The sequence below is a fragment of the Mixophyes fleayi genome, chromosome 6 (genome assembly GCF_038048845.1).
Source record: "Mixophyes fleayi isolate aMixFle1 chromosome 6, aMixFle1.hap1, whole genome shotgun sequence".
Taxonomy (NCBI): Eukaryota; Metazoa; Chordata; class Amphibia; order Anura; family Limnodynastidae; genus Mixophyes; species Mixophyes fleayi.
In genome coordinates, this window is record NC_134407.1 from 208,036,715 (window position 1) to 208,162,875 (window position 126,161).

The 126,161-nt window shown below is 40.4% G+C and overlaps 2 protein-coding genes across 4 annotated transcripts; both read left to right on the forward strand.

The window, feature by feature from the left end:
- The first annotated feature begins 22,993 nt into the window (after positions 1-22,993).
- Positions 22,994-31,861, forward strand: LOC142160576 (membrane-spanning 4-domains subfamily A member 8-like). Its single transcript, XM_075215440.1, has 5 exons — positions 22,994-23,067; positions 23,942-23,998; positions 24,921-25,031; positions 27,138-27,269; positions 31,295-31,861. Exons 1-5 carry the CDS (start codon positions 23,014-23,016, stop codon positions 31,451-31,453), a joined length of 513 nt encoding a protein of 170 aa, XP_075071541.1. The 5' UTR covers positions 22,994-23,013; the 3' UTR covers positions 31,454-31,861.
- Positions 31,862-50,750: 18,889 nt separating this feature from the next.
- On the forward strand, positions 50,751-115,890 carry LOC142160577 (uncharacterized). Of its 3 annotated transcripts, none has more exons than XM_075215441.1 (13): positions 50,751-51,076; positions 58,974-59,150; positions 60,521-60,631; positions 66,151-66,207; positions 75,631-75,747; positions 82,213-82,335; positions 92,308-92,410; positions 98,873-99,120; positions 104,588-104,701; positions 106,528-106,584; positions 106,905-107,024; positions 110,692-110,814; positions 114,721-115,890. In XM_075215441.1, the coding sequence occupies exons 2-13, from the start codon at positions 58,986-58,988 to the stop codon at positions 115,105-115,107; spliced, it is 1,725 nt and encodes a 574-aa protein (XP_075071542.1). In that variant the 5' UTR covers positions 50,751-51,076; positions 58,974-58,985; the 3' UTR covers positions 115,108-115,890. The 3 variants fall into 3 exon arrangements, with proteins under 3 accessions (XP_075071542.1, XP_075071544.1, XP_075071543.1); XM_075215442.1 differs by lacking the exon at positions 50,751-51,076 and adding an exon at positions 52,167-52,251; XM_075215443.1 differs by lacking the exon at positions 75,631-75,747.
- The last annotated feature ends 10,271 nt before the right edge of the window (positions 115,891-126,161 follow it).

A 126,161-nucleotide genomic window follows, 5' to 3' on the forward strand; every position in this document is an offset into this window, starting at 1 on the left:
CGGATCTGTTATGATGAAGATGCTAAGTCAGCGCGGATCTGCTATGATGAAGATGCTAAGTCAGCGCGGATCTGCTATGATGAAGATGCTAAGTCAGCGCAGATCTGTTATGATGAAGATGCTAAGTCAGCGCGGATCTGTTATGATGAAGATGCTAAGTCAGCGCGAATCTGCTATGATGAAGATGCTAAGTCAGCGCGGATCTGCTATGATGAAGATGCTAAGTCAGCGCGGATCTGCTATGATGAAGATGCTAGTCAGCGCAGATCTGTTATGATGAAGATGCTAAGTCAGCGCGGATCTGCTATGATGAAGATGCTAAGTCAGTGCGGATCAGCTATGATGAAGATGCTAAGTCAACGCGGATCTGTTATGATGAAGATGCTAAGTCAGCGCGGATCTGTTATGATGAAGATGCTAAGTCAGCGCGGATCTGCTATGATGAAGATGCTAAGTCAGCGCGGATCTGTTATGATGAAGATACTAAGTCAGCGCGGATCTGTTATGATGAAGATACTAAGTCAGCGCGGATCTATTATGATGAAGATGCTAAGTCAGCGCGGATCTGCTATGATGAAGATGCTAAGTCAACGCGGATCAGCTATGATGAAGATGCTAAGTCAACGCGGATCTGTTATGATGAAGATGCTAAGTTAGCGCGGATCTGCTATGATGAAGATGCTAAGTCAGCGCGGATCTGCTATGATGAAGATGCTAAGTCAGCGCGGATCTGTTATGATGAAGATGCTATGTCAGCGCAGATCTGCTATGATGAAGATGCTAAGTAAGCGCGGATCTGTTATGATGAAGATGCTAGTCAGCGCAGATCTGTTATGATGAAGATGCTAAGTCAGTGCGGATCTGCTATGATGAAGATGCTAAGTCAGCACGGATCTGTTATGATGAAGATGCTAAGTCAGTGCGGATCTGTTATGATGAAGATGCTAAGTCAGCGCGGATCTGTTATGCTGAAGATGCTAAGTCAGCGCAGATCTGTTATGATGAAGATGCTAAGTCAGCGCGGATCTGTTATGATGAAGATGCTAAGTCAGTGCGGATCTATTATGATGAAGATGCTAAGTCAGTGCGGATCTGCTATGATGAAGATGCTAAGTCAGCGCGGATCTGTTATGATGAAGATGCTAAGTCAACGCGGATCAGCTATGATGAAGATGCTAAGTCAACGCGGATCTGTTATGATGAAGATGCTAAGTCAGCGCGGATCTGCTATGATGAAGATGCTAAGTCAGAGCGGATCTGCTATGATGAAGATGCTAAGTCATTGCGGATCTGTTATGATGAAGATGCTAAGTCAGAGCGGATCTGCTATGATGAAGATGCTAAGTCAGCGCGGATCTGTTATGATGAAGATGCTAAGTCAGCGCAGATCTGCTATGATGAAGATGCTAAGTCAGCGCGGATCTGTTATGATGAAGATGCTAAGTCAGCGCTGATCTGTTATGATGAAGATGCTAAGTCAGCGCTGATCTGTTATGATGAAGATGCTAAGTCAGCGCGGATCTGTTATGATGAAGATGCTAAGTCAGCGCTGATCTGTTATGATGAAGATGCTAAGTCAGCGCTGATCTGTTATGATGAAGATGCTAAGTCAGCGCGGATCTTTTATGATGAAGATGCTACGTCAGTGCGGATGTGCTATGATGAAGATGCTAAGTCAGCGCGGATCTGCTATGATGAAGATGCTAAGTCAGCGCGGATCTGTTATGATGAATATGCTAAGTCAGCGCGGATCTGTTATGATGAAGATGCTAAGTCAGCGCTGATCTGTTATGATGAAGATGCTAAGTCAGCGCGGATCTTTTATGATGAAGATGCTACGTCAGTGCGGATGTGCTATGATGAAGATGCTAAGTCAGCGCTGATCTGTTATGATGAATATGCTAAGTCAGCGCGGATCTGTTATGATGAATATGCTAAGTCAGCGCGGATCTGTTATGATGAAGATGCTAAGTCAGCGCTGATCTGTTATGATGAATATGCTAAGTCAGCGCGGATCTGTTATGATGAAGATGCTAAGTCAGCGCTGATCTGTTATGATGAAGATGCTAAGTCAGCGCGGATCTTTTATGATGAAGATGCTACGTCAGTGCGGATCTGCTATGATGAAGATGCTAAGTCAGCGCGGATCTGTTATGATAAAGATGCTAAGTCAGCGCGGATCTGCTATGATGAAGATGCTAAGTCAGCGCGGATCTGCTATGATGAAGATGCTAAGTCAGCGCGGATCTGTTATGATAAAGATGCTAAGTCAGCGCGGATCTGCTATGATGAAGATGCTAAGTCAGTGCGGATCTGTTATGATGAAGATGCTAAGTCAGCGCGGATCTGCTATGATGAAGATGCTAAGTCAGCGCGGATCTGCTATGATGAAGATGCTAGTCAGCGCGGATCTGCTATGATGAAGATGCTAAGTCAGCGCGGATCTGCTATGATGAAGATGCTAAGTCAGCGCGGATCTGCTATGATGAAGATGCTAAGTCAGCGCGGATCTGCTATGATGAAGAAACTAAGTCAGCGCGGATCTGTTATGATGAAGATGCTAAGTCAGCGCGGATCTGTTATGATGAAGATGCTAAGTCAACGCGGATCAGCTATGATGAAGATGCTAAGTCAACGCGGATCTGTTATGATGAAGATGCTAAGTCAGCGCATATCTGCTATGATGAAGATGCTAAGTCAGCGCGGATCTGCTATGATGAAGATGCTAAGTCAGCGTAGATATGCTATGATGAAGATGCTAGTCAGCGCAGATCTGTTATGATGAAGATGCTAAGTCAGCGCATATCTGCTATGATGAAGATGCTAAGTCAGCGCGGATCTGCTATGATGAAGATGCTAAGTCAGCGCGGATCTATTATGATGAAGATGCTAAGTCAGCGCGGATCTGCTATGATGAAGATGCTAAGTCAACGCGGATCAGCTATGATGAAGATGCTAAGTCAACGCGGATCTGTTATGATGAAGATGCTAAGTCAGCGCGGATCTGCTATGATGAAGATGCTAAGTCAGCGCGGATCTGCTATGATGAAGATGCTAAGTCAGCGCGGATCTGTTATGATGAAGATGCTAAGTCAGCGCAGATCTGCTATGATGAAGATGCTAAGTAAGCGCGGATCTGTTATGATGAAGATGCTAGTCAGCGCAGATCTGTTATGATGAAGATGCTAAGTCAGTGCGGATCTGCTATGATGAAGATGCTAAGTCAGCACGGATCAGCTATGATGAAGATGCTAAGTCAACGCGGATCTGTTATGATGAAGATGCTAAGTCAGAGCGGATCTGCTATGATGAAGATGCTAAGTCAGAGCGGATCTGCTATCATGAAGATGCTAAGTCAGAGCGGATCTGCTATGATGAAGATGCTAAGTCAGCGCGGATCTGTTATGATGAAGATGCTAAGTCAGTGCGGATCTATTATGATGAAGATGCTAAGTCAGTGCGGATCTGCTATGATGAAGATGCTAAGTCAGCGCAGATCTGTTATGATGAAGATGCTAAGTCAGCGCGGATCTGTTATGATGAAGATGCTAAGTCAGCGCTGATCAGCTATGATGAAGATGCTAAGTCAGCGCGGATCTGTTATGATGAAGATGCTAAGTCAGCGCGGATCTGCTATGATGAAGATGCTAAGTCAGAGCGGATCTGCTATGATGAAGATGCTAAGTCATTGCGGATCTGTTATGATGAAGATGCTAAGTCAGAGCGGATCTGCTATGATGAAGATGCTAAGTCAGCGCGGATCTGTTATGATGAAGATGCTAAGTCAGCGCAGATCTGCTATGATGAAGATGCTAAGTCAGCGCGGATCTGTTATGATGAATATGCTAAGTCAGCGCGGATCTGTTATGATGAAGATGCTAAGTCAGCGCTGATCTGTTATGATGAAGATGCTAAGTCAGCGCTGATCTGTTATGATGAAGATGCTAAGTCAGCGCGGATCTTTTATGATGAAGATGCTACGTCAGTGCGGATGTGCTATGATGAAGATGCTAAGTCAGCGCGGATCTGCTATGATGAAGATGCTAAGTCAGCGCGGATCTGTTATGATGAATATGCTAAGTCAGCGCGGATCTGTTATGATGAAGATGCTAAGTCAGCGCTGATCTGTTATGATGAAGATGCTAAGTCAGCGCGGATCTTTTATGATGAAGATGCTACGTCAGTGCGGATGTGCTATGATGAAGATGCTAAGTCAGCGCTGATCTGTTATGATGAATATGCTAAGTCAGCGCGGATCTGTTATGATGAAGATGCTAAGTCAGCACGGATCTGTTATGATGAAGATGCTAAGTCAGCGCGGATCTGTTATGATGAAGATGCTAAGTCAGCGCTGATCTGTTATGATGAATATGCTAAGTCAGCGCGGATCTGTTATGATGAAGATGCTAAGTCAGCGCGGATCTTTTATGATGAAGTTGCTACGTCAGTGCGGATCTGCTATGATGAAGATGCTAAGTCAGCGCGGATCTGTTATGATAAAGATGCTAAGTCAGCGCGGATCTGCTATGATGAAGATGCTAAGTCAGCGCGGATCTGCTATGATGAAGATGCTAAGTCAGCGCGGATCTGTTATGATAAAGATGCTAAGTCAGCGCGGATCTGCTATGATGAAGATGCTAAGTCAGCGCGGATCTGCTATGATGAAGATGCTAAGTCAGCGCGGATCTGCTATGATGAAGATGCTAAGTCAGCGCGGATCTGCTATGATGAAGATGCTAAGTCAGCGCGGATCTACTATGATGAAGATGCTAAGTTAGCGCGGATCTGCTATGATGAAGATGCTAAGTCAGCGCGGATCTGCTATGATGAAGATGCTAAGTCAGCGCGGATCTGCTATGATGAAGATGCTAAGTCAGCTCGGATCTGTTATGATGAAGATGCTAAGTAATCGCGGATCTGCTATGATGAAGATACTAGTCAGCGCGGATCTGCTATGATGAAGATGCTAAGTCAGCGCGGATCTGCTATGATGAAGATGCTAAGTCAGCGCGGATCTGTTATGATGAAGATGCTAAGTCAACGCGGATCTGTTATGATGAAGATGCTAAGTCAGCGCAGATCTGCTATGATGAAGATGCTAAGTCAACGCGGATCTGTTATGATGAAGATGCTAAGTCAGCGCGGATCTGCTATGATGAAGATGCTAAGTCAGCGCGGATCTGTTATGATGAAGATACTAGTCAACGCGGATCTGTTATGATGAAGATGCTAAGTCAACGCGGATCTGTTATGATGAAGATGCTAAGCCACGGAACTGTTACTACGAGGATACTAGTCGGCACGAATCTGTTACTTCGAGGATGCTAGTCGGCACGGATCTGTTACTACGAGGATGCTTGTCGCCACGGAACTGTTACTATGAGGATGCTAGTTGGCACGGATCTGTTACTTCGAGGATGCTAGTCGGCACGGATCTGTTACTACGAGGATGCTAGTCGGCACGGATCTGTTACTTCGAGGATGCTAGTCGGCACGGATCTGTTACTACGAGGATGCTAGTCGGCACGGATCTGTTATGACGAGGATGCTAGTCGGCACGGATCTGTTATGACGAGGATGCTAGTCGGCACGGATCTGTTACTTCGAGGATGCTAGTCGGCACGGATCTGTTACTACGAGGATGCTAGTCGGCACGGATCTGTTACTACGAGGATGCTAGTCGGCACGGATCTGTTACTACGAGGATGCTAGTCAGCACGGATCTGTTACTACGAGGATGCTAGTCGGCACGGATCTGTTACGACGAGGATGCTAGTCGGCACGGATCTGTTACGACGAGGATGCTAGTCGGCACGGATCTGTAACTACGAGGATGCTAGTCGGCACGGATCTGTTATGACGAGGACGCTAGTCGGCACGGATCTGTTATGACGAGGACGCTAGTCGGCACGGATCTGTTATGACGAGGACGCTAGTCGGCACGGATCTGTTATGACGAGGACGCTAGTCGGCACGGATCTGTTATGACGAGTACGCTAGTCGGCACTGATCTTTGCAGTGTTAAAAAAAAAATGAAACAACTAAATAAACAGCGCTCATAACTTGGTTATGTTACAATTTAATGTGTTGAGATGAGCAATGTGGGTTCTTCCTATAATAGCAGCAGCCATCACCAGTCTAGGACAAGCTGGACTGTTACCACTATAATAGGGTCACTCTCAGTGTGGGGATCCCCTGTAATAGTGAGACTCAGTACCAGCCTTGTCAACATGTGTCTCCATTCCTTAGGGAAACTGCACCTTCATAAAGTGTTCTTTAATGGGATTTAAGCGTATCACTCTAACAAAGGATTTTGGGTTGCAAATATTTTATATAACTTGCCAATCAAAATCATCAGGTAAGCGTGCAGACAGGCAGAATGTATAGAGTCACATCTATCTTTAAATAGTAGAGGTAGCCATTTTTAACCAATAATGCTGAACCAATAAATACCTGAGCACTAGGAGCTAGTAACATCATTGAGGTATAATGCACAATGTCTCATCAATTCATTGGCTGAATACTGGTTCCACCCATAAAATAGTTACCTCCATTGTGTGTAGGTGACAGATCCACTTTACAATTTAGCGATACATTTATACCTACCAATATTAACAAATGTAATCATTATTTAATTTTTTGCATCCTTTAATTCACTGTAAAATAATTAGGAATGTGAGCATCAAGACAATGTATAGCTCCATTAATAAAATGTTCAAAGCATCTTCAAACTATTGCAGTGCAGTAGGTAAGGTGCCTCAGAGCTAAGGTGTAAATAATGGTAACGAGGGATCTGTTAACATGAATCAGAGCAACAACCTCTAGAGAGTTGCATCTATGCAGCTCTGAATCTCCATACACTGACGGAATAGCTTGTTATAACGTATGTCAACATTGCTTCCATCAGGTCGGAAGGGCGCCACCTGGTGGGTTGAGAAAGCTTATGTATGACTGCCGAAACAATGGCAGGGGAAGAATTTCAACCAACAGAATCATTCTTCAGGCAATTCAACAGGGAGACATAAGATTTAAAGCACTGTGCTTGCTACTTAGTTACACTTGACATGACATTTAAACTATTTGCAGAGAAGCTTATATACATGTTGTAGTAAGATATATATATATATATATATATATATATATATAGATAGATATATATATATAGATATATGTATATATATCAGGCACCGTTGATAAAGTTTAAGGGGCAAATTTAGCATGCAGCAAATTTCCGGCAGGTTTGAAAAGTGAAGGTGTTGCCTATAGCAACGAAACAGATTCTTGCTATGATTTATTTAGTATATTCTAAAAATGATACTTCCTTTTTCTTGGATTACTCTATGTAGTAAGACCTGCAAGTCATGCTTGTTTAACACAGGGTAATGGTGTTATAGGTGAAGATGGATTACGGGGCTCCCAGTCACTCAGGTGATGACAGCAGTAGTTTTACAATAAAGGTTTAACTGAGAGAGTTTACTCATTTCTTTCCATCAATGGGTTTAGCATTCCTGACAGCCAAAAAAATGATAGAGTTGGAGACAGGAATGGCTCAGGAATATGGTTCCCGTGGCTCGAACTGATGTAGAAGAACAATTTGGAATTGCTGATTCTGGAAAAGTATAGTCTGTATTTGCCTGCAATTTATTTGCAACAGTATGTGCCCGCTAAAAGTGGAGTGATACCTGGGCTGAAGCATATACAGATGAAGGATATACAGATGAGTTGGCTCCATCATTGGGAAGTGCATCCAATACAGAAATGAAAGTTGCTCAATCAATAACAGGAGGTGCTTGAAAGGGTGGCGCTATCCTGCAAGGAGCAAATACAAAGAAAAATCCCCCAGCACAAGGCTGTTAATCAGTAAAGAGCTGCTTATTCTACTTGTGCGTTAAAATGCAGAATTCTCAATTACACAAATTTGCAAATGCATGATAAGCCACCCGCCACATCACGGCGCTAGTGCTAATATGGTGGTCCTAACTCTAAACAGTGAGAATCCCTATTTTTGAGTCATACATATAGGTGTTTTTAAACAGAGCTAATTTACCAAGAGTGCATCCAAGTCAGGTCACCAATAAATCCTCTCATATTGTTACGGTGTTCCGTTATGTGTATGTGTATGTGTATGCCACTTTGGTACAGTGTTGTTATGTTTACTTAGTATTATAAGGTGGGGACTTACTCTATGTAACTTCATTTGTAAATAGTGCTGAATTTACAATTGGCTTTACACCTAGCTGATATTTTACCCACAAAGCAGCACTGTACAAGTCACAGATAGCGTTTGTGTTCTGGTACAGAGAGACTATGAGGTATTGTGACACACGTCTTTCTTGCTGCATTCTAATTAGTAGAGATGGGCGGGTCCGGTTCTCCGAGAACCGAACCCACCCGAACTTTGGGTATCCGAGTACCGAGCTGAGCAGCTCGGTACTCTCCCGCCCATTCCGAATCCAAATCGAGGCCGAACGTCATTGTGACGTCGTCGGATCTCGGGACTCGGTTCTCGCGATACTTCAACTTTATAAATACACGCCTCCACAGCAATCCATCGCCATTTGACAGAGGGAGAGAGCAGGGTGTAGTCATAGGCTAATTAGAGCAGGGACAGAGAATACCATATTGTTCTTGCAATTGCTCTAACCAAAATCGCTAGTGCAGAGAGGAGGATAGAGGTTTATTATTTTTTCTTCATATTTGGCACTCCCCAGCGCTTTTGGGGTGTCCCCCATAATTGTGCATTAATATTTCTGGCTGTCAAAAGTCATATCTGTCAGCAGTATCTACTAAATAATTTGTAGCACACCTCAGTGTTTTTGGGGTGTCCTCCCTAATTGTGCATTAATATTTCTGGCTGTCAAAAGTCATATCTGTCAGCAGTATCTACTAAATAATTTGTAGCACACCTCAGTGTTTTTGGGGTGTCCTCCCTAATTGTGCATTAATATTTCTGGCTGTCAAAAGTCATATCTGTCAGCAGTATCTACTCAATAATTTTTAGCACTCCTCAGTGTTTTTGGGGTGTCCTCCCTAATTGTGCATTAATATTTCTGGCTGTCAAAAGTCATATCTGTCAGCAGTATCTACTCAATAATTTTTAGCACTCCTCAGTGTTTTTGGGGTGTCCTCCCTAATTGTGCATTAATATTTCTGGCTGTCAAAAGTCATATCTGTCAGCAGTATCTACTCAATAATTTGTAGCACACCTCAGTGTTTTTGGGGTGTCCTCCCTAATTGTGCATTAATATTTCTGGCTGTCAAAAGTCATATCTGTCAGCAGTATCTACTCAATAATTTTTAGCACTCCTCAGTGTTTTTGGGGTGTCCTCCCTAATTGTGCATTAATATTTCTGGCTGTCAAAAGTCATATCTGTCAGCAGTATCTACTCAATAATTTTTAGCACTCCTCAGTGTTTTTGGGGTGTCCTCCCTAATTGTGCATTAATATTTCTGGCTGTCAAAAGTCATATCTGTCAGCAGTATCTACTCAATAATTTGTAGCACACCTCAGTGTTTTTGGGGTGTCCTCCCTAATTGTGCATTAATATTTCTGGCTGTCAAAAGTCATATCTGTCAGCAGTATCTACTCAATAATTTGTAGCACACCTCAGTGTTTTTGGGGTGTCCTCCCTAATTGTGCATTAATATTTCTGGCTGTCAAAAGTCATATCTGTCAGCAGTATCTACTCAATAATTTTTAGCACTCCTCAGTGTTTTTGGGGTGTCCTCCCTAATTGTGCATTAATATTTCTGGCTGTCAAAAGTCATATCTGTCAGCAGTATCTACTCAATAATTTTTAGCACTCCTCAGTGTTTTTGGGGTGTCCTCCCTAATTGTGCATTAATATTTCTGGCTGTCAAAAGTCATATCTGTCAGCAGTATCTACTCAATAATTTGTAGCACACCTCAGTGTTTTTGGGGTGTCCTCCCTAATTGTGCATTAATATTTCTGGCTGTCAAAAGTCATATCTGTCAGCAGTATCTACTCAATAATTTTTAGCACTCCTCAGTGTTTTTGGGGTGTCCTCCCTAATTGTGCATTAATATTTCTGGCTGTCAAAAGTCATATCTGTCAGCAGTATCTACTCAATAATTTTTAGCACTCCTCAGTGTTTTTGGGGTGTCCTCCCTAATTGTGCATTAATATTTCTGGCTGTCAAAAGTCATATCTGTCAGCAGTATCTACTCAATAATTTTTAGCACTCCTCAGTGTTTTTGGGGTGTCCTCCCTAATTGTGCATTAATATTTCTGGCTGTCAAAAGTCATATCTGTCAGCAGTATCTACTCAATAATTTTTAGCACTCCTCAGTGTTTTTGGGGTGTCCTCCCTAATTGTGCATTAATATTTCTGGCTGTCAAAAGTCATATCTGTCAGCAGTATCTACTCAATAATTTTTAGCACTCCTCAGTGTTTTTGGGGTGTCCTCCCTAATTGTGCATTAATATTTCTGGCTGTCAAAAGTCATATCTGTCAGCAGTATCTACTCAATAATTTTTAGCACTCCTCAGTGTTTTTGGGGTGTCCTCCCTAATTGTGCATTAATATTTCTGGCTGTCAAAAGTCATATCTGTCAGCAGTATCTACTCAATAATTTTTAGCACTCCTCAGTGTTTTTGGGGTGTCCTCCCTAATTGTGCATTAATATTTCTGGCTGTCAAAAGTCATATCTGTCAGCAGTATCTACTCAATAATTTTTAGCACTCCTCAGTGTTTTTGGGGTGTCCTCCCTAATTGTGCATTAATATTTCTGGCTGTCAAAAGTCATATCTGTCAGCAGTATCTACTCAATAATTTTTAGCACTCCTCAGTGGTTTGCGCTCAGAATGGATTCAAAGCAGTCCACATATGATCTAAATGAGCAACCAGGTTCTGTCACCAGTCCTGATGTTAGTGTTCCCAGTACGTCATCTGGCCAAGGCGATGTCAAACAACAGAGTGTTTTCAAATTAGTGCAAAAAACAAAAACCAAAAAAAAATTTACTGTATTGAAGCGAAAAAGAAGTGTAACTGAGCAAAAGTTAAGTGACGATAAAAAAAAAATTGCAAGCATGCCATTCTACACACGCAGTGGCAAAGAGAGAATGAGGCCTTCACCTTTGGCTATTAGTGGCAGATCCCAAAAAGTTACCCAGGCTACAATTGGTGCACAACTACTGTTACGCGTCAAAGCTGAGCTGCAAGATACCAGTGAGGCATTACAGGAGAATATTTGCTCTGATTCACAAATGACAACAATCCCTGTGGAGAGTCCATCCAACAGTGGGATGTCTAATCGTGAGCATTCTGCTGATGTGTGCCTTAATAGCCCGAGTGTAGCCGGTGATACCCAAATTGAGGATGCCACTTTGGAATTAGAAGAGGATGAGGGGGAGATTTGTGTAGGCGACGAGGGCGCTAATGAGGATGTTGATGAGGATGAGGTTGTTTGTGTAAGTCCTGCACCAGTGGCAGCAGTTCTGGCACGTGACAAGAAAAAGGCCATTGTCATGCCTGGGCATAAAACAAAAAAATCCACTTCTTATGTGTGGAATTATTTCTACCCAAATCCAGACAACAATTGTATAGCCATTTGTAGTGTATGTGAAGCCACAGTCAGTCGAGGGAGGGACCTTAACCATCTTGGAACCTCGTCTATGTTACGCCATCTAACGAGAGTTCATGGCAAAGTGTTGGGAAAAGCTGAAAGTTCTTCCCAAAAGAATACAAGCACTCCCTCATCAGCTAAGACCCTCCGCTCACCGACATACCGACGGCTACAAAATACACCCACCACACCATCCTCATCAATATCCTCAGTAGCGCTCGGAGTTAGCCCGGCATCCCACTTAAGGCTGGATGACTCCGGCACTATTATTGATTCCTCTGAAGAAAGCGTTAGTCCTGCTGCTGCTGTTGCTGCTGCTGGGGGTGAATCGTCATCCCAGAGGCAGGTGAATAAAATGAGCAGTCCTACATTTCAGCAATTAACTGTGAAACAATCATTTGCGAGGGGAAGCAAATATGACAGCAGTCACCCAGTCGCCAAGCGAATCACAGACGCCATGGCTGCAATGTTAGTGTTAGATCTGCGTCCAATCTCCACAATAAACGCAGCTGGTTTTTCACAGTTAATTGAGGTTTTGTGTCCGCGTTACAGAATTCCATCGCGACACCATTTCTCCCGTAAAGCTATTCCACAACTATACCAAAAAGTGTGTAAAAATGTAGAGATTGCGCTGAAAAATGCCATTCTGCCCACTGTTCACTTAACCACAGATATGTGGACAAGTGGAAGTGGCCAAACCAAAGACTATATGACTGTGACAGCCCACTGGGTTGGTCATTCACCTTCACCAGCAGGAACAGCAGCAGCATGTACACCACTACGTAACATTTGTCACAGGCAGGCCACTCTTTGTATCACCGGCTTCACTAACAGGCATACGGCTGACAATTTGTTACGCAAACTGAGAGATGTGATTGATGCATGGCTTATACCACTCGGACTCTCCCCAGGGTATGTCATTTCAGATAACGCCAACAATATAGTGCGAGCATTACAGCTGGGTGATTTCCAACATATTCCCTGTTTTGCTCACACCATCAACTTGGTGGTGCAGAGCTTCCTACGAAATAACCGTGAGGTGCAGGAGATGCTTTCGGTGGCCCGTAAAATTTCAGGCCATTTCAGGCATTCAGCCACAGCATGTAGGAGATTACAGCAGCTCCAAGAGCAGTTTAACTTGCCCTGCCACCAACTTAAGCAAGAGGTGGTAACTCGGTGGAATTCCACCCTGTACATGCTTCAGAGGATGGAGGAACAGCGCAAAGCCATCCAAGCATATTGCACAAGTCATGACATTGGGAAAGGAGGGGGGATGTATTTCACTCTTGCACAGTGGGGAATCCTTTCAGTGCTGTGCAAGGTGCTGAAACCATTTGAAGTTGTGACATGTGAGGTCAGTGCAGACTCTGCTAGTTTGAGCCAAGTCATTCCTTTAATTAGACTATTGGAAAAGCAGCTTGAGAAAATGAAGGAGGAGCTGAAAGCAAGCAATTCAGCAAAGTATGTTGGCCTTGTCGATCAAGTACTTAATTCGCTTCACAATGATCCTCGAGTTATTAAGATCTTGAACTCGGATCAGTACGTTTTGGCCACTGTGCTTGATCCAAGGTTTAAAACCTACATTGAGTCTTTACTTGTAAATGAGCGAGATGTGAACTTTTGCAAGGAGCTATTGCTCAGCAAGTTGGCCGCTGAACTGGGCCTCGGCTTGACGACGTGTCCTCCTTCACTTTCTCAAGCTGTTGCTCGTAAAAAATTAAATTTCCAAAAAAGAAGCAGGGAAGACACAGGGGGCAGACGAGAACAATTTAACATCTGGGCTGGTTTGAAGGATTTTTCAAAAAAATGTGTCACTTTGCCCATAAGTCCATCCAATATGAGTATAAACATGCAAAGGATGGTGGAGGATTACTTTCAAGAGGTAGTTGATATGGAAATGTCAGACAGTCCCTTTCCTTACTGGGAAGAAAAGCAGGCCATTTGGAAACCCATGTACAAACTTGCTTTGCAATACCTAAGCTGCCCACCCTCCAGTGTGTACTCTGAACGAGTGTTCAGCACAGCAGGGAACTTAGTCAGTGATCGCCGTAGAAGGTTACTTCCCAAAAATGTGGAGAAAATGATGTTTATAAAAATGAACTACATCTTCCACGAGGAAGGCCTTCACCATCCAAGACATCCAAGCACTGACTGTTCTCTAATGGCGGATTCAAGCGGCGATGAATTGATAGTCTGTGATGATGACGTACACACTGATGAGGGTGAGGATGAAGCTGAAGATGATGCCGATAACATCTTTTTAAAACTTTCTATGTAAGTGTAGGGTGCAATCTACCCCCAAAGAGGAAAGGGACTTGTGGCATTTCCATATCACATACCATCTTGAAAGGCTGCTGTTAGGGCAATTTATCCTTAAGGGTAGGGTGTCATAGACAGAGTGACCCTAAACTGGCTTTGTCCATTTTTCATAATATTGTACAGTCTATTATGGCTGAATTTTTTAGTATTTTATACAAGTGGAGGGGGGCCTAGAGAGACAGAAACCAAACTGGCTTTCTCCATGTCAATTAATATTGTACAGTCTATAATGGCTGAATTTTTTGGTATTTTATACAAGTGGAGGGGGGCCTAGAGAGACAGAGTGACCCCAAACTGTCTTTCTCCATGTCAATTAATATTGTACAGTCTATAATGGCTGAATTTTTTAGTATTTTATACAAGTGGAGGGGGGCCTAGAGAGACAGAAACCAAACTGGCTTTCTCCATGTCAATTAATATTGTACAGTCTATAATGGCTGAATTTTTTGGTATTTTATACAAGTGGAGGGGGGCCTAGAGAGACAGAGTGACCCCAAACTGTCTTTCTCCATGTCAATTAATATTGTACAGTCTATAATGGCTGAATTTTTTGGTATTTTATACAAGTGGAGGGGGGCCTAGAGAGACAGAGTGACCCCAAACTGTCTTTCTCCATGTCAATTAATATTGTACAGTCTATAATGGCTGAATTTTTTAGTATTTTATACAAGTGGAGGGGGGCCTAGAGAGACAGAAACCAAACTGGCTTTCTCCATGTCAATTAATATTGTACAGTCTACAATGGCTGAATTTTTTGCTATTTTATACAAGTGGAGGGGGGCCTTGAGAGACAGAAACCAAACTGGCTTTTTCCATTTCTTTACATATTTAACTATAAGTGTAGGGTGTAATATACATTCAAAGACGATGGCTGCATTGCCAATATGCATAGATGGAGAGGAAGACAATCTGTTTTGTGTGTAGAATAGGCCTACCAACGAAGAATTAAACTGTTTTTTTGGATGATTTATTACCTCAACAATTAGATTACTTATCTCTAAAACAGTTGGAGCACTAAATTGGGTTAATTTAGGCCCAAAAACATGGATTTTCCCAAAAAATAGCAAAACAAAACCAAACAAAACGAAAACCAAAACCAAAACACGCAATGGCGGTTTTGCAAAACCAAAACCAAAACCAAAACACGACGGTAATCCAGATCCAAAACCGAATCCAAAACCAAAACACGGGGGTCAGTGACCATCTCTACTAATTAGTGCGATATAAGTCAGTAGTTTCTCTATTCACAAAATGATATTACCACGTATGCTGGCTGGCATGTTACCTGACTAGTTCAAGGGAAATATTTATCAAAAATAAATGACCAAAGTCACTTTCCCATCTCTTTTTAACAAATGGAGATTCCAGCTTCAGGGTTTTTTTTTTTTTCAAATATCCCTTTCTCTTCTTAATTAACAATGAGGATAGGTATGCTTCGTTGCTACTGGCAAACCTGATAACCTAATTGTTTTTTAAGTGTTATTGTTGAAAAATAATCACCGTCAGCGAAATGTAAATATATAAAGAAATATTTACATCTGAATCAACTGTCCCTTCAAATGTCTCATGAGTTCCATTCCGATCTGTGTGGAGTTTGTATATTCTTCTCTTGTTTGCAAGGGTCTACTCTGGTTTCCTCCCACACTCCACAAACATACTGGATAGGTCACTAGGCTTCTGAGAAGCTAACCCAAGTGTATATGTGTGTTTGTGTGGTAATATGGAATATAGGGAATATAGACTGTAAACTACACTGGGACTGATATGAATGATTAAATATTTGTTGTAAGACACTGCATAATATATAGGTTCTACCACGGAGAGAAGGTAGGTGAACGAAGTGGTTTATTAGAAACACAGGTAATACAGGTTCAGGATACAAAACTGGCAAGGCAGTAATATAACCACAGTTCTTAAAAGTGGAATAGGCAATACTGTAAAGCGATGGGGAGATGCATTTGTCAGCGGGTTGCAGGGTGGATACCTTTGGAGAGGTGATGAGATAAGTAGATTGCGGGTTGCAAGGTTGGATAGCTCTGGGAAGGTGGAGAGACGAGTAGCCTGCGGATTGCATGGTTGGATACCTCTGGAGAGGTGGTGAGAGGAGTAGCCTGTGGGTTGCAGGGTTGGATACCTCTGGGAAGGTGCAAAGACGAGTAGCCTGCAGGTTGCAGGGTTGGATACCTCTGGAGAAATGGTGAGATGAGTAGAAGAGGTAGCAATAGTCTGCAGAGCGTTACCACAGGATACTGGAGTAGACACAGTGGTTGAGATGATCTGTGGATAGATGTGCTGGGAACTCAGAGAAAAGAAGCCAGGGAACAGGAACAGCAACACAGGTAAATGCAACAGATGATCTGGCAAAGGTTGCTTGGGACAGTCAGGCTTATATAGGCCAGAGCAGGTGTTTAAGCTTCCAGCAATAACGAGACAGGTAAGAGCAGTCTAAGTACCACAGTGGCCCCTTTGGTGAACAGTGGTGCTACAGGCAGGATACAAATATATCATCATCATTTATTTATATAGCGCCACTGATTCCGCAGCGCTGTACAGAGAACTCATTCACATCAGTCTCTGCCCCAATAAGCTTACAGTCTAAATTTCCTAACATACATACAGACAGAAAGAGAGATAGACTAGGGTCAATTTTGATAGCAGCCAATTAACCTACCAGTATGTTTTTGGAGTGTGGGAGGAAACCGGAGCGCCCGGAGGAAACCCATGCAAACACGGGGAGAACGTACAAACTCCACACAGATAAGGCCATGGTCGGCAATTGAACTTATGACCACAGCACTGTGAGGCAGAAGTGCTAACCACTAAGCCACCGTGCTTCCCACAAAGTACCTGCAGACAGGAGCTGCAGGATGCAGGTTGTGACACTATATAAACTATAAGTTAATAATACTGGTGGGACCATCTGATTTGGCAGGTCTACACCAATACTCTTGGCTGCCCTTTTGTGCTTTATTCTCCAGGGTTTAATGTATGGAGAGGTTTGAAAGTGTGTATGAAGTGAGCTTTATTAGTCTCTGGATTAGAGGCAATGGGGTAGTTTTATATAACCTTCTAAAATGGAAAATTGGAGGCGCATAGCAACCAATTAGATTCTAGCCGTCATTTACTAGAATGTAGTCGATAAATGATAGCTAGAATCTGATTGGTTGCTGTGAGCAACACCTACATTTTTCCCTTTTAGAAGAATTGATAAATCTACCTCAATGACACTAAACATCTCATAAAACACTAATTTTGAGGTCAGCTCCATTTGGCGTTGAGCAAGTACTTTTTCTGTGTCGTATATGTTTAAAATACATGCATGTTACATACATGTCAAGCCTGACTGGGAAGATAAATTTGAAAAATATATTCTTACAAAGCTCTGCATCACCAAAAGAACAAGTGAATATAGAACATGGACACTAATATAATGCTGCAGATAACATAGACCAGCCAATCATGTGTTAGCTTTTGTGAGGATACCACCCTTAGCTGGGATGGCAGTTACCCTCTGTGGGATTCAACTCACTCGGGTAGACCAGAATATATCCAAAAGAAGACTTTATTATGACAGCACAACACCACAAGACGTTCACAAGTTACAGGGTAAATGGTAGCATGTATCCTCCAGCAGCCTCCTGCAGTCAGCACTCCAAAGTAATAATCTCTGTCTCTTTCAGGGTCTTATCCTCCCGCAATATTACCACTACCGATTAGCAAAACAGTTAGGGTGTCCCCCAGCCTGGGATACTGTCCTGGTCGGGTTTCCTCCAGCGGCACCACGATGCCTGGCCCAGAGTCCTTTTCACTGATGTCTTCTACACCAGGATCCTCCAAACTAAAATAGCTCCCCTGGCATTCTCCTCCCCTATATTATTTTCTGTATACACAGGAAGTAGGGTCAAATGTCTCAAACCTCCCCTTTACAGAAGGGGTCTCCCAGTCAACAATTTAGCTGCTAGACATACTGTCCCTGTTATCTTGATTAGACAATAGAATAGCTTGACTCAATTAGCTGTTTTGGCTGGATACACTACACATGGGGTTACAATAGTACATCAAGGAATGACACTGCACGCTTACATGGAACAATAAGACTTTTGAAACATTATATCAGCAGTGTTACACAATATAAGTCTGTGATACCTTTTGATACAATTACATTTATATTGATACATTTCCCCATGCTATTTCAACCAATATATTACTGTGGAGGCACATTGCATATGAGTAGAAGTTGTAACCTCATTACCTCTCAGGTTATCTGTTGACCTAGCTAATTAACATGGGCTACCAGCTAGTTAACTCAGACATTGTTCTGATTACAAACCAAATCTCAGCTGCCCTCCATAACAATGGACTTTGTAGACAAATGGTAATTACATTAGCTAGCACAAGCAAAATGACTGCTGTTTGTTCTAATATTTTCACACAGTATGGCAATATTCTTTATATTTATACTACATACAATATCGCAGGTAATAGTAAGGGCCAAATGTACCTAATAACATGAAATAATAATACACATAATACGCCGATGCTCTGGTGTATATGCTTAGACTGGGCCAAGGATTAAAAAGTATATTAAACCGTGAGAAACGGGTGATGAATACAAATTTCTCAGTCCAGTAGCACCTTGTTTCATCACAGCTTTTATTAGTCTAACCTGCATTACTCTACTGATCAAAGATAAATCTGATTGGTTGCACCAGGTTTGAGCACATTGTAACATTTACACCATGTTAATAAACCAGTCTAGTTGAGCATAAAGTGTATGAGTTAATGTTCAATTCAGTTTCTATGAAAACTTAACACATGACTGAGCAGCTGTTTAATGTTCCTGCACTTGGTAATAGACCCCCTGGGAGAGGATATCTCGTGTTAGTTAATTGGATGTAGGAAAACAACAAATTGCTTATGACGGTAGGATGGACATTTCTTATTTTGCCGTTGTGACATAAGACAGGTGATTTTATTACATGAAGTAATTCGTTGTATCTTTTAGGGATTTGTTTCTTGTCCGGGGAGTTTCCACGATGTCCTCCGTGAATGAAGTCAGCTCACAGAGCTATGAAGCTTTATCCAGTGATATGCCTCCGAATGCTCCTCACCTTAATGCACAGAACACCACTGCACAGTTTAATGTGCATGCTGTTCCTCTGATGTATGATGCCCCCGCTGCGGCTCAGATATGGAAGGTCCCTACTGTTGCCCCACAGTGGAGCCTTGCTACGGTCATCCCTCAAATTGCGGAATCGTCAGCCTTTTACCAGACGTTTCTAAAGGGCAAACCACAAGCTCTTGGGGTGAGTGCGTTGTTTGTGCTTTGTTCTTGAGAAGTTTTCACATTGGAGCAGATTTCCTTACATGGTGCAGAAGTGCAGTGTCCCATAGCAACCAATCAGCGACAGGTTTCCATCCATCCAGCACAAGTTAGATTAATAAAAGCATGTTAGGAAATCATGGTTAGTATGTTTCAACTAATGCTGCTATATTATTAGTTGAAATTGGCATCAATGTGTTGCTCCTCATTGGGATGATAAAATAAAAGGAGTAAATGACAATAAATCTGTAGGTAGAATGTATGGAAGATGTAGAATAAGGAATTCAAGAAAAATTACAAATATTTTTTCAAATATATTAATGTTATGGGGGGGGGGCTTTACACTGGGACACATTGCAGTGGCCTCTGTTGGTTATTTGCAGTAATGATGCCTGTGCGTCCCATTGGAGGAAAGGATCCAATGCTCTGTCTATGACTGACAGCCTTCTGATGAGGAGCTAGCTGTCATTGCATGGGAGCCCTTCTTTCTCTGATGCACAGACGTAATTACCGCAGCTGACCAGCAGAGGTCGTAAGCATCAAGTCTCTGCTGTAGAGCAGTGATGGACAACAGGAGACCCTGGGAGCTGTGTGGCCCCCAGCTCAATCTGCTTTATTGTCACATTTGCTTGTTCTAGGTTGTTTAAATGCTAGATATGTTATTACAGATAGGTGTCTCTATATTTGACTATCTGTATTAATTTAACTTATAACTGAGATTATGGGTAATGTGTTACACTATTGAAGCTTAGAGGACATACTGGCCAACTCTCCTGGAATGTCCGGGAGACTCACGCATTTTGCGAGAGTCTCCCGGACTCCTGGGAGAGTGTGGCAATCTCCCGAATTCTGCTCACTTCACTAGGAAGTGCCCACTTCCTAGCAAAGTGAGCAGAATTAGGTCCCAAATGTCGCTATTCCCGGTGAATCGCGGTGTTTGGCCCCGCCACCCGCTGTCAAATGACGCGTTCGCGTCATTACGTTACAGGGGACATGGCCAAAAGACGCGATTTTTGGTGCCCCGCCCCCTCATGCCCACCTCCACTGGCAGGCTCCCGGAAGAGAGCTGAAGAAAGTTGGTAAGTATGTTAGAGGGCCGGCCATGTGGCCCCTGAAGTGTTTCAAGTTGCCTATCACTGCAGTAGGGGAACCCCATCAAATTACTAGTATAGAGATGAGGGTGTAGACCTCTGTTAGTGGTCACTGTATTGACGTGTGGGTCGTAATGTCATTCAAAGTACATTTAACATGAAAACAAAATATTTTGATAGTATAGAGAAAAGTGAAGAACACTGTGTTTGCTTTACTTGAATATCAATAGTGCGTGTAAATACCGGTATTATGGTACTTTTCTCCCTGAGCTGCGAGCTGAAATCCAGCTTACTATTACCGTAATACCGGTAATAGTTTTAACGCAGAGGGGAAACAAAACAATTGAATATGCCCCTATAAGTTTGTGTCATATTTACACCAATGTATGATATAGCAGAGTTTAATCATGTTTCTCTTATTATATATTAAATGTTTTAATATATAAACATAGAACAGCACTGGCCTTAGAAGCACCAACTCACAGTACACAAAAGCTTATATTGCAAAACTAATGTTTGATAGGACAAAATGCCAAAGTATTCTACATTTGCTTTTCTTTATTAGGGAGGGGGTGATAGGTTTGTTTGTTTCTCTTGGCTTCATAGCCGTTGTTTTTCTGCTTTTTTTTTTCTTTTCTTCAATTCACATTAATTGAATCAACTAAAAAAAATATCCAACCGACTAAAGGGGCCATGCTTAGCCCACAAAGGGCATGGTTAACCCTTTAAAGCACTGTCTTCCAAACAAGGCTGATATGCGGTGGGTAAAAAAAAACAAATGTGTCCTTAATTTAAAATCCGGCTTCCTCCACCCACCCCAAAATGTTTATATTCCTGTGTTTATGAAACTCAGCTCCACTTTTCTTTTTAAAAAGGTCCTGGTAATAATGGAGAGACCCTCCGTACTAAGATAATATAGGCCTGAACTCAACGCTTGAAAGAACAATATTATATTATTCTAATATGTTAATTTTTGTGTCCTGGGTGCGCTCTAAGTAGTAATACATAGATATGTGAAGAAGAAAGAGAAAAGTACTGCTATTTCTAGAGGTACTTTTAGGCATACTTACCAACTCTCCCGGAATGTCCGGGAGACTCCCGAAATTCAGGAAGGTCTCCCAGACTCCCGGGATAGCGGGCAAGTATCCAGCATATGGAACTCCCTCATCAAAATTACGCGATTTGCGGTGAATTGCGTCATTTAGGCCCCCCCTGCAACAAAAACGTAATTTTGTCGCAGGGGCGGGGCCAAAATGACCGTGCAGCAGCACCGGTCCTGGTACCGCAACATCGCAGATTTCTGTGCGCAACTCATAGGGTTGCGGTACCGTAATGGCAGTTTATAGGCGCAGCCGCGAATCCTAATTGAATATGCCCCTTAGGGTTTATATTATTGCGCATACAGAAACAGGAATGGTAGCAGTGTTCTAGTCACTTGACAAACAGTTACTGGAAATCACTGGAAATTAATGTTATTGAGGTTAATAATAATATAATATAAAAACAGAAGTCAAATTATGTGATTTTATCAAAAAAAAATAGAGATTTTAGAAAGAAATAGGGATCCAAAACCAAAACACGCGAGGGCGGTTTTGCCAAAACCAAAACACAGGGGTCTGTGAACATCTCTAATTACAATATCTTAGCTTGATTTAATTGCTATGTACGTACCTCATGGAATTGCAGATGATTAATCTGCATTATATTAGATCATTAATAGATTGGCTTGTATATGGTATCTGTAATCTTGAAGAGTTCGTTTAGACCTATTGATTTCTTACTTTAATAAATCAATATATGAGTTTGAAGGTGTTTGACACTTCAATCTTTATACAGACAATGTTGCTTCACATTATATCAACAATTATCAGATTATATGTGAAACAAATTATCAACAATTTTCCATATTATTCTCACTTCTCTCAATAGCGCTGGAAAATCTTGTAACACACACATTCATCAAAGATGCAGGGTTACTAAGTTTAGTAATAAGTAATATATTTATTTCTCCGGCAAAGCTATTTAATACCTGGTTATACGTGTGTTTAAACCTGCAATTTTCTCAGCAGCGCTGTTAAGCCTTGTAGCACACACATTCATTTTAAGTACAAGATTATGTAGTGTAACTTCAGGTAATGTATATCGCTCTGTGGCAGAGACATTTAATAACTGGCTGTGCCCTGCATTACCAAACCCTGCAAACTCTGTAAGCGGATTATTGCACTGTAATTAGCAGACACATGTTATAGCATGCATATGATACTGACATCACTAGGACTCAGTACCTATAGCTGGAGCAAGAGATACGGCAGAAAAACTAGCCCTTACTGTAAATTGACTATGGCCACCACCCCTTCCCCACCCCATTCACTTCCCGAAATTGTAGGCTGTAGTAAGTGTCCATTGCATCAGTGTACACAGTGGCCAGGGTACCGTGTCCCGGTTCTGGGTATGGGCAGAGTGATTTTGCATATGATGGGCTCAAAATTGGCAGATACGTGCCTTAATGACTCAGGCCCTATGCTTGTGAGTACGAGTTTACCATAAGCCAAAGTATAATATACAGAAATATTTATGGGGCAAAAAATATTCAGCTTTCACTGGAAAACTAACTAACCATTTTGTTTCGCTTTTAGATTGTGCTGATTGTGGTGGCCATCTTGCAGGTGGCTCTCGGGATTGGTTTGTTTTTCATGACGTGTTCAATTTCTTTTCCCAGTGGAATCCCATTCTGGGGACCAATAATTGTAAGTACTAAGTACTAAAAACTGTTTAAATTGTACTGCGACCGATTGCTGATGGCGTTGTTGTTTGTGTGTGGATCAGAAATATATTTCACTACATATATAACTCTATCTATCTCTATCTCTCTATCTCTATCTATTTATATCTCTCTATCTATTTATATCTCTCTATCTATCTCTATCTCTCCATCTCTATCTATCTCTATCTATCTATATCTCTCTATCTATCTGTATCTCTCCATCTCTATCTATTTATATCTCTCTATCTATCTATATCTCTCTATCTCTATCTCTCCATCTCTATTTATTTCTCTCTATCTATATCTCTCCATCTCTATCTATTTATATCTCTCTATCTATTTATATCTCTCTATCTATCTATATCTCTCCATCTCTATCTATTTATATATCTCTATCTATCTCTCTCACTCTCCATCTATCTCTATATCTCTTCATCTATCTCGCTCCCTCTCCATCTATCCCTCTCCCTCTATCCCTCTCTCCCTCCCCCTCCCCTTTCTCTCTCCCCCTCCCCCTCTCTTCCTCTCCCTCCCCCCTCTCCCTCCCCCTCTCACCCTCCCTCCCCCTCTCTCCCTCTCCCTCCCCCTCTCTCCCTCCCCCTCTTCCTCTCCCTCCCCCTCTCTCCCTCCCCCTCTCACCCTCCCTCCCCCTCTCTTCCTACCCTCTCTCTCTCCCTCCCCCTATCTCTCTCCCTCTCCCCCTCCCCCCTCTCTCTCTCCCCCTCTCTCCCTCCCCCTCTCTCCCTCCCCCTCCCCCTCTCTCCCTCCCCCTCTCACCCTCCCTCCCCCTCTGTGATGTTCAGCACTGTTATTGGTAACTATATTTAATATATACATGATGTTCATGCATGTTTCAGTATATCATTGCAGGATCCCTGACAATAGCAGCTAAAGCGAAACCCAACATCTGCCTGGTGAGTTTTCATTGAGCAGCCGCAAAGCGTGTATGAATTAATAACACAATGAACATACAGTGATTTGGAATATGCATATAACACGGCATTTATGGTCATGCTATAGTTAAATGTGCAATGTTGGATTATTGAACATATGGGCATTTTTCCAGAACTTGCAACAACTTTTATTATTATTTTGTTATTTTTTGAAGCACCTGCTAATTGAGTGTCATTTATTCATTATATTCTTTAAAATATGTTCAAAATAATGGATGCATTCATATTAAAACCCCTCTAAGGGACATCCATTTTAAGCATTTTATTTTTACACTGAAATTAAAGTTGATTTATGACATGCCCTCTCCCAACTATAAATCTGTCCCTACATTTAAAATTTACCTCCCCTTCTAATGCAACATGGTTTTGCCAAGGTGCAAAGTTACTTATTTTCTTTGCTCCTAACACATCCTTGCATACAAAACATGGTTCACTTGCCTGGTTGGTGAAATACCTGAATAGTAAAGTAAGGGAGACAGAAATCATCTGGGCACTGACCTACGCAACAGGTTTTCTCAATTTTTTGCTGTTAATGCAGAGAACACCAACCGTAGGCAAACCGAGGGGGTTTCCTAGTGCCTGGAACCCCCCTCCAAGCCTCGGGCACTGGATAAATGAGGTGGCTGGACCCTGCACCCTCTTCACACGGCTCTGTTTAAAAAGAGAGAGCTGCGTGCACCTAACTATAGGGCATGCAGCATTGCCCATGTATATTATGGGGATAGGATGAGCAGCCAAGCACTGTCTAAAATTATAGCTACGCCCCCCATGCTGGTCATGCCCACTGGCGGCGTGGTGTGGAAACCCCCCTCTACAAATCCTGCGTTTGCCCCTGCCAACGGTCCATATTTATATGATTCATCCTCTCCTTGTTTCTGTACAGGTCAAAGGTTCCCTGGCCTTGAGCATCATAACATCAGTATTCACTATTATTGGACTGATCTTGGCCTGTGTGGATCTGCACATCATTAAGTTTCTTTACCATCACAGAAATGTAAGTTTTAGTCCAAGCTTTTTCATTTTTGCTTTTATTTTCCAACAGAAAACCAGAGGTGACACCAAGTAATTCATAGTGATGAGATTGACACCACTCCATTCAGAATCATAGATTGTAAATTCAGGTATCTGGATATTAAAGCTTTGATTTTCACAATAGTGGGAAATAGAGCAAGCAAACCTACTATAGGACGTCATTGTCTGAAATCAGACTTCTTAAAACAGTGATTAGTAATAAGGTTGCAGACATTGCATTCATGACTATATTTAGTCTTATTAAGTATATCAGGCTGTTCCTCACCAGTCAGTCACATGACAAGCTGGGAAGACCAGCAGGGAGAAGGTAGATGTATTTTGGGTGTTATTAGTGGTTTAGTTGCAGCAGGGTCCCAAGGAGCAGGTCAGTAGCACAACCTATGTTTAGTTATGTCAGGCATCTATATTTCCAAGAACACACCTATTGTTATATATATGCAAAATAATTGTCACAACGGCGCTCTACTCAGTGTGCAGCCTAGTACGTAAATACAAGCATCCACCTTAGCTTGTGAAACATGTATACATATAAAATAATTACATACTTTTGGCGCTCACTTCTTATGCATTACAGGGATCTTGTGGACGGTCTTACCGGACATATAAAACATTGATGACCTATAATACAAAACTTCTAATAGTGTAGCAAGTTTGATACAAATTGGTGTCACTACATTTAGAGTGAAAACATTAATTTGCCAGTCCCGTTTTTCACAAAAAGTGGTCACACAAAAAAACACCCGTATCTCCTTATTTATCCGGCACCCCTTTCAGATGTGTGCTTACTATAATTCAGATGATATCACGCATGTAGAAATCTGATGAGTGTTGCTCGCCTATCGGACTCCTTAGTCTCCTGATCGTTCATCCACACTCAAAAGAAAAATCAAAGGAAGCGATCTAGCGCATTACCTTTTAATAATATAAAACACATATAACATATATAAAATGGACTCGTACCGGGGGACAGGGGTCAACACTCGCAGAGTCTATATCACAAAATCTCCAAACGGTGTCTCCTCGATGATAGTATCTGTCCCGCTGGCTGCCGTCTATAAAATTCCTTTTTTAGGTTTTAAAAGCGAAATAAAGGGCTATCACTTCACCCAACTATGAAAAACATTTACAAATAAAAATAATTCACCTCAATGGGTACTACACAGTATCACCATATATTCAAAATAATAAACTTATAAGTCCAATTCAATGTGAATCCATGAAGCTTCCAGTAATTCTTCCTTGTTGTTGTTTTCAAAAACCTCCCAAACACATAAAGAGAAAGAAATTGTATATGGTGTAGTATGGACTGACATTGAATTTGACTTATGAATTTATTGTTCTGAATATATGGTGATATTGTGTAGCACCCATCAAGCTGAATTATTTTTTATTTGTATACACTTTATATGGGAAATCTCATTTATAGTTGCAGTTCTACCACTGGGATACAAATATTCATATGTATCATAATGGAACATGTAAAAAAAAGCCAATTTCCCCTCACTAGCATGGGTTATCTTATATATAAAAATCATTGGTCTGTTTGTCCATCCAGTTATGCATTCAGACACCTCTGCACTGATTGGGATGAAACCAACGGGAGGTGGTCCAGTTGGACCTTGACCAGGGGGGTTAGGGTCCAGGTCGGACATCCTGTTGGTGTACGATGGGCAGAACTCTGACCCAGGGAGCCTGTTCTCCTTCCACTGGATGGATTTGGATGACATTTCATATAAAAAAAAAAAACAACACTGGGCAGCCACCTCATGGGTGTGTTGGAAGAGCTGCTAAGCTGCTAATTATTTATTAAAGGTTGACAGTTACATCCAACTCATTGATAACTTAATAACTTGAAGATTTAAAGCTGGGCAACGTCGGGTACTTTATCTAGTCTAATATATAAATGAGGCTCATGTTTCTGTGTTAAATATTATAATATTGTATGTATGACCTCTGTGCCCATGTGTAAAGTCTGCTCCTCATTTCTCTATTTAGTTTATCTAAATGTAAACACTAACTTAGCAACGCCTAGTGATTGCAGGAAACAAACAACCATTTCTTTGGACAGGCTGGACCGGTGGGTGGATATATTATGGACTCCGTTCTTCTTGTGACAAATCTTCTGCTATTCTGCTCATCCGTTTCTGTGGCTGTCTTTGGATGCCGCTCTCTAAATCATGCATCTTCAATTGTTCCTCAGGTAAGAAACTGGCCAAGATGTATATTGCTTTCTCCATCTATGTTCCCTCTAAGCTGAATGAGTGGTAAATAAGAGTTAAAACGTTTTAGACAATGAAAATTCCATTTTTTTTAAAGAAGATAATGTGAATCTGTTGTTCAGTACAACCCCGTACAATAGATGCTTACTAACAAGTTCTGCTTTTACATTTCACTCATAATGAATGCACATTTGTTGGTATTATTTGATCAAATATTCCCACATGGGACTCTTCTCTTGATGCCATAAAAAAAGGAAAACTAACCTATCACTATGTTCATGGTGGTACATCAGTTATGGTCATTTTCAACAGTAACTTACAGTGAATTTTAAATAAAGACATTCTTATTTAGCTGGTTCATAAAACACAAAAGAGACTATAGTCTAAAGGCAGTGCAACGAAACCAATTTAATGAATATACAAGGGTCTACATCCAACGTTACCAATTATGTATCATTGTATTTAAAATCATACAACGCAGTAAGTTATTCTTAAAATATATTGGTAAATAATTGTAGGGCATTGGGTTAGAGGGTGTCTGATCGTCTTGTCACCTCAACTAACACATAGGGACAGATTCAATTGGCTGCTATATTCCTCAAAACATTGCGGAAGTGCTTTTTTTACTGGTAGTATGATAAAAATTACCGCCCATTTTTGCTCGCATCCCATAGACTTTGTTTAACTATGCCATGCTGCCTCACCATAACACTTTGGACCAGAATGTCATGTCTCCAGACCAGTAGACTGACAATGCTGTCTGGTAATAGGTATTCCTGACACCCCACTGATGCTGTAGGGAAGATTGATGCCTCTTTGTAATTTCCAACAGCCAATTAGAGATGAAGAGAGGAGAGGAAATCAGCATTTTACCCAGATTAAAGCAGCCATAGCTGTAATTGGCAGGAATGCTGACTCCCTTCTCTTCTCTTAATTCTCAACAATTGGTCCTCTGTTAAATATTAGTAAGAATGTCTACTGACGGCTGATCAAATCTATACACAACAGAATTTCTACCAGTAAGTAACTTAGCCGTCCAAAGCTTTAAATAACTGATCACAAAGAACAGTAACTTGCACTGCTAGGGCCTGTCCACAAAGTACATATCTCTTTTAATTTTGGATCAGCTTGTGATTTATGTCTATTGAGTCTTAAAGACAAATCCAATAATAACAACTCAATAAATGAGAAAAAACATAAATAATTGTCATCAGGAAACAATGATTAGGATAGGGTCAGTTACATCTCTTTCCCACCTTGCATGTATCAAACCAGTTTTTGTGCAAAAATAGAAGACAAAATAATCGACAAACACTTGACTATGCAGCATCAATTCTGCTCTTGTTCTTTCACCCTATGAAAATACCTGTAAGTCACCAAGCGCTTGTACAGATTCTTGTGAGGATGCAAACTGGCCACAGCATTTAATAATTACATAAGCAGATAAAAGGCTGTTAGCGTCCTGCCATCATCATACCCAAAATATCCCAATATCTCTAAACCCCCATTATATATATATATATATATATATATATATATATATATATATATATATATATATAAAAAATATTGTCCCATATTTTGTACCATTCATCATCAGCTATTTATATTGCGCCACTAATTTCCTCAGCGCTGTACAGAGAACTCACTCACATCAGTCCCTGTCCCATTGGACCTTACACTCTCAATTCCCTAACATACATAGAGAGAGACTGAGAGAGACTAAGGGCAATTTAATAGCAGCCAATTAACCTACTAGTATGTTTTGGGAGTGTGGGAGGAAACCGGAGCACCCGGAGGAAACCCACACAAACACGGGGAGACCATTCAAACTCCACACAGATAATGCCATGGTCGGAATCAAACTCATGACCCCAGTGCTGTGACATATCTAATTTGATCTCCATTAGATGCACCTCATCGCCATTAAACAGGCCCGCTTCACCCCCTTCAAATTATACATGTCTTACCAACATACACCTGTTACGAGTCAAATCTCTCCTGCGAGCCAGTGAATGTTGATCATGGCCTAGTTTATACTATTGAAAGGTCTGGCTTGCCTTCAGCATCTTCTTGCTACCATTTCTGAACATACTGCTAAGGTGTTGAGGAACTTTTCCCATAGCCTCATCAAATCGTCCTTCATTTTATTTATTATTTATAACCTTTTCATGCGCACTACACCCTGGTCATTGACTCAGGCATACATTACTAGGCAGTCGGGTGCACTGTCCACGTCTGCATGTGTCCCATATATTAGCACTACATCATCTAACTTCATGCCCTCTATGCCATCATCTAACCACTGCCTCTCCTCTGGCAAAACCCAGCTGCCTCTCATCTGTTCTGATGGTCTGACCACCGTCATGCTGCCCAGATAATATAAGAAAGTTCCACAATCCGCACCAGACATCGGATTGTGTCTGAAATAGAAAATAATTACACTGATATATAATAACAGGTTAACTTTCCCACATGGCCTATAGTCATTATCCCAACTTCCCATGACATCATCCTTTGCTTTAATTCCCTGTTCCATAAACCCTTGTTCCATCAATGATGCGCTCACCACCACCAGAGCTCCTTTTCTGGACCATACCCAGGGCAGGTGCTAGGGTTTTCGGCGCCCTAGGCACCCCGCCGCCGCTGCACCTCTCTCCCACTTCTCTCCGCTGACTAGATTTTCAAATCTAGTCAGCGGCAGCGGCGCCCTGCAGGTCCCGGCACCCTAGGCAACCTGGCCTGACCATACCACCCTCTTAATCATAGCCACGTTTTGCATAAGAGTAATTATGTTCCTTATGTTATCTGAGCTTCATCTGCTTGATGGATTTCTCCCTGGTAGCTTTCCTGCCAAAGTCATACTCTGCTTGACAGGTGCACCCAGAGAGTCCCCCTAAGGGGATCTCCATATTCTGTGAAATCTGAGCTCTGTCATCCTTAACCGCCAAGTATGTGAGGTGAGTCCTGGCGTGGTTCTTTAGGCATCCTTACCCATTTTAATTTTTAGACCCATAATGACCACTACCACAACAATTCACTGCCTCTAACTAAGGGAATGTCCTGCAATTGGGACTCCACCTCTTCAATGTCTGACTTATTAGATGACTTTTGTAAATCACTGTATAATCACTTGTTAGAAAATGTAGATGCATGTCAACTACCATCTCAGATTAAACCTATCCTAGACCCTATATATCCTTTTGTGCCTTGTCTCACTCCCAAGGGTTTCTAACCAATCCACATTCTTTAACTTCTATGATTAACAGAGAAGTTACCACATGTTAAGCCTGCACATTCCTAACATAGTTATGTTAGCCTACCACAAATTGTGAATATTCCTAGAAACTCTTCTGCATACAAGATTTAGGTTGGTGCATGTAAACGTTTTACCTATAAAAAACAGAATTCCCAATTAGAATTGATAAACATTTTGCTAAAAAAATCTCTGCATTCATTCACCATCAGTCATTTATAGTTTACATGTTTTAAAGGAGGAGCTAAATAGTAGAGAGGAGACAGGGTCAGGTTTAGACAAAATAGGACATAAAGTTTGGTGGCGCCTCATACACAGGGAATGGTGAAACAGTTCCGTGGTTCAACTTCACAGGCCTTATTGGCCCCCAAATTCCCCAGCCCAATTTTCAGCCCATTTGTACATACCACAGTGCCCGATGCAGTATACAGAACCCATTGCACAGATTCCCTCATCCCTGTTTTCTTTCTTTTCTTTTTTTTATCTGCCTTTTCCTGTAATGTCACTGTACAATGCATGTAATGCAGCTGAAATAAATAAGAGTAATCAGCAAGTTCTGCAGAGATCTTTTATAAAAAAAAAGAATCCACTAAGATAAATTATATATGATCAATGCAACAATTTTACTGTACATTTCAATAAAGTGTGTTTGTGTTATATTTTTTTTTATTATATTGCTGATATACTAGTTTATGTGATAGGACAGATGTTATTTGATGTCTCTTTCTACTGATTTATCGCCCTTTGTAGGTATTTGTGATACAGAACGATGTTGTGATTTCAATGCCACCTTCGGTATTTTCAGCATCAGCTCCACAATATGCTGAACTACAACCACCCCCCCCACCACCACCACCACCACCACCGTATATGGTCCAAGAACAAGAAAAAGCTAGACCAATGGATTAGCAATATCCATGTAAAATATATATTTCTCAAGATAACAAGCCTGATGTAAACGATGCTTGCAAAATACATAATATATTAGTTTTATAACATTTATCATGTATAATGTACAATATGGTGTAGCGGCTGTCTGTTCTAGAGGTGATATGGGCCTCGGGATGCCTGTCAATCTGTAGATATCAAGGGCGATGCTTGTGAATCTATCCATCTATTCTGAGGACCCCGCTCTGCTCTTATAAGAGATTAGAGAGAAGAACTCAGGAGAATGATCCAGCACCACTGGGCCCCTATCACTTCCAGGACCCATAGTTCCCCAGATTTTGCAAGGGATATGTTACGCCCTTGATAGGATGTCACATTGTATAAGGTGTGTCACTTCTAAAGATCAAAAGCAAATAAAATTTCTATTTGCATGTCTCTACTTGCAATTCATAAGACTTTTTTATTTGCCCTCTATTTTTGGGAAACAGTGTTGAACTGGGCCATTAGGTGGAAACCAATGGTAAGGGCCCATATAATAGCATGCATTGCTGCAAAGTGGCAGCACTTCTCTGGAGTGGCCGTGACAAGCCCCAAAGGGTGAGAATAGCTCTTAAGAACATTACTTAATTTGAAAACGTGCATTAGCATTACTCCTTCTCAGTGACATATGCATTTGGTGAATTGTTATTGTGTATTTTTTATCTGAATGATTAGATTCCACAGGTTAATTAATATACTGTATACTCAATACTATGTGTGTTTAGTAGACCAACCTACAACCAACATTACATGGCCAATAGATATGGACATAATACTATACAATAATTTACACTTTTAAACTGTACTCACATGCAGCAAATTTCATCAAAAACAATGTAAAAACACACTAGACCTAGACCCAGTGCAGAGATATAACACAGGAAACAGCAGCATTCCACCCACATTATATCAGGACCAGTGGCGTATCAACCCCATAGCTACCTCTCTGCTCTGAGTGATATCCTCCTCTGAGCGGCACTCGTGCCGACCTCACATGTTCAAAAGAGTCTCTCTCTCTGCTATTTTCAGAGCAGAGTGGGGTGGCCCAGGAGTATACAGTGGTATTGCCAAGTCGCTACCCAAACTTTGCAATGGGGACCGGTGATGCACTGTTCTGCCTCTGATCAGGACATAAGTAAGCCGGTGAATGGACAAACAAGGGGCTAGATTTACTAAACTGCGGATTTGAAAAATGGAGATGTTGCCTATAGCAACCAATCAGATTCTAGCTGTCATTTTGTAGAATGCACTAAATAAATGACAGCTCTGATTGGTTGCTATAGGCAACATCTACACTTTTCCAAACCCGCAGTTTAGGAAATATACCCCAATGTCTTGATGCATACATTTCCTCCATGATTAAACACATGTTATATAAACTTTTCCATTGCACAACATGCAGCAGCACTTTCTGTTCATATTGGAAGCAAAGTTGTGAAGAGAGAAAAAAGTTAATGAATTTATAATAGCCCAAAGAAGCTTCTGCTTTGCTTCTGAGCTATTTCTCTCCAACACTCTGATCACCTCTTCCAACTCACAAATCATATGTCCATGTATATTATATACTCCCTATGTCCAGTTATATTACGTAGTGCCCTTCCCCCAATATCCAGGCAAAATATATAGAGTATTCAGCATTCTTCTCTGCCCCGGCTTATTAAATACCAATATTATAGTTTCAGTATCAATAACCTCAAACAGAGAGAAAAGTAGTAAGAACTTCCTATACACCAGTGATGGGCAAACTTATCTTCTTCTTTGAGGGGCGTACAGAGCAGGGAGGGAAAGCACACTCTACTCCCTCCACCTCCAGTATACAGTGTGACCTCCCTGTGTTGTACAGAAGAGGTCACATGACACAGATGTCAGCTGTCTTATTCGTTGCTTTAACAAAAGCAGAGAATAAGATCGGGAGCAGCCTGCTGGGGGCTGCAGATGAAGGCTCGGCCGTCCGCTGTTGCCCAACGCTGCTGTACACAGTTATAATGCCACAAATCTGTAACAATAAAAATTCTGTAAGGTCTATAACTAACATACACAGTACTATCCAATTTAATTCAACAGTTACTGATGCACCTCTGTCAACATCAGAGAGCTCACCATCAGACAGGAAGAACTCCAAGAATTCCATTGCCACAACAAGTGTATAATTCAGATGAGAATGGAGAGTGTTGGATAAAAACAAAGGAGAGAAGCCTCAAACCAATAAAAGATTGTATTAAAATTGATTCATAAAAAAGAATGCAATGCGCTCACAATTGAAATTATGGTAACGTACTTTGGAGCAATAGGTAGTTCCCCATCATCACAAACAATCAGGAGAGATTAGTACCACATGCCTCAAGGTATGAAGCTCCTCAGACAATTTAAACATGAATAGCTTTGGGGAGCCAACTAGTACAGTATATAACAGCAGCAACTGGTGTCAGGTATTAGAAAAAACGGGCACGAATGAAGACAAATGAAATTATAAACTAAATAAGTAAAACAGAATACAATATGTATATATATATATATATATATATATATATATATATATATATATATATATATATATATATACAGTCAAGTCCAAATAGTGGGACATCGACACAATTCTCATATTTTGGGCTCTATACACCACCACAATGGATTTGAAATGAAACAAACAAGATGTGCTTTAACTGCAGACTTTCAGCTTTAATTTGAGGTTTTTTACATCAAAATCAGGTGAACAGTGTAAGAATTATAACGGTTTCTATATGTGCCTCCCACTTTTTAAAGGGACCAAAAGTAATGGGACAATTGACTCAAAAGCTATTTCATGGACAAGTGTGGGCTATTCCCTCATTATTTCATCATCAATAAGCAGGTAAAAGGTCTAGTTGATTCTAGGTGTGACATTTGCATTTGGAATCTGTTGCTGTCGACTCTCAATATGAGATCCAAAGAGCTGTCACCATCAGTGAAGCAAGCCATCATTGGGCTGAAAAATCAAAACAAACCGATCAGAGAGATAGCAAAACACTAGGTGTGGCCAAATCAACTGTTTGGAACATTCTTAAAAAGAAAGACCGCACTGGAGAGCTCAGCAACACCAAAAGACCCGGAAGACCACGGAAAACAACTGTGGTGGATGATAGAAGAATTTTTTCCCTGCTGAAGAAAAACCCCTTCACAACAGTTGGCCAAATCAAGAACACTCTCCAGGAGGTAGGTGTATATGCGTCAAAGTCAACAATCAAGAGAAGACATCACAAGAGTGAATATAGAGGGTTCACCACAAGATGTAAACCATTTGTGAGCCACAAAAATAGGAAGACCAGATTACAGTTTGGCAAACAACTTTTAAAAGAGCCATTACAGTTCTGGAACAACATCCTATGGACAGATGAGACAAAGATCAACTGGTACCAGAGTGATGAGAAGAGAAGAGTATGGAGAAGGAAAGAAACTGCTCCTGATCCAAAACATACCATCTCATCAGTGAAGCATGGTGGTGGTAGTGTCATGGCGTGGGCATGTATGGCTGCTAATGGAACTGGTTCCCTTGTATTTATTGATGATGTGACTGCTGACAAAAGCAGCAGAATGAATTCTGAAGTGTTTCGGGCAATATTATCTGCTCATATTCAGTCAAATGCTTCAGAACTCATTGGATGGCGCTTCACAGTGTAAATGGACAAACATCATTATCATCATCATTTATTTATATAGCGCCACTAATTCCGCAGCGCTGTACAGAGAACTCACTCACATCAGTCGCTGCCCCATTGGGGCTTACAATCTAAGTTCCCTAACATACACACAGAGACAGACAAACACAGACTTGGGTCAATTTTTGTTAGCAGTCAATTCACCTACCAGTATGTTTTATGGAGTGTGGGAGGAAACTGGAGCACATGGAGGAAACCCACGCAAACACAGGGAGAACATACAAACTCCTCACAGGTAAGACCATGGTTGGGAATTGAACTCATGACCCAAGTGCTGTAAGGCAGAAGTGCTAACCACTACGCCACCGTGCTGCCTGACAATGACCTGAAGCATACTGCAAAAGCAATCAAAGAGTTTTTTTTAAGGCTAACAAGTGAAATATTATGCAATGGCCAAGTCAATCAGCTGACCTGAATCCGACTGAGCATGCATTTCACTTGATGAAGACAAAACTGAAGGGAAAATGCCCCAAGAACAAGCAGGAACTGAAGACATTTGCAGTAGAGGCCTGGCAGAGCATCACCAGGGATGAAACCCAGCGTCTGGTGATGTCTATGCCTTCCAGACTTCAGGCTGTAATTGACTGCAAAGGATTTACAACAAAGTATTAAAAAGTGAGATTTTGATGTAGGATTGTTTAGTTTGTCCCATTACTTTTGGTCCCTTAAAAAGTGGGAGGCACATATAGAAACCGTTGTAATTCTTACACTGTTCACCTGATTTGGATGTAAATACCCTTAAATTAAAGCTGAAAGTCTGCAGTTAAAGCACATCTTGTTTGTTTCATTTCAAATTCATTGTGGTGGTGTATAGAGCCCAAAATATGAGAATTGTGTCGATGTCCCAATATTTATGGACTTGACTGTATAATATCAGATACAATATATTAATAAAACTCCAAAGATCATAACCATTATTCAATACAATTAACATTTAGTACAGTCATGGCCAAAAGTTTAGATAATGATACAAATATTGGTTTTCACAAAGCTTGCTGCTTCAGTGTTTTTAGACCTTTTTGTCAGATATATTTTATACTGAAGTAAAATTAGAAGCATTTCATAAGTGTCAAAAGGCTTTTATTGACAATTACATTAAGTTTATGCAAAGAGTCAATATTTGCAGACCTGGTATTTCTTGTTGAAGACCTCTGTAATTCGCCTCGGTATGCTGTCAATCAACTTCTAGGCCACATACTGACTGATGGCCGCCCATTCTTGTCTAATCAATGCTTGGAGTTTGTCAGAATTTGTGCATTTTTGTTTATCCAACCGCTTCTCGTGGATTGACCACAAGTTTTCACTGAGATTAAGGTTTGGGGAATTTCCTGGCCATGGAGCCAAAATGACGATGTTTTGATCACCGAGCCACTTAGTTTGCCTTATTGCAAGATTCTCCATCATGCTGGAAAAGGCATTGTTCACAACCAAACAGTTCTTGGATGGTTGGGAGAAGTTGCACTTGGAGGATGCTTGGTACCATTCTTTATTCATGGCTGTGTTCTTAGGCAAAATTGTGAGTGAGTCCACTCCCTTGGCAGAGAAGCAACCCCACACATGAATGATCTCAGGATGCTTTACTGTTGACATGACACAGGACTGATGGTAGTTGCTCATCTTTCCTTCTCCGAACAAGTGTTTTTCCAGATGCCCCAAACAATCTGAAAGGGGATTCATTAGAGAAAATACCCAATTTACCTCAGTCCTCAGCAGTCCAATCCCTGTACCTTTTGCAGAATATAAGTCTGTCCCTGATGTTTTCCTGGAGAGAAATGGCTTCTTTGCTGGCCTTCTTGACACCAGGCCATCCTCCAAAAGGCTTCACCTCACTGTGCGTGCAGATGCACTCACACCTGCCTGCTGCCATTCCTGAGCAAGCTCTACACTGGTGGGCCCGATCCCGCAGCTGAATCAACTTAGGGGATGGTCCTGGTGCTTGCTGGATCATCTTGGGCACCCTAAAGTCTTCTTCACATATTGAAGCTCTCTCCTTGAAGTTCTTGATGATCCGATAAATGGTTGATTTAGGTGAAATCGTAGTAGCAGCAAAATCCTTGCTTGTGAAGCCCTTTTTGTGTAAAGCAATGATGACTGCATATGTTTCCTTGCAGGTAACCATGGTTAACAAAGGTGAACAATGGTGAACAATGATTTCAAGCACCACCTTTCTTTAAATGCTTCCAGTCTGTTATTCTAACTCAATCAGCATGACAGAGTGATTTCCAGCCCTGTCCTCGTCAACACTCCCACCTGTGTTAACGAGAGAATCACTGACCTGATGTCAGCTGTTTCTTTTGTGGCAGATGCAATTAATCTGATCACTCTTCATGACATTCTGGAGTATATGCAAATTGCCATCATATAAACTGAGACAGCAGACTTTGTGAAAAATAATATTTGTGTCATTCTCCAAACTTTTGGCCATAACTGTTCAGTGAAAAATGAAAACAAGATGGAAAGATCACTTCTGTATTAAGTGGGTGTAGTTGTGGATGTGTGGATCAAGGCATTGTTTAGGTCAGTGATGGGCAACGGGCATCCCTTGAGCCCTCCGAGCCCTCAGCTGCGGCCCTCCAAACCTTCACCTGCAGCCCACTGAGTCTTCACCTGTGGCCCCCAGCTAATTCCTAGTTTATTGTCAGATTTGCATATTATAGTTTGTAACATTTATTTGAAATGCCTGCTGATATGTTATTATACATAGGTGTCTCTTAGATTTAAGGTAATGTGAGGCCCTTTTGTAGGCCTATCACTGGTTTAGGTGAATTGGTGGCATTGTCTAAATGATTCTGATTTTCCAGTTGGGAATGTTTGCAGGTATACATCACTAAAAACAAATACAAAGGTATATATCACTAGGGAACAAAGAAAAGCACATATTTCATGGTTACTTATATATGTATTTATACAATAAAGTATGTAACACTTAAGGTTTGTTAAAAATCAATTTAAAAAAACTAGATCGGCAAAATTAATGAAAACATAGTAGAAAAGACCAGAACATGGACATCCGTATATCTTTATTTTGTTATGTAGTGTTTTTATGTCATGATCCACTCAGTGTACAGCACTGTTTATTATGCCAGTGCTTTATAAATAAAAGATTATAATCTATTTTTTTTTGTACTTTGCATGAGCACCAAAATACGTATGCATAAATCTGTGTGAAGATTTCCGTGCCTCTTAGACTTATGACTCCTTACAATTGGAGAGACGATACAGGGAGGGAAGAGAAGGGCCATTGTCGCCAGAGGACCAAGTTCGCACTGATAAACTCTTCCATCCTCTTACTAATAAAGAGGATCACATCGTTCTTTAGTTGATATTATATTGTTGTATTTCAACTATACCTGTGACACATTTGACATTTGTGAACCTATTGAGACATTTGATATTTATCAATATTATTGTAGCATTATAAGGTGTCACAATGAACCACAGCGCTGTACAGTAGGGAAAACAGGACATACATAAAACACTGGCATACAAGGTAGACAAAATAAAAGCAGATATAAAAACAAAGGGTATGGAGGACCCTGCTCATTAGAGAGCTTACATTCTAAAGGGAAGAGGGCACAGCTGAAACAAGAGGAGCGAGTGTGGCTCAGAGTGGAGATTGGGACAGTTGTGAGGGTGCATTAGTGTGAATAGTTTCATTGGGGATGAGGAAAGCTCTAAAAAAGAGATGGACTTTCAGTGAGCATCTAAAGATTTGAAGGCTGATTGTGGATAGTAGGGAATTCCATAAGTGGGGAGCGACACAGGAGAAGTCTTGTAAACGGGAGTGAGATGTGGTTACCAGAAACGAGACCAGGCACAGGTCAGAGGTAGATCTAAGAGTGCGGAGGGAGAGTAATTTGATATGAGATTTGAGATGTATGAAGAGGTGGTGTTGTTTTATCCCATAAAAACCAACAGGCACACTTTGGAAATCCTGGGCTAACAACTCATTGAATTAGTAGAATTCAGCCTTGTTAAATGAGTGAATCTGTCACTATAAGTTCTATCCTCCTGAGCATAGGGCTTCTGCGATCTTTGCCCAACAGCGGGACGGTCAAAGCGCTGAACCCAGGCTGGCAATGCAACCAGTGGATGGGACCAGGCCCCTGAACCTCATTATGAGGACCACACACCGTCCGATTGGTGCCATTTTAACCAGAACACTAGCGATCTAGAATAGATCCAGGTATGAGGCTCCATGAAAGGCAGGAGCTGCAACACTCAGGTATGACTAATTTCACTGCCAAGAGACTGGACCCGCTTCTGACTCAGACAGCCAGAACATTCAATCTTGGAGACAATGGTCTAGCAAGTAATTATCCCCATTTCCAACACCCCATTGGCTGGACGGTGCAACCCTGTCCTGATTCGAGGCCTAGAACTAGACATTAACACCTGTTCCCACACAGCACATGTATCCACATCAGGAGAAGTCTGCCCCCTATGGGAGGGGCAAAGACCTCTTTTACAAGACATTTGTGATATCTCTAGCCAGTAGTGCTATATTATTGCACATTGATGCTAATTTATTTATCAGCAACATTCCTAACTTATATGCTACCAACTGCTACCTGGTAAATTTAACTGCTTACCACTTCATCCACTAATTTGTGCCTTAAAGTGCAGGTTCCCACATCAAGTAGAGAGCCTGTGAATATCTGTGCTTCCAGCCACCTATAAAACATAACAACTGAGTCTTGCACCTATACTGTGGATACAGAGGTCTAAACAACAAAACTTTGCTGCCCCCAAGTGTCTGTCTGTGATATGTCAGTGCCCTATCTCCTGAAGACAACAGGATAAAGAACTTCTCTACTAAACCTTATATGAGACAAGAGTAATTATACATTAACCACCCACTCACAGCTTCTGCAACTCTGCAAAAGGATTTAAGCTTCCTATTTCCATAATTAATTACCTTATACATTGCACCATTCATAAATCATCATTGAAATGCAAGAAAGGGATCTCGCAATATTTTACTCGTCAAGAGAGACAGACTCCAATTTTTGACTTTCTCTGGAGATCCAAAGCCATCAAATATTTAGGTACTTCTATAACCAACGAATACAATGAACTGTTTTATTGGAACTTCCACCTGTTAATTAATTGAAAAGATTTTAAATCTTGGAACACTATGGGTTTGATGCAGAGTTGGATGCAAAATAAGGGGTGACCTGCACCAGCCCCCAAGTATATTTCATGGATAGGCAAAATTAATACCATCAGAATAAATATCCTCTAGTTTACTCTACTTTTCTAAACCCTTTCTATCCAGGATGACGCTCTGCAATCACAATGCAATAAATTCATAAGGGCTGGCAAAATAAATAAATATATAAACAGAACACACAGGTCGATCCTGACAAAAATTGCCAACTTCAAGGGGTCCCGGGCCTCCCTTTTCAGGTGCCAATAGAGCTACAGTACAAAACAACAATTTGCTGTTTTAAAGTAATAATAATGCTGCTCTACAAAAGAGAAATTACCAAATTGCCAAGTATATGTAACCAATAAAGAAAAGGGAGAGTGCATAGGGCAATAGATATTAAAACCTTTAAAACAAGCTTTTTATATACACCTATAAACAAAGTATACATATATAGCCTAGTGCTATTCAGTAGATATAAGCTAATTTTTCTCCCAATTCCACATGAGCATACACTAATATACACAGCCCACTGTATAGCAACAAGGTATGAATAGTGCTGATAAAAATCTATTTTAACACCTGAAACTTACAGTCATTATCAGAAAATTGTACACAGGACATGTAGGGCCTGAGTCATTAAGGAGAGCAAATCATAAAAAAGGAGTAAATTTGCACCTAGCAAAACCACGTTGCATTGGAGGGGGAGGTAAATTTAAAATGTGGGGACAGATTTATAGTGGAGATAGGAATTGTCCTAGAACAACTTAAAATTCCAATGTAAAATTAAAGTTATCAATTAATTCTCTGCTAGATGATAAAAGCCAGTATTTAACTTATGTGGAAAATAATAAACTAATTTGCACCCCTTGCATTGTAACATGGTTTGTCCCGGATAACAATAACTTCTTTTTTTTGCCTTAATGACTCAGGCCCATTGTCTCCAAAAAGAGTTCTAGATAAATATTGCACAATCAGGGTCCTTCTGTTTGCTAACAGTTCAGAACACTAATAATTCCAGGCTGAGATAATTACCCATATTTCGGGCACATTGTAATACACCTCGTATTCAGCACCTCACATTGGTGGTCAGGTGTTTCTGTGTCCCTGCAGCAACTGTATAGATCCCTACTTTCACCAGAAATCAGATGTGACAACAATATTCCATAGACTCTGATGCAAAACTCCTACATGTTTCTCTGCTTGTACCATATAGCATACTTGCCAACTTGGGCAAGCTGGCATCCGGGAGATTGGGGGGAGGTGGGCGTGTGTGGGGCGGGGCCCCAGGAATCGCGTCATTGGCCCCACCCCTTAATTAAATCACACAGTCTTAGCCAATAACAGCAGGCAGCAGGGCCACGATGACGTGCAAATCACATCATAAGCCCTTCCCCCGACACTAAACTAATGGTCGGCCAGGAACCAGGAGATTTGCCTGCTCTCCGGACTCCCAGAAATTCTGGAGTCTCTCTGACATGCCGGGAGAGTAAACTTCTATGCCATATAGTTTCTTCAGAAAGACAAAGAGTTATATCTGTCTTTTAATGGACATTCTATCACAGGAAGCCGTCTCCAGGGGCAGGCTGGTCTCTGGGGGGCAGGGGGGCATCTGCCCCCCAGGCTGGTCCCAAAGTGGGCTACCTTGGACTGGGTCACTGGGCCACCTGCATTTTTTTTTTTTCATTTTTTCATTTAAAATATGCTACTAAGTCAAGTCTTGCACCCTGGGCAAAAGCTTGCCAGCCCTCCCCTGGCCGTCTGGTGATACAAAGGGTGGTATTGTAAGAAGACATTTCTCCATTGGCGCTCGTGGTGACAGGGTTGGTGTATTGGAGACAATTTGTGGTGAGTGGAGCTGTCTTGACCAGGGCAGCAGTGAGTGTAATGTTTTAGAAAGATATTGCAGCATTAGAGCAGGATAGAGTACAAATGGGAGAGGTGAGTGGTTCAATTGAGACTGAGAAGATAATTTGATCAATACAATATGTCACTGTGTATGCATGGATAAGGGTACAGGTGAGGGTCAGGGACGTCTTTTCCACTGGGCATGATGGGCAGGTGTCCGGGGGCCTCATGGGCAAGGGGCCCCATAAGCAGGGCTCTGAATTAGAATAAATAATCCTGCAAAAAAACAAATAAAAACTTTTGCGGTCAGGTCAGATGGCGATCCAGCTCCCTCCCTGTTCCCCTCCTATCTGCTGCGCTTGCACTGAATGCCCGACATTTTCTTTGAGAAGCGCAGCACAGAGGAGTCACAACGCAAGAAGCAACGGAGAAGCAAGCAAAAGGGAGGATTCAAAGAAGCAGAAGACACATCATAATTATCATCATCATCATTTATTTATATAGCGCCAACATATTCTGTAGCGCTTTACAATTGGGGACAAACATAGTAAACTAGTAAACAAACTGGGTAAAACAGACAAAGAGGTGAGAAGGCTGCTCGCAAGCTTACAATCTATTGGACAATGGGAGTTTGACACATGAGGTTAAGTCTACATTTGCAGTCGGCCCAGCCAGACTGCAAAGGTAAAAGTGACTCATAAGCTAAATGATCCTGTCACACAACAATGTTGGTCAAGGGGTAGTTGTATAACAGGTGGTAATAGTGTAATGTAGTGAGGTTAAGAGGGTGGTTGAGGAATATTATAAGCTTGTCTGAAGAGGTGGGTTTTCAGAGAACGCTTAAAAGCTTGTAGACTAGAGGAGAGTCTTATTGTGCGAGGGAGAGAATTCCATAGAGTGGGTGCAGCCCAGAAAAAGTCCTGTAATTGGGAATGGGAGGATGTAATGAGTGTGGATGAGAGATGCAGATCTTGTGCAGAACGAAGTTGCTGAGTTGGGAGATATTTTGAGACAAGAGAGGAGATGTATGTTGGTGCAGCTATGTTGATGGCCTTGTAGGTTAGTAAGAGTATTTTATATTGGATTCAGTAGAAAACAGGCAACCAGTGTAGAGACATACAGAGTGATTCAACAGAGGAATAACGATTTGCAAGGAAAATCAATCTTATATATATATATATATATATATATATATATATATATATATATATATATATATATATATATATATATATTATATATTCATTTAGCTGATGTGGAGAATACAGGGTACAGGGGGTAGGTCAGAGAGGTAATCAGTGAAAACTTTACATGTAAGTATTTTTTTTTACCACAAAATTGTACTTATTTCCAGAGCTCTAAAGAGCAAAATACAAAACATAGCTATTTTCTTTCCTTAATTTAGAGCATGGCTCATTTATATGGAAAATTGAATTGTCATCTATATTGAAGAATTGTCTAATAAATGTTTCAGAATTGTATATTGCGATAATATAAAGCAAAGATGATAACTACTAATAACTATGGTATTGGTCTCTAATTTTTCTGCTTAAAAAGAAAGTCCAATAATAATGTTTAAACCATTCTTAAAGGAGATACCACTAAATATCCAAGTATGCCGAAAGGAAATAAGGATACATGTACAGTATGTTTAAAATTATTTTTTTATATTAAGTTTAGTTCCCTCACTGCATTTAATGCCATGGTCATCTGTAGTTAATTATTTTCTATGCACTAGCTATGCTGCTACACTAGGCTTGCAGCCTACACATACTGACACAGCTTAACACTTTACAATGTCACAGAGCACTCTGGTAAAAAAATGTATAATTGTAATACTGTATTAAACCACATATATAGCAGACAATGGTATATGGGTGTGTATGGCTCAAAGTGAGCGTCATATACATGTCATAACACTGCATTATTAGGTGCATAAGGCTGCTCTGGCTCCATTCTGTTCTATGTCATGTAACTATCAAATACAGCAATTATGGAAAATGTGTCCTATGCATAACAAAACTCAGGTAAAATGAACTTACTGTAACCTTGTATTATACTGTATTGTAGAGACTGGTGTATGGGTTGCTCAGTAGTGAGTGTCATACGCAAAACATAACACCGCACTTAGACAGATCCTTTTAGTTCTATGTCACTTAGCAGTGGGGGTGCCTAAGGAGCAGTGCAATTGTTAAAATTGTGGTCATTACTCTGGTAATCATAGCCCACAGTTGCCTAAAATAGCCCTAGTGTTATTCAGCAAGGGATCAGTTTGGCCTGGGAGGGGCACACATTTTTGTGGGCCCGATTGCCTGTGGAAATTCTACCCTATGCTGACCAGCCTGAGACTGGTGCAGTTTATGAGGATCTCGTGGTTATAGTCTATGACCAGCTCAGTCTGGCATAGCCCGGTGCCACTTTGGCACAGTTTTCCTGGTGCTCTTTGTCACCCTGAATCAGCAGTAAGCAGCCCAGGCTATAGGACTGGTGCTGGTTATTCACTTGGGGTGGGGTGGAGCGAGCAAGTTGTCTGTTTTATTTATTTTGAATGTGGATTTTAATACCTTACTTTAATTACGTTTGCCAGATAAGTTACATTGCATTTTGATGGGTTCTCCACACTCTCTCAATACTTAGCCCAACCATGCACCTGTTTCATTAACCTTCTCTGTTTCTTCTACTGATTTACACCACAGTTCTCTTTAAACTTTGCCCATGAACTTTTCTTTTCCCTGCACCCACCTCACTCACCACCTACACAAGCAGGAACAAACATCACACCCATATGCATACGTAGATGTAGCTGTGATCCTTTCCATTGCTCACTCAATCATTGCCCATTGTAGTTATTGTTTGACACTTAGTGATATTTGTTCTTCTGTGCTCAGCTCTTGCTGTGTTATGTTTCACTGTTCTCAACTATTACATGATACCCTGTGTTCTCACTCTGTGGTGACAACCTCTCATGTTCTCTTTTATTGTACTTTATTGCTGCATGCTACATGGCAAGTCTTTACTCACTCTTGGTTCTTCCCTTATTACTGTTTATTACTACAAATTTCCTCTCCTTGTGCCTCCTGGTATTCCACCACTCCCTACTCCCTATTATCTCTCCTCATCCCACTTATCACCTAACCACCTGCCCCTTTTCACAAGTCCCTTGCCCCCTTCTTCACTTTGCAATACTAACTTCCCATCCCACCACTCAACTCCCCTCCAGATTTCCCCTCAGTCACTACAAAAGATTACCCCCCCCACCCCCCCCCGCACCAAGTCAATCGCTTCACCTGGATATCAAGTAAATTTTAAGATTTTATTACCAAGTCTCAATAGTCATATCGGGCCGTGCACCCACACATTACAGTTCAAATTGATGTAACAAAAGAAAAAGAACAGGAAAATAATTTGGGCACTCTGCAATTGGATCTTATTTTAAATTTGTAACCTTTATTGAATTAAATTTAAAAGAAGTAATTATGAGAACTTACAATATTCCTACTAGATCTCCAATTTGCTAGTGAAACATAAAAACAAAATGAAGTGACTAAATAGCAAATAGTGACATAAAATAGCAATATCACATTGCTATGCCTCGCTATATTTATAGATTAAAAACTCTTATTAATATCCAGTTTTGTTTACTGGTCTTTGTTATATATGTACTAAACTGATCTTATGTTAACAGTAATGTACAAATACTTTGCTATAAATTACATATATGATAAATGATATCTCTCTTTGGGATACCTCTTGAAAATTCTCCATCAGAGTTAACCCTTGATAGGTTGTGAACACTCCCTATATAGTGAGTCAAACATCTGTATTATAATTGCTTATAGATGTGTCCATTCCTCACTTTAAACATAGAGGGGCAGTTCTCTTAATCTAACTGTTGTTAATATATCTCTCTTGGGGATATCTCTTGAGAGTTCTCTGTTGAGGGTAGTCCTTGGTAAGCTATAAATACTCCCTATATAATGAGTTAAAACTCTCTAATATAATTAATAATAGATGTATTAATTTCCCCATTTGAACATAGAGGGCAGCTCTTATAATCTTGCTGATTGTAATTAGGTTCATACCTAGTCCACCTAAATTATAATAGTTATTGTATTGTATTACAACTATTTGTCTGACTCAAATCAGGAACCCTTCTCTGGAAATCAGTTGGTACCCCCAGTCTTCCCCCAATTCATTCATTCAATGCAGTCACCACGCATACATTGAGGGTTCACTTGCTTGTTTATCTAATCTTATATGAGGTATGTCTACTAAATAACAAGACTGATTAAATAACTTACCCAGGGCCGGACTGGGACTAAAAATCAGCCCTGGCATTTCAAGCATACAGGCCCATCTCTGTTGATGAGCAGGACAAAAAACTGTGTGCCGCTGCACAGCAGCGGCGCCGCCAGGAGCGCGCCCACATTATGTTGGGGGCATGGTCAACATGGGGCATTGATACATACATTATAATAAAACATTACATTTATCAGGCCCTCCCTATCATGCCACCCCCCCACCCCAGAAACACATTACAACACCCCCAGCCCACTGCACTTATCTATGCTTCTGATGCTGCTGACATCCATCAGGGTGGGAACTTCCTGTAGAGTGAGCAGGGAAGCTCTTAGTCTCACAAGATTAATAAATCTCATGAGACTTAGAGCTCCTCGGCTTGCTCTGCAGGCTGTGTCCTATCCAGGGACTGGGAGTAGCTATCCGCTCCCTCCTGCTAACCAGAGCTGGATTAAGGGTGGGGGGGATCCTAGGTACTGTCAGACGAGAAAGAGAACATGTTCGGAGGTATTCAAAAGTTTGTGTATGCCTAGTATCTAGAGGATCTTCAGCCACAGGGAGGTTATACAATGTATTATAATAGGTTCTAAATCTATCCGCTATGGCCTGTGGGTCGTATAATAGTTGCTGTGTCTGATCTCTAATAGCGACAATGCGGTTACGGGTAGGTTGATTCCGAAGCCTACGAGCCAGTAGTGTGTCGGCCTTATCGCCCTTTTCATAGAAACGCTGCTGCAGCCATTGAAGGGTCTTAGCAGCCTTTGCGGAAAGTAATTTGCCTAGTTGTCCTTTTAGAGCCAGCATTTTAAGGTAAGTTGTACGTTTAGGATATTTCTGGTGACGAAGAGTAAGTGTTTGTATTTGGGAAGCCAATTTAGTGACTGCCTGTCTATGCTTTTTTTTCTCGTATGTGGCTAGGCTCACCAGTCAGCCTCTGATAGTTGCTTTATGAGCTTCCCATCTTATGGGGGGGTAGTTTGATCCTGATTGTTGTCTGCTTGATAATCATCTAAGGCTTGTCGTATTGTATTAACATTATCCTGTTTTAAGAACAGGTGGTCGTTTAATCTCCACCTAATACATGGGATGCAAGTTGGCAAAATGTCAAGTCGCAAAGTCACGGCTGAGTGATCAGACCATGGGATTGGCGAGGTAGAGGCTGATTTCAAATGCTGTGTCGTCTGAGCGTCTACAAAAAGCATATCTATTCTGGAGTAAGTACCATGCGGTACAGAGTAGTGAGTAAAAGTTCTATCACTGGAGTAGAGTACTCTCCATGAATCGTATAGGTTAGCCTGAGTAAGCAAGGATTGTAGCTTTACACCCTCATCAGTGGAGCGACTGCCACTTCGCGTTGATTGCGAGCGGTCTAACCGAGCGTTTAATACGGTATTAAAGTCTCCACCCATGATTACTCTTCCCGCCCCAAGCTGTGAGAGTCTGGCAAAGAAGTGAATAAAGAATGTCTTCTGGGAGGTGTTGGGCGCATATAATGTAGCTAGAGTTATGGGAGTATGTGAAAGAGAGCCTTTGAGAATGATAAATCGTCCTTGGGGGTCTATATAGCTGGATTCTATTGTTAGGGGAAGGGTATGATGAAGTTGGATTGCTGTACCTTTGACCTTTTGAGAGGAGGTAGAGTAAAATACCTGAGGATATTGCTTACATTGTAAATTTGGATGAGTATGCTTAAAATGTGTCTCTTGGAGCATTGCAATTTGCGGGGAGTGTCGTTTTAAGTACTGGATCAATATCGTGCGCTTTTGTGGGGTATTGAGACCATTAACATTAATGGTCATAACAGAAAAAGTCATGGTTGGTACCAATAGTAGACAGACCATAGTCGATTACAGTAAAGCAATTGGGGGGACAAGATGCAAGGCTGAGGGGGGAGGGGAAAGAAGGGATAGGACAAGGGTAAAGTGGGTTTGAAAACATAGGTACAAGGGAGAAGAAAACTTGACTGGCAAGAGTTGTCTTCCATAAATCGGAACCAGTACATCCTGTGTACTTGGGGAGTGTGGGGGGTGGTCACGTTGCAAGCGGGACACTTGCTAGGGGGGAATCCTAACTGAGTGACTAACTAACTTAAGTCATGCAAACGCAAGACATGTTCTAGAGTGTGAATTGAGGAGGGTTATACATTCTAGTAATAACTGAATACTTAACAAGATAGAGTCCAGCATCATATTTAGCCATCTACCAAAGTCTAACAATTGACTTTGAGCAAAAACTTTAGTATTATATTTATGACCCCATTTTTTTTTTTTTTCTCTTTTGAGGGAGGGGGTCTAATGGAAATTTTTGGGTCTATCTGTTATCAACCCATCATCTGATGACCGTCCTGGGAGTCTATCCCGTATCATCTAAAAGGCAATCAGTGAGTTACTAAAAGGCTCAAGTATAAAGTTATTCTCTTAAACAAGCTATATAATTTTTCATAAAAACTTGAAACATACAATGATAGATTATATTATCAAAACATTCTAACTATTTTGAGATCAAAGTTGTCAAATCTCTTCGCTAACCAGACTATTATAGTATTATAATAAAAGGTACTTAAGATTTGGAGCGTATCCAAGTCAGGACTGGGCGGAGATATAAAGTTCTGTATCAGTGTAGCAATTAGAGACCTTCATGGTCCAACTAAAGCAATGCCCAGGGGGGTCTCTCTATTTGTCTCTAGTAGCTGGCGTTCATTTGTTGCCATTTGGCTACATATATATGTGTAAGTCCGTTCCTCTAATTTCCTCGGGCTTGTGTCCACGATGTCGAAGGAGCTGTTGGTCTCGGGGTCTCTGTTGCAGCCGTTATTGGTATTGATGATGTCGCCACTCCAAAGGTGGGAAGAAGAGCTACTCCTTGCTCCAGTGTCATAATTTTATGGGACTGGCCTTCATGTCCTATTATAAGGTGAAACGGGAATCCCCAGCGGTAACGAATTTTATGTTCGCGTAGAAGTTTGGTAATAGGGGCGAAATCTCGTCGCTTTTGTAGCGTGGTGGGGGCCAAGTCCTGGTATATTTGAAGGTTCACTTCTTCGAAAACAAGCGGAGTGGCATTTTCGGGTGGCTAGGACGAACTGTTCCTTAGATTAGTAGTATTGAAATCGCACTATGACATCTCTCGGTGGTTGGTTCGGTGAAGGCTTAGGGCGCAAGGCTCTATGAGCTCTGTCTGTTTGGACTTCTTCTACAGATACATTTGGGAGGTAGAACCGGAATAGTTTCTCCAGATATTTAGGCAGGAGATCATTGTCTATTGCTTCCGGAATATTGCGTATGTGGAGGTTATTCCACCTGGACCTGTTTTCTGAATCCTCAAGATGTTCTCTGAATGATTCCATCTCTGTACGAATATCTGACAGTTCCGTGGAAACAAACTCTTGAAAGTGACAGACCTCGTCTACTTTTTGCTCTAAGTCAGCTGTTCTTAAGCCAATAGCTGCAATTTCCTTACGTGGTGCCGTTATTACTTTTTTGTTTTCTTCCTGGATGACAGAAGGTACTTCCGATTGGTTAGTAGTCTTGATGATGTCTCTCAATTCTGTAGATAATGACATCTCATTGACCGAACTAGTACCGTTGCTCTCCGAGTCTGACTCTTGCGCCGTGGAAGATGTTAGAGTTTGCGAGATGTGTTTTTTTCTAGCTTGAGTGAAGATTGAGGCTGTACCTGGAGTAGAGGTTTTTTTATTCTTGTGCGGCATTACGAAGCTAAAGACCTAAAGATAGACAAAGTCCGCAGGATCTAGGGAGTGTGATAGGTGAGCTTGTTTATTAGTTGGTTACCTTTCTCTCTCCCATTGATATAGTAGATGCTCTATGAAGTTAGTACGTCATGGACTCCCCCGTGTCCCGTTGTATTAGTATCTCATTTAGTCGCTAGGTGGCACTCTGGTCTCCTGTCTTCCAACCATTGTCAGGGTTGGAAGTGGCCTCTCCGCTACGGCGTTTCCTCTAATTGCGAATGACAATAGAGCAGAGCCAGCAGGCACAGTTGAGCTATATTTGCAACGCCAATAGGCCGATCTGAGTTCCAACGTTATGAAATTATTGTTAGTCAGATTCCTCCCAGTGGCTAAATAGCACTGTACTGTTACGAAATGTGTGCTATACAAATAGACTTAGAGTGTTCCACTTCTATGGATTAGATAATCTTAGATGGGCTTGAAACTGCAAAACCTGGGTGGGGTTTTTTAAATGTATAATATTAGCACTTGTACTTTGCAGTCTTCACCACAGGGTGGCAGCAGAGTTACACTATATCATTTGTAGGAGATCATTTTGAATGCAAAGTAGCCGAAGAAACACTGCTTTTATAATTTTTTCAGCAGAGCATAAAACGTGAGCTCTGAGAGATATTATCAGCCAGGCTAAGAGAGTATATATTAATATGTTGCAATATGCTGACCTGGATATCTGTACCGAAGCGCCTCTGGACCTCCCAGGCAGCCTGAACGTCTATCTCTCTTCACGCTGAAGATCTCCCAGCAGGCTCTGCTCCGGTTATATCGGAAGCGAAGGTGACAATGGCGGTCTCAGAATCCAGTCCACTTCCGCCACTCACCGTTCGGCCGGGGAAAGAGAGGAAACCCTCCTGCGCTCCCCTCAGGTAAGCGCTAGATGATCCTGCGCCCCCACTAGTGCCTCACACCCGCTGCTCCTCCGCTGTAGGTTGTTTCCTGAACTAAGGAGTTCAGCTTAGTCAGATTAGCGGCGGGGAAGTCAGCGACAGGTCTCCAGCGGTGAAGTAGGCGAGCGCTCGTTATGTCTGCAGGGGCAATCGATCATTACACCAGCGTGCTCTCCGGCTCAATGGTACACCGCAGCCTGGACTGAAGCTCTGTCTCCAGACACCCACAACTTCTTGGAGCCAGGCGAAGGTTTGAAAATGGCCCAAGATTATGGGGATGGTATGAAGGGCACAGTAGGGTGGTTAAGGTAAGGGGGAGCCCCGATATTTATGGGTTTAGCCACAATTTTGCGGGAGCTCACAGAGTATGCGACCGTCTGAGATGGCGTCCAAGCCACGCCCCCCCGCAAAGTTACTCCTTTTTTATGCTTTGCTCTCCTTAATGACTCAGGTCCTGACTGTCTTTTCATGTAGCACACAAATATCAACTTTAAATCTCAGTGTACAAATAAGCTAACAAGTATTTGTGTGCTACATGAAAAAACAGTCAGTATTTAACTTATGTGCAAAACAGAATGCTCATTTGCACCCTTTGCATTGTAACATGGTTTTGTCCAGGAGACTGAAATAAGAGGTTTCTTAAGTTAAGATCCTTAATGAATCAGGCCACAGATAGCAGCAGCACACGTACATAGAAATCCGTGCTTTGATTAATTCAGGAGTGCACAAAGCCTAAACACGTGCTTTTAATACTTTTAATACTAAACGCATGTTGAGCTCAGTAAGTGTGCCTTGATGAATTAGGCCATTGGTGCGCTTTAAATGTATCTTCATGCAGAAGCATTTACATGTTTCTTTTGGAGTACATGCGTCAAAAATAAAAACACATAATTGCACCACCCACAAGGGCACCCGGAAACAGCAGATGAAAAATACCACAACAGTAAAATAGGTGGAAGGACCAGTATTCTTTCCAGAACATAACTCTTCTACTTTATAGGTTACATATTTTTTTTTCTGTAAACAAAATAACATTTTATAGCACCCTTTAAAGAGAAGATGGTAAAACTAAGGTTATGGAAAACTAGCTATTATTTTAGTTCAGTAGAACTTGAGATCAGTGCTCAAGAGATACTGCATAGGTACAGCAAACCGTGAGTATATCCCGATCATTGTGTTTAATCACATTGTCCTAGGAATTGTTATGGTTCAGCTGTACTGAGCTAAAAACTTTGTTATAAAACAGCTAAGAGAAGAAACTATAGTTTTTGTAGTGTAAATAATTTAAGCTGTTGTCTTTATAGTCAAATAAATTACAGTATTTGTGTCCTACAGAATGTAGTAGAACGGGGATTCAGATGAAACCACAATTGTAAAAATAAAAATAATTACTTGTTAACATGATTGAAACAAAATATGACATCACATGAATATATGTATATATATATATATATATATATATATATGAATATCACATGAATAACATGATCAGTAGCACCCAACATTGATTCTACTGGATATTATCGAAATTACATGATTTGGAAAAAAAGGATTACATATTGAATGGTGTTTAGCAAATACATTCCAATGGCAATCATTGTTATTCATAATGTTCTAAAAGTGTAATTTATAATTGTGTCCAGTGATTGAATAAAAATAATTCTACATTAATTACCATAATTATAATAAAACCTTTCCAATATGTCACAACATAATTTACATTTTTTTGAACATTATGAAGTATTATTTCCACTGGAATCACTTTATTTATACTCTGTCCGTCTCCAGAAGCGTAAACTGTAATTGTGCCGTTAAGTAATTGATCGACATGCGTTCCAGTTTTTCTGTGCCCACTTTGGAGTTCAAATTAATTGCACATTAGTATTATACACTATGTGCTGAAGTGCAAGCTCTTTTTGTGCAGTGCGTTCACAGACTAAGCTAAAGTAGGACTCCATCCGGCACACAGTGCTTGAGCCTTTAGCTACCGCCAACTTTTTGCCACTGCATTGTGTGTGCCCATTTGCCCACTAGCTTGTAAGCTATAGAGTATACTGTATATCTACATTTGCAATGTGCTGCCTGACCTGCACTTCACAATTCAATGATTGATTGAAATGACTCGTGCTGATCATCACTACAGAAGGACCAACATTTAGTACAGAGTAAAAGGCAGGATTTTTAGAAGGGGGATTCCATACAACACCGTCAGAGTGGCAAGGGGTGATGTTATCATTTTAAACAGTGCAAGGCAACTCTCAAAACCTTCCTTCCCCTTTAAATACATGTGCAATATAGGTGCACACAGCTCCCCCTTAGTGAGCAGTGCATTAGGGGTATAAGCAGGCCCGGCGCTCCCATTAGGCAACCTTAGGCAGTTGCCTAGGGCGCCGGGACCTGCAGGGCGCCGCTGACTAGATTTTCTAATCTAGTCAGCGGTTCAGCGGCACGAGAGAGATGCACAGCAGCGGCGGCGGGGCGGCCGCCGCTGTTTTTTAATGTCCGCATGATCACTGACGTCAGTCAGTGATCATGTGATAGTCTGTCCGGCGCCTCTGAGGTATCACACTGTCTGTCACTGACAGACAGTGTAAATAAAGTTATTCCCCCCTCCTCTCCCCTCTCAGCATGCATCGCGAGGAGCAGCTAGAGGAAGATAAGGTAAGTGAAATCTATTTTTTTTTTAATTTAGTGTGTTCGGGGGGCGCGGGCGGGGGCGGCTTGCCTAGGGCGCCGAGAACCCTTGCACCGCCCCTGGGTATAAGATAACCTCCCCTGACGCTAAGCAGTATTCAGCATGCTTAAATGCAGAGCAGTCTTAATGTATGGGCACGCTGGGCAGTTGCTCGGGGTCTCATGAGCATAGGGGTCCCATAGGCTTGCCAACTTTTCAGTATATTAATCCGGCAGATTTATTTAGAACCTTCAAAACCTCTTTTTAAAACACCCTCCCAAACACCCTTAAGTAAGATATTGAAAAGGACAAGTACAGTTTAACAAATCAAGTACGCAAACAACAAGCAGTGCCATTTTTGTGGCTGAAGTGCTTGGCTTGTTTGGACCCCCCACAAAACAAGCTACCAATAGCTTAGCTGACTTAAGCCTAACAGTGCTGTCAATGAACTCTACATTATTAAACCATGTCTGATCGTGCTGCATCTTTAATCTTCTTCTCCTCTGTGGATACCTCCCTGTCATCCCTGAAGAACTGCTAACCTTATGTAGACACAGGAATGGATATTAGAACTGGGGTGAAATCGAGCTGCTTCAGACAGACTGTGACACATAACATGTGGACAGCATAGAATCTGTCATGTTGGAATACGCTGCATTGAACAGAGATTTAAACCAATATATAGACGCATTTGAGGAGGCCGTACTTAAGTTAAAACATGACCCACCAGATGAAATCCCGGATTTAAGACAGCTTGTATACGATAAATACACTGCTCTTCAGAAGAATATTACAGAGGAGGCCCTGAGGCAGTACGGTACACTTTATAGTTTAAAGAACAGCTAAGAGACTGGAGAAAACAAATGGGTGTGTCACTGGCCCCTGCAGACTAAGCTTTGGAGGATGATTACGACAAAGTGAAGCGGGCGGTAATGTACAAGAAGACCCTCAAAGGTGGGAAAGGGATCCCAGATATCCCCACCATGCTGCGGGCCTTCTTTGTCTGCAACTGCATCCGCGGAACTCATTGAAAAGAACATTTGTCCTGCTGGGAAGTCCATGTCTCGCCTTTTTCCTCCTGCCTCTTTGGGGGACCCTTGGTTGGGACAAGTGGGACAGCTCCTTCCCTTATAACTGGACTACACATTGGTTTTACCTGGATGTTGGACAATTTGTGAGGGAGCACCATCTGGAGGGAATTAAAGCAAACTGGTGGAAGCCAAAAACTGTCCACAAGCTCATCAGAGCGAAAGACATTATGGAGTCTGTTCAAGGGCTCCCTGCTGCAACAACAAAACATGTGTTGGAGAATGTGGCCTCTAAGAGGCTGACTAATAGACATAAAGACATTGTATGGATGGCTATCTAGGGGGGTCTGCATCTCAGGACAATCATGCACTCCCGGAACCTGTGCCGATATGTCCACTGCCCCTTCTGCATCTCCAGAATGGAAACAGCTCAACATATGTTTTGGGACTGCCCCACTGCACAGGCACAGTTGGATGCCTTGGAACATGAACTTAAGGACAGTGTGCCCAGAACTTGCCTTTCATACCATTCAGTATTTTATGGATTATTTCATGGGGCCCATACCATTGGGGCAATCCAGGAGGCCTGGCATCTTATGAACTGCCTTTAGGACGCTATTTGGCTTGCCAGGAATCACTTCATCTTGAAAAAGGAGCAGATGACCATCCAGGACTGTTGTAGGCTGATCCACAGCCTGCTAAGAGACTATAACACTATTGACAGTCCTTCTCCCCCTATGTGTCTGTTTATTCAATAAATTCTCGGTCTTGTGTCTCTCCCTTCCTTACCCCATCCAATCCATCACTGTTTGACGTTTTGCTGCATGTTTTGCCTTACTTTATGCACCCTTCCCTATATTTGTATCTGTCTCAATAAAGCTTTGGCCTTCTGTGTACTACTGTGAATCCATTTTGATAACACAGTACAATGTGACTGCAGATTTAGAAGACCAAGCCTGCCAGCCTTAGTATTTGTGTTTTAGCAATGACAATTAGCAATGGAGCAATGGGGCTCTCCTCTTTGTGTGTAACTCATATAACACCATACAATTTGACTGCAAAATCAGAAGACCAAGCCTGCCAGCCCTAGTATTTGTTTTTCAGCAATGGCAATGAGCAATGGAGCTCTCCTGAATGCCACTGGAGACTTTGAAAAACACTACTACCTCCTCCTCTTTCTATTCTACCTATGACTCTGCCAAACTACTCTACAGACTGCCAAGAACTGTGCTACCCTTTCTGTGTTCCTCTGTGAGATGGCGCTGGATTGCCGTGGAGGGCTGTATTTATATAATCCTAAACTCACGAGATCCGACGACGAAACAATGACGTTTAGCCTTATTTTCAATTACGAGGGCGCCTGAAAGTACTGAGCTCGGATCTGCTGAGTTCGGGATGAAAATAAACTCGGGATGACCACAGAGGCTAAGTCGCCAGTCTAAAAGTACCTCTGTGCAACCCTTACAGAATGCATATTTTCTTTTAAGTTAAACACTGATATAGTGCTTGATGGAATTTTCCCCAAATAATATAGGTGTAAATTACATCCGTAGATAGTATTCAATTTAAGTAGCATGAAGATTGCATAGTTTGCATAGTACACAAATTGCATACATTTGAGTAAGATACATTTAAAGCAAGGATATGCTAAAAGTGTATAATATGCTTCAACAGTATCTAGCGGTACATGGCTTTGAAAAAATAAACGTAAAAAGAAAAACCCACCAAAAAGTAAAATCAACTTTAGTGCTGACAGCAGAGCTGAATTAACAGGGTGGCACAGGGGATAACTTCACCACCACCATTTATTTATATAGCACCACTGATTCCATAGCGCTGTACAGAAAACTAATTTACATCAGTCCCTGCCCCATTGGAGCTTACAGTCTAAATTCCCTAACATACACACAGAGAGAGAGAGAGAGAGAGAGAGAGAGAGAGAGACTAGGGTAAATTTTGATAGCAGCCAATTAACTACTAGTATGTTTTTGGAGTGTGGGAGGAAACCGGAGAACCCGGAGGAAACCCACGCAAACATGGGGAGAACATACAAACTCCACACAGAAAAGACTATGGTCAGGAATTGAACTCGTGACCCCAGCGCTGTGAGGCTGAAATGCTAACCACTAAGCCACTGTCCCCAGTGGGGACCCTGGTTCCTACCTACTTCCCCCAAGAAAGGTTTTAACCTCATGCATATTTAAATGCAGGAGGCTAATCTGAATGAACAGACTCCTAAGAGCATGGCCAGAGCATTCCGAGGAGACATCAGGCAGCCCTACAATCCAGTGCTCAGAGAGGAAGTGCTGTCAATGAGAGGAGAGAGATGGGAGAGAGATGAGTGGGTGGGATATGAGTAGTCTGTCTGCCTTAAGTGTCCTGGGACTCCAATACTTTAATCTATTCGGCAGGCACTGTGCTAGTTCTTAGTTCCAGGCAGTTGGTGATTATAGGCACTGTGCTAGTTCTTAGTTCCAAGCAGTTGGTGATTACTGGCACTGTGCTAGTTCTTAGTTCCACGCAGTTGGTGATTACTAGCACTGTGCTAGTTCTTAGTTCCAAGCAGTTGGTGATTACTGGCACTGTGCTAGTTCTTAGTTCCACGCAGTTGGTGATTACTAGCACTGTGCTAGTTCTTAGTTCCACGCAGTTGGTGATTACAGGCACTGTGCTAGTTTCTGGCTTCAGGCAGTTGATGATTAAAGGCACTGCATCAATTCCCTGCTCTGGGCAGTAAGTAATTACATGCACTGTGCTGATACATGGGTCCAGGCAGTTGGTGATTACAAGCACTGTGCTGGTTCCTGCATACAAGCACTTGGTGATTATAAGCACTGTACTGGTCCCTGCATACAAGCACTTGGTGATTATAAGCACTGTGCTGGTTCCTGCATACAAGCACTTGGCGATTACAAGCACTGTGCTGGTTCTTGGAGGCAGGCAGTTGGTGATTAAGGACACCGTGCCCTAAACAAAAGTGAAACAAATAATATCAAAACAAACATACCTTGTACAAACCAGTTCTGCTGCCATATATTGTAGTTTAAATAATCCCTCAATTTAGTGGGAGCCTATTATGTTTTATTACTAAGACTTCATATTGGTCAGGCTGATCTGTTTAATGAGATTAGAGAAGAAACAGGTAGCATTGAGTATTCCCATAGTATTGAACTAATGGCTGAGCAGATTTGCGCAAAGTAATATAAATAAAAGGGGTCAAATGTTTGTGGGACACATATTACCTATAGTTCTGAGCACTCATCTAAGAAGACTGAAGTGTCCCCAGACCTGCATATTGTAATGGCGACTGGGCTACTGTAGTACCAGAAGCCCCAGGGAAACAAATAATCCCTGTTTAATACACATCAGGACCCTAAAACATATATACTTTAGTAGAAGAAGCTTCCATTGTACCACTGTAGTCGTTCCTGAAAGCCATAGGGATGATTAAAAAGGAAGAGAACATACCTTAAGCGTTTTTTAAATTTCCCCTACCTTTCTTGGAGTAGTCATCCAAACAGGTATGTAAGCATATAATATACAAGTTAACCCGTGCATGATACTCATGCATTCTAGTCAAATCAAGCTACTGAAGGTGTTAAAAAGGTTCTTGTCATGCATTTTGGCCATAGCCCAGGCCTCAACCACCAACCACTCCCCACTGTCACCCCTGGCAACCACCAACCACTCCCCACTGTCACCCCCAGCAACCACCAACCACTCCCCACTGTCGCCCCCGGCAACCACCAACCACTCCCCACTGTCACCCCCGGCAACCACCAACCACTCCCAACTGTCACTTCTCCTTCAAGAAATATATATATTTTTTTTTAAATCTTTATAAACACTTTTAACAATTAACAAATTAAATTAACAAATTAAAAACATCTTAGTATATCAAATTTCAGCCCTTTCTGAATTTTTTTCCCACACACACTAAGAATTTAGTAGGTCAGCGTATAACTCCGCCCAGCAGGTGGCGCTGCAGCTTGGTTTTATTTTTTCCACACACACACAGACAGACAGACTAACACACGCCACTAGACATTTATATTATAGATAAATCAGTATTAATCTGTTCCCAATATTTCATGGAAATTGTCAACCAATCCAATACATTCAAAATATTTTTGGGTTTATTTTCATTCTCTTACCATTTTCCTGTCCTTTTCAGCAAGTTGCCATAATGCAATCCAGGCAAGCTCCACTCCCATGGAGTCCCCAGACAGCTCCTCCTATGGGTGCTTTTCCTACCGTACACATTCCTGTCCCTCAGATGACACTTTATGAAAATATACAGACTCCTCTTTTTCACCGAACCTTTCTGAAGGGGAAACCAGAAGCACTGGGGGTGAGTACCAAGCCCTGGGAGTTTCAATCCCAGGTCATTTTTTCCTAGCTCCCATATGACTTGAAGTACTGTCCTCATCTTGATTTTTCTGTATTAAAAATGGGTGCAGCCTTTTAGACATTTAGGAGCATAGTCAAGTCAATGGGGATTATGACTGAGTTGATTAGGAAGTGGCCTGAGCGATTGTGGGATGCAGATTGAACCTCCAAGCCAACCCACATAAGAGTAGCCACAATTACTGAAATATTCTCCGGTATATTAAACCCAGTAGTGACTGCACACATTGGGCCTGATTCATTAAGACACGCAAAACAAATGTAATTTGGGCAAATGCACGTCGATATTCATAGACCCGTATTCAAGATACTCTTCTTGAGTACGGGTCTATGTACGCTTTGCTCCGACAGACACAATACACTGCAGGATACGTACACTACATACTGTATGTGAATATAAAGTCCCAGCAGAATGCACAGAAAAAAAATAGTATTTAATTATTATCACCTGTTATTATAACCTGTTAATTATTGTCATTATAATAATAACAAATTTAAAAAACTTGAAGCTCACTCAGAGTGTGGTAATATATACTAGCTAAATATAGATTCACTAGTCATTTTTTATACAGATGAATTTGTAATGAACACATATCAGAAAGCCAATAGAGTGCACGATTACAGTTATATTTAAATTGTATTCTTGCCCACTTTTCTGCTTCCACTTTGTTTTTGGCTTCTTGGCTCCTCTTGAACTCACAATGTTGCTGGGAGCGCCCTTTTCTTTGTTGCTGGGCAGGTGCTGAAATGCCCTGTGGCAGCACTGCATTGATATATATCTGGGGTCTGCAGCTTGGGCAAATAGCGAGTGCCCATTGCACCCTCTCGGACTTATGCCCTGGGCATCGCCTGCACCACCCTTGTTACGGCCCTGACTTTAACTCATGACCTGCTGGAATGCGCAGAATAGTAACTACTGCAAAAGGAATCACAGGATAATGACACAGAAGTATCAAGTAATCCCTGTATAGTCCACACAAAGACCATAACGACCTTTTCTATTATACCTTAGTAAAGAAAAGTAAAAAAATACACTAAAAATACAAACACTAATTTGCTTTCCTCCTGGAATGCAAAACGGTGAATCACCACCTTATTGCACCTTGTTATATTTCTTCCAACACACTTGCAACAAGAAACAATTGTGAATATAGTTAGATAACAAAGAACCACCAAAAATCCATTTATAACTTATTTGTATAGGGGTCTATGATTGTGTCTATTCCAGGACTTATGCACCTACCCATAATATATTTTATAGTAAAAAGTTATCAGATTTATTTTATGGTTTTTTTATGTTTTATTTATCTTTAGGGCGTACTGATTGCGGTGGGCATATTAGAGATTGCTTTGGGCATTGGACTGGTATTTACCTTCCCTGGTATATCTTTAATTAGTGGAAACCCATTCTGGGGAGGAGTGTTTGTAAGTAAACTTATCTTATTTTGAAACAATATAACATAACATTAGAAGCACATATCAGAAAATGCTTTTACAGTTTTATAACGCCACCCCATCTAATTTCTATTAGTATATTATAATTTAAATTACATATGTAGGTGTATATATATATATATATATATATATATATATATATATATATATATATAGTAATGTCAGACAATGCTGTTTAATTTTTCCTATGATTATAAAGGAACCACTTTCGTTCCATAGGTTATATTCTTGTTACATAACCAACTTATATAAAAATTAAAACATGAGTCTTGTGAATGCTAACCTAATTTACTCCAAAGACGATCGACTTTAGTTTAGTTGTTTTGATATTTTCTCCCTAAATTACTTTTTATATTGTTGATCAGCTGCAGCCACTGCCCATGCCCAGTAATTAGCAGTATTCAGTAATTATTGACAAATGTATAAAGAATAAAGATTGGACATCTCATACTAGATAAGAATATTTTATTCCACAAGTGTTTCTTTAATAAAAAATTAGAAAAGTGTATCAACATAAAGGGCTAGATTTACTAAGCTGCGGGTTTGAAAAAGTGGGGATGTTGCCTATAGCAACCAATCAGATTCTAGCTTTCATTTATTTAGTACCTTCTACAAAATGACAGCTAGAATCTGATTGGTTACTATAGGCAACATCCCCACTTTTTCAAACCCGCAGCTTAGTAAATCTAGCCCTAAGTGTTTCCTGATAGTAGAACTAATCACTCTCACCAGACACTTTACTTTGTCCTGTATGAGAACCAAATTCTGGACTTGCACAGATCCTTTCCCAATATGTTTCATCACAATATGACTTTGTTAAGAGACTGATTTGGTGCTAGAGGCAACAGAGGTCATTCATTAAGGAGTGTACCTGCCGATTTTATATGTATAATTTGCACAAGTACTCTGCGCATGAACAGAACCAGGCCATACACCACATAACACAGTTGTTATTTTTTTTTAAAAGATTCCAATCTCTCCTCCCCCTACCACAAACTTTTCTCTCCATACAGTTACCTTAGCCTTGGCATACAGGCCAGATAGCAGCTCCTTGTCTCTGTAAAAAGAATCATAAAGAACCATTGAGGGTCCGCAGATTTTGTAGTTAATAAATTATTCTTAATGTCATTTCTTCTTATTTTGTCTCTGTATTGAGATAACTATAAATACTTATTTAATAGCACACACAACAAATAGCACAGTTGTACCAGAGCCTACCTGCAGCAATATTGTACCAGCCTGTCCAAAGCAAACATCTAATTGGTTGCCTTGGAATATGGCACAACTGAGTTATTTGCACCATGTTATTTAACAACCATTGAACATTTTTCCATTGGAAAAACAATAGAAGCACAAATATGAGTCCCAAAATGTACGTGTCTATACCAGGGGTAGGCAACCTGTGGCTCTCCAGGTGTTGTGAAACTACAAATCCCAGCATGCCTTGTCAGCTATCTGCTGGTTATCTACTGGCAAAGCATGCTGGGACTTGTAGTTTCACAACACCTGGAGAGCTGCAGGTTGCCTACCCCTGGTCTATACTAAAGAAGAGTTGCTTGTGGGTGATTGTTGTAGTAATGTTGTACAGCAACTGGGATTTATAGAAGGTGGAGGCAGCTGAAATCTGTAGATCTTGGATGAGAGAGCATGGTTAAAGTATGTGGATCCACTAGAGAAGTGGTGTGTCATGATTTGCCCCTGGCTGCAGTTCAGCATGTTCTCCTTAGATGCTGCTGTGCCTTCATCTGTTCCTGCCAGCAAGGGGTTAATCCTCCATCATGTATTCTGATAACCTGTCTCTGCCCTTTAAAAGACTGCCTCTCCCAGAAGTCTGAGCCAATTCATCAATTGCCCTTGCTTCTGGTTTCTCCTTATTACTCCAGTGATCTGATCCTGACTTGCTCACTGGTATTTGACTTCTGCCAACTGATCATCTCTCTGCAAGCATCATGCATTTCCAAAGTGCATATCTTTCTGCAAATATGCAGAAAGATATGCTCTGTGCTCTTAACATTTTGGAATCCTAACACGGTGTTATTTGCAGGTTACAAGTCTAAAAACGTTTTGATATAGCGGTGCCAGCTATTGAACAGGTAATAAGGTGCATGTAATGTTGAGTTAATTGAGAGAGGTCGTGGATATGGATAAAAGATGTTTAGAAGTATTGAGATTGGTATTGAGTATTGATAGAAAGTATATTAGAGTGAAATAAAAATTATGATAAAAATTTGAGTAAAAATAAAAGTAGAAACAATATAAATAAATACAGAATAAGGAATAAATTATAGACATATACAGAGAGTATACAGTAAAAAATCTAAAATTATATAAATTACATAAATAAAAATAAGTGGATAAATAAATTAAAAAATATAAAAATATATCAAAGAATGTTCACTAAGTAGAGGAGAATATAATGTATTCTCAAAATAAAGACAGCTTACAATTGCAACAATGTTTCTTGTGAATGTATAACAGTAGGTTCTATGAAAAGAGCTAACATGAAAAGAAACCACATGAAAATTGCTCACAGATAAAACCCCACTGACATAAATGCCCACAAGAAAAAAGCTCACGCAGAAAATTGCTCACATAGAAAAATAACCACATGGAGAAAACTCAAATAGAAAAATGCACAAACCTTAACCCCTAACCCTAAGAGTTTTTTTGTTATCTGGGTATTTTTCCATGTGGGTATTCTTCTATGCAATTTATTTTTCTGTGTGAGCAATTTTCTTGTGGACATTTATGTCAGTGGGTTTTAATCCGTGAGCAATTCTCTTGTGGGTTTTTTTTCATGTGAGCTTTTTTTCTGGTTACCATACCAGTGTAGGTACAAATCGATTTCTCAGTTAGCAAATTTTATATGAATAAAACTCAAGCGTTTCTTCACTCTCATTTAATAGTTTCTTCAGATATAGGTATGTCGGATTGTCAAGTCATGGTTTTAAAAACTAGTAAGCACCAATCAAAAGCCTGGTGTTATTAAATAAATAATAATAAACATATTTGTCATGAACAAGCTCCCAGCTGCCGCGACTTTGGGGTGTTTGCTGTATGAGGTCACACACGATTTCAGCCCGCAGTCTCTCTCTACCTATCACACAGGTTCTAGACCTACGGAATCGCCCCCAAACACAGCGATCTCACACCCCCAGACACTTCAAGGTTCAGCCACCACCTATTGAGTACGGGCAATAGGACCCCAATATAATGTTCCACACTGGCACACAGGCTTCTAGCTATCCACAAACTAACAAGGCCCACACCAGCACACACAGGGTTAACTCTTCATACCTCCAGACTGTTACACAAATGTAAATGCAAGCACACGCAGCTTGTTAATCAAATGTATCAACAAACCACACACTGGCATTCCAAGGGTTAACTTGGTTGAGCTCTCTTCTAAACAGGCTAATGGATTTTTTAGTGTATCATGGACGCAACTTATTAAACTATAGATTTAATATACAAAAATACAGGTCATTCAGATATAAAGAAAAATAATGAATAAACAATTAATATATTGACATAACAAGCAAAACAGTTTAAAATAAAAGAGATAAACGTACAGAGCATAACTTACTTATAATCTATATGCCTGGGGGAGGCAGAAAGGATGGACAGTCCTTCAATTAGATTGATTCCCCAAGAAGCTGACCCTTTGTTCCTCCAGAACACAGATTTTTAAGCAAACTCAAATGGAACGGCATTCACAAGGGCAGCGTGAATGCTAATGTGGGGGCGGAAATGTCCCCTGGGTGTCACCTAAGGTTTGTTCAAACTATTCCTAAGTTTTGACCGGTCTTAGCTTTCCTCAGATATCTCCCAGAGACATAACTTTCCCTTCAATAAACCGATCATAATTTCCAGCACATTTAAATAACAAATATGATGAGATTACAACAATATCCAATCTCATCCTGAAATACATGTGACTACGGCTGTTCCTTGTGTAGTTGGTATCTATGTTTTAAGACCCTTGTGGGGTTTTTGCCCCTCAGTACGGAGTGCCATCCAGATTTCCCAAAATATGAACTATGACAACATTTTCCTTTGAAGGTCATATTTCTATATACCTGTAGGCTTTCACATGCTGCCTACCAGGATCTCCAACTGTGATTGGCCCCATAAAGTCTATTCAAGTGTCTAAAGCTAACCGTGAGACATCCTGGAAGCTGCTAAACGTGGCAGGCTTATATCCTCACACTGGGATGTGCAAAGCCATCAAACACAATTACATCAGACTCTCTATCTGTAAATTTTACACTTTAACTTATCAATGGATTCATTTGATACAACCTATTTACACTGCAGTTATGAATTATCCCTTATAAATAGCTGCCAGCTCTCTATGTTCACAACAATATTACTATTAGAAATTCAATTAACATTGAAAATTTATAGCATCAGCTCAAAATTAACTTTTAAACGATAAAAAAGTAAATATATAAAACGCCACATCAGAAAACGAATTTATGAAAAACAAAGAAACATGCGAACCCAGAGCAGAAACTTGAAATTTTAGCGCTTGGGGTGAGAAAGAAAAATGCTCCTCCACTATCCCTCAATTTTAATCAAATGAACCTAAAATATTAATATACTTGCACCCCCCCTTCAACATTGTGCCCTGGGTGGTCGCCACTATCGCACAGCCCAGGTTATGGTCCTCTGTGAACCTATCCAGGCTAGTCTCCCTATATTTCCTTTATCACTTGATCCAACTTCGTACATCCTACTTTTTATGATAAATTTAATTGCAACTTCGACAACTCAGGAACTAAGTATGGGCACACTGTGGATGATTTTTATCACCTCACCTTGATATGTACGATAGTACAGGGCTTATGACTTGAGGTAACAATATCGATAAAATGGGGTACCGATTACTATGGATCCCAAACTCTTCTGATTGGGTACTATTGGCCCCCTAACTCTCTCCTGTTCCATAAAGTGCTCCTGTATGAAACTATTTAAATCTAAACAGCTGTATTCCAGGAGAAGAACCTTCAAGTCATCCCTACTCTATCATCATCATCGGCATCATCATCTATTTATATAGCGCCACTAATTCTGCAGCGCTGTACAGAGAACTCACTCACATCAGTCCCTGCCCCCCTGGAGCTTACAATTTAAATTCCCTAATATACACACACAGACAGACACACACAGACCAATAGCAGCCAATTAACCTACTAGTATGTTTTTGGTGTGTGGGAGGAAACTCGCGCAAACACAGGGAGAACATACAAACTATACACAGATAAGCCCATGGTCAGGAATCGAACTCATGAAGAGGGTTAACCAATAAGCCACCGTGCTACTTTATTACAATGAATGACTTTAGCCAATGCATTCCTGTCTAGCAAAAAATTGCTGAACTCTAAATTTTAATGTCAGGACACATTTAACAAAGTTTGACAAAAAGTGCAAATGAAGAAAAAAATGAAAAATTTCTCCATAACATGTGATGTTCATTTCCTTTGCAGTACATCATTGCTGGGTCTCTGACAATCCCGGCTGCATATCAGCCATCCTTATGCCTGGTGAGTACTTGAGGCTGATTGTTTTGGTGCATGGGCTGGCATAAAAAATGTAAATAGCAATAAAAGGGTTCTAAATAAGAATGATTAGATGGATAAACAAGCAAGGGAACAAAACAGGATTAAGGTTAAGTTAAAGGAAAAGAAGCTTGGACTAATCTGTTTTTATTGTGCCTTTAATTAAAAAAAATTGAATTGGTTAATACACACATCCCAAGTGTCCCAATGGACCAAAACAGAGAAAGAGGTCAATTTTAGTGGAAGAGGGTGGCACTTCATCAGAAAGTGGGCCTGGCTGGGTGTAATAGGACATGTTTGTGGGTGAATTGTGTCATAGTTGCATTAATTGGGGACTGGGTTTGATTTGATGATTTTACCTGGAAAAATGGTGGGAGGTAGGATTAAAATAAATACTAATCTAATTGTATTGCACTTCACTAATTTCTGATTTCTTTCTAAATTCCTTATGAATAATATGGGCCCTGGAGTTACTGAGACGGTTTAATTTTTTGTCTATGCAAATCTATTACTTGAAATCTACTAAAATTGGAGATTATCCCCTATGACTCACTGATTAGAAATCCAGTAAAGATCTCTCTCCCAGGTTCACAGCCCTTATCTATAAGGAAAAAAAACAAACAAACAATCATCAGCTAACATCTCAGCCCTGCAGAGGTGGAGCTACCAGTTAATATTCAATCACTTCTCAATGGGTAGTGTGTACTGTAATAATCACCTTATTGTATAAGTGTCAAAGCAATACCAAGGGGTATATTTACTAAACGGCGGGTTTGAAAAAGTGGAGATGTTGCCTATAGCAACCAATCAGATTCTAACTGTCATTTTGTAGAATGTACTAAATAAATGAAAACTAGAATCTGATTGGTTGCTATAGGCAACATCTCCACTTTTTCAAACCCTCCGTTTAGTAAATATACCCTCAAGTGTCACTGCATATTCTCTATTTTGACAACAGTTAATCTTACCCAGTGGCTCCACCACTTTGTCATCAGAGGTGCTCGGAAGATTGCAGCCCTTATTTTTGTTCTGTCTTGTAAGGTTGGCGATAGGGTTTAAAAATAAAGTTAGACTTCTACTTGGGAAAGGCTTGCTTATTGGAGGAACTTTGGTTTGAGTGTAGTAAGAAATAAAGGCTTGCACATGCTCCCAGCTAGTGAAAGACCAGCATTTGCACAGAGAATGACACAATGACTGATTTCAACCCTGCATTAAGGATTTGTGGCCACTGTGGCCATATACTCCTGAAACAATTTTTATGAGAATACAGGTGGGTTGAAAAACAAAGTAGTAAATATTTAAGAAAGAAATAGGCCTTTATATCCTAACATGAAGTTCACACAATACATGTATATCAAGCTCACCATATGAAATAGGAGGGTAATATGGAACATGAAATAAGAGTGCAATAATGGGTAATTATGGTGTTATAAGCACATTGTTATAATCTTTTAAGATTACTTTGTTAACTACTTGTATCCTTTTCACACTTTTCCTTATGCTATTTTTACAAATGCCCACTCCAATACTTCATGTCATTTAAAAACACAATACCCTTGCAGTTAACAACACTTGTATCAATACTGTACAGACATATGTATATTACCTAAAACCAGCAATCACAGTGCAGATATATAAGACAGAATATCTTTTACTCCCGAGATAACTTCAAGAACATACAAAGTCTTACACAAAGTATACAATCAATGGTCGAGGTGGAAATTTAGAAGTAATGGTGTGGAAAATGTAAGTGAACGAGATTTGATAGTTTTACAATCAAAGCAGTAGGAGAAGTGATGGTATGGCATACCACCGTATACCACTGTCTATAATATAATGCAGTTCAAAAGGGAAGATACAATACAATATCAAGGAGTCACTTGCAGATGATAACTGGGGTTAACTATCAGTTAACCACTGTTCCTTTCTGACTTCTTTGTCTGTTTTATACAGACAAAGTACTGGTTTGAATCTATCTTGCTATTTTATTCCATGAATGCTGATTTACTCTCTTTAGGGCTCATGCTGAGTTGGGTGTATGTTTGTTTCCTTAGCATAACAAATATACAAATTTGTGGTGTGCATGCCTGTATGCAGATTTTGTAGTTGTGTCTCGTTACATGTTCAGAGGTAGAGTGGGGGGAAGGAAAGGGCATGCAAATGCAGATCAAGCAGAGTAAGGACATGTTAGATAATCTGCAAACTGAAGCACACCTGCACAGAGACACAGATATATTAACATTAGCCTATCCTTAACATTAAAATGTTGATCTCAATAAGACACAGCATACTATACTCACTTTGAAGAGCGCTCACCACAATAGTCTATATTTTAGGTGCTTTAAATAGTCTGGCCATTCGAGAGCACTAGCTAATGAGCAGGGAAAGGATCCTTTAAAGGATGGGTCTGCGCATGCGCAGCCGATCGAGCGATCGATGGGCCCGGGTTTGATAACGAGTTGATGTTGTAGTAAAAGCATAATGGAGTTTATTGCAGTTCAATGCATATAATGATGCTTTAAAAACATGCACACTGGATATTACAGTAATCAAGATGAAAGCACAGTAGTGTAGAGGTAGTGCAGGGATAACACAGTCAAAAGACAATGCATGAATATAACACAATCTTTGTTGTTATGCAGGAACAACAGTCTTTTTAGTAATGCATAAATATACATAGTCTTTATGAAAATGCAGGTATATTACACTGATTCTGTAGTAATGTTGGCATATAAGTCTTTACAGCAATACATAAATATATACAGGACTTATGGAAATGCAGGCATATAACAGTCTTTATTGCAAAAGATCAGCAGAGTGAACAATAATTACTGCAGTCTGTACCTAAGGATACTGTGTAAAGTTATATGAATAGCATGTAGATGTAAAGATCGATATCAAGAACCAGAAAACTGTAAGTTGCAAATCCAAGTATTAGGAACCAGGAGACTGCTGAATGCAGAGATAGGAAATGCTTGATGCAAGGTCAGAATCACACAGGATACAGATACAGGAACCAGGAAGTTAGCATGTAACGCTATCACTGGCAATGAGTACAGGACAGGTGATAGGTTATAAAGTGAAATCTTCCAATCAGCAGTCAGAGGAAGACTCACTTGAACTACATAGCATGTCTGAGTAGCAAGCAGAATGCAAAACAGATGAAACCTAGCACAGTCTCTTTGAGCAATATAAAGTGTGCATTGTACTATAGCACATTTCTGCAGGAAATTGAACCTGGTACTCTAAGATTCAAGGGGCCTGATTCATTGATAAAATCAAAGCAAAAATGGGAGTAAATATCTTCCTAGATAAACCATGCTACAATCCAAGGGGTGCAAATTAGTTTAATATTATGCATGTAAGGAAAACACTGGCTCCTTTTCATGAAGCACACAAATACTTGATAGCTTAATTTTCACCCTGACATTTAAAGTGATCTAGGATATGCCCTACCCCAACTATAAATCTGTCCCCACATTTTAATTTTACCTCCCCCCACCAATGCAACATATGTTTCCCAAGGTGCAAATTTACTCCTTTTTTTTGCTTTCCTAAATGAATCATGCCCAAGGTGTACTTTTGTCAGGATAAGCTGCTTTGGAGCTATGAGCTAGGTGAATGTTTTACTCTGAGAGCTGTGAAATATGATGGGTATTGGATGGGGAGGGACTTAGTATAAGGAGTAGACATGGAAAGGAGGATTCCACTCCAGTGGTTTTCATGGCATATCTATCATGCCAAGGTAGCCTGAGGGGGAGTGGCTCACAGTGAGAGGGATGACGGATTAGAGGTCCCTTTGTTGGATGTCATACAAACATAGTGAACAGGAATAAGTCTAAATATCTGTCCCAGGGAGATGATCACCTTTATGCCCAGCATAGTTGATGAGGTGAGACTGTCATATAGTTTACATTATAGTTTTTTAGATGCACTATTCAAGACCCCTGATTCTCCACAGTCATATCAGTACCTTGTAACATATATATCATGGATCTTTTGGCCAAGAATTTTGGATTTCAAATTTGCAGTAGAGAAGTGGTGGTTCCACCCAATTAGTGTACTCAACAATAATTATTGCTAATCAATTTGCTTACACTTTGAAGAAGCATAGAAAGGACTGGAATCTGTGTGCTCTTTTCCATGAGATGAGTAGTTCTAAGTCACCACAGAATATGTTGGAGAAATTAGGAGATAGACAGATAGAAATATCACTGCAGTCTCTTGGATTCTCAAGTCCAGGCCTTTCCTGTTTTTGTTTTTAAAATTTGCTCCAGTCTGGTGGCTGAGCTTTCTGCCTAGGAGCTCCTGCAGTCAAGACATTGCCAGGTGGTGCCAATGGAATTTCCAAGGTTTTAAGTAGAGATGCTCACTAACCCTCATGTTTTGGTCTTGGTTTTGGATCTGGATTACCGTCATGTTTTGGTTTAGGTTTTGCCAAACCATCATTGCGTGTTTTGTTTTTGGTTTTGTTTTTGTTTTGCCATTTTTGAAAAAAATAAAAAAAAATTGGTCTAAAATAACCTAATTTAATGCTCCACTAGTTTCTTGGATAAGTGAGGTAATTCTAAAGCTAATAAATTATGAAAAAAACAGTTTAATCCCAGGTAAGCCGTCCTTAATTCGAACACTTGCCTGCAAATTATACAGACAAACCTGGTTGTCTACCTCCTCCATCTTTGATTATTGGCAATGTAGCAATCGTCTTTGCTTGTATATTACACCCACCACTTGTAGTTGAATAGAAAAAAAAGCAGCCTGCATAGACTGTGGAATTAGAAAGTAAAAATAAATGGACCAAGGTAGTTTGGTGGCTATCTATGCCGTCCCCCCCCCCCCCCCCCCGACCTCCATTTGTAGTTGAATAGAAAAAAAAGCAACCTGCATAGACTGTAGAATTAGAAAGTAAAAATAAATGGACCAAGGTAGTTTGGTGGCTATCTATGCCTCCCCGCCCTCCACTTAAAGTTGAATAGAAAAAAAGCAGCCTGCATAGACTGTAGAATTAGAAAGCAAAAATAAATGGACCATGGTAGTTTGGTATCTGTCTGCATCAGACCCCCTCTCTACTAGGAGTAAAATAGAAAACTATTCAGCCATTATAGAGTCTAGAATTCAAATAGAAATTGAGAAAGGCAATTTGGTAGCTGTCTGCATCATAATCATCAACATCATCATTAGTGCCCTTGTCACCTCCACAAATCTCCCCCTCATCCTCTTCTATATCCAAAGTGGCATCCTCAATTTGTGTATCACCGGCTTCACTTGGGCTGTTCAGGCACACATCAGCAGAACTGCTGAAAGGGTCCCTCTTTATGGGTACACTAACAGAATGCTCACGATTAAACATACCACTGTTGGATTGACTCTCCACAGGGATTGGTGTCATTTGTGATTCAGAGCAAACATTATCCTATAATGCCTTACTGTTATCTTGCAGCTCGGCTTTGACGCGTAACAGTAGTTGTGCACCACTTGTAGGCTCGGTAACATTTTTTGATCTGCCACTAATAGACAAAGGTGAAGGCCTCATTCTCTCTTTGCCACTGCGTATGTAGAATGGCATGTTGGCAAAAAATTTTTTATCGGCACTTAACTTTTCCTCAGTTACACTTCTTTTTAGTTCAACACGGTAAATATTTTTTTGGTGTGTGTTTTTTTGACTGATTTCAAAAGACTGTGTAGTTTGACATCGCCTTTCCCAGATGACGTACTGGGAACACTACCATCAGGACTGGTGACAGAACCTGGGTGCTGATTCTGCTAATATGTGGACTGCTTTGAATTCATTATGAGCCCAAAGCACTTGTAGTGCTACAAATTGTTTTAGATACTGCTGACAAATATGACTTTTGACAGCCAGAAAAATTAATGCAAAAGAATGGGGGACACCCCAAAAGCACATGGGGCATATTTAAGAAAGCACGGTAGTGCACTATCGTGCACTTACCGTGGAAATCAGGTCCCGATGTGTCCTCCGCAAATTTATTAAAGGTGCATTGCAGCAGATATCATGGATATCTGCTGCTTTGCACTCATATTCGTTTTTGCGAGCAGTCACCATTCTACAGTATGGTGACTGGTCCTGGCCGTTATCTAACAAGTCCCGAAGCTGGGGTACATTATCATAATTGAAAGTTTTCAGTGCTGACAGCTCTGCTTTGAAGAGCAGAGCTGGACAGCGCATGTGTGGAGGGATCACATGATCCCTCCATGTCACTCACCGCTCGCTCTGCAACTATAGTTGCAGAGACAGAGCGGAAATGTCTGTGCGCATGTGCAGTTCTTCGAACTGCACATGCGCAATTCCAGTGTGAAGATAAGTGAAGAGGACCTGGAGGACATCGCGTTCCGAAGAGGCGGGTAAGTGTGATTTTTTTATTGAAGAGCAGAGCTGGACAGCGCATGTGTGGAGGGATCACATGATCCCTCCAAGTCCCGAAGCTGGGGTACATTATCATAATTGAAAGTTTTCAGTGCTGACAGCTCTGCTTTGAAGAGCAGAGCTGGACAGCGCATGTGTGGAGGGATCACATGATCCCTCCATGTCACTCACCGCTCGCTCTGCAACTATAGTTGCAGAGACAGAGCGGAAATGTCTGTGCGCATGTGCAGTTCTTCGAACTGCACATGCGCAATTCCAGTGTGAAGATAAGTGAAGAGGACCTGGAGGACATCGCGTTCCGAAGAGGCGGGTAAGTGTGATTTTTTTATCACAGCAACAGCAGTTTTTCAGAACTGCTGTTTCTGTGATCCGTTTTTCATAATTTTGAGAAATAGATCAATCCTTATCCATGCGATAAGGATTGATAACTATTTTTCAGTATTGCCGATGCTTGATAAATGTGCCCTTTGGAGTGCTAAATATTATTTTTTGAGACTGCTGACAAATAGGACTTTTGACAGCCAGAAATATTAATGCAAAAGAATGGGGGACACCCCAAAGCACTTGTAGTGCCAATAATTGAAAAAAAAGACTCCTCTATCCTCCTCTCTTCTCTTCTCTATCAATTGTTATCAGAATTGTAATCAGAATTGTTATCAGAATTGGATGAAGAATAAGGTATATTCTCTGTCCCTGCTCTAATCAGCCTGTGACTACACCCTGCTCTGTCCCTCTGTCAAATGGCGATGGATTGCTGTGAAGACAGGTATTTAAAATGTTCAATTATCGCGAGAACCGAGCCCCGAGATCCGATTACGTCACAATGACGTTTGGCCTTGATTTGTAATCCGAGCGGGCGGGAGAGTACCGAGCCTGCTCGGCTCGGTACTCGGATAGGCAAAATTTGGGCGGCTTCGGTTCTCGGGGAACCGAGCCCGTCCATCTCTAGTTTTAAGCTGGGTCAGACCCTGTTCAGGGGTTTTGACTCTATGTGAGTTTCCATCGTGTGACACCTGGAGGTGAATTGGGAAGTCACAAATCTTATCTCAGGGTCTTCATGATGTTATAAAAATCCATCTTTGACTTAAATGTAGGGTACCATGTATTAAAAAATGTGTATATTTTGCCTTAAATATGCTATGACTGGTGCATTTTTGATCTAAGTAAGGGGCTTCTCTTTCATATTAAAATAGTGGAAGTGTGCTACAACAAAGCGACTTGTATCTGTCACGATGTCAGAGTTTGAAATAAACCACAAAGTCTGCTCTAGATAGACTTACCCCCAGAGAGGTGTGGAGTCTAGTGGCAGAGAGGTATTCACCAGGGATCCTTACAAGGGAATATGGACTTGGCTGCTCTCTAGCCTCGGGTCGCGGTCCTCTAAGAGGGATTGATCAGGCTGAAGAGGAAACGTGGAGCGGTGAGGGACTACCAGAAGGTAAGTGCAGAGGATTGGATGACCTGCAGGTAAGTCTGGAGGACCCAGGAGGACAGAATGCCAGATGAGAATAGGTATATGGCAGTGAACAGAAGCGCTGAGGTCCTTACTAGCCTGAGTACCCAGTTCTTGGATCAGTGATAATCTACACACCCTGTAGAGAACCCTCAGTCTTGGTTTGTGGAAGTGGAGACACAGGAGACACTATAAGGAAGCATTACTGCGGGCTTGAGTACTGAGATCCCAGTGGGTGGCTGAGGTTATAGGCAGGATCGATGATGAAGCGTGAGGTTCTGCAATATTACCACAGGTCTTGATCGTGGAACAGGTGACACAGAATACCAACAGAGAGGTGATGAGCTGCAGAAGACTGATGCACTGAGATCCCTGAAGAGCGAGTAGCTAGTAAACAGGACTGGAGATGAAGCGCAAGGTTCTGCAATATTACTACAGGTCTTGATCTTGGAACAGGTAACACAGAATTCAGCGTGCAACTGGGAGTCAAAGAGGACAGCTTCCTCATAGGTAAGGAGACCTGATGATCTGGCAATGGGATATAGGAGGAAGTGCCTTAAATAGTGTACTGAGCACTAACGGCCAATGTGAGGCCAGAGGAAGCTTGAAAGTGCCAGGGTTGTGCAGTCGGAACGAGACAATGATGACAGAAAGTACAGAAACGCCATGCAGAGCGCAGAATAAGTGGGGTATGTGATATTATCTTAGAGCTCAGTATAGACAGCTACAAATAGTAGAGGAGCAAGCGGGGATCTGTGGGGGAATGTTTTAGTATTCGGTCTCAGAATGTGTAGCTTTTGCCTTGTGCTTAGAAAAATCATTGTGTGCTTTTTGATTATTTTGTGTGTATGTTTGCTTTCCTCTTAAGTTGCTGAGCACAAACAGTTTCTGAGCATCTTTGGTGGTGGTGAGAGAGAGGGCGAGGTCTTGCTCAATGTTCAGAGGTGTGAGGGAGAGTTAGAGAGTACCAAGAACTGGACATGAGCTATTAATGATAAGCTCACTACTGTGTGCATCCACACGTGTGTGATGACATCACAGCACACACATGGACGCACTTCACATATTCCTTTGAGATTCTCGTGCCAGCTGCACAGCATGTAACCGCAACCTTGCATGGACACATGTACCATGCATGTGGTGGTGCAGAGGGCAGAGTGGAGGGGGCAAGAACAATCACTCTTTTTACAATGGATATGAGAAAAACACAAGAAACCTACTGCAATCAATAATTTTAATATGCAATACGATTCAAAAACAGATACCAAACTCACAAAAGATATCCCCCCTGCTGTATGAGAATTGGCTTTTGATTATTTCATTACTTTTAAATGTTGCTGTATGGTTTGTATTTTATTTGAACTGTAAAGTTTATACTCACCATTCGTGTGCATAACACCTTTACATAAGAGATGAGACTAATGAATAGTAGTACCTTAAATATTTATTTCCTCCTTTTTGTTTTGTTTATGGTTTCATTTTAAGCAAATTTTAACTCTTTCGCGAAAATTAGAGCATGATTGGACATTACATTTTCATACGTTATATTCTGTCCTGTTTTTCTCTGTAGATAAAGGGCTCACTCGCCATCACAATAATAAGTTCCGTGTTCAGTGGAATCGGATTAATACTTGCCAGCATTGACCTTGTTATCCTAACAACTTATGGGCAGTACTACTGGTATATTGTAAGTATTACAGGTTTAATTATATGAATATGGGATACATACAGCACCACGATGAGTTTAGCATTTTTGCAATGGTGATATCAAAAAAAAGAACATAATGCATTCAATTTTAATTACCATTGTAAATCCAATTCCCCTTTCAATCTAAATTTATGGGACAGGTTTTTCCACGGGAAAACTGTACTTGCAGTTGATCCCAATGCAGCAGATCCCAATGGCAACTGCATTGCAACCTCATATATCATCATCATCGTCACTTCATTGTACAGAGCAGTCTGGACCCCATGTGACATTGATACCCACAGACCCTCACATACCACTACATGCCCCCTTGTACTCAAGGCAACCTGTGTGCACTCTGTTGAAATTGTCCACTCGCTTTAGCCTCATGTAGGGCTAGGACAAGATATAAATTACCTGGCTATTGTAGTAATCAAGTCAAGCAAGGTGAAAACACAGCAGTGTAGAGGTAGTGCAGCAATAAGTCACAGCCAAAAAACAATGCATGAATATAACACAATCTTTGTTGCTATGCAGGAACAACAGTCTTTTTAGCAATGCAGAAATATACATAGTCTTTATGGAAATGCAGGTATATTACACTCATTCTGTAGTAATGTTGGTATATAACAGTCTTTGCAGCAATACACAAATATACACAGGCCTTATGGAAAAACAGGCATATAACAGTCTTTATTGCAAATGCCCAGCAGAGTGAACAATAAATCCCACAGTCTGTGCCTGAGAATACTGTGTAATGCTGTATGAATAGCATGTAGGTGCAAAGATAGATATCAGGAACCAGCAAATTGTAAGCAGTGGTACCTGTTAGAACATAACTTCAACCTCAATTGTCAGCATAATGCTTACTGTAAATCTACTCTAATTGCAGGTGACCAAAGTGACTGTTTGTCCTTTGCTTACTGTGAGAAGTGCAGACAGGAGCGTTAGCCTATTAGCAGTTGGAAAGAGAAAGAGTGCATCTGACTATAGAGATGATGAATTGGGGATTTCATGAAAAGTCAACAGAGCTGTTACAGAAGGAGTTAGTTTGTTTTTTGTGGGACTGTATGGGCGTTATATGAGAGGCATATAGGGTCCAGTACAATTATGGAGAAGTAGGCAGTAATGGGTTGCATGCAATCAGGTGGTCTATATTGTAAATGGTTGCATGTAATGAAGGGATGTGTGTAAGAAGGGAGTGTGTGCACAAAAAGGTCATACTGTCACTAGGACATGTGATGATGGATTAATTCGAGCTGCACTACACCACTCTGATAAACTACTAAGCAAGTGGAGGACTGACAGATATATATTAGTTGGAGAGCAGCAACACGATAGAACCCATTGAACAAATATAGTGGTAGATTCAATTATCTGGGAAGTGCCACTGGACATCGCCATGATATATGACTGCGCACATTTCCAGTTAATACAAAATCGTGGCTTATTTTTGTTCACACCTCAAGGATGTCCAAGCAAAAATAAGCAGAAATTTCAGGCCGAATATTGCCGCAGAGTATCTTCATGGAGAATTGAATCTGCTCCATGTTTCTATAGCTTCAACTAGGAATGAGTAACCTAGCCTACAACTCTGGTGCAAGGGTCTTGCATTCTGATTTGCATCGCAGTTGCATGCACTTATGACTTAAATTATTCCTTAAATATTAAGGGTGTGCACCGGCCACTTTTAGGGTTTTGGGTTTTGGGTTCTGATTAGCCTGAGGTTTTGGGTTCTGATTTGTTTTGCCAAAACACCTGACGAAAGGTTTTGGTTCTGATTTATTTTTAAAAAAGCATAAAAAGTGCTAAAAAACAGTTTTGTGTTTTTTTTTTTACTCCTACGCTATTATTAACCTCAATAACATTCAATAACAATCAATTCCACTAATTTCCAGCCTATTCTGAACACCTCACAATATTGTTTTTAGGCCAAAAGGTTGCACCGAGGTAGCTTGAGCACATAATGCCAAAAAAAGAGGTACAAGATGGAATTGTTCTGGGCCCTCCCTCCCACCCCTCGCGAGATTCGACGCGAGACTTGGACGACAGAGCCTCGTTTTCAATTTCTTGCCCGCCGGAAATATCCGAACAGTGCTCGGATCCCGTTCGGATCTGCACTGTTCGGGTGGGCTCGGATTAGCGGAATCCGAGCCCACTCATCTCTATTAAATATATCTATAATTAAAATGAATGTCCAAGAAACAGCCCTGTGTCATGTAAAACACATATTTATATATATATATATATATATATATATATATATATATATTATTAATTTATGGTATTTAAATATTTTATGCCACCATTCCACAACAATCGTTGTTTGGGTCAGAAGTGCTGGGGGCTGTTTATTTTTTATTTTTTTGCATCAGTTAATAGTATGCTTCCTTCTATAAACTTTATTTTTTTTAAGAATTTTATTGGTGTATTTGCAGTTAACCTCCACTAGCTTCTTACTACTGATAACATGACCTTGCTACCCTACTTACTGTGTGGGCTGTATAGACAGTATTTTGTGTGGGTTTGTTGTAAGTGTGAGTTTGTTAAAAGTGTGTATGCAGATTTATAAATCATAGAAAGAGTTATACAGGAGTTCAACAGGAGCTAAACAAGAGGGGAATATTTTACCTGAAAAACTACCCATATCTCATGCACCTGCATTGAGCACTGCCTGGAGACCGCCTGCTGAACCCATGCTTCTTAGAAGTATTTGCTGCCCTTGCTACTTACCTTTCACTCCCTCTCACATGTGCTCATTTAGTTCACTTTTTTGGTATGGTTTTTAACAATGTGTAAATTATGTATGCTGTACAGCAGTAATCGAGCATCAACTTCATTATTTTTTTTCTCCACTATGAAACAGAGTACCTTTTTACCTTTTTTAAACACCCCCGAAAAATGGGATTCCTAATGTCAATTGAATCTAGCATTTTTAATTACATTCGAAAAACATGCGTTTTTGCCATAACGCAAAACATGAGGCAGATAAAGTAATTTGGTTTGGATTTTTGGATTCGGGAGGAAGAGTTACCTTAAGGGTCCAAATTTTTTGTTGATAGCTTAATAAACACCCGTAATACTCAAGTAAACTGGATAAAGAAGCTGCGATTAGTAAATTATTTAATAAATTGAAAAATCAATATTTAATCAACTAATTGTCAGACAGTCAAGATATTTGGCAGAAATAGTTGTTTTGACATGCTCTCTCAATTAAAAATTTTTCGTAGAAATCTGAGATGGGTGGTGGACAACCCTTGTTGAACTGACATGGAATGACCCAAATGATAAAGTCTGTAAGGCAGTGAGATGGCAAAGGTTTGTAATAGGCAGGTGGGAAGCCAGATCGCGAGGGTTGCTGTGAGTATAATCACAAAAATTCCACAGCTGCATTGCATGGACTCACAATGGCTTATGAAAGAAGATGGACCGAGCGGGTAGGACTATTGATTTGAGTTCTTTGAGTGAGTGAGTAGCTGAGAGAAGAGGCAGAGGTGCAGGGGAGTGGGGTGCAGGGTAGAAGGGTATTCAATGGAGAGCACACAGGTGAATAAGTAATTTTAATACATGTTATATTGTTAATGCAGTATCTATATTGTGTTTCAGTGCATTTCTTTGCATAGATGTGTTTTACTGAATATAATTGAATATCTATGTCACATAGAGGGAGCAGGAAGTTACAAATTATAACATTTTTTATTTTTTTAAAAAATGTACTGATAATATATAGTAATGTACAGTATGAAAACAGGTTTTAATGCATTTTTTTTGTACTGTGCATTTTCCTGGGACTTTATAAATACATCTGCATATCCTGCAGTGTGCCCTGTCTCTCTGCATATGGCAAGTATCATATAGCCTGAGTGTATATATACCCGTATTCAAATGGACAAGTTTCTTGAGATCTGCTTGTACTTGATTACGGACGTATGTGCAATTTCTAGAGATGGGCGGGAACCGAACCCACCCGAACTTAGGCTATCCGAGTACCGAGTCGAGCAGGCTCGGTACTCTCCCGTCCGCTCGGAATCCAAATTTAGGCGAACGTCATCGTGACGTCGTCGGATCTCGGGGCTCGGTTCTCACGATACTTGAAAATTATAAATACCTGTCTCCACAGCAATCCATCGCCATTTGACAGAGGGAGAGAGCAGGGTGTAGTCACAGGCTGATTAGAGCAGGGACAGACAATACATTCTGATTCCGATTCTGCTAACAATCGATAGAGAAGAGAGGAGGGTAGAGGAGTCTTTTTTTTTCAATATTTGGCACTACAAGTGCTTTGGGGTGTCCCCCATTCTTTTGCATTAATATTTCTGGCTGTCAAAAGTACTATCTGTCAGCAGATTGAAAAAATAATTTGAGCACTCCAAAATGCTTTTGGGGTGACCCCATTCTTTTGCATTAATATTTCTGGCTGTCAAAAGTACTATCTGTCAGCAGATTTAAAAAATAATTTGTAGCACTCCAAAATGCTTTTGGGGTGTCCCCCATTCTTTTGCATTAATATTTCTGGCTGTCAAAAGTAGTATCTGTCAGCAGATTGAAAAAATAATTTGTAGCACTCCAAAGTGCTTTTGGGGTGTCCCCCATTCTTTTGCATTAATATTTCTGGCTGTCAAAAGTACTATTTGTCAGCAGTATCTAAAACAATTTGTAGCACTCCAAAGTGCGTTGGGCTCAGAACGGATTCAAAGCAGTCCACCTATGAGTAGAATGAGCAACCAGTTTCTGTCACCAGTCCTGATGGTAGTGTCCCCAGTACGTCATCTGGGAAAGGCGATGTCAAACTACACAGTCTTTTGAAATCAGTAAAAAAAACACACACCCAAAAAAATTTACCCTGTTGAAGCGAAAAAGAAGTGTAACTGAGGAAAAGTTAAGTGCTGACAAAAAACAAATTGCCAACATGCCATTCTACACACGCAGTGGCAAAGAGAGAATAAGGCCTTCACCTTTGTCTATTAGTGGCAGATCAAAAAATGTTACTGAGCTTTCTTCTTGTACGGACACTCGTGACAAAGCAAAACCAAGTAATTTGGAGTCTAAAAGTGGTGCACAAGTACTATTACGCGTGAAAGCCGACCTGCAAGATAACAGTAAGTCATTAGAGGATAATGTATGCTCTGAATCAGAAATGACACCAATCCCTGTGGAGAGTCCATCCACCAGTGGTATGTCTAATCGTGAGCATTCTGTTTAGTGACAGTGTACCCATAAAGAAGGTTCCTTTCAGCAGTTCTGCTGATGTGTGCCTTAACAGCCCGAGTATAGTCGGTGATACACCAATTGAGGATGCCACTTTTGGATTAGAAGAGGATAAGGGGGAGATTTGTGTAGGTGACAAGGGCACTAATGATGATGTTGATGATTATGATGCAGACAGATACTAAATTGCCTTTCTCAATTTCTATTTATATTCTAGACTCTATAACGGCTGAATAGTTTTCTATTTTACTCCTAGTGGAGAGGGGAGGGGGTCTGATGCAGACAGATACCAAACTACCTTGGTCCATTTATTTTTACTTTCTAATTCCACAGTCTATGCAGGCTGCTTCTTTTATATTCAACTACAAGTGGAGGGCGGGGTGGGGCATAGATAGCCACCAAACTACCTTGGTCCATTTATTTTTACTTTCTAATTCTACAGTCTATGCAGGCTGCTTTTCATATATTTAACTACAAGTGGAGGGCGGGGGGGGGGGGGACGACATAGATAGCCACCAAACTACTTTGGTCCATTTATTTTTACTTTCTAATTCCACAGTCTATGCAGGCTGTTTTTTTTATATTCAACTACAAGTGGAGGGCGGGGGAAGGGCATAGATAGCCACCAAACTACCTTGGTCCATTTATTTTTACTTTCTAATTCCACAGTCTATGCAGGCTGCTTTTTTATTTTCAACTACAAGTGGAGGGTGTAATATACACCCAAAGATGATGGCTACATTGCCAATAATCAAAGATGGAGGAGGTAGACAACCAGTTTTGTCTGTATAATTTGCAGACATGTGTTCGAATTAAGGACGGCCTACGAGGGATTTAACTGTTTTTTTCATAATTTATTAGCTTTAGAATTACCTCACTTATCCAAAAAACTGGTGGAGCACTAAATTTGGTTATTTTAGCCGCAAAAACATTGATTTTTAATCAAAATAGCAAAACAAAACCAAAACCAAAACCAAAATACACAAGGGCGGTTTTGCAAAACCAAAACCAAAACACGAAGGTAATCCAGATCCAAAAACAAAAACAAAACCAAAACGGGGGTCAGTGAGCATCTCTACTAATTTCCATGCGTGCATTTTGCATTCTTTGAAGAATCAGGCCTTTAAAACATTTCTAAATTTGACCAGAAAAATGTACATTTTTAACACCACATCCCTTCTGTAATTTATTTTGCTGAAATGTTACAATTTGTTTTTTAACATTTTCCTGTATGATGTTTATGTTTTGCATCTGTAGAGTGGTGGGCTTGCAATTAACTCAATCCTTGTTATTACAAACCTGCTTGTGTTCTGTGTGGCTATCTCTGTAGCTGTCTTTGGATGCCGTTCATTAGGCCACAGCCCACAAACTCCTGCTCAGGTAAGAACTGTGTCATTTAAATATGCTTACCTTCTGTTAAAAGCCAGTATTGCAAGATAAGCTAAGCATGCTATATGATACACTGGACAATAGCGAGCCACATAAATTGTAAAGGAAAAAAAAAATTATGTCACATATACTGCACACAAACAGTACTTTCTCATTGAATTACATTGTATATATCCCACATTAGCAGTAACCACTACAGCCAATACAGAGCTGCTTTCCCACGAACTAACCAATCGGAGCAAAGCCAATCTGTATTGATTAGAAGCTGACAGGCCACCCAGTCTGCCCTATCTAAAAACTGCAATAAAAATTAAATCTATCAGTTATCATTAACCCCAATAAGAAGAGAAAGAACACAAAGACAGAACCTTATTCAATTAAGATTAATGTAAAAAATGTTTAATGTATAAAAAATAGGATAAAAAATGACATACACTAATACTATGCAAAACAAGCTTAAAAATATAGGGAGAAAATACAGAAATGAAAATTTACAGTTTATGATCTCTGCTTCGGGAGCATGCAGAATTATGGCTCATACCCCAATCAGATTGGTCTCCTGGTAAATGAATAGTTTTGTCTTTAATTTCTGTGATGCCACAGGTAGAGGTGTGTGTGTGTGTGTATATACTAATGGGGGTATGACACTTCTATTTAAAATACACTTTCCTTTTTCAGGACATTTAATATTGAAATATATTTGACTCTGTACATCAATAAACAAGTAACAAATTTACATACCGATATATAACCAACATGAATATAACAGATCTAATATTTGGGATGATTCTTCCCCCTGGATTATCTTAAAGGTTTGTCTTTGCAGTTGACATCTGTCAAAGGACCCAGATTTCAAATGCGTGCAGATATCTTGTGAAACATGGAATTTGAAGTGTACAAATATACATTATGCGGCATGACCTGTACTGCAGGTGTGTGGTGCCCCACATAATGTACCTTTGACAGCCCAAAGACTAATATTTTTTTTTCTACCACTGAAAAACAGGAAGTACCAGTTATCATCATCACCATCATCATCACCATTTATTTATTTAGCGCCACTAATTCCGCAGCACTGTACATCAGTCCCTGCCCCATTGGGGCTTACAGTCTAAATTCCCTAACACACACAGACAGACAGAGACAGGCTAGGGTTAATTTGTTAGCAGCCAATTAACCTACCAGTATGTTTTTGAAGTGTGGGAGGAAACCCATGCAAAAACGGGGAGAACATAAGGCCATGGTTGGGAATTGAACTCATGACCCCAGTGCTGTAAGGCAGGAGTGCTAACCACTAAGCCACCATGCTGCCCTGTTATAGTTATTAAATGTAGATAGATATGTAATGATGATATGTCACTGAGGAAATTGAGGTTAATCCCTTGTATGAATGTTAATTCTGCTTGTAATGAAGGTGAATTGGGGTTATTTTAAGTAGAGATGGTCACTGACCCCCGTGTTTTGGTTTTGGATTCGGTTTTGGATCTGGATTACCGTCGTGTTTTGGTTTTGGTTTTGGTTTTGCAAAACCTCCATTGCGTGTTTTGGTTTTGGTTTTGGTTTTGTTTGGTTTTGTTTTGCTATTTTTTGGGAAAATCCATGTTTTTGGGCCTAAATTAACCCAATTTAGTGCTCCAACTGTTTTAGAGACAAGTAATCTAATTGTTGAGGTAATAAATCATCCCAAAAAACAGTTTAATTCTTCGTTGGTAGGCCTATTCTACACACAAAACAGATTGTCTTCCTCTCCATCTATGCATATTGGCAATGCAGCCATCGTCTTTGAATGTATATTACACCCTACACTTATAGTTAAATATGTAAAGAAATGGAAAAAGCCAGTTTGGTTTCTGTCTCTCAAGGCCCCCCTCCACTTGTATAAAATACCAAAAAATTCAGCCATTATAGACTGTACAATATTAATTGACATGGAGAAAGCCAGTTTGGTTTCTGTCTCTCAAGGCCCCCCTCCACTTGTATAAAATACCCAAAAATTCAGCCATTATAGACTGTACAATATTAATTGACATGGAGAAAGCCAGTTTGGTTTCTGTCTCTCTAGGCCCCCCTCCACTTGTATAAAATACCCAAAAATTCAGCCATTATAGACTGTACAATATTAATTGACATGGAGAAAGCCAGTTTGGTTTCTGTCTCTCTAGGCCCCCCTCCACTTGTATAAAATACTAAAAAATTCAGCCATTATAGACTGTACAATATTAATTGACATGGAGAAAGCCAGTTTGGTTTCTGTCTCTCTAGGCCCCCCTCCACTTGTATAAAATACTAAAAAATTCAGCCATTATAGACTGTACAATATTATGAAAAATGGACAAAGCCAGTTTAGGGTCACTCTGTCTATGACACCCTACCCTTAAGGATAAATTGCCCTAACAGCAGCCTTTCAAGATGGTATGTGATATGGAAATGCCACAAGTCCCTTTCCTCTTTGGGGGTAGATTGCACCCTACACTTACATAGAAAGTTTTAAAAAGATGTTATCGGCATCATCTTCAGCTTCATCCTCACCCTCATCAGTGTTATCGTCATCATCACAGACTATCAATTCATCGCCGCTTGAATCCGCCATTAGAGAACAGTCAGTGCTTGCATGTCTTGGATGGTGAAGGCCTTCCTCGTGGAAGATGTAGTTCATTTTTATAAACATCATTTTCTCCACATTTTTGGGAAGTAACCTTCTACGGCGATCACTGACTAAGTTCCCTGCTGTGCTGAACACTCGTTCAGAGTACACACTGGAGGGTGGGCAGCTTAGGTATTGCAAAGCAAGTTTGTACATGGGTTTCCAAATAGCTTGCTTTTCTTCCCAGTAAGGAAAGGGACTGTCTGACATTTCCATATCAACTACCTCTTGAAAGTAATCCTCCACCATCCTTTGCATGTTTATACTCATATTGGATGGACTTATGGGCAAAGTGACACTTTTTTTTGAAAAATCCTTCAAACCAGCCCAGATGTTAAATTGTTCTCGTCTGCCCCCTGTGTCTTCCCTGCTTCTTTTTTGGAAATTTAATTTTTTACGAGCAACAGCTTGAGAAAGTGAAGGAGGACACGTCGTCAAGCCGAGGCCCAGTTCAGCGGCCAACTTGCTGAGCAATAGCTCCTTGCAAAAGTTCACATCTCGCTCATTTACAAGTAAAGACTCAATGTAGGTTTTAAACCTTGGATCAAGCACAGTGGCCAAAACGTACTGATCCGAGTTCAAGATCTTAATAACTCGAGGATCATTGTGAAGCGAATTAAGTACTTGATCGACAAGGCCAACATACTTTGCTGAATTGCTTGCTTTCAGCTCCTCCTTCATTTTCTCAAGCTGCTTTTCCAATAGTCTAATTAAAGGAATGACTTGGCTCAAACTAGCAGAGTCTGCACTGACCTCACATGTCACAACTTCAAATGGTTTCAGCACCTTGCACAGCACTGAAAGGATTCCCCACTGTGCAAGAGTGAAATACATCCCCCCTCCTTTCCCAATGTCATGACTTGTGCAATATGCTTGGATGGCTTTGCGCTGTTCCTCCATCCTCTGAAGCATGTACAGGGTGGAATTCCACCGAGTTACCACCTCTTGCTTAAGTTGGTGGCAGGGCAAGTTAAACTGCTCTTGGAGCTGCTGTAATCTCCTACATGCTGTGGCTGAATGCCTGAAATGGCCTGAAATTTTACGGGCCACCGAAAGCATCTCCTGCACCTCACGGTTGTTTCGTAGGAAGCTCTGCACCACCAAGTTGATGGTGTGAGCAAAACAGGGAATATGTTGGAAATCACCCAGCTGTAATGCTCGCACTATATTGTTGGCGTTATCTGAAATGACATACCCTGGGGAGAGTCCGAGTGGTATAAGCCATGCATCAATCACATCTCTCAGTTTGCGTAACAAATTGTCAGCCGTATGCCTGTTAGTGAAGCCGGTGATACAAAGAGTGGCCTGCCTGTGACAAATGTTACGTAGTGGTGTACATGCTGCTGCTGTTCCTGCTGGTGAAGGTGAATGACCAACCCAGTGGGCTGTCACAGTCATATAGTCTTTGGTTTGGCCACTTCCACTTGTCCACATATCTGTGGTTAAGTGAACAGTGGGCAGAATGGCATTTTTCAGCGCAATCTCTACATTTTTACACACTTTTTGGTATAGTTGTGGAATAGCTTTACGGGAGAAATGGTGTCGCGATGGAATTCTGTAACGCGGACACAAAACCTCAATTAACTGTGAAAAACCAGCTGCGTTTATGGTGGAGATTGGACGCAGATCTAACACTAACATTGCAGCCATGGCGTCTGTGATTCGCTTGGCGACTGGGTGACTGCTGTCATATTTGCTTCCCCTCGCAAAGGATTGTTTCACAGTTAATTGCTGAAATGTAGGACTGCTCATTTTATTCACCTGCCTCTGGGATGACGATTCACCCCCAGCAGCAGCAACAGCAGCAGCAGGACTAACGCTTTCTTCAGAGGAATCAATAATAGTGCCGGAGTCATCCAGCCTTAAGTGGGATGCCGGGCTAACTCTGAGCGCTACTGAGGATATTGATGAGGATGGTGTGGTGGGTGTATTTTGTGGCCGTCGGTATGTCGGTGAGCGGAGGGTCTTAGCTGATGAGGGAGTGCTTGTATTCTTTTGGGAAGAACTTTCAGCTTTTCCCAACACTTTGCCATGAACTCTCGTTAAATGGCGTAACATAGACGAGGTTCCAAGATGGTTAAGGTCCCTCCCTCGACTGACTGTGGCTTCACATACACTACAAATGGCTATACAATTGTTGTCTGGATTTGGGTAGAAATAATTCCACACATAAGAAGTGGATTTTTTTGTTTTATGCCCAGGCATGACAATGGCCTTTTTCTTGTCACGTGCCAGAACTGCTGCCACTGGTGCAGGACTTACACAAACAACCTCATCCTCATCAACATCCTCATTAGCGCCCTCGTCGCCTACACAAATCTCCCCCTCATCCTCTTCTAATTCCAAAGTGGCATCCTCAATTTGGGTATCACCGGCTACACTCGGGCTATTAAGGCACACATCAGCAGAATGCTCACGATTAGACATCCCACTGTTGGATGGACTCTCCACAGGGATTGTTGTCATTTGTGAATCAGAGCAAATATTCTCCTGTAATGCCTCACTGGTATCTTGCAGCTCAGCTTTGACGCGTAACAGTAGTTGTGCACCAATTGTAGGCTGGGTAACTTTTTGGGATCTGCCACTAATAGCCAAAGGTGAAGGCCTCATTCTCTCTTTGCCACTGCGTGTGTAGAATGGCATGCTTGCAATTTTTTTTTTATCGTCACTTAACTTTTGCTCAGTTACACTTCGTTTTCGCTTCAATACAGTAAATTTTTTTTTGGTTTTTGTTTTTTGCACTAATTTGAAAACACTCTGTTGTTTGACATCGCCTTGGCCAGATGACGTACTGGGAACACTAACATCAGGACTGGTGACAGAACCTGGTTGCTCATTTAGATCATATGTGGACTGCTTTGAATCCATTGCGTAGATACTGCTGACAGATATGACTTTTGACAGCCAGAAATATTAATGCACAATTAGGGAGGACACCCCAAAAACACTGAGGAGTGCTAAAATTTATTGAGTAGATACTGCTGACAGATATGACTTTTGACAGCCAGAAATATTAATGCACAATTAGGGAGGACACCCCAAAAACACAGAGGAGTGCTAAAATTTATTGAGTAGATACTGCTGACAGATATGACTTTTGACAGCCAGAAATATTAATGCACAATTAGAGAGGACACCCCAAAAACACTGAGGAGTGCTTAAAATTATTGAGTAGATACTGCTGACAGATATGACTTTTGACAGCCAGAAATATTAATGCACAATTAGAGAGGACACCCCAAAAACACTGAGGAGTGCTTAAAATTATTGAGTAGATACTGCTGACAGATATGACTTTTGACAGCCAGAAATATTAATGCACAATTAGAGAGGACACCCCAAAAACACTGAGGAGTGCTTAAAATTATTGAGTAGATACTGCTGACAGATATGACTTTTGACAGCCAGAAATATTAATGCACAATTAGAGAGGACACCCCAAAAACACTGAGGAGTGCTAACATTTATTGAGTAGATACTGCTGACAGATATGACTTTTGACAGCCAGAAATATTAATGCACAATTAGGGAGGACACCCCAAAAACACAGAGGAGTGCTAAAATTTATTGAGTAGATACTGCTGACAGATATGACTTTTGACAGCCAGAAATATTAATGCACAATTAGAGAGGACACCCCAAAAACACTGAGGAGTGCTAACATTTATTGAGTAGATACTGCTGACAGATATGACTTTTGACAGCCAGAAATATTAATGCACAATTAGAGAGGACACCCCAAAAACACTGAGGAGTGCTAACATTTATTGAGTAGATACTGCTGACAGATATGACTTTTGACAGCCAGAAATATTAATGCACAATTATGGGGGACAACCCAAAAGCGCTGGGGAGTGCCAAATATGAAGAAAAAATAATAAACCTCTATCCTCCTCTCTGCACTAGCGATTTTGGTTAGAGCAATTGCAAGAACAATATTGTATTCTTTCTCTGTCCCTGCTCTAATTAGCCTATGACTACACCCTGCTCTCTCCCTCTGTCAAATGGCGATGGATTGCTGTGGAGGCGTGTATTTATAAAGTTGAAGTATCGCGAGAACCGAGTCCCGAGATCCGACGACGTCACAATGACGTTCGGCCTCGATTTGGATTCGGAATTGGCGGGAGAGTACCGAGCTGCTCAGCTCGGTACTCGGATACCCAAAGTTCGGGTGGGTTCGGTTCTCGGAGAACCGGACCCGCCCATCTCTAATTTTAAGTGACATGATCCAGTGCTTTACCTATTGAAGTAAATGTACTGGTAAATATCGCACTACCCTTCCATACTCTTATATATGACTGAAGCCTGACCTAAGACAGGTGCCTCATCATGTTGCTTAGTTAAAAGAACCCCACTCCCATCTTTACATATTGTCATTCTGTAATAATGGAGGATTATAAAACACAAGTAAGACATTACAGCTGATTGCAATGACATTGTTTTCAGACTAAAATACTCAGAAAAAATAATGATTTATATTGCTCTGCTGACATCTACCATGCCAGTGTTTTGCTGGAAGCAAAGCATTTTCCAAAGGTGTGTCAAGATAACAAGGAATAAGTCATTTCATAATAACACATTTTATTTACTTTTCTTGGATAGAAATTTAGAATTAGATTTAATGTATTACAATTATTTTCCTAGATAAGAATATATAGATACACAAATACGGCCTAACCACAGGCATATCCTGCCTAGAATGAAAGCATAACAATGACCGAAAAGGGTCCAGTAAGTTGTTTGAGGATAGGAAGCATTTGAGGTAAGTGTAGGGAAGCCTCTCAAGAAGGTTGGAGGGGAATGGAAGTTATGAGATTGGACAATAAGAGAGTTTAGACCACAATTTTTTTCAGAATAGGAGTAATAACCACATGCTTGAATAATGATGGTAAAATACCAGTGGAAAGAGATTACAGAGGTTAGTTCAGGATGGAACAAGCACAGGAGATGGCAACCAACTGATTTGTGAGAGGATCGGATGAAGTGATCAGGTATTAGAGTGGTAGGAGAAAGAGAGAGTAGATACATTTGCCAATGTCATTCTACTCTGTAGGAGAGATTTTGAAGGCAGCAAGGTTATTTAGTGTGACACAGCTGCTATCTATAATATAAATGCTTAGTGGCGTGTGTTAGTCTGTCTGTGTCTGTGTGTGTGGAAAAAATAAAACCAAGCTGCAGTGCCACCTGCTGGGCGGAGTTATACACTGACCTACTAAATTCTTAGTGTGTATGGAAAAAAAAAATCAGAAAGGGCTGAAATTTGGTATACTAAGATGTTTTTAATTTGTTAATTTAATTTGTTAATTGTTAAAAGTGTTTATAAAGATTTAAAAAAATATATATATATATTTCTTGAAGGAGAAGTGACAGTTGGGAGTGGTTGGTGGTTGCCGGGGGTGACAGTAAGGATTGGTTGGTGGTTGCCGGGGGTGACAGTAAGGAGTGGTTGGTGGTTGCCGGGGGTGACAGAGTGAGAGGAGTGTGATACTCAGGACCGCTGAGAGAGATCCCTGTGTCTGGATAGACATCTGGATAGATGTGGCGATGAAAATGAAGGATGAGGTGATGGAGAAGAATGATGAGGTGGTGACATGTGGACAAAACCATGTTAAAAAAGGGCGCTTACGTTGGGAAGTAACGCTCTTCCCCTGAGGAGGCCTGGGCTAGAGCCCAAATGCATGACAAGAACCTTTTTAACACCTTAAGTAGCTTGATTTGACTTGAATGCATGAGTATCATGCACGGGTTAACTTGTACTGATATATGCTGAGAGGAAAAAGGTGTTGACAAAGTGTGGATATGTTTATGGAAATGACAGATTGCCGACAAATGTGTTTCAAGCAGAGGTCGTAGTTGCAATTGTTATCACATAAGTGAGGATGAAACAAAGAGAAAGGGGTTAGATCCAAACTAGACAGGCAGATGAGCCGTATGTGATATAACTGTTGTTTATCTGTGTTTTTCCTTCATTTAGGAAGGACAGCACATAGGTATTCACCCAGGGTCCCAGCTGACCTGGGCTAATGCATCCGTATTTCCCCATTCCGCCCCACATATGTTTCCATTCATGTTCAGAAACTAACAAACTAACATGCTGCACATGCACAACAACCAATTAATGCATATAGTGAGCTATATGTTGATGTTCAGCATATTATATAAAGCATATATCTGGAATTAATGATTATTTAGATATGAAGGAATATTCCTGAATATCAGAAATATCCCCAGCATTCCAGCACTGTGCCATTTGCTCTGACCTGTACTTACAGCTTTGACTACCTGCTGTTCTCTCTTACTTGTTCTTGCAGTGTTGTTGTCATTTGGCTGGCTTCTAGAAAGTTGGGGTCCTGTTTTGAAAACATGCAAACATTTTATTATAATGCAAACTGTTAACAATTCCTGAATAATTAGGCTCAATTATGGTCTGATCAAACTACCCCGTACACAGACATCTATAGACAATAAAATATATGAAAATTGTTGTCAAACAGCTATAATCAAATACAAAAATCTACCACCCCCATCTTTTTAGTATTTAGCTTTCTAGTGAATGCAGAGACCACAGAGAGCATCCCTGTAAAGAGCACACAATACAGAGATCATACCCCCAAAAGCACAACGGCTCTATTTTTTAAATGCCACCCTCAGCCAATTCATCAGCCCCCATTCCAGCCACATTATCAGATCCCTCCAGCCACATCATCAGACTCTACAAGCCAATTCATCAGCCCCTTCTGTCACTTCATCAATCCTCTATGACCACTTCATCAGCCCCCTTCAGTCGCTTCATCGACCTCTGCCTAAAACATTTCACTCCCCCCCAGCCAATTAATCAACCTCCAGACATCAAGACTTACTTACCTGCTGACGTTCTGGCACAGCAGTTTTCAACTCCATCACAGGCAGCCTGACAGCAAGTCCGATTGTTGCTAGCTGTCTGTCAATGTGGGCTGCGATTCATAGTCCGGTCTTGTGAGATGCGGTAGTCTTTATATCTCTAGATTAGACTAAGCATTGCTGTGGTTTCAGGCAGCTAACAGAAATCAGATTTGCTGCCAGGTTGCCTGTCTGCAGTAGTGACTGTTTGGGCAACCTCCTCTAGGCCATGCCCGCCCCAATGGTTACAGCCAGCCTCAAGAGCCCCAGCAACCTAAAATATTAAATTCGGTGGTACTGAGCCCCACCCTTACACCTCCCATATTCCTGCGCACCCAGCTGGTTAATCAGACCCTGCTTTCACTTCTTGTTTTGTACTTATATATAATCCCTATTTTGTATTGTGAGAATGAATTACACTATATTTTTTGTCCCCACAGGTGTTTGTTATCCAGAACGATTTTGTGGCTTCTCCTCAAATGCATCAACCAATTTCCCAGGCTCCACATTATGCAAACTTTGCACAGATGAAGCATCCACCAGGTTATTACTAAATGCCTAGAAGAAAATTTACCATTCTGCTGCCTGGAGAGGGATCTTCTCATTTATTATACAAACAACAAGGAATCTATTCTCCGGAATGCTCTGGGCTTGGTGATTTCTGGATAAGGGATTTTTTTTCTGCAATTTGGAGCTCTGTACCTAAAGTATACCCCATACTGCCCCTTTCACTGCCATCCTTAATAATCTATTTAGCAGTGATGTACATGTGATTGTAAGAAATACACATATGCAAACATGTATGCGCACAGCTATTTTAGCAGAATCCTTGCATATCAACTAAATCTGCAAGAATATATACCCTCTGAAAACATAATTTATTTCCCCAATTGAAAAAAGATCTTGGAGGATATTATAGTAATTATTTTGACCTAATAATATCCCAGGGAATACAGACCTCACAACAATAAAAATGTAAGTGGTTATACTTTTATTTAAAATTTGAATGAGTTTAGCAACCAGAAAAAATAAATAGACAAGGCACAAATAAATGGAGATGTTAATACATTCTAAATTTGAACACTGAACACAATTTTTTCCGCATTTTTCTTTTAATATTTCGCTAATATTCTTTGATATAAATGTTCAGAACATAGGATGGAAAATTATTTTAATAAATCAAATAAAGATATTATTTTAATGAAATTAATTTGGTCTGTAATTAAGAGTGCCCCAATACAAAGTTGTTTTTCTTTGCTTTACTGTGTTGATCAATTAATTATGGGGAACACCACCTAGTAAAAATAAAGAGTCCATTGATAAATCAAAAGATTTAGGCGGTGGTTATAGAATACATACAAAACAATTAATTGATCTAACTAGGTTTTACAGAATTGTTCTTTAGTGAGAATGTATCCTCCTTTGTAGATGTAGAAGCCATAAAGGGACTTTCAGATGTGCAATTACTCTCCAAGCTCATTAGCTTCCATTTGGGAATATTTGTCTTCCACACATTGTAATGGGCACTATTGTAATGTTTGGTTTTGTAATACTGTGGTTTTTACTGTTTGTGTGGTCAGACTACAGAAATAACTAATTTTCTTTATTATGAAGAAAGAATATCGAGAAGGCAGTCCTATTTACAGAGCCAGAGTACATCCTCCCACCAGTGCCTCATCTGCGGAACTTGACATTTATAAGTACTTTCTATACTTGGAGAGTGCAGATAAGTACCACTGATAATATCATCTCCAAATTGGGAAACATAAAAATCTGTTAAACTGGATGCCATCTGATTATTCTACAGACTGATCACCCCATGTTGAGGGAAATCTGTGGCTAAGAGGCAATTTAAATATTAATGTCTGTTTATACTTATACATATTTATTTACTCTCAGGCTATTGTGAGATATGTCAGTTGCGTTGAGCGGTATGGTTTAATGATTTTACTGTATTAATATTTTTATTAAATTTATAATCATTGTGAAGTATATATTATTTATTTATTTGTGCTAGTTAATGAAAATAACTGGAATACCATCTCTCAGATTACCCAAACTAGCTCTTTAAGCAGATCTGTACTTGAGACTCATTACAAAGTCCTATCAAGATCGTGCCGGTGTCCTAGCATCCTTGCCAAAATGTATCCCACTGGAGGTGTAATCTGGCTATTGGGATGCCACAACATATTTGTTGGGACTGGAAAAAATTCTACCATTTTGGGATGGGCACATTACCATATCAAAAGAATTTATGCTGAACCTGAATAGACTACCAGCCTCCCTATGTAAATAATCCCTTCTGAAACATTCTGAAAAAAACAGTGACTCCAATTCACTGGAGATCCCCCAATTCTCCAACACTAAAAGACTGGTTTACCTGGCTTGGACTCCACAGGAATATGGATGATCTAATACTCTCATCCTCCAATAGGTTTGTAGATTATTGTTCAATTTGGATTAGATGGCAATAGTTTCAAGAAATTGAGAAATATCCAAATAATTGCCATTTAATATGATGCAAACAGCAAAAATGCCCTTTTAACAGAACTCCCATGCAGTATTGAGCAGCACGGTGGCTTAGTGGTTAGCACTACTGCTTCACAGATCTGGGGTCTTGAGTTTGGCTCCTGACCAAGGTTTTGTCTGCGCAGTCCTTGTGTGGGTTTATTTCAGGGGCTCCGTTTTCCTCTACACACATACTAGTAGGTTAATTGACTACTATCAAAATTACATTTAGGCTGTAAGCTCTAATGGGTCAGGGAATGACAAATATTCTCTGTACAGTCCTGTGGAATTAGTGACGCTATATAAATAGAGGGGAGGGGAGGGGGGGGCGCACAGGTTAGACATTTCAACCTTCCAAAGAGTCTCACATTTATTTCACATATAAACTTCTACCATTTATCCATCTATAAACGTCTACCATTTATTCTCCTATTATTTCATTTCACTTATCTCAGTCAAAGTCCAAAATGTGCAGTATAACTTTCAGCATGTTTTGCAACATTCATTATTCACTATACACATTCCATTCACATGGAAGCTGCTAGATGGCAGCCATTTTACAAGCATGGTAGCTTCTAGATCACCTTGCTGCCATATTTAATATTTCAATTTCTCTAGCAACAAACTGCATTATTCACATTAAAAACTACTTTTTAAACCAACAATCAATCCCAACCATCGCAGGAACTCCTGGAATTGTACAGCATTACAGGAGTTAAATCCATTTTATCCATACTTACCTACTTTCAGTAGGCGACATCCGGGAGAGGGGTGTGACTAATGGTCAGGAGGGAAAGGGGCGCCTCGAATCGCGTCATTTTGGCCCCGCCCCCACAAGTAAAATGACGTTTTGTTGCATGGGCGGGGCAATAATGACGTGATTCTTGGTGAATCGCGTCATTTTGACAAGGGAGTCCCAGGATGCGGGAGAAATGCCAGCTCTCACGGGAGCCCGGGAGACTGACCCAAATTTCGGGAGTCTCCCAGACTTTCCGGGAGAGTTGGCAAGTATGATTTTATCTGAACTCAAATAAAACACAAAGATAAATGCAAATTAAGCTAAAAATATGTTGTCAATTGTATCAATAAGGGACATGATTATATATTTTTTGAGTTTAAAATTTTCATTCAGTCCCTTGGGAAAAACAGATCATATAAAAAAAATCCAATAATCTTCCTTCCTGCATAAGTGACAAAACCTATCACCCCCACTATTTGTAGCCAGAATATATTACACAGAACCGCCATCATGGTGGTCTGAAAAAAAATGTTTGGACACACCCTGTAGCTGGAAATGCTTTAAAATATTGCAACTATGTTTCAGGAAATAAATACTTAGGGCCTGATTCATTAAGGAAAGTAAGGCAAAAAAGGTAAGTTTTCTCCTGGACAAAACCATGTTACAATTCAAGGGGTGCAAATTAGTTTATTATTTTCCATATAAGTAAAATACACACTTGCCAACTCTCCCTGAATGTCAGGGAGACTCCCTGAAATAGAGGTGATCTCCCTCACTCCCTGAAGAGTCTGGTATTCTCCCTGCTCCTGACGTGGTTGGCTTCGCCATCTGTGGCATGATGACACAGTTCAGAAATTGTGTCCTATGTCCATGTATTGATGCCTATGGAGGTGGCCATTTTCATGGAGACAAAGATTTAATCAAAGACTGACAGGTAAGACAACATGACTTCAGTAATGGAGACAGAAATGTAAAAGACACTTCAGTCTCTAGAGATTCATTAGCTGCTTTTCTTTAAGCATAGTTGCCCACTCTTCCGGAGTGTCCGGGAGACTCCCGCATTTCTGGGAGACCTCCCAGGCTCCCAGGAGAGCAGGGCAACCTTTCAGTTTTTGTCCCCACTATAGATAAGTGGCGAGGGGGGGGGGCTTAATGGCGCAAATATTGAGCCCCACCCCCTGCTGTAGTTGGCCAAAATTGTGACAATTGTTTAAAGGCGGGGCCAAACTGGTGCAATTTGTCAAGCCAAATATAGTCTGGTTTTTTTCATGTAGCACACAAATACTTCATAGCTTTATTTTTACACTGAAATTTAAAGCTGATCTAGGACATCCCCTACTCCAACTATAAATCTGTCATCACATATTAAATTTGCCAAGGTGCAAAGTTACTCCTTTTTTTGCTTTGCTTTCCTTAATGAATCAGGCCCTTAGTGTCCTATTGGTCCACATAATATTTTGCAATCCAGAATGATATTGAACAATAAATATCAGAATAATCCTTTGGCACAGATTCGGACCAGGGAGAAGATGTAATGATTCTCCAAATCAACTTACTTGTGTCAAGAACAGCATGTGAGAAAAATAGACCAAACATGGTGTAGAGAATAAATCAAGATATAATCACTATTTACATTGATGAATCTGCTCACCTGAGAAAAGGCCTACTAGAAGCTATCTAGTGAATGGAATTTGGTGCTTTAAACTTCAGGGTAATGTTATATCCAGTTAACCATGAACATAAAAAATATAGCATATATAAAACATGTGTAAAACCTTTTTTAAACTTGCAAAGAATGTAAATCAAATTGTGATGTGCAAATCGTTCTAATCTGTGTGCTCACAAGCTGACATTTTCAAGGCACTTTTGTCAAGTGTTAAGTTCATTAAAAAGACTGTTGCATACATGTACTGTATCTGCTTCTCCGGCCAGGAGTCACAGTGCCTGAGCTAATGGTAGCATTCCAGAGGCTCTCAGGAGCTTATAGAATGATATCTAATGTATTTATTGCTATAGATTTTACTATAGATTGTACCATGTTGGTCTGAGACCACCCTCCACACTATGAACTAGAGGCATATATAAACCGCAACAGCTAACACTCTCTGAACGTGCAGGAGGTCTGTGATCTATACATGCATGAAATAAGTGCCATGGCAGGCTATCCTGGCTAATGCCATTACTCCTATATCCTGCGCCAGTTGGTCCCCTATGCCAAGTTAAAGAAAAGGGAAATGCCAGAGGTATAGGCACTGGGTATGCAAATCAAACACTTTGTACATGCACATTGTTTCATATGCTTAACATCTGTTTACTGCAATATATCTTAGCTACATGTGAGATTGTATCTGTCATTACAGGTGACTCAGGATATGGGTGTTGCTCCTGGGGGCTAATGACACCACTGTTGCACCCACAGATACCTTCCCAGGACAAATATAATGAGGCACATTAGGGGAGTGATCAGTGGTCGAAGTGAAAATTTAGAAGTGGTTGTATGAAAAATGTAATGGGAATGTAAGTGATTGGAATTTGATAGAGCAGTACGTGAACTGGTGGTATGGCATATCACCATATATACTCTCACTTCCACCACTGGGTGCGATAGAATGTACTTATCTAAGGGGTACTATTAGTTATATTTAGATCTAAGGGGACATTATTACTTTTATTTAGATATAAGGGGGCACTATTATGTTTATTTATATATAAGTGGACACTATTATATTTTTTTTGTTTAAGGGAGCACTATTATATTAAATGTATTTATATACAAGGTGGTACAATATGTATTTTCTTTCCCTGGTACTAACCAGCCAGTGGCACCTGGTCCAATGCTACCTAGTACTTGTCCAGGAATCCCTAGGTACGGAAGCCCAAATGTTTGTTCCTCCCTTCTAGTGGACTGGACCCGATGCTAAGTAGCACGAACATTTACTGAACGGTTGCTGTTTTTTTACATTATTAATAGCAGTTCACCCTAAACTGCCTGTGGTTTGGGCTAAACCTCATGAGATTTAGGGGTTTGAAACTGCTGCACCTCACCCCACATTGCCAATGATTTGACATTTCTTCCCCCAAACTGTTGGATCGTAAATCTGGTGGCTTAGAGGGCAAAATCGCCAGCAAAACTGGGCATTGATACATTTCCTCCTTTGAAATAGTAGTTTAGACACTGTTAGAACCATAATGGGTTAAAGGAATTTTCTAACTTATTCCAAATAATAATAATTTGGTGGGAACCCCACCATTTGCCATATTAAAGCGGGTTTCAGCGTTAACAAATAGCCGGGACCTCTGTCGATCACCTTTGGCACTACTCGGCCCACTTTGCAGCAAGGGAGATCTAACAGAGGGGTAAATTTATCAAAGCTTCTAAAAAGGAAATGTGGAAATGTTACTGTAGTAGTCATTTTTGGGAAGGGAAGAGATTTAGTAAACTTCCTAAACAAAGTGGAGCTTTATAAATAACACCTGGGATGTGAAAAAGGTCTCTTTTCTTGCTTAAATTGACAAGTTTCACACTGAAGTTGTTTCACGCCTTTAATTTTTATGGAAGGAATATGCACTTTGAATCTTTTATAGCTTTATAGATCGTGCTGAAACATTCCTGTGGATGTCAAAGAGGCCATAGTGCAAGAAAGTTTTTATTTCTTTATGTTGTAGTCCATAGTGCACGAAACACTGTATTTGTCTATTTACGAGTGTTTTGTTTGCTCTTTGTCTCTTCCTGAATACGGGCTTTTCCTTTTTCTTAGAGAAAGTCCTTTATATGGCCTCTCAACCAAATCCCGTAAACGTACATTTTCATGACACTGTACAGATCAACATCCTCCCTTCCAGCCAGCACAATACTGAACCTAGATGGGATGACCCTCCTTCTGCACCCTATTGGAATATTCCGCTAGCTGATATCCATCAGAATGTACCACCTGCAACTGCTGAGAGGAGCGAGCCAACAATGTTTCAACAAGTCTTCCTGCATGCAAAACCTAGATCTCGTGGGGTAAGTGAAAATAATATATGTAAAGCATTGGTCGAAGTGGAAATTTAGAAGTGGAGATATGGAAAATGTTAGTGAATGGTATTTGATAATTTTACAATCAACGCAGTAAAAGTGGTGGTATGGAGTACCAGCGTATACACCCCCTCTTCCACCTCTGATCTAAAGCATATAGCTTGCAGTATACAATAGGAATATAAATATTACAGGTCCCCTAGAATGAAAAAGCAAGTCACTTTGTAAAAATCACAAATATATATAAAAATGTTTTACAATCTTATCAGAAGTAGATTTTGCAACAAGGATTTAATCATTTGGCTGTGGGGGGTTTTAGAAAGAATGTCAAAGCCTAAAACATTTGGTAAACAGACAGTGGCTGAACTACCACTGTTGCAAGAGGTGCAGTGATGAACTGGGCCATTCCTGACATTATAATTTCAGTGCAAGCTCAATGAAACTGAAGTGGGGCTTCACTGCATATGCGCAGGGCCCAGTGCATGCTCAGAAAAGCGGAGCAGGAGTCATGGGAGTACAGATTACCTAGCCGGTCCCCCCTCCAAATTTTGCAAATGGGCCCCGGTGATGTAGTGTTCTGTCCCTGGTAACAGAGAACAACAGTCACATAGAAGAATAAGCTCAATGAAAACATAGCTCATATTTGTATAATAAAAGTATGCCAAAAATTGATTTAATGACAATTTTAAAAAAGGTTTTATTTTAACACATGATATTTCGTTACAGTGAGCCAGAAAGCCAGAAAGTATCAACAGCAGAAAGATTAGACAAAACTGTTGCTGTTGATTACTAAAGATCTCTAAAGTCTCTCCCCTTCATATCCTCTACTGTTGCCCAGGCTGACTCAATGGGGATAAATTCAATTCTGCACCATGTGCCTCTGAAACAATCTCATAAAGGTGTGAGCAAAACTATGCAAAGATTTCAGTACTGTATTAACCAGAACTGTGCACAGCCGGAAATGTTGTTGATGACTGTCACAAACTCCCAGCCTGTCCCAGATACAGCAATCTGAACAGCTGGCCATGGCTGGTGTCACCTTTATCATTTACCAAAGATTACACCTTTTCTACCACCACAAAGGATTTACTATGGTGTCCTTACGTTCACTCAAACCACTTATTAATGTTTCACACTTAAATCACATACACATGTAGCATGAGCCTCCCTGGGCTTCGTAAGTTCACAAAGAATCACAGAGAATATGCTAGATTAAAATTATATTAATCCGAAAAATGTTTCCAAGGCTTAGTTACAAAAAAGTTAATAACAAGACATACAATAAGTTGCACAAATAAGTTTCAGAAATAAACCCAGAGTGACTACTTTCTAGTTAAGACTTGGTGTGTGTGAGAGAAAACAATTGAGAAATATGGGACATTTCAGCCTTTGTAGACTCCCTCATGAATATGCATACTGTAATGTCTAGAAGATTTTAAACCCTTCTTACAGGCTCTTCAACCCCACCTTAGGAATTACATTTTCAATTAAGTCAGACTGCTTCCCAAAATGACACAGAGCTTTCGAAGTAAATTATCAATCATTAAGATATATGTTGGCACCTCAGAGAATCTCTCACCTCTGCTTTGCTTGAGTGGCTAGATGGTTTACAACTTTGGGGCTTCAAACTCCTCCGAGATGCTTATCTATCTAGTTTCAAAAGACTCTTTGGCAATTGCACAGGTCACTTAGGCCAGTCAGCAAAGCATATGTTGAAAGGTTATATATAATATTCACAGTGTCATACATGAATTCAACAGAAAATAAAAATCAGTCATTAGATATACTAAATAATAAACATAATGTCCGACTGCAGAATTGTATCTGCGCCAATGAGTTAACTCCTCACAAGCAGTGGCAGAACTACAAGGAGTGCAGGGGTGTAGCAGCTACAGGGCCTGGAGCTGAGGGGAGGCCGACCAGCCCTCCTTCCTCTAAGGCCCCTGCATTTCCCTGATTACAGAGGCTTCCTCTGTGCAGCCGGATCATGAGCAGAACACGTATGCTCAGAAGAGGCTGAGTAAGCGGCTTGAGCGGTGGTGACCACTTTGCCGATGCTGAGAAATCTGATGCAGACAATACTAACAAAAGAAAAGCATTTTGAGGAGAAAACAACAGGAATATACACAGACTTACCTGAGCAGTGACTCTCCAGATATCCGATGGCAGCAGAACATTGACAGAACCTCTTCCCGAATGCACAGGTTTCCGGAAGTAGTTTCTGACGTCAGTGCGCCCTGAATTAGATTAAATTTAAAGCTGCAATGTCAGAACCACGCAGTTAACAGTTAACCTGCTGGGTCCCAACATTGCCGCTTTAAATTTAAATTAATTCAGGGTGCACTGACGTCAGAAACTACTGCCAGACACCTGTGCATTCGGGAAGAGGTCCTGTCAGTGTTCTGCTGCCTTCGGATATCTGAAGAATCGCTGCTCTGGTAAGTCTGTGTATATTCCTGTTGTTTTCTCCTGAAATCGCTTTTTTTTGTAGGTGTTGTCTGCGTCGGATTTCTCAGCATCTGCGAAGCGTACCCAACTTGGCTTGAGAGGCTAAAACATAATTTCCTGACCTCACATTTTGCTGAGGGGACCATCCTTGCTCACAAGATACGAGAACTATACGAAATAGTGCAGTTTAGCAAATTGGGAGGGATTTTTCTCTTTTATTTTTTTTCCTATTGAAAATGTGGACATCGAAAAATTACCCCAGGCAGAAAAGTTATCTATAAAAGTTGGAATGGGTGATGGTTTTTGTTGTAGTGTGTTTTTTAGTTTAAATTAAGTTTCTACATTTTGCTAAGTATGAGATACATAAGCGTAAATATATAGATACTGGAGTCTAGGGGAGGCATTTTGGTCAGCTTTGCTCTGTTCTTGTGCTCAGTGGAAAAAAATGCAGTGTCAGCAAACCCTAGGACCTCTCTTCTCTTTCTAAGATGCGGAGACCAGCAATAGTATCTACAAAAGTATTTCCACTGAGAATGTTCAAACTGCTGTGAAACCCAATTAAAAATAGTCAAAATAGAAAGAAAAAACACAAACAACCCTACCATCCAATCATCTGTGTCAGGGTGGGGGACTTAAGTGGGTTTCAGAGGAGAGTCTCTTATATAGACGCTCCTCTGACCTCTGATTGGCCGAAAGTTTCAACCAGTCAAAGTGCCTGGAAGAATTAGATATTTTCTCCACCAGTTCTCATGTAACTGATTAGTTGAAGCTGTCAGATTTATAAACACGTGGTGAGAAAGAGCTTTATATTTTATTACCACCACTCTCTATTTGAGCTTTCAACCAATTAGAAGAGGAAAATCTTAATAAGAGACTCTCTGCCGCGAATCAATGCTGCTGAAGGAAGAAATATAAAAGTCGATGTTAAACGAAATAAGACAGCAAAAAAATAGAAGAAAGAAGACAATAAAAGAAGATGGAAGATCAGAGAAGATTTTTTAAAACAAGGGGTGGTTAGTATATTTTATATTATGTTATGCTAGTTATTTATTGGGCAGGGATTGATTTGACCCCTTGCCCAAGATATAGGGACTCTTGAGAGGTGGTATGGCTGCCATCTCATGTGGGTTCCAGACCTGGCTGTGATGAGCCCCTGCACTTTCATTGTTGACACTGTTTATAATTAGTATAGGGAATCCAGGAAGGACATGTCAACAATGTGGCAGAGTCTCAGTTTCATTTTAAAGCATATGTATATATATATATATATCAGGCAATTAATTTTATTGTCTAAGCAGCACCATAGAAAGAAAGGCTAATAGAAAGTAATGCATCATCTGTTCTACTTTACTGAGCAATATGTTTTGGCGTGATATGTTTGATCAAGAAGATTGCAGTTGTGTTGATGTTATAGGGGAATGTTATATGATGTCAGTAATCAGAGATGCAACAATATTTTAAATGTCCCATGTGATGCCATGAGTGAATGATGTAATCTGTTATAACCTTATGAACTATATCACAATAAACCGTGTAAAAATTACTTCACTCCATTATCATCCATCATGACTCTGCCCAGTGTGGACAGGTCCCTGCCTCTCGCAAGATCAGTCCAGTCATCTGGTGCAGTGACTATTCCCATAATTTGATTGGCTACAGATTGTTTTATCTACATCCACTTCAAAACTGAGGACAATGCAGATGACCAGGAGAGGAAAACTGAATATAATAAGTTACTCAAACCCTTGCAACTGCACTTTATAAAGTCACATTTGTTTATTTATTTTGTTTATAGATTATTTGTTAATTGTTGAAGTGAAATAATAATAATAATAATAATAATAATAATAATAATAATAATAATTAATTTACATTTTTCGAGGGATAATTTATGATGAATTGGCAGGGGAGATTCAAGTGTTTTGGGGTCCTGTTAAAGTGGAAGGTGAACTGCACTGGATTAGGTTTCTTTTAGTGTTACAAAAGGTCAGAGAAATGTCTGTTCCATCTCTCACTAGGATCAACAAATATATACTGTATATGCGGTGTTAGCAGTTTTGCTGAAGCCAATCTGTAATTATTATTATCATTTATTTATATAGTGTCATCATATTACACGGTGCTGTACAGGCAATATTTTAATCATATATTGTATTTGTTCAAATCAGTCCCTGCCCCATTGGCGTGTTTGCATAGGTTTCCTCCGGGTGCTCCGTTTTCCTCCCACACTCCATAAACATACTAGTAGGTTAATTGGCTGCTATCAAAAATTGACCCTAGTTTCTCTCTCTCTCTCTCTCTGTCTGTCTGTGTGTGTGTGTGTGTGTGTGTGTGTGTATGTTGGGAATTTAGACTGTAAGCTCCAAAGGGGCATTGACAGATGTGAATGAGTTCTCTGTACAGCGCTCCGGAATCAGTGGCGCTATATAAATAAATGGTGGTGATGATGATGATTGGAGCATTCAGTATTACTTTTGGTAAAGCTCAGTACTACCTAATTCAATAGACATCATCATGGGCGTGGGGACCCTAAATATCTGAGACCTAGAATCAATGGAAAACTCCTTTACTGTTTACACTTAAATGACAATTGCACTTCTGAAGACCCCTGAGCCCCAGTGTAAGATCTAAGCTGGGGACAAACTCACACTTCTCTGTGCCATGTTCAGGGGCGGGCTGAGCCGGGGGGGCAGGGGGGCATTGGCCCCCCGGGCCGCTCAGAATCACGGCTGTTAGGGCCGCCCGCCCCCGGAAGTAATATAAATGTGATGCGGCCGCCTGTGCGGCGTGTGCCCCCCGGGCTGACGGACGTCAGCCCGCGCCTGGCCATGTTCCCGTTAACCAAAGGAGTGGGTTAGATTAACAACTGAGATGGCGTGTGACATAGGGTGTTACCCAATTCTGCAATGTGTCATGAATAATATATTGAAGTTCTCTACACAATATTGCAATGATAATGGTGTTACATTAGAAATAATACCTATACAATAAATATTATGTTTTACAGCTTTTTCAGATCTTCGTGGCTCACTTTCAGCTTGCGCTTGGAATTGTCCTAATCTTTGTTGGTGGCAGGAATTATTCTTGGCTGAGTTACATCATCTTCTGGGGACCACCGTTTGTATGTATTTATCTACTATTCACATAAATTTTATGCACAAATCTGTGAACATTTTTTTGAATAAAGAGTAATGGTTTGTTAAAGTCATAGATACAACTTTGTCCACATACAATTACCATCAGTGTCAATTATAGACAAACTGGGACCCTGTTGTCTATAAAGCAAAAACCCATAATACATGATGGATACGGGAACAGTGGCTATGTGTAATTTCATGTACCTCATTGACAGCCAAATTGCCCACTGCTGCCGATCCTACCTGCAAGTTTCTCACAGTGCCTGAACTTGCTCCATGTTCACCGAGTTGGAGCTGATTGCATTTGAATGAATTCCAGTTCACAGTGAACAGCGACCAGGGCAGGTTGTGGAAACACTTACAGTAGGAGCAGGTCTCAACTAATTTGTCCAAATTGTAGGAGCCATCTCCAGAAGTTAAAAATATCATATGCTGAACCAGTAAAATACACTGAGCTATATCGGGCCCGCGCCCCCGTTCCAATCAATAATGCTGCTGAACACTTTCAAGGGCCCCCTGGATGCTGAGGCCCCTGGGCTGTAGCCCAGTTAGACCTCGAGTTAATCCGGCCCTGACCACAGATGGCAGTGAGCAGACAGGATGTTTGGGGAAAGGTGAGTGGCTGACACTGAGGTCTAATTATCAATAGACTCCTTACTCCAGTGATAAGTAGGATTAAAAGATGCATTACATTTATTAAAGAAAACTAAAAAAAAAAAAAAAAAAAAACTATATTCAAGAATGAATCAATGTTGTAAAGAAAAAAAATCTGTAATCACTACTCTGGTATTGCAGTGTTAAAAGTACCACCACAATGCTTGTAGAAGTGCTTGTATTGCATCACCATGAAAATATTTTGGAACCCCCTCTAAAATCCTGAATTTGCTTTATCTGCTGCCAAGGATACAAAAGTTATGTCTGGTGACAAGTCAAATATGCAGAGCCATACCCGGTGCCACATTTACAACACAAACCAATAAATGCTAAGCTATATCTGGTGCCAAGTCTGAGCTGAGCTTGTGTTGAGTCTGATATGCTGAGCCTTATCTGGTATCTAGTCTAAAATATAGAGCCTTATCTAGGATCAAGTCTAATATACAGAGCCATACCTGGTGCCAAGTCTAATATGCAGAGCCATACCTGGTGCCAAGTCTAATATGCAGGCATACTGTGTATCTAGTGAAAAGTCTAATATTCAGTCTTGTCTGGCCCCCAAGAAAAGCTGCAGACCCATATCTGGTGCCTAGTCTAAAATGTAAAGCTTTATCTGGTCTCAAGTTTAATCTGCAGCATTATATTTGCTGCAAAATAGAATATTAGTAGACTTATCTGGCATTTGGTCTAATATGCAGAGCCTTATCTGAAGCCAAATTTAATGTAGAAAGCCATACCTGGTGCCAAGCATGTGATTGGCATACAACAAATTGCTTTTTGTACACAGTGCACTGTATAATTGAAAGTATATAAATAAGTAATTTAAAATAACATGGCGGTGAGACCATTTCCCCAAATCCATAACCTCTGCTATAATGCATTTAGTCTTAGACTGGTCAGCACACACCTGCTGACTCACTGATCAAAAGGGTTGCAAAAAAAACAATTTGCCCTCCTCCCCCTCAGAAGCTACTGACACCCCTCTAAAATACACTGGGGCTCTTCCCCTCCCCATTGGGCTTTAAAATCCAGGGTATTGAACACGATTGGAACTGAAAGTTTGGAACTCCATGTAAAACCTTTGCCACCAAAGTGGCTCCGGTATAATAGAAAGTTGATTTATAAGGTGTTTAACTAATATACTTGTACTCTGCAGTATATCGTTTCAGGCTTTCTGGCTGTTGCTGCTCACACCATTACTACTTGTAAGCTGGTGAGTACAAGCTCTGTACATGTGTCAGCATGGCGATAGTGTCACAGAACACTATTCATCAAATGCAGCTGTAAAATGAATATGTGTACAGTATCTATTTACCTTTTATATAACTACTCTACCTTTTCCTTTTCTGACCTCAACCATGTCTAATTGGTTTCATTAAAATGCTCTTACCTTCCTCTTGCCCTTATTCTTAAAATAATCTATCATGATCGCTGTCCTATGGCCTCACTAAGCCTATGTGGCATTTGACAGTATGTAGTACTGTATATATGATATGAAGGTTATTCAATATACTGAGACTTTTCTCTACACAGGTCAAAGCAGCCATCATCTTGCACTCCATCAGCGTTGCAATTTCTTTCACCGGGCTTACATTATGCTGTGCCGATGTTTTTAGAATATACCCGTGTGGCTTTAGCTGTCCTTTTGGTAACGTAAGTATCATTAGCTCATTATGGCAGTCTATAGGATATATTTAATAACAAAGAGATAATTTAACACATGCTGTAACCCTCAGAGAACAATCAGATATACTTTTTCATTAGTGTGACTAAATAAGACTGCTAAACGTTGATATGGGATACAACTTTTTGCACTATGTTATAAAAAGAGCTCAAGGGGTATATTGACTAAACTGCGGGTTTGAAAAAGTGGAGATGTTGTCTATAGCAACCAATCAGATTCTAGCTGTCATTTATTTAGTACATTCTACAAAATGACAGCTAGTATCTGATTGGTTGCTATAGGCAACATTTCCACTTTTTCAAACCCGCAGTTTAGTAAATATACCCCCAAGTGTGTTTACTTTGCACTTGGCTGAGTTTGCATAAAAATAACATTTACTATCCATTAAAGTGTAAAAGATGACATTGTGATAACATGTATTTTATAAAAGTTTAACTCTGTCACACCGAGCCATCAACAAATGCTGACTTAAATATCTATAATAGTCCATTATCCAAACGCTGTTCATAAATGAGTGCAGGCAGTTTAAGGGTTAATGGGGCTGTAAACTCCAAAAATGTATGCACTTAGTTGTTTATAGGTACATGGATTTATGTTGTATCATCTGGAGCTAATGAACTCACCCCTTCTCGCCCCAGTGGCCCTGGGGTCTGCTCCACGCAGCTGTTTTTCCTAGGGCCCCATGGGTCATCTTACTATATGTGAGGTTTTGAAGTGCAGTAGAAGGGAGAGGACCAACCAGAAGACAGGTCAACCACTGGCATAAGGGACAAACACAAATGAAAGAGGTCTCCGCCCACATATGGCACAGAGGTTCCTCCATGCCAGTCTCCCTCATCTGCTGGTGTTTCCCACCACTTACCTGAGTGCTGATATATATATAAATCGTCCTCCAGGCACCTTCAAGCTTGATGGAGTTCCTGGGGTCAGTCAGGGCTATAGATAGCTTTGAATGACCTTGAAACTCCAAGTGGCAGGTAAGTTATGGGTGGAAACCCTGCTTTGCTTAGGTATTTACTGCTCATAGCTATGAATGAGCCCAGTCCTGTGAAGCAGTGATAGCAGCTTTGACATTGTATGACTGTCACGTCTGCTGTCACCAAGAACTTTGGAGGACCTCCCAATAACTAGATACCTTCAGGCAGAGCCGTAACTTAGAATTCTAGCGCCTGGGGCGAGAGAGACAAATGCCGCACCCTAGCCCTCAATTTTAACCAAATGAACCTAAATATTCCTAAATTGCGCCCCCCTGCAGCGCTGTGCCCTGGGCGGTCGCCCCTGTCACACAGCCCTAGTTACGGCCCTGCATACAGGTAATCCTTTCTTACAGCAGCTACCCAAAGCAAGAAGAATAGATAAAACAAACCCTATATTTTTAATTTAAAGTTTTGTCTATTGTAAATGTATCATTTTTATTCAAAAGACTTAGGACAATATAGTTTTTTCATTTGTTATCTTCATAATACCTTTATACCCTCCCAGAGCTCAACTTTCATTCTTAATTATTTGTGATAATTCCTTCACAATACAATAGTTGTGGGCATGACCAAGTTTCAAATGTTATATTTGGCATCGTTGGGGGGGTGTCCAAAAATAAAGGACCAAAAATAGCAGCTTTTCCTTCCTAGGATGCACATCCTCTAACTTTCATATTAACACCCTGAATCAATGCTTACTATATTCTCCTAAGTCTTATAAGTAAAAATTATATACATTTACAATAGACAAAACGATAAATTAAAAATATAGGGTTTGTTTTATCTTTCCCTCTGGCTTTAGGCAGCTGCTGGAAGAAAGGATTACCTGAAGGTATCTAGTTATTTGGAGGTCCTCCAAAGTTCATGGAGGATCTTCAAAAGGCATCCAACATCTGCTTGGCTCCTCAGTTAATATTTAACTCTTTCATTTTCCTCTTTTTTTCCTATTTAGATTAGGGTGATGACAGTGATAACACCATCAGCTGTATTCAAGAATAACCAAGGCAATAAACCAATGTTTGAATAACCTACTGCTGTTATAAAACTGTAAGGGCTTGAGTCATTAAGGAGAGCAAAGCATAAAAAAGGAGTAACTTTGAACCTAGGCAAAACCATGTTGCATTGGAGGGAGGAGGTAAATTTAAAATGTGAGGACAGATTTTTTTGTTAGGGTAGGGCATATCCTAGATCCATTTTAAATTTCAGTGTAAAAATAAAGCTATCATTTGTGTGCTACATGTAAAAGAGCTAGCATTTATCTTATGTGCAAAATAATAAACTAATTTGCACCCCTTGCATTGTAACATGGATTGTCCCAGAGAACATTTACTCCTTTTTTTGCCTTACTTTCCTTAATGACTCAGGCCCTAAATATTATATATATATATATATATATATATATATATATAAATATATATATATATACAAGTTAACCCGTGCATGATACTCATGCATTCTAGTCAAATCAAGATACTTAAGGTCTTAAAAAGGTACTTGTCATGCATTTGGGTCTAGCCCAGGCATCCTCAGGGGAAGAGCGTTACTTCCCGACGCAAGCGGCCTTTTTAATGTGTGTTCATGAGGTAAAATTACCTCACGAAAATGAGTTTGACCCCTCAACTCGTAAATTTAGCCTTTACTACCCCTCCCACGGGGGGAAGGGGGGATGATGGAAGTTAACTGACTTGACTATTCTAATTTTTTTGTCAAATAATGTCAGTATACCAAATTTCAGGTCAATTGGATGAGCCCTTTCTGAGAAAATAGTTTTTTCCACACACACACACACACACACACACACACACACACACACACACACACACTAACACATGCCTCTACACATGTGTGTTCATGAGGTAAAATTACCTCACGAAAATGAGTTTGAGCCCTACCAAATTTCAGCCCTTTTTGAATTTTTTTTCCCACACACACTAAGAATTTAGTAGGTCAGTGTATAACTCTGCCCAGCAGGTGGCGCTGCAACTTGGTTTTTATTTTCCACACACAGACGCCACTAAGCATTTATATATTAGATATATACCGTAGATACTCGTGTATAAGCTGAGTTTTTCAGCACATTTTTGTATGCTGAAAAAGCCCCCTCGGCTTATACACGGGTGAACTTACCCGGTGTCCGGTCCCTCGGCTCTTAACTTCCGCAGTGGAACGCATGTGCGTTCCACTGACAGAAAGTTTTGCATTTGGAACTGAAGTTTGCGTTCCAAATGCCGAACTTCCTGTCTGCACATGCGTTCCACTGTGGGGGTAAGTAAAAGGCTGAAATCTCTCTCTCTCTCCCTCTCCCCCCCTGTGGTTTCCCCTGTTGCTAGAATTTCAAATACAGGAATGTCACCTGTAAAAACTATGATTTATTTTATAAACCCAATGATCTGCAGATGCATCAATTTACATTACAAAAGAGCACCCTAGGGTATTGCTTAAATTATCTTTGATTTATTTATGTTAGGTTGTACCCAATGATTTTATAATCATTTATGTACTGTTCTTTATGCTTTTGCTAAAAGTCATATATATATATATATATATATATATATATATATATATATATATATATATATATATAAATATATGTAAAATATTGTCACTAATAAACAATAATCACAGTTCCTCTGTTAATCATCTTTCATTGTATCTGCAGATGGGAACACTATCTATTATTTCACTTCTTCTTATGACTAATCTGGTGCAGTTCAGTATGTCCAGCTACATTGTTGTCTATGGATTCCGCTCTCTAAAACATTACTCTGAGGATCCTCCACAAGTAAGTACGGTGTAACATTGCAAAAAAAATACAATATATATGAGAAAATGCACCACTTTGGTAAAATATTAGGGTAGCAGAGGTCACCAAGGATTTCCATGTCCATTTAAAAGTGTAAGGTTGCAGGTCGAGTGCTTTTATACACGACACAAAGTTCCAAGATGGTTTTTAATATCATTATAATGTAATCCTGATACATGAGTAGTAGCCTTTGCTAAAGAATCCATTCTATGATTATTTTTATTGCCATTTTAATAAATTATGTTTTTGTATATTTACCTTTTCTGGTTAATTATGCTTTTTTTACAGGGGTAGTCTAAGTCCTGATCACTAGTGATGATAATCTCATAAGCATGTTATAACATGCAATCGCAAGCAACTGTAAAAATGCATTTTATTTTCCATAGATAGTAAGTACATCCTAATAAATGTGTTTCCCGTAATTTATTTATTTTTTTAACTATTTTTTTTACTGTTTCATCATTAATTCCTTAATGATGACATTAATTCTCTTTTTTTTCTGTGTGTTCTTTTGGCGAATTTATAATCCACATAGGTATTGGATGTATCCTGCAGCATTCTGTGTAGTAGAGCACGGCAGACCTACACCCTATTCATCAGTGCATGTATCTTGAGATCCGTTCCTTGTTGAATTCGGGAGTGCGCAGAGCCGATTTACGCGCGTTTTAAAACAAAAACACGTTGCACTCAGTATGCGTACCTTGGTGAATCAGGTCCCCTGAATGTTTTCTCCTCCCTGACCTAAATGCCGGTCTACCAGACATCTGAACCCTGGGGAACATACAACAGCAGCAACCACATAATAAGTTATAACAAACACAACAAACTGTAAACCACATGTTAAAAAACAAACATTGTAGTCTTATAGTCCCCTGAAAATATGTTTCAGTTTTCCCAAGTGCTGTCTTTCATAAATGCAGAGATTCCCACATCTCAATTTCAGAATTGCATTCTCAAAGATGCAACAAAGAGGAAAGAGTACTGAGGTTATCATGCGCAGTTTGGTCATGCATTTCCCAAAATAGAGCTACAAGCTTTAATTGCATGGAAAACTCCCATCTGTGTGACTAAGGCTGGGTACACACTACAGAAATTTGCTCCCAATGTGATATCTATAGTGATTTTATCGCCAACTGAAAATAAAAAGTCCCGATCAGTATGTAGATTCATGTGTACACAATATACACATTTTACATGATTGACCATCAGATCTGTGCTCTTCATCTGTCATAGCTATCGGCTGAAAAGATTGTGGGGTAAATGTGTCATGCTGAGAGTTTTCCGACGGGTTTGAAAAGTGGAGATGTTGCCTATAGCAACCAATCAGATTCTAGCTATTATTTTGCAGAATGTACTAAATAAATGATAGTTAGAATCTGATTGGTTTTTCAAACCCGCCAGAAAAGTCTCAGCTTGATACATTTAGCCCCATGACTCTGTTCACTCCATAGAGGACACTGCCGATCCTGAGGGCATACACACTGCAGAATTGGAACGTCTTTGTTCCATCGTTGAATGAGTTTTTTAGTCCAGTTTAAAAATCGAATGAAACAAATATGAATGGAATGGAATGGAATGATAATCGCTCATCGCTACAGCATACACACTAATGCAATATCGGACTGAACGGATGTTTATCGTGTGACTGGCTCAATGATCGGCTGGAAAGCTTGTTGTGTGTACCCAGCCTAAGTAAAGGACCACCCCAATGTGAGAGCCTAATCTTGACAGTACGCTACTGGGCACATTGACTAACCTGCCACAGCACAACGATAAACCCACAATCCTTATTGAGGCAGTCACACACACGCGTACACACACACACAGTGTAATAGACAAAAGTTTTGAGAGTGACACAAATATTATTTTTCACAAGGTATGCAATCTCCATTCCAGTTCATCCCAAAGGTGTTTGATAGGGTTGAGGTCAGGGCTCTGTGCGGGCCAGTCATGTTCTTCCACACCAAACTCATCAAACTATGTATTTGTAGTCCTTGCTTTGTGCCCTGGGGCACAGTCATGGTGAAATAGAAAAAGGTCTTCCCCAAATTGTTGCCACAAAGTTAGATAAAATGTCATTGTCCAAAATGACTTGGTATGCTGAAGCATTACTGTTGTCCTTCACTGGAGATAAGGGGCCTAGCTCAAACCCGGAAAAACAGCTCCATACCATTATCCCTCCTCTGCCAAACTTCACGGTTGGCATAATGCAATCAGGCAGGTAATGTTCTCCCAGCGTCCGCCAAACTTAGACTCACCCATCTGACTGCCAAACAGAGAAGCGTGATTCGTCACTCCACAGAACACGTTTCCACTGTCGGGGTACCGAGGCTTGAGGCCCTACTATCAATCTCTGATAACCTGATTTCCTATGTGGTATTTTGCCGTCGACAGCAATGTGGAGAAATGAAACACAAACAAGGTGTTGCAGTTTCAAAATCAGCTCTGAGGGTCCATGCAAGCTGATCCTTTATTATACATAGTGACCAGCATTAACTGGTTAACGACAAGGACATATAAGGAAATCTCTTTAGCTCAGCAAATATACATATAAGCCCACATCCTCTGTTCAGCATTACATGCTTTTCCTGCCAGCTGCTTCCTTCAGTCTGGCTTCCTGCTGCTGTCTGTTTCATAGGAAGCATCTGTTTTTTTTCTTCAAAGCGTAGTCCTGTATAGTTTTTTTAAGGCATTTCACATATATTTGTACATCTTAATAACTATCAATTATTTTATACTCTCACACCACTGCTCCACATTCCAGTGTCGGTGGGCTTTACACCACTCCATCTGACGCTTGGCATTGGTCTTGGTGATGTGACGCTTGTATGCAGCTGCTCAGCCATGGAAACCCATTCCATTAAGCTCCTGACACACAGTTTTTGTGCTTACATTATTGCCAGGGGAAGTTCAGAACACTTCAGCTATGGAATCAACAGAGCGTTGGCAACTTTTACGCACCATGTGCCTTAGCAGTCGTAGACCCTGCTCTGTGATTTTAAGTGGACTTCTGCTTCATGGCTGAGTTGCTATTTTTCCACTTTCTAATATTATCACTTACACTTGACCATGGAATATCCAGCAGGGATGAAATTTCACAAACCGCATTATTGCAAAGGTGGCATCCTATCACAGCACCACGCTTGAAGTCACTGAGCCCTTCAGAACCACCCATTTTTATATCACAAATGCTTGCAAATGGCGACTGCATGGCTAGGTGTTTGATTTTAAATACCTCTGGCAACGGGTCTGATTGAAACACTTCAATTCAATAATTAACAGATGTGGCCAAATACTTTTGTCCATATATATATATATATATATATATATATATATATTTATTTGCTAATGGCAAGATTGGGGGGGGGGTTGTTTGCTGGGTCATATAGCAAAATTTGTTGAGACCTGGGGATATATGTCCATTCCCTCTGTAGTCCTCCACTCTTTTCATAAGAGGAGCTTGCGCAAAAAATCCTGGTTTGCTTCAATTCAGTGCACAGTATCATACCCTGCACAAGACTTTAATTTGAGCCTGTCTGCCTTAAAAAATCCAAGTTTAAAGCCAATATAACTTAACTAGATTCTTGTCTGTATTTGTTTCACCATTGTCACTATTTATATCACACAAGTTAGAGTTGTGATGTTTATGACTCTAAAATTGTACTCACCTCAGTGAATGAAAAAAATACTTTTTGCTTTAGCAATTTAAAAAAATCTAAACTGTTGTATTTGTTGAATAGTGATTTGTAAAATGTCAATAGTAATTCTCATATGATCTGAATTTGTTTTATATTATATATTATATTTCTTTTGCCTTTGCATGGGTACTGTGTATGGCATATATTTCATTAGAATTTCATTTGATAGTGGAATTTCTCGTTGCAGATCCATGCTGTCCAAAATCCTGGCATTGTTTTACCAGACCCTCCAGCATATTCTGAAATCACAGCAAATTTTCCTCAAGCACCAGACTTTTTTCAACCTCCGGATTTTTCTCAGTCACCAGCCTTTCCTGAACCCCCAGCGTTTTCTCAGTTACCAGCCTATACTCAACCTCCAGCGTTTTCTCAGTCACCAGACTTTCCTGAACCTCCAGCGTTTTCTCAGTCACCAGCCTATCCTCAACCTCCAGCGTTTTCTCAGTCACCAGACTTTGCTCAACCTCCAGCCTTTTCTGAATTACCAACCTTCCCTCAACCTCCAGCGTTTTATCAATCACAAGCCTTTCCTAAAACAACAGACATTTCTCCACCACCTCCTTATTCCGAATAACAGATTTCAATAGCTCTGCCTTTGGATGTGAAAAGCAGGGTTTGGACTGGGAATAGGCAGAAAAGGTAGCAACTATGGGCAAAAGGAATCATGAAGATTTAATTCAAAAACTAAAACTCTCTATTCCCTACTACTGAGGAAAAGCAACAAATAATGGCAGCAGGGCAAAAACCATTGCTCCATTTTCTAACATTAATAAAACAAGAGAGCTGTTACCATTCTGCGCTCCGACCATGTGGTGATACAACTGAGAGTTGTGCAGATTGATTGACTGCTTTGATTTGAGTTTCGTGACACCTATATCCAACAACTAATAAACAAGATCACAGCACTTTACTGAGATTAAAGGCACAGTAATCCAGTTTTATTTTTTTCTTATAGTTTTAGTATTTATCTGTGATAACTGGACGGAACTATTTGTGGCTTCTATGCAAGTGTTATTAACCCCCATTCCAGAATTTAAAATGCATAGCTTGCATCATCTATTTATTTGTCCTATATCTTCTCCAGAACGCCTCTGTTATGCATAATGTGGAATTATCCCCTCACAATGCACTTACTTGGTATAATCTAGTGGTAAGGGGCTGATCTATCATGATCTGGGTATGATGTAATCTCATTGTGTTATGTTAGTCTGTAGAGAGAGATAACATAAGTCTAGAATGTTCGACCCTCTGTACTAGACTCAATTAAAATGTACCTGTCATGCAATTAAACAAATCAACTATTTGCAGCACAGCCTGAAATATTGTATATTTGCAATAAACAGTTATTAACACACAGACCATCATAGTTCTGAAAGTTAGAGTCAGACTGGCCCACTGTGATCAGTCTGATCCTGACTGTCTGAGGGCCCTGCCTAAGGGCCCTGTTCTATTTTCATAGGGGGTGGAGCCAAGATGTGCACTCAGAGCCATCATGCAATTGCTCCACAAGCTACCACTGCTGGGGCAGAAACTCCTCAGCAGCCTCTGTAGTCACTGAGCCAATCAGAGCATAGACATGCCCCCTAATTACACTGCCGGAGCCACAGAAGAAGCTGGTGTCAGACACATCATTATATCTAGAGGCACATTTATGGTGATTGTAATATAATTTTCTTTGTCTAATAATAAACACATTTTGCTAATATAAATTATTATTTCTGGGTGCAAATTAAAGGCAAACCTTCTTTATTGCATACAGCACAGATATCTAGTTCATGCAAGAATAGACATCCCAATATGAGTAAACATACAGTTTATATAGCCCATGGCTGGCACTTATCCAAATTAAATAAATAAACAGGAGCAAATTCCTTAATGAACAAAGCATGCATTACTACAGGGTAGTGAGCATGTAACCAGGAACACATAAATGCTACCATTACAAGAGAATTGACTTTTAGCGCCTGTTCAGATATCCTTCTCACAGGATGAAGGAAATCTGTTGACTGTTTTGATTACCATATCTTAAGCACTATCTCATCAATTGTTCATAGATATACATGTGACAGTAAACTTTCTATAATCCTAAAATCAATTAAATGAAGACATTGCTGATGTATAGAGAATTTGGAGTCAGTAAGAACAGTTCATTGTTAAAACATTTTATGACCATAGATCTTCCATTTTTGGCATGAATCGACTGGGTAAATTTGTTAATCACAATACATATAATCATAGGGAAAGCATATGTTTTACTATTTCCAACTCTTGAAGGGACACTATCAAAGATAAATTCATACGTTTTGGAATCTATAAATACCGCCCTGCACGGCGATCTAGCGCCCTTTGAGAGAGGGATACAGAAGGGGTAGGACAGAGTGTAGAGCAGTTGGGCAGTCAAAGTTATAGAATTGAAAGAGGAGGGTGGTAGCAGTGTTAAACTAAGTAATCAGTGACATTCAGGAGAGTTCCATTGCAAAATCTCATTGCAAAAAAATAAAAATAACAGTGCTTATGCTTACAGGGTTGATGTAAGTCTGCAATCAAATTCTAGTGTGTGATAAAGCTAACACCAAAAGAGGAGAGCTCCATAGTGAAATTTCATTGCAGAAAAATACAAATACTAGTGCTGTCAGGCTTGGTGTAATTCTGCAGTAAAATTATACTGTGTTATATAGGTAACACACAAATAGGGGTGCTCCATTGCTAAGAGTCATTGTTAAAATACAAATAGGAGGGCTAGCAGGCTTATCTTCTGAATTTGCAGGCAAATTCTACTGTGTTATATAGGTAATACATAAAGAGGAGAGCTCCATAGTTAAGAGTCATTGCTGCAATAGAAATTATAGGGCTGGCTGTCTTGGTCTAAATCTGCAGTTACATTTTACTGTACCATAGCTCACTCAGAAACAGGAGAGGTGGCAGGATTCAGTGCTGAAACAGAAATTGTAATAATAGGGCTGTCAGTATTCTTGAAAGTCTCCAGTGACATTGTACTGTGCCATAGCTCATACAGAAACAAGAGGGGTGACATTGTTGTTGTCACTCTTCAGTCTCAGTCATGATGATACTAATCCCTCTACCTCATGTGCTAAAGCCTATGTTCAAGTGCATAGTGGTATTAAGTCAGGGAAACAAAAATGTAAATAAAAAGCTTATACCTTTTTAAAGAAAATAAAAACCTCTCTATAAAAGGTGAAAGTTTACTGTAGAAAAGCATAAAATTGCCAAGATGCCATTCTATCAAAAATATCACCATGCATTCCAGCATCAGGTAGCTCCTTACTCTTAGCTATATTTCAGCACCTGCAATCAACACTGTCATCATATTCACCCTCATTACTGTGTACATCTTACTCAAACAATACTAATTCATCCCCGCTGGAATTCACCATCACAGAAGTCTGTTGTCTTATTGTCTTATTGCCGATAATGGCCTTCCTCATAGTTCATTTTATGGGGGAGTTGACACGGTTTTTGGGCAATTCTTTTAGAGCAGAGCAAATGTCAAAATATTGTGTTGACTCATCTGCATCGCCACTGGGTGTCTTGGGAAAGTTTTTCCTAGAACAAGTTGCCAGAGAAACTGAAGGAGGAGACGTCATTACAAGATGTTGATAGCTCTTTGATCCCGACGAAGCAAATTAAGTACTTAATCTACAATTACAAACAATATAGTTAGCAGATTTGTTTAGTTTAATTTCCTCCTTCAATTTCTCTAGCTACTTCTCATAAAGTATAATTAAGGCAATCACTTGACCCAAGCTAACCGTGTTGGCACTGTCTTCACAGGTGACTACTACTTCACTGAACTAAAGTACATTCCCCCTCAAATACTATTCTTCTCGCAGCTGCTGCATTCTCCTACATGCTGTTGCACAATCCCAAATATGACCCAAAATTTTTCGGGACACAGACAGCATCTCCTGCATGTCATTGTAATTTATTAAAAAGTTCTGTACCACCAAGTTGATTGTGTGAGCAAAAGAGGAAATGTGATGGAATTCCCCCCCCCCCCGCTGTAATGCTCTAACAATATTGGTGGCGGTATCAGAAATCACATATTCTCAGGAGAGCCGAAGCAGGATAAGTCATTTTGCCATAACATCACTTAGTTTTTAAAACAGGTTGTCAGTGGTATTACCTCTGACCTGCGCCTTGTCTCGTATCTGATAACCACCTCTCTTTCCCGCCTTCAAGACTTCTCCTGTGCTGCTCCCCACTTATGGAATTCCCTACTATGTTCAATCTGACTTTCCCACAGCCTTCAAATATTTATAGACAGATAGGGTGGGTTGCGCTACCTCTAGATATGTGAAGCAGCCAATAGACGAACCTGAAAATGTGTAGGAGGGAATCCCTACCCTCCCAAGGGGAAACAGGGTTTGAAATAAATAAATATCAGGTTCTGGGCGCTGATCAGTGTGAAATATATGGCAGGATGGATAAGTGAAGTAGGATATAATAGATGTTTATTGTAACATGGTTTGCATGAAACACATTCCGGCCGGAAAAAATATTGTGCATGCAATGCACTACATGGTGTAATAAAGGCACATGATATCACAAATGTATCACAAAAAATATATAAATAAATAAAAATATTGATATATATCACAAAAAAGGAGGTCACAAAAATTGTATATATGTGTATACAGGAGCTCAAAAGTAACGGATAACAATGGAAAAACAAATGAAAGGTAAAATCACGGAAAAAAATGACAGTCCTGGCTTAACATAAAGCCCGCTATGTAGGCTATGAGCCCTTGTGGATATAGCGTTAATGATTGAGAATGTTGTCCAAAGAACCAATGTGTATCCAAAGGGTTAAACAAATGGTCCAGGGTGACTTACATATTTTCGTTCGACAGAGAAGGGTTGTTCACGGGGCGAGGATTCCTCCTAGGATGCGGCAGCGTCTCTTGTCCCTCGGTTGTGGATTTGAGAGAATCGCAGGCACGCAGCCTGTGTATACAACGGAGGTGGCGTGTGTAACGTATGCACGCTCTCTTGTTTAATTCGCGCCCAACAAAAACCTGATCAGATGATTCAGATGAATGAATGAAAATCTAGCATGCTAGATGAATGGTCCTTAGCTGGAAGATTTATGTCGCTATGTATCCAACGCGTTTCGCTCGTGGCTAGAATGCCGGTGAGCTTCCTCAGGGATGGTGTGTCAGTGCTGGTCTTCCTCCCAGTATGTTTATATATAGTCCGGATGTTTGCAATTAGGCATCAGTAATTTCACATGATTGCCAGGGGCTCAGCTGAAGACAATGAAGCGAGTATGTCAAGGGGATGCTTCTATATACAGATGAATACTCGCAGTTCATGAGTGACATTATAGTATAGATCTGTGTCCGTGGTGGGTATTCCAACAAACAGACAGAACAATCTCACAAATAAATTGAAACAATCAATTGAATAAATTGAATAAATTGAATCTCTGGATAGTTGTAAAGTACCAGTAATAAAACATGGTTAGGTCTGTTCATGAGCACAATTCCGTATATCCCAATATGAACAGTTGATTCATGAATCTCTTTAGTCGGTAGGATCAGTGAGTAAGTCTCTGAGTAAATATAATATATGCCAGTAATGAGACCTTGTTATAGGTATACCAGTGTGGTAAACCTTATTGGGTGGTAAGTGTGGTCATGCACTAAAAGTGGGAAAAAATGTATGTATAAGACCTATGACAATTGTACATATATGTACAGACTGATCATAGTTAGTTATAATATTTGAGTAAAGTGGCGGGGTTAAAGCAATAGATATAGTGGGGATCTATGAGTTCAAAAAATATCCCAAATCAAAATCTATATTCAGTCCCTTTGGAGTCAGGGTTTTAAGATTGAAAATCCACCTGGCTTCTTCTTTCGAAATGAGTGACACATAGTCACCACCTCTCCATGGGTTAGTGACTTTGCAAATCCCTAAATACTGGAGGGTGGTATGGTCATGATTGTGATGTTTGAGGAAGTGGGCAGATACGGTGTGATTTTCTGACTTGTTCCTAATATTGCGTAAATGTTCAGAAATTCTGACATGTAATTTCCGAATGGTGCGTCCAACATACTGGAGGCCACAAGGGCACTCCAGTAGGTAGACCACACCCATAGTGTCACAAGTGATTTTGGTTTGGATTTTATACGATTCCCCTGTAGTGTTGGATCTGAAGGTGGTAGTGGGTTTCAGTCCCTTGTGGTTAGTCATTACACAGGCCTGACACCTATTACAGAAATAGAAACCCCCACTATTCTCTCCGAGCCAACTTTGTTGTTGTTCTTTCTTTGTTGTGGGAATGCAGCATTTTACTAATTTTGTGTTGAGGGAATCAGATTTTCTATAAATGATCTTAGGATGATCTGAGAGGATGCCCTTCAGGTGGTCATCCATCTGCAGTATATGCCAGTGTTTTCTTACAATCTGCTCAAGTTCCCTGTGATTGGAACTGTACTTGGTGATGAATGCAGGGGGTAATGGATCATTCGTATTCATATTTGGAATTTTGGATTGGAGATGCTCTTTGCAAACCAATCTATTTTTTCAAGGTGACTTTATCCTCGATAACACTATTGACTCTAATAATTATATATATATAATAACAATAATATGCCTCTTAGTTAAGCAGATGATACACAGAGCAGCCTGCCTCAGAAAAATGTGACGTACTTGGGTACATGCTGCTGCTGTTCCTGCTGGTGAAGGTGAATCACTGACCCAGTGGGGTGTCACAGTCATATAATCTTTAGTTTTTTTCAGCTCCGCTTGTCCCCATATCTGTGGTTAAGTGTTTATTAGGCAAAATTGTATTTTGTAGCCCAATAATTATATTTTTGCGAACCTTCTGGGAGAGGTGAAGAATAGCTTTTCTAGTAAAATGGTGTCATGATGGAATTTGGTAACGGGGACACAAGACCTCAAATAATTGTCTAAAACCACGTGCATTAATAGTGGATATTGGACGCATCTCTAATACTAGCATAGTACCCATGGCGTCTGTGATTCGCTTTGCGACTGGGTGACAGCTTTCTTACTTTCTTCCTCTAGCAAAGGATTGTTTAACAGTCAATTGTTCAAAACTGCTAGTAGTCTTCTTCTGGGTTGAAGATCCACCCCAAGCAGCAGCAGCAGCAGCGGGACTAACGCTCAATAATTATTCAGAGGGATCATGGTTAGTGGAGGAGTCATCTAGCCTCAGCAACTTGGATGCAGGACAAACTGATCACTTGTGAGGATATTGAAGACGAAGGTGTTGGGGGTGTAGATTGCAGATGTTGGGATCTAGATGAGAGAAGGGAGGTAGCTGATGCTGGAGTGCTTGTTGTTATTTTTTTAACATAAGTTTCTGATTTTCCCCACAGCTTTCCATGAACTCGCTTCAAATGCCGTAACATGGATGAGAATCCTAGATGGTTAAGGTCACTACCTCTACTGAGTGTGGCTTTACAAACACTACAAATGGCTATAAAACTGTTGTCAGGATTTGTGTAAAAATAATACCACACATAAGAGGTGGATTTTTGGTCTTATGCCCAGGCATGACAATGGCCTTTTTCTTATCACTGGCAAGAACTGCTGCAATCTTTCTTTGAAAGTGTATAAAAATAATATCGTGACCTGTGAGGTGGTCAAAATTAACTGCAAATAACTTGAAATTAGTGTTATTGAGGTTAATAATAATATAGGATCAAAAAAAAGACATTATGCGATTTTAGCATATTTTATTAATTTTTCTAAAAAAAATACAGATCCAAAACCAAAACCAAAACACACGAGGGTGGTTTTGCCAAAACCAAAAGCAAAACACGAAGTTAATCCAGATCCAAAACCAAAATCAAAACACAGGGGTCAGTGAGCATCTCTACAAACAACATGTGGTTTGAGCTATATCTCCCGTGTGAACCATGTTTTTTTTTACCGGTTTGCATTTCTCTCCTGTATAAACATTGTGGTTTAAGATCATGTGGTTAGATGTGTGGTTGAGTCTTTAGTAAATTGCTGACCTTCAAAATGGAGCAAAACCTGCGTTTTGATCAAATAAATCTCTCCCTTATTCTTTTTCCATTTAAACTTGGTGCAAACATGAACTTAATGATATATAATGTAAGCTTGAGACAAAGCGCTTTGAGCATATTCCAAAGAACCTGTGGATATGTTCATTCAGGACCAATGTCTTTAGCACCTCTGAGGGCACAATTTGAAGACCTCTATCTGACATATGGTCAGGCGCGGGCTGGCAAGACGCAGCCGGGGGACGGGGGCGCTCAGGCGGCCCCATTGCGTGTCATGTGACGCGCCCTCCTGTGCTCTGAGACGGGCGCGTCACATGACATGACACGGTAATAATTAGATTATAGTGCAGCCGGGGGAGGGGGAGCTGGGCGGCCGGCCGGCCCTAATAATGCATAAACTGAGCTGCCAGGGGGACCGATGCCTCCCTGCCCCCTGGGCCAGCCCGCCCTTGCATATGGTCAAAAGACTGTTATAGTAACCAAGAAACAGTGTTATATATAACAGTGTGATGTATCCTCTACCTTGGTTTCTCTTTGAAGGGCTATAAATAGTAGAGATCAGCTATAATTTTCCACAGATGGGCTTGACCCAGACTATTCTGCTATTGCTTTAAAAGTTATATTTAGTGCAACTTCTGGACTTAATTTTGACATTTGGGGTATGTTTACTAAGCTGCAGGTTTGAAAAAGTGGAGATGTTGCCTATAGCAACCAATCAAATTCTAGCTGTCATTTATTTAGTACATTCTACAAAATGACAGCTAGAATCTGATTGGTTGCTATAGGCAATATCTCCACTTTTTCAAAAATGCAGTTTGGAGTGAACTAACACAGTTGTTTACGTCTTAAACATACTTGCCAGCTTTTAAACCTTGTCCAGGTCATGTGACAAGTATAGGTGGGGCGTAGTGATGCAGTTGTGTCACCATAACCCCGCCCTCTACTATTTAACTAATGCGAACGTGTCATTAAGCCCCACCTCCACGTGTGTCCGAGAGGTTTCCTACTATAATGGGAGTCCGGGAGGAGTCCCTGGAATTCGGGAAGCTCCCAGATATTCCGAGTATGATTTTAAAGTTTCACATTAAATAGAACAATCCAGAGAAACAACCAAGGTGCAAATACTAAACAAAAAAGGAAAATATCTAGCTGTGCTTGGTGCTGATGTGCTGGATCTGTATTTGGGATGTAGAAAAAGAGAAAAGCGTCAAAGCGCAAAGGGTTGTGAAGGTGGCCAGGGGACGTGTCAGGGTGATCTAGTATACTAGACAGAAAGTTATGTATATGAAGGACATTTATTCGCATCAACAATTTTATATAGTCAGTAAAGATACTTAAAATTTAAGTATGTTCTGGCCAGAATTCGTAGATAAAATTACATTCAAATACAATGCCTATAGATTATTATTATTAATTATTATTAATTTTTATTTATAGAGCGCCACTAGGTATCCGTAGCACCGTACAGGGACAGACAGAAACACGATACAGGGTGAGACAGCACGGTACAGTTAACAAAAAGCACAGTAACTCGGAAGCTCAATGTACAGCTAGATAAGAGGTGAGAGCCCCCAGCGGGGTAGAGAGAGGGGTAGAAGGGCAGGAGGACCTTACGGAAGAGACAAGGAGCTGGAGAGCAGAGTTAAGGTGGTGGAGAACAGAAGGAGAGGAGGCCCTGCTCGAAGGAGCGTACAATCTAAGGGAATATAGATAGAAGAAGTAAACAGGATATATACTAATTAGAGCAGAATGATGGTCCCCCGTTAGAGTTAACCCATTATTTTCTCTTTGTGGTCCTCCTGGGATTGGAACTTAATGACATGCTGGTTCAGAGCAACAGGCTGTTATTGCTTGCTGTCCCGATACCTGTAGTTTCAAGGGTCAGTGTTTTACAAAATTGGCACTGTATAGTACCCTGGAAATATTTAAGTTAATACGGGTTGGCTATGGCTTTTTAGGCCTATATAATATTTGAAGGTGCATTTTATAGTTATAGCATAAATTATTCCCAAATGGCTTTAGTTAAGAGACAGGGGAAATGTCACTGACTTTCTTCCTGCCAAGAGGATGTCCCAGGTTTGAAAAACCTTTATTACTATGGCAGTAAATATTAATATTATTAATCTTACAGTAAATATCAACCATCTCTATCAATGACGTTTGTATTGATGGGCTGCCCATCGGATTAATAGTGATGACAATCAAACCTCAACTTCATATTTGTTAAAACCTCTGAAGCTCTGCACTGACCCCATTAGTCAATGCTTAACTACTTTCTTTTCCAGAAACATCACATGATCAGGGGCCAGGTTACACTTTACGCACATGTATTTATGGAATTTACAACAGAGATAGCTGTACAGAATGCTGGATGTCCTCAAAACCTTCATATAATTAATGAGTGTACAGAGTGTTTTTTTAAGAAATTTTTTATAAAAATTAAAGACTGGGCACTTTCTTCTTATCCAGACTACATTATGCATTAATAAAAATGTCTAATTATAACATGCATTGTATTACTTGCATGGCTGTAACAGCTGCAGGAGGGATTCATTTCAATGGAACCTCTACATCTTCAAAATCAACACATCTTTTGGGCTTCAGAATAGGATGGGAATTGACAATAAACCAGATTTTGAGTTCACATTACGTCCAGAGAGGTTCACATCACCAACCAAGCTACAATATTGGGAACAGGGGTGCTGAGAGGGGGAAGGGGTCTAGGTACAAAGTACCCTGGTCCTGGCCTGCCTGTGTAGTGGAAGGATCCGCCAACCTCATGTGGCCACACCCCTTTGATATACCAGGGCCGAAATTCCTCTCGGTGGCCCAGATTGGAATATGATATATATCTTTCTGAGAACTACAGGATATTGAATGTCACCTATAAGTTTCAAGGCTGATATTTCACAGTAGAGGGTGGGCTATTCCTTTTAAGATATCCATTTATTTGAAAAATAAAATATTGACAGATTGACATTAACATAGATGTTCTGTATTACTTACATATAGAGACGCTGTAAGCTAACCTTTCTCCCTCTAACTTTTCATCACTTCCAGTTCTGGCTTCAATAGCCATTTGACAGAAAGACGTGGGAAGGCTCTGCTAATCAGTAAACTGTAAGTCATGTTATTGTAAGTTCCTTTTTACTGACTAGGCCGTATTCTTCAGCATAGGAGTTTGGCCGAAATGGGAGCGGGGATTATTTTGTCCTGATTTTCTGATATTAAATGTTTTGAGGCTATGGAGCAGGGTTGTTAGTAATGCCAGGAATGGTAAGAAGCATGTCTGTGGGATCCTTGCCACATTCAGATGTAAGAATATACCAAAGATGTATTTCATAGTTGTTTATACATCTACATCTACTTATACCTGTCAATCCGACTTCTCTTCATACTGTTCCTTTTTTTCACACTTATTTTTCTAATTGCAATAACCAGAGTTTGTTAACCGACTTTAAAATATGGCTTCTCCTCTGGATTATTTACTCAGACAGATTGCAACTGGAAAGAAGCGTGCAGAGGAAAAGTAGATTAGAGTTCTGTGTTATAGCTATAGACAGTAGTGGTGTCTCTTCAGTACATGTATGATTTTACAATGGTGTGTATG

Coding starts and splice junctions, on each gene's coding strand:
- LOC142160576 (XM_075215440.1), top strand. CDS start 23,014: ATGACGTGTTCAATTTCTTTTCCCAGTGGAATCCCATTCTGGGGACCA. Junction 23,068..23,941: donor CATTCTGGGGACCAATAATT/GTAAGTACTAAG, acceptor TGCATGTTTCAG/TATATCATTGCAGGATCCCT. Junction 25,032..27,137: donor TTCTTTACCATCACAGAAAT/GTAAGTTTTAGT, acceptor TTCTTTGGACAG/GCTGGACCGGTGGGTGGATA.
- LOC142160577 (XM_075215441.1), top strand. CDS start 58,986: ATGCAATCCAGGCAAGCTCCACTCCCATGGAGTCCCCAGACAGCTCCT. Junction 66,208..75,630: donor ATCAGCCATCCTTATGCCTG/GTGAGTACTTGA, acceptor TTTTCTCTGTAG/ATAAAGGGCTCACTCGCCAT. Junction 106,585..106,904: donor CCATTACTACTTGTAAGCTG/GTGAGTACAAGC, acceptor TTCTCTACACAG/GTCAAAGCAGCCATCATCTT.